At 42.7% G+C, this 107,436-nt stretch overlaps 5 protein-coding genes and 1 long non-coding RNA gene across 18 annotated transcripts; 1 reads left to right on the top strand and 5 right to left on the bottom strand.

Moving 5' to 3' along the window:
- Positions 1 to 4,056: 4,056 nt before the first annotated feature.
- LOC106565759 (SRSF protein kinase 3) lies at positions 4,057 to 10,867 on the bottom strand. Of its 4 annotated transcripts, none has more exons than XM_014133246.3 (15): positions 10,279 to 10,867; positions 9,074 to 9,519; positions 8,853 to 8,961; positions 8,656 to 8,743; positions 8,137 to 8,224; positions 7,905 to 8,011; positions 7,594 to 7,759; positions 7,284 to 7,309; positions 7,079 to 7,135; positions 6,113 to 6,485; positions 5,712 to 5,809; positions 5,444 to 5,551; positions 5,285 to 5,354; positions 5,103 to 5,195; positions 4,057 to 4,923 (listed from the first exon to the last, which is right to left on the bottom strand). In XM_014133246.3, the coding sequence occupies exons 2-15, from the start codon at positions 9,402 to 9,404 to the stop codon at positions 4,739 to 4,741; spliced, it is 1,899 nt and encodes a 632-aa protein (XP_013988721.1). In that variant the 5' UTR covers positions 9,405 to 9,519; positions 10,279 to 10,867; the 3' UTR covers positions 4,057 to 4,738. The 4 variants fall into 4 exon arrangements, with proteins under 4 accessions (XP_013988721.1, XP_013988720.1, XP_013988723.1 ...); XM_014133245.3 differs by having other exon boundaries at positions 9,074 to 9,450; XM_014133248.3 differs by lacking the exon at positions 7,079 to 7,135 and having other exon boundaries at positions 9,074 to 9,450.
- A 292-nt stretch (positions 10,868 to 11,159) lies between these two features.
- ccdc120b (coiled-coil domain containing 120b) lies at positions 11,160 to 28,505 on the bottom strand. 2 transcript variants are annotated; one of them, XM_014133251.3, is made up of 10 exons: positions 23,058 to 28,505; positions 22,868 to 22,973; positions 21,694 to 21,812; positions 19,672 to 19,776; positions 19,449 to 19,569; positions 19,049 to 19,108; positions 17,226 to 17,376; positions 15,005 to 15,106; positions 13,624 to 14,640; positions 11,160 to 13,504 (listed from the first exon to the last, which is right to left on the bottom strand). In XM_014133251.3, exons 2-10 carry the CDS (start codon positions 22,914 to 22,916, stop codon positions 13,408 to 13,410), a joined length of 1,821 nt encoding a protein of 606 aa, XP_013988726.1. In that variant the 5' UTR covers positions 22,917 to 22,973; positions 23,058 to 28,505; the 3' UTR covers positions 11,160 to 13,407. The 2 variants fall into 2 exon arrangements, with proteins under 2 accessions (XP_013988726.1, XP_013988728.1); XM_014133253.3 differs by having other exon boundaries at positions 22,868 to 28,505.
- A 5,672-nt stretch (positions 28,506 to 34,177) lies between these two features.
- On the bottom strand, positions 34,178 to 56,231 carry mbd1b (methyl-CpG binding domain protein 1b). 4 transcript variants are annotated; one of them, XM_014133254.3, is made up of 18 exons: positions 56,016 to 56,231; positions 54,274 to 54,964; positions 52,047 to 52,190; positions 51,617 to 51,752; positions 51,235 to 51,494; positions 49,297 to 49,379; positions 49,091 to 49,122; positions 48,764 to 48,904; positions 48,125 to 48,223; positions 43,927 to 43,980; positions 43,675 to 43,695; positions 43,436 to 43,534; positions 41,417 to 41,581; positions 41,018 to 41,224; positions 36,563 to 36,640; positions 36,337 to 36,423; positions 35,970 to 36,146; positions 34,178 to 35,726 (listed from the first exon to the last, which is right to left on the bottom strand). In XM_014133254.3, exons 2-18 carry the CDS (start codon positions 54,765 to 54,767, stop codon positions 35,250 to 35,252), a joined length of 2,754 nt encoding a protein of 917 aa, XP_013988729.1. In that variant the 5' UTR covers positions 54,768 to 54,964; positions 56,016 to 56,231; the 3' UTR covers positions 34,178 to 35,249. The 4 variants fall into 4 exon arrangements, with proteins under 4 accessions (XP_013988729.1, XP_013988731.1, XP_013988730.1 ...); XM_014133256.3 differs by having other exon boundaries at positions 41,018 to 41,203; XM_014133255.3 differs by having other exon boundaries at positions 52,047 to 52,175.
- Positions 56,232 to 56,322: 91 nt separating this feature from the next.
- Positions 56,323 to 61,427, top strand: LOC106565763 (uncharacterized). The gene is made up of 3 exons (XR_001319727.3): positions 56,323 to 56,797; positions 57,229 to 57,306; positions 57,432 to 61,427. It is a non-coding gene; the product is annotated as an uncharacterized LOC106565763 (long non-coding RNA).
- Positions 61,428 to 63,822: 2,395 nt separating this feature from the next.
- cxxc1b (CXXC finger protein 1b) lies at positions 63,823 to 70,107 on the bottom strand. 3 transcript variants are annotated; one of them, XM_014133258.3, is made up of 14 exons: positions 70,000 to 70,107; positions 68,500 to 68,612; positions 68,285 to 68,385; positions 68,062 to 68,204; positions 67,787 to 67,942; positions 67,519 to 67,665; positions 67,221 to 67,328; positions 66,833 to 67,011; positions 66,548 to 66,755; positions 66,268 to 66,378; positions 65,850 to 65,899; positions 65,645 to 65,741; positions 65,370 to 65,522; positions 63,823 to 65,062 (listed from the first exon to the last, which is right to left on the bottom strand). In XM_014133258.3, the coding sequence occupies exons 1-14, from the start codon at positions 70,012 to 70,014 to the stop codon at positions 64,916 to 64,918; spliced, it is 1,728 nt and encodes a 575-aa protein (XP_013988733.1). In that variant the 5' UTR covers positions 70,015 to 70,107; the 3' UTR covers positions 63,823 to 64,915. The 3 variants fall into 3 exon arrangements, with proteins under 3 accessions (XP_013988733.1, XP_013988734.1, XP_013988735.1); XM_014133259.3 differs by lacking the exon at positions 70,000 to 70,107 and adding an exon at positions 69,611 to 69,780; XM_014133260.3 differs by lacking the exon at positions 70,000 to 70,107 and adding an exon at positions 69,066 to 69,596.
- A 12,005-nt stretch (positions 70,108 to 82,112) lies between these two features.
- Positions 82,113 to 93,410, bottom strand: LOC106565767 (transcription factor E3). Of its 4 annotated transcripts, XM_014133262.3 has the most exons (10): positions 93,203 to 93,410; positions 92,445 to 92,555; positions 88,582 to 88,794; positions 88,208 to 88,432; positions 86,725 to 86,820; positions 85,306 to 85,417; positions 85,035 to 85,091; positions 84,832 to 84,907; positions 84,524 to 84,671; positions 82,113 to 84,434 (listed from the first exon to the last, which is right to left on the bottom strand). In XM_014133262.3, exons 3-10 carry the CDS (start codon positions 88,771 to 88,773, stop codon positions 83,982 to 83,984), a joined length of 1,359 nt encoding a protein of 452 aa, XP_013988737.1. In that variant the 5' UTR covers positions 88,774 to 88,794; positions 92,445 to 92,555; positions 93,203 to 93,410; the 3' UTR covers positions 82,113 to 83,981. The 4 variants fall into 4 exon arrangements, with proteins under 4 accessions (XP_013988737.1, XP_013988739.1, XP_013988738.1 ...); XM_014133264.3 differs by having other exon boundaries at positions 85,035 to 85,085; positions 92,445 to 93,410; XM_014133263.3 differs by lacking the exon at positions 92,445 to 92,555.
- Between the last annotated feature and the right edge of the window lie 14,026 nt (positions 93,411 to 107,436).

Below are 107,436 nucleotides of genomic sequence, written 5' to 3'. Positions count from 1 at the left end.
GGCTCACATCGAGCGGGAGGAAACATAAATCCTCACGTCCTTGGCCAAGGTGGACCACCAGTACTTCCCACTAAGGCAACGCACCGTCCGACCGATGCCAGGGTAACCAGAGGAGGGTGACGTGTGGGCCCAATAGATCAAACGGTCGTGGACAGCAGACGGAAGGTACAGGCGCCCAGCTGGACACTGGGGGGGAGTGGGCTCTGTGCGTAATGCCCACTCTATGTCCGCGTCCAACTCCCACACCACCGGTGCCACCAGGCAAGAGGCCGGAAGTATGGAAGTGTGATCCATGGACTGCTCCTCTGTGTCATACCTCCGGTGACAGTGCGTCTGCCTAAACAGAGCCTTCAGGTGACCAAAAGCCCTGCCCGCCTCAGCTGACCACTGCAGCCGCACCAGTCCCCCCTTCAGCAGTGAGGTAATGGGAGCTGCTACCTGACCAAAACCCCTAAACCTCCGGTAGTAGTTGGCAAACCCTAGAAACCGCTGCACTTCCTTTACCGTGGTGGGAGTCGGCCAATTACGCACGGCTGAAATGCGGTCATTCTCCATCTCCACCCCTGACGTAGAAATGCGGTACCCTAGGAAGGAGACGGACTGTTTGAAGAACAGACATTTCTCAGCCTTGACGTACAGGTCATGCTCCAACAGTCGACCAAGCACCCTGCGCACCAGGGACACATGCTCGGTGCGTGCAGCGGAGTATATCAGAATGTCATCGATATACACCACTACACCCTGCCCGTGCAGGTCCCGGGAAAATCTCGTCAACAAAGGCCTGGAAGACTGATGGAGCATTCATCAACCCGTACGGCATGACGAGGTACTCATAGTGCCCTGAGGTGGTACTAAATGCCGTCTTCCACTCGTCCCCCTCTTGGATACGCACCAGGTTGTAAGCGCTCCTGAGATACAATTTTGTGAAGAAGCGCGCCCTGTGCATTGACTTGATCGCACTGGCGATGAGAGGCAGCGGGTAGCTGTACCTCACAGTGATCTGATTGATACCTCGATAGTCAATACACGGGCGCAGACCCCAATCCTTCTTCTTCACAACAAAAAAAAACTCGAGGAGGCAGATGAAGTGGAGGGCCGAATGTATCCCTGCCCCAGGGATTCGGAGACATATGTTTCCATAGCCATCGTCTCCTCCTGTGACAGAGGATACACGTGACTCCTGGGAAGTGCTGCATCTACCAGGAGATTTATCACACAATCCCCCTGTCGATGAGGTGGTAATTTAGTCGCCTTCTGTAAGCCAAATCGGCATATTCTGAGGGGATGCGCATGGTGGAGACCTGGTCTGGACTTTCCACCGTAGTCGCACCGATGGAAACCCCCACACACCTCCCTGAGCACTCTCGTGACCACCCCTTGAGAGCCCTCTGTTGCGACGAAATAGTGGGGTTGTGACAGGCCAACCAGGGTAGGCCCAGCACCACGGGAAACGCAGGAGAATCAATAAGGAAGAGACTGATTCTCTCCTTATGACCCTCCTGCGTAACCATGTCTAGTGGAGCGGTGGCCTCCCTAATCAGCCCTGACCCTAATGGTCGACTATCTAGGGCGTGCACAGGGAAGGGCATATCCACAGGAACAAGTGGGATCCCTAAACTAAGGGCAAATGAACGGTCAATAAAATTCCCAGCTGCGCCTGAATCTACGAGCGCCTTATGCTGGGAATGCGGGGAAAACTCAGGAAATGAAATAAACACATACATGTGAGCAACAGGGGGCTCTGGGTGAGCCTGGTGCCGACTCACCTGGGGTGACACAATAGTGCCCTGCCTGCTGCCTCGACTCCCTGAGGAACCCCCCCAGCACCGACCAGTAGTGTGCCCTCTGCGGCCACAGATGGTGCAGGGAATGGCCCCTCCTCCAGTCGCCCTAAGTGCAGCACCTCCCAGCTCCATGGGCAGGTAGAGCTCAAGCTGGAGTAGGAACCCCTGGCATCTGGCAGCGATCCCATCATACTCCCTCGGGAGCGCGAGCCGGATCCCGTTGGAACCGGGTGAAGGAGGGGTGGACAGTGGGACCTGCTGTAGTGGGGCTGGTGGAGGCGCTGGACGACCTCCTCCTCTCTCCCAACGATCCATCTTCTGCAGCACGCGATCCATGGCGGTGCCCAGATGTTGCAATATGGTCGCGTGCTGCTGGACTCGCTCCTCTATCTCTGAAGGGAGGGCGTCTGCTCCTGCTGACTCCATTCTTTCGGGTGAGTGAATCTGTCAGGAGGTCTAAGCGTAGCTGGTGTATAGGAGTCAGGCGCAGGACAGCAGATAAGAGTAAATAAACGTATTTTACTCAATATATAATAAATGCAATACAAAAACAGAGACCACAATAACGGACCTACCTACATAGAAACAATCACTCACAAACAAACATGGGGGAACAGAGGGTTAAATAATGAACAGGTAATTGGGGGATTGAAACCAGGTGTGTAAGACAAAGACAAAACAAATGGAAAATGAAAAGTGGATCGGAGATGGCTAGAAGGCCGGTGACGTCGACTGCCGAACGCCGCCCGAACAAGGAGAGGGACCAACTTCCGCGGAAGTCGTGACAGAAACACAACTCTGAAGATCATTCCAGGGTGAGGTGAAGAGAATAACATATTCCACACATATTTAGCTTCAATAACCTCTGATGTAATTATGGCATCTGAAAAGTTCCATTCAAATCTACACAATTCAGCCAGTCAAAAATTTTAAAAAGCTCTGCAATATCACAAGATGTTAAAAAAGAGAAGACAATTCCCTGCACTGTTAACATAAAAACACAGTTGCAACCAACAATGCAAGCATGCACAAGGTAGTAGCTATTTAGTTTACTACTTCACGATGCAAAGACATGCGAACGCCATTACATTACACGAATCTCACTTCCATCTGAAGCTTGTCTCTCTCCAATCAGGGTGGTGATATTCTTCCTTCTTCATGCTGCCTCTCACCATAAAACTGTTTCACACCTGCCAGCACAGTTTGTGTCTCACACATGAGCGCACGCTCAGATTTTCATGAGACTAACCCCTCCCTAAGCGTCAATCTGCAGTTGCTACATCCATTTTTAAACTTTTAAATGAATGATGTATACCCATTAATTCTTTGAAGAATATAACTTATTAATGCCTCATGAGCTGTCGTTCCCCATCAGATCAAACTATATATGCTTGTTTTACTCCTTTGTTTGTAAACAATGTAAATTGGAACAAACACTGTATAGCCTTAAAACATGGATGGTCAGTCCTTGTATCTATAGCTCTGTCCATGAGTTTGAGTGGTTACATTTCTCCAGCCCCCTCCCTCAGCTGCTTACCTAATCGGTGGCGGGGTGGCCGCTTTGTTATTGTTTGAAATGCAGATTGCCACTTTAATGTGAACTGAGAGGAATGCGTGGCTGTGGAGGTCTGACTAAAGCACACTTTCAGTCATCAACACATACTCACAGCACACTCACACAGAAAGAAGGGACGGCACAGAAGGAAGCAGTGAAAAGAGGGGAGGTATGGCTTACCCTGCATGGACTGGGTGACCAGGCTACAGTTTTGAGCCCTACACAACAGTATCCTAATCCCCTCTGAAGCCACTGCTTCTTCTTCATTCCATTAGGTCTTATGCACAGGAGGTTGGTGGCACCTTAATTGGGGAGGACGGGCTTGTGGTAATGGCTGGAGCGGAATTGGTGGAATGATATCAAATACATCAAACACATGGTTTGATGTCATTCCATTTGCTCCATTCCAGCCATTATTATGACATTCCTCCCTCAGCAGCCTCCACTGGTCTTATGACAGGATTCAGGTGAATCACATAGGCTGCGTATAGACAGGCAGCCTAATTGTTGATATGTTTCCACTAATTGGTCCTTTGACCAATCACCAATTAGTGAAAAGAATATCAGAATTGGGGTGCCTGTATAAATGCAGCCATTGAGTATTCTGAATTCATACACAATTTGGCTAAATTAACACAATGTCTAACCCTATTTCTATTAATTCTGTCAAAATCCTTTTTATCTTATTATTCAGAGAAAAGCGGTAGATAATGAAAGCCTTGTACAATCAAATAACATTTATTCAATGAAACTCAAAAACAAAAATAGAGCTTTCCCAGCAGGGGCGGACTGGCCATCTGGCAAATCTCTCCAAACAAAAGTTATTTTCTCCACATCAAAGGTTTTAAATCATCAGACAACATATACTGATAGTTGACTGCTCTCCCTGAGCAAACAGAAAAATAACACTTGCAGAAGATCAGCTGAAAAAATAACACTTGCTGAATATCAGCCATTACCCACTATTCAAACATCATATTAAGGCACTTGTCCCAGCCTGTTTGACACTGTGTCACCTGTGTAACCTCTGTGGCATCGGTAAGACTGCTCTGTATCCATGAGGAGATCCAGATCGGGTTCAGACACCGGGCAGCGGTGGTGACTCTGTGTCCATGAGGAGATCCAGGGGGTTTTTAGACACCAGGCAGTGGTATGATGTCCATGAGGAGATCCAGGGGGTTTTAGACACCAGGCAGTGGTATGATGTCTATGAGGAGATGCAGGGAGGTTTAGACACTGGGCAGTGGTATGATGTCTATGAGGAGATGCAGGGAGGTTTAGACACTGGGCAGTGGTATGATGTCTATGAGGAGATGCAGGGAGGTTTAGACACTGGGCAGTGGTATGATGTCTATGAGGAGATGCAGGGAGGTTTAGACACTGGGCAGTGGTATGATGTCTATGAGGAGATCCAGGGGTGTTTTAGACACTGGGCAGCGGTGGCTCGCTTCTCTGGGAGGGGCTCCAGCATGGTGAGGAGGAAAGCACTGAACTGGACTGCCTGTTCCCGCGGCCACTCAAACTTGTCCAGCAGGACCTCACACAAACTCCACGGTTTCAGCCTTGAGATGCGCCGCAGATGCCCTGTGAGCAAACAAGGGAAAAAGTGTTACATGATTATACTAGGGATTGACTGAACAGGATATGTAAACGGAATTTGATATTGTGGGTGAAACTAAAATAAGGGTACTTTTTCACCAAAATATGAATCATATGCTAAAGGAAACCACTATGGTGGATACACCAATTGTGAATAGACATACCATTGTGATTGAAATATCGCTTGGAGTTTCTCCCTGAGAGGGCAAACTGGGATGGAAGGGGTCCCAGCAACTCAATTATGTGAGCAATGTGATCTGATGGGAGACATTAAAGCGTTTTTTTAAAGATCAAGGACAATCACCAGGAAAAACACAGGACAGAGAGGAGAAAGGATAAGGCTTACCTTCCTCTCGTGAGAAGTTGTCCCCTGAATGGGGTTCAAACAGATACTCCCCGGTAGCCAGCTCAAACGCCTTAATGGAAATGTAAGACTTCTCAGTAAATGATATTTCGGACAGCTAACATCAACATAAGGGTGGATGTGGTGCTCCTGGGTTCTCACCATGCAGGCTATGCTCCAGATGTCTGCAGGAGTGCCATAGTCAGACCCAATCAGGACCTCAACAGAGCGGTACTGGCAGGTCTGGATGTCTTCTGTGAAATGTTTGTACTGGAGGAGAGCAGAGATGAAGACTTAGCACTCCATACCATGAGCAATTAGCTGATAATAAGCTGTATCATTTGAATGTATTTTGTCTTCTAAGACACTGTATTTATTAATACATATATTCATTCAAATACATAATGTCTGTAGTCAGATAGTAACTCACCACCCAGCAGGCGTTTCCCAGATCTGCAATCTTGATGCTGATTTTATCAGCATTCTGTGGCTTCAGAAGATTCACCAACAGATCTGTTTCACTTAACCCTGAAACAAAATATAAAGCAGATACCTCAGATAGATATTACTGAATGATTCTACACCTGTCCACTACAATAACGGATGCGCTGTGAGTGCTCTGGTGTAAAATGGTTGATTTGTATGAGGTATTACAACATGCAATATCAATCATATAAATTAACTGAATCATCAGCATATGCATATCATACTATATTGCAAATCATAAAAGTTCATTTGAAAGACGAGTGGACAGGTATTCTGACATGTATATTACAAGGTAATATGCTATTACAATATACTCTAAACTGCTGGCTCCAGAGCAAGACTGACCATGTGATGGTGATGAGGGCTGGTTGTCTCTCTGGGTAGAATGATGTAACACTATAGATTGTCTAGAACAGTGAGACATTGTAGTCAATAATGGTGCATCTTCCATCGGTGACGAGACCGACTCCTTGCTGTCAGAGCCCATTGCTTCTTCATGCAGCAGGGTCCGTCTCCAAGTAGTATGCACAGGACCTGAAGGCTTTGGGGACGAGGTGGAATTAGGGGTGCTACAGGGAGTGGTGATATTAGAGAATGACACATGAGGTCTCTCCCTCTTCTGACGGCCAACTAAAGTGTCCTCGCCCTTCTGCGGCTGTTGTTGTTTCTTCTCCTTCCTCGACAACTTGGCCATCGGGATCCTGGAGACCTTCCCAGTCTATGAGCACAGTCACAGTAGTTTGATAGGAAACTTAAAATGGGATTCACATCTCTCATGTTGCAGCAAGCAACAGTGTTCAAATATATTTTAAAACAATCTCTGCAAATATGGTACATTTTCTTAAATATCAGAACTGAATATCCCCTTTTCATGCAGTGCATGCTAATTATCGATGAGTTTATCAAGGTGAGCAATTTCACTACAAATGCAAAGGTGTAGTTATGAATACTGATTGAATACATAAGGACTATATACAAACAGACATTTGTAGAATACATAAATACTGAATACAAACAGCAATTTGTAGATAGTACATCTTCATTCAGAAATGCTGTTCTTGTGCAGGTTATACACATTTTAAATAACACACACACACACACACACACACACACACACACACACACACAAACTGCACTGCTTTCATGGTTGAATGAGTAGAAAACCTGAAACAATACCATAACTATTGACAACAGCCAAAACAAATGATATAACATAGCACATTTCCAGATCAAAGCTTTTCTCCAAAAGGACCTTCTAAGGGCCAATATGCAGTGAATCAGCACACACTCACAATGCCAAGGCCATCTTACCCAAACCCCAAGAGCCTGGAAAGCCACCGTCAATTTCCCGATCAAGTTTGACACAATCTAATACCCAGGTTATGACAGGAGGGGTAGGAGACACAGAGGTGATAGATGAGGTAATCAAAAGATGAACAGAAAATATTTTTTCCGCCTTTGTAGCACTATGGTTGGTTTATGCTTTGAGACAATAATAAACAGTTGATTGTCATACCTGCTTTTCTCTTAGACTGGTGTTTGCTGGCATCAGTAGTAGATGAAGAGATCAGCACGGCACAATAGAGCATGAAATCAAATCATAGAGAAGAAGAAAAAAACAGACCCATCTATTGAAATCATATTAAACTTGTTAATCATCTATTCCTAATATTCAGCACTGTTATTGTATCGCCATCTCTCTGTAACAAATCTTTTCCATTTCCCTCCATCTATAAATAAAATAAGTCAAACAGACAGAGGAATGCCACAGGGATACGTACTTAGTGATATGTGTATGCCAACATGGAATTGAGAGCAATACTAACCTGAACAGCTTGTGGGAGCAGAAGACACTGGCAGCTCCCATAGCTTGGTGTCGGCTGCCAGCTCCTGGACGTAAACCTCATCCACTCTCAAAAGGATGTTCTCTGGCTTGATGTCTGTGTGGATAATCTTGCATTTAGTGTGCAAGTAATCTAAGCCCTGAAGAACCTGTGATATGAGACAACAATGGTGATATACTGTGGCTACATGACAGCAGGGAACACACAAAGGAGATCATCCGTTCACAAAAGCTACTTTGGATGATAAAATGCTAGAGAGAGAATTTGGAGATCACAGGGGAAAGACACAGCACCTGTCTAAGGATGCTCTTAACGCAGGGCAGGGGAAGGCCAGTGTAGTTGGATTTGATGATCCACTTCAGCAGCTGGTGACCCAGCACTTCAAGAACCATGCATACATCTGACACATAGCTGAATCAAGGAGAAACCATTTACATTAAATGTGCAAGTTAACATATGACACATGTTGTATGATAAAGATATTATGGGTAAAAGGATAACGTGTAGGTGGCTTTTAAAGGATACGCTCCCCATTGACTCCAGAGACTTTGAAATCATCAATAAGCTGCACAACAGTGTCACGTTTAGGGTCAGATGGATCACTGTCCCTTACCTAAAAGCAATATATAACAGGACATAACTGGGGAGTAAACATATTCCTTTTTATTATCACCATTGTGCAACTAATACAATTATATAGTTCCTACTAAACCTGGTTCTGGTTGATGAACAAGCAAGTAATTACACTGATTAGGCCAAAGGTTGACATTTATTGTCATGAATCTTGCCCTGGAGGCAGAACTGAGCGATTTCTGCTAGATGGGCCAGCTGCAATGTCACAATTGGCTATATCATAAAAATGTATTTATTAAAACAAAAATGTATTAATTTAAGGTTAAGGATAAGTTTAAGTTCAAAATCTGATTTGATGACTTTGTGGTTATGCCAGCTAGTGACCACTCTGTAGAGCTGCCTCCTAGGCAACCTGTGATTAGGCATACCTATCAGAGAATAAAATGTTGAACATGGGCATATAATACTGACACATTTCAGAAGCTTGATCTCATCCAAAGCGGTCTCTGTGAAGGTTGGAGCACTCTTTACCAACTTCAGAGCCACGAAACGCCTCTTCCTGCATATACAAATAAACATTGTGAATCACTTGCTTCAGCTGTCATAATCACAATATGAAACCGAATCAATAACAAAAACTATGTTATCAGTATAACTATTATAATTACTCCATGTCCCAGCCTAGCCACACAGTAGAGAAGTGGCCCCATCCCAGCTTCTTCACCACCTGGTAACGGTCAATGAATATCTCTCCAATTTCCACCGGGTAGTACCCACCTACAATAAACAATGAAACTTCTTTCCGATCAACAATAAACTGTATACAACAACTCCTTCTACCACACGATTGTATTGTTGTTTGGTTATATTTGGCACACTGGTGAAGTACCTATGCAGTAATCAGATGGATTCTCCTGTTCCTCGTCATCTGATCCCAAAATCTCAAGTGAAGGGGGATATGAATTTAAAGGGGCTGGGCTGGCAGCAGGGGGTAGTTTGATGGTAAGGGGTGGTTTGAGGGTAGGGGCAACTAGTGGTTTAGGGGTAAGGGATTTGGAGGTAAGAGGTGACTTGGGGATAAGAGAGGGTTTAGCGGTAAGCGGTGGGTTGGGGGCAGTGGATGAACTGAGGGTAATGGTTGGGTTGGGGTTAACAGCAGGTAAACTGAGGGAAAGGGCTGATATTGCAGCAGCATATCTAGACGAAGGTTCATTGGACATTGTGACAAGGGACACACAATAGAACAGGGAGCCAACGTCTTCTAGCCTAGACAGCACAGGTCATGCAAGGGCAGGATAGAAGAAAATGGAGATGAAGATGGTACACGCAGAAGGCCTAAGGCAAAAAGAAAAACAGACAAACTGTTTACTAAACTTTCACTGTTCACACTATTATAAGTTGACCTAATAGGCATTCATACATATGATATGAGGTTAATTCAGACGACACAACATGGCCAATATATCTACACACTGAGTAAGCCTATTCAAATTCTACATTTAGTAAATCTTATAGTTCGAGAGCCTGGCTGCAATGACATTTGAAAGGGCCCAGTGAATGTGCAAGAGTCCATTTATTTTTAGCTGGGTTTAGATGAATGGCATGTCAACGTAAATAGCTCTTCAAAGCTGGCCTGTAACTTTATTGACAGAGTGCATGCTGTCTAGGAGTCTTTATTGTAAACCTGTGACAATTACAGTTATTGATACGACCGTCTCAGTCAAGTCATTAAGGTGTCAAAGAGTTGTTAAGAAAAAGTCTATCCTTTCACCAATTCAGAACTGCCAAGTCCAACAAACCTAGCTATGTCCCCTAAAGAAAAATAAAATGCTTTGTAACAGATATGATTTACATTTTTATAACTGATTTGTACAACTAACTAGCTAGCTAACGCAACGCGTAAATTAGCCTGAGTCTGTTCTCCACAAAAGTTGTTTAGCTGACGTTATTCGTTACAGATTGTCATTGCTTTGAAGCAACCGACTTCAAATTCGTACAGTTGCTACAATGTGACATATCAAGTAACAATTCCTTATAAACTTTATTACACCCTGTAACTGTGAAAAAACGCTGTAATATTTACCAAATACTTACATATAATAATGAAAAACAGAGTCCTCCGATTTAACCAGTAAACTGAAGCACCGTTCCTTCTTCGTCAACGTTTGCTCTACTATGCGTCGCGAACGAACGGCTCTTTTGAAAGGATCTTTTTGGTTAACATTGGGAACCGAATCGCATCAGTGAAATATTCATTAATTTGGCTCCCTGATTTGCATACTGCTGCTACTGCTTTTTGAGCTCAAAATAACGTTTTTCTACGGTTACGTTACAAAATAATTACCTAAAGAATGTGAATCCTCACTACAGAAACAATAAATAGTGGGGAGAGCGCATCAATCTGGTCCACGAAAAAACGAATCATTTGGCCAGGTAAAAATATATTTGAACGCGCATTTCACGATCTGAGATAATGGTAGCTTACCTTTTGGCCTTTAAATTGGAGATTTGCGGTTTTTCATGGTTCTAGTTCTAGTTTTAAGCATTTTGAACAAAGAGCCATTTGCGAGCCAAATTAGCCGGCTTTTTTACGTGAACTGAGCAAAATGGGCCAGCCGGCTCACCGAAAAGACTCGGAATGCCCATCACTAGCTGGCTCCGCGTGTGTGCCTGCCGATAAGCACAGCACACGTTCTGAAAATGACATGAGCTTTGCCAGTGTTTGACTGGACAGTACATGCTGTGTGGCTGGCAGCACCATAAGCTACACTAGCAAGCTATTTAAACATGTTTTAAATATGTCAAATTGTGCCAAATACTTCAAACAAAGCCAAAGTCATTAGAATTAGGCTAATAAGGATGAACGATGAAATGACCTATGATATACATACTTTATTTGAGGCAAATTACTCACAGTAATTACTGTAAATACATGAAAATCAATAGTTTTTTTTAAATGATTCCAGTCCAAGATGTTGCATTTACCATGATGATACTTTATTTAAAAAATATCAATGAATGTACCCCATCCTCAAACAGAAACTGTACAGTATTTCTCACCCCTTTGAAATATGGACATACTGTAATAGGATGCAAAAATTTCAGGAGAAAAACAGAAGCGGATTTCAGTCAATATGTCACAAACAATTCCAGTCAATCAACATAACTCATTCTCCGAAAAGCTACAACTAATACACTTGTAAATGTTAGTTAACACCGCACTTCTCTGGCTGGTGCTGAATGGGTTTTATGACAGAAGTGTATTTCACAAATAGATACAAAATGTTATAAGTTCATAAATATACAATATATATTCTGGATAAATTTCCTTCGAGCTAAATGTATATTCATTTATGTTTTACAGACATAAGTACATCACCTGAAAAATACATTTACGACCCCCAATGCACAGCAGTTTGGTCATCAGTTTCAGGTTTAGACTAGCTTGAAGAAATTCACACACTAACTATTGAATGTGAAAACACCAACATTTAAAACAAATATAACATTCCATTAAAGGTACTTGAGATAAAAGGAATAGCTTTACCTGTAAAACATGTCAATAGATGAAGCCATGACATTAATCAGTTAAAATGAAAGATCTTTATTAGCTACTCATACATTTCTTTCCAGAGGTATTAATTTCCTACCATTCAGGTTGTTAGTGATGCCCTTTTATAATGGTATAATCATGAACCTAAGATACACAAGAACAAACAAGCACATGTCATGGGAAGTTTATAAAAGGGCTGTTCTTGAATTGCGGTGGTATATGGGAATGGCATTAATTACATGAAATAATTTTTACCATTATGATAACATTGTGCCACCAATAGGAGTAGCGTATGACATGATACAATGGAAACGTATTCTCATACTACCACATTTATGAGTTTTGACATAAGGCCTGCTCATGCCAACAGTCCCATCCCCTAGCCCTGTTCTAGTTAGACCCCTTTTCATTTCTCCACATTAAGTTGACATCAGTTTATAAAGGAATTTAGAATCAAATCTAGCTTATTATCATGATACATACAGATCCAAATATGCGGTTTATTGTTGATAATGTTGTTACAATCTTATAAATACATAATTTTATACACTACATCACTTTGATCGTGAATGTCCAAATGGGCCACAAAAATTCCACCTTGACGTAGACTTGAACATGAACTTCAACCTGGTAACACTTTTCTTATTTGCTCAAACTTCATACGCTGTCAACCATTTTCTGGTTTTAGTGTGTTCTCTCTTGGGGACAATTTCCCCATCCCACTGCTGCAATTGGTTAAGGCTTATGACGTTCATAAAGTGCTCTGAAGGAAAATGTGCTACGCAACTGAATGAAAAGAAATGAATAGAAAGTTCATTAAACAACTGTCATAGACCTCTAAAAGTCCTCAGGTTTTTACCTGAACTTGACTATTATGTCGTTTCAGCAGCTGGACTCTTAGGAAATGCAGAAAAAAAGAGCTTGCATGAAACAACAATTTGGCAACAACAGGAATTTCTTTCATTTGTTGATTGAAGACCAAGCTTTGAAAGGATTTGTGTTCACTTGACAAACATGAGAAATAGCAAGCACGTCTGAAATGTGTATGTTTGATGGACAGATGAAGAGATAAGACATATATATTAATGTTTACAAACAGGTTAATTTACACATTCACTGGTGTGTTTAACTACTTTTTAGTTGATATGAGTTCATTATATATTTTTGTAAATCACAAGAGACTAAATTACCTCTTTTATATAACTATTCTTTATATCTCAGAAGATACAAAATAGTAATTTAGAATACATATACTTTATTCTGTAAAAAATTATATATTGGGAGATTTGTTAGGTTAAACAAGGAGGATGTTTGTTACATGTGGCTTGGGTCTGACCAACAATATAATACAATACAGTATACAGTAGCTACAGAATAACAATATATTCTGTGACTCCTGGGACAGCTCCAGTGCAAATCTATTTCTCGCTTTGCGATCTACGGGTCAAAAGTTGGTGGGCCCATTTTCAACAGAGGGCATTCAGAACGGCTTTACAGTCTTTTTCTGCTGTGGTTGTAATGTTTTTTTTTTAGCTTGTGAGGTCACCTTATATCAGCTCCTTTTACAGTGTTCGGGTCTGTCTGTCTGTCTGTCCGTCCGTCCGTCCGTCCGTCCGTCCGTCCATCTGTCCGTCCGTGCACGTGTGTGTTTGAATATATATTTAGCTATATCAGACCAAAGTGCCAGGGTCAGCACTGGGCTCCTTTGGAGTCATGTCTTGCATCTGGGGATGAATGGGCTCTTGATAGAGTGAGAACTCCATTGACCTGCCATAGAGAGGGCACAAATCATTACAGTACTTAGCAAACAAACATGATAAAAAGTACTCTAATGTGCACCTGTGTGAATGTTACCAACAATCATTCCTAAATAGAGAAATACTCACCTTCCATGCAGTGGGTGGCCATGGAAGCTGGCTGACTGAGACATCTGGGACCTATGGAGTGGATCACCTTGTATAGACTGAGCCTGGTGCACCAAAGGGTGGGGGTGTGAGAGACGGGAGACCCCTGCATCATGCCCCTTTGATGTAGTGGTAGGGTAGCCGAGGGCATTCCTCAGATACCAGTCTCTGAGACCCTCCAGCGCCAAGGCTTTATGCAGACTCCTCGTCGAGTCCTCAGGGGTGGGGAGAGAGAACTGGGGAGGCCTGCGATTGAATGTTGGGCCGGACAGCTCAGTCTGGAAGGGGTGCAGGTTGGGAATGGAGGAGGTAGTGGAGCTTGGGGCAGGGTGGGGAGACTCATAAGCAGAGAGCAGGATGGCATCCTGCTGCAGGGGGATGAAGGGTCCGCAGGACTTGGTCCGGGTGACTTTGACTCTGCGAGGCTCTGCCTGGGAGCTACGGATCACCCTGGGACTGTAGGAAGGGGCAGCGCTGGGAAGATGCACCTGGGAGTGGGAGAAGCCATTGGCGTGAGGAGGCACTGCAGCAGTGGACGATCGAGGAGAGGAAATGTCCTGCCAGATTCTACCTGTTGATTGGTACAGCTGGTGTTGCACTTGCATCCTCTGTTGCTTTCCCCAGATGTAATCCATTAGGAGCTCATTGTAACCCCCTCCTTCTGCTGCTTCTACTCTCCCACCCATGGACAGCCGCAGGTTGGCCTGCTCCTGTCTCTCAGGATTGCCCAGGTGGATGTGCCTCAGCTTGCCGTCAGTGAGGGCCTCAGAGCTTTTGTAAGGCCCTCCTCTGGGGGGCATCCCATTCCTGGGGGCTGGGTCCTCGGGGAGACTGGAGCGGTCAAGCAGGGCCTCAGAACTGTTGCTTCGCCGGGCACGGGAGCTGTAAGGGCAGCCTCTGCGCTCCGAGGAGGGGCCTTCCTGGGCCAGGGGCTCCATATGTGGTACATCCAGGCTGCCAGACCACTGCTTTAGTGAAATCCCACCAGAGTCATCTGATCTGAAGGAGCGATGGAGAGCAATGAGCATTTGATGGGCTTATTGTGATAGTGTGTTTACATTATGACAATAACCTATCTTTACATTTTGATTTTCAAATGATTGAATTTGTCATATCAAACCTATGAATACCAAAATACATTTTTTTAAAAGCATGATATAAGTCAATATGACACTAACACCTGACTTCTCACAAAATAAATCATCTTGGGAGCCTTGACTGGCATCTTGAGAGCCATCACTGGCATGTTCTGTAGCTTAATTACCTGCTGCACTCATTGGTCATTCGGTCAGCCTCTCTGTCATCATAGTGGGTGGGTAGCAGTGCATTAAGCAGAAGCACTGGATCAGAGGAGGAATATTACCTGACATGAACACTGATTGGGGCGGTTCGGGCGAGAAGGGGGGTAGCAGGAACACTTCTGCCTTCAACATTAGATGCACTCCTTGGTAGAGAATGACTAGGGCTAGGGAAAAACATCAGAACATAGCATTAGACACAAAAAGATGGAGTGCTTTACCCATATATACAGTCGTGGCCGAAAGTTTTGAGAATGACACAAATATTAATCTTCACAAAGTCTGCTGCCTCAGTGTCTTTAGATATTTTTGTCAGATGTTACTATGGAATACTGAAGTATAATTACAAGCATTTCATGAAGTTGATGCAAAGAGTCAATATTTGCAGTGTTGACCCTTCTTTTTCAAGACCTCTGCAATTCGCCCTGGCATGCTGTCAATTAACTTCTGGGCCACATCCTGACTGATGGCAGCCCATTCTTGCATAATCAATGCTTGGAGTTTGTCAGAATTTGTGGGTTTTTGTTTGTCCACCCGCCTCTTGAGGATTGACCACAAATTCTCAATGGGATTAAGGTCTGGGGAGTTTCCTGGCCATGGACACAAAATATCGATGTTCTGTTCCCCGAGCCACTTAGTTATCACTTTTGCCTTATGGCAAGGTGCTCCATCATGCTGGAAAAGGCATTGTTCGTCACCAAACTGTTCCTGGATGGTTGGGAGAAGTTGCTTTCGGAGGATGTGTTGGTACCACACTTTATTCATGGCTGTGTTCTTAGGCAAAATTGTGAGTGAGCCCACTCCCTTGGCTGAAAAGCAACCCCACACATGAATGGTCTCAAGATGCTTTACTGTTGGCATGACACAGGACTGATGGTAGCGCTCACCTTGTCTTCTCCGGACAAGCAAATTTTTCGGATGCCCCAAACAATCAGAAAGGGGATTCATCAGAGAAAATGACTTTACCCCAGTTCTCAGCAGTCCAGTCCCTGTACTTTTGCAGAATATCAGTCTGTCCCTGATGTTTTTCCTGGAGAGAAGTGGCTTCTTTGCTGCCCTTCTTGACACCAGGCCATCCTCCAAAAGTCTTCGCCTCACTGTGCGTGCAGATGCACTCACACCTGCCTGCTGCCATTCCTGAGCAAGCTCTGTACTGGTGGTGCCCCGATCCCGCAGCTGAATCAATTTTAGGAGACGGTCCTGGTGCTTGCTGGACTTTCTTAGGCGCCCTGAAGCCTTCTTCCCAATAATTGAACCGCTCTCCTTGAAGTTCTTGATGATCCGATAAATGGTTAATTTAGGTGCAATCTTACTGGCAGCAATATCTGTCAAGGGTGTGCGTACTGGTAGCGAAGTCAGGCGCAGGAGAGCAGAGGTTTGTGAACAGGCGCACACTTTATTGAGCCAGGAGAAACCAACAGACGGACGCAACTGCGTCAAAACCTCCAGCCAATTGGCAAAAGTGCAAGAATGCGCAAACAGTCACAAAAATGTATGTATAACAAATAAACATACCTCGTGAACAACACAGAATATAAGAACACCAGTCTGGCGCGTCACAAATAACACGTAACACAAACAATATCACACAAAGACATGAGGGGGAACAGAAGAATAAATACATGCAGTGTGATTGGGGAATGTAAACCAGGTGTGCAGGGAACAAGACAAAACAAATGGACCAATGAAAAATAGAGCGGCGATGGCTAGAAAGCCGGTGATGTCGACCGCTGAACGCCGCCTGAACAAGGAGAGGAGCCGACAATATCCTTGCCTGTGAAGCCCTTTTTGTGCAAAGCAATGATGACGGCACGTGTTTCCTTGCAGGTAAGCATGGTTGACAGAGCAAGAACAATGATTCCAAGCACCACCCTCCTTTTGAAGCTTCCAGTCTGTTATTCGAACTCAATCAGCATGACAGAGTGATCTCCAGCCTTGTCCTCGTCAACACTCATACCTGTGTTAACGAGAGAATCACTGACATGATGCCAGCTGGTCCTTTTGTGGCAGGGCTGAAATGCAGTGGAAATGTTTTGGGGGGATTCAGTTCATTTGCATGGCAAAGAAGGACTTTGCAATTAATTGCAATTGATCTGATCACTCTTCATAACATTCTGGAGTATATGCAAATTGCCATCATACAAACTGAGGCAGCAGACTTTGTGAAAATTAATATTTGTGTCATTCTCAAAACTTTTGGCCACGACGGTACACACACACACACACACACACACACACACACACACACACACACACACACACACCACACACACACACTGACATTACCTGATAGAGCTGGTCACAGAGTTACGGCGTGTTCTCATTTCATAGTATATCTCCACTGGGGACAGTTTCCTACAGACCCGGTGGTCTGGGCTGCCCAGACGGGGCTGGGACATGGAGCGGTGGTCTTCTGCCACACTGGGAGAGGACTCCTCTGAGGGAGGGAGAATATGGGGTTTGGTCTTAACTAGAGTCACTAACTCACAATTGACACGCAATTACAGTAAACAGGTCATTCTCTTTCATGAACATAATCAGGCAGCAGCCGTGTAATTCAGAATTTAAGGAGGGGAAATGTGATTCTTTGCCCCTCTCATTTTCACGATCTGTCGTCCAGTAACTGATTTATAAACTGTGAATGTGAACAGCACCAAATAATACAATCTCTCCTTTTCTGTGGCATCACAGAATAATGTAATGATACTAACTCTGCCTAGATATTTTGAGAATATTTTGCACAACTGATGTACAGTTGAAGTCGGAAGTTTACATACACCCTAGCCAAATACATTTAAACTCAGTTTTTCACAATTCCTGACATTTAATCCTAGTAAAAATTCCCTGTTTTAGGTCAGTTTGGATCACCACTTTATTTTAAGAATGTGAAATGTCAGAATAATAGTAGAGAGAATGATTTATTTCAGCTTTTATTTCTTTCATCACATTCCCAGTGGGTCAGAAGTTTACATACACTCAATTAGTATTTGGTAGCATTGCCTTTAAATTGTTTAACTTTCGGGTAGCCTTCCACAAGCTTCCCACAATAAGTTGGGTACATTTTGGCCCATTCCTTCTGACAGAGCTGGTGTAACTGAGTCAGGTTTGTAGGCCTCCTTGCTCACACAAGCTTTTTCAGTTCTGCCCAGACATTTTCTATAGGATTGAGGTCAGGGCTTGTGATGGCCACTCCAATACCTTGACTTTGTTGTCCTTAAGCCATTTTGCCACAACTTTGGAAGTATGCTTGGGGTCATTGTCCATTTGGAAGACCCATTTGCAACCAAGCTTTAACTTCCTGACTGATGTCTTGAGATGTTGCTTCAATATATCCACATGATTTTCCTCTCTCATGAAGCCATCTATTTTGTGAAGTGCACCAGTCCCTCCTGCAGCAAAGCACTGCCATCCCTGTGCTTCACGGTGGGGACGATGTTCTTCGGTTTGCAAGCCTCCCCCTTTTTCCTCCAAACATTATGGCCAAACAGTTCTATATTTGTTTCATCAGACCAGAGGACATTTCTCCAAAAAGTACGATCTTTGTCCCCATGTGCAGTTGCAAACCATAGTCCATTTTTTTTATGGCAGTTTCGGAGCAGTGGCTTCTTCCTTGCTGATCGGCCTTTCAGGTTATTTTGATATAGAACTTGTTTTACTGTGGAAATAGATACTTTGTACCTGTTTCCTCCAGCATCGTCACAAGGTCCTTTGCTGTTGTTCTGGGATTGATTTGCACATTTCGCACCAAAGTACGTTCATCTCTAGGAGACAGAACGCATCTCCTTTCTGAGCAGTATGACGGCTGCGTGGTCCCATGGTGTTTATACTTGCGTATTATTGTTTGTACAGATGAACGCGGTATCTTCAGGCGTTTGGAAATAGATGTCCAAAGTAGATGTCCTAACCGACTTGCCAAAACAATAGTTTGTTAACAAGAAATTTGTGGAGTGGTTGAAAAACGAGTTTTAATGACTCTAACCTAAGTGTATGTAAACTTGCGACTTCAACTGTATTTGTGGAACAGACAAAGATAACTGTTCAATAATTTTACAGACCAGCTTTTACAGATTCAGTTGTTATTATTGCATTTGCAGCTCTGGCTGACTCACCATTGTCATGGGACGTTGAATCTGACATGGAGCTAGTACTCTCCGACATCACTGTGTCCTCTGGAAGATAAACAAACACAACCTGTTATCACAGGCAACAACAATCTCAGTAATACATAATAAATAAAGACGTTTTATTGTCACATATACTGGATAGGTACAGTGAAATGTGTTGTTTTACACAGTACAACACTGGCAGGAAGTGGAGACCAAATTCACAGGCCATCACAGCATCGGAAAGGAGAGGAAACTGCCTCATATAAAAGTTAAATTCTATGTGTGCTGAGAGGTTGTTCAGCATTTTCTCTATGGATATCATGGTACTGTAACATTGTGCAATATCTTTATGTATAGCTGGTAATACATCTTGGAACTCTTGCTGTAAGCAGCACTACCTTACCTGTGTGGCATCCACGGTGAACGGTCCTCCTGCTGTTGGGGACATTCCTGTCTGACTCTGAGTGTCTGTACAGAGCACCACTGAAGAGTGTTTTCATCTGCCTTCGCTGACCTGTCTCATCCTGCACAAAGCAATAGCTTAGTCAGTGATGAGTTGATAATCAGTATTAACAGACATATAGGTCCTCTGTGACCAGTGTCATAGTCTCTGAATGTTCTCTGACCTCTCCCTTGGTGTTGTTATGTGCCAGGCCAGCCCTGCGCTCTACAACAGGAGCTCTCTCTCCTGTCTCCAGGGGGAAAGCATGTGGGACCATCCCGGTCAGCTCCTGCAGATATTTTCATACTTTTTTTACCACTGTTTTCATACGGCCAATGCCAAGTCAAATTTCATACTGTCTGTTATTAAATATATCAAACAGCAATAGGAAGAAACGTAATAAACATTTGTATCATACACAGGCTGGAGACTGTAACAGTGTATATTAAAATGAGCTAGAACTAATGCTACTGTGATAATATGAACATTGGTCAAGAATAGTATCATTTGAATGGTAGTGCATCAAACCACCTCATCTAATGCACTAAACAGTATATAGAGAGCATTTCCATGCATGAATAATCTTAGTCTGGAGAGAAGCTGAGACACATCTGTGTTGAATTCTAAACCAAATTCAGGCGAAATGTGTGAAACAGCTGTGAGTGAAAAGCTGGATTTGGTGCCTGGTAAAGTATTTTGGTCTCTGTCTCTGGAGAAATAAGGCTAACATTCATAACATTCATAACATTCATATTATTGACTGACACTGCTCTGCAAGGGGAACACTTTAAAGGGTGACTGCACTTCCTGATTTTACCTCGTTTTTGATTTGGTTTATTAAGAAAGGCTCGCGGCCATGACTGAATTAGAACGTGAGTTGGTTTAGTTTTTTAAAACTTTTTTTATTTATTTAACCTTTATTTAAACTAGGCAAGTCAGTTAAGAACAAATTCTTATTTACAATGAGGGCTTACCCCGGACGACTCTGGTCCAATTGTGCGGCGCCATTTAGGACTCCCAATCATGGCCGGATGTGATGCAGCTTGGATTCGAACCAGGGACTGCACTGAGATGCAGTGCCTTAGACCACTGTGCCACTCAGGAGCCTAGGTGTGTGTTTGATGTGGGTGTCTCTTGTGTGTGTTCGCAGGTGGGAAGAGTTAGCCAATTTATTTAGCCAACTAGCTTTAGCCGACTGGTGTGCGTCTGTGGCAAAGTTGGTTTGACTTTGGATAGCCTCCGGGGCTAGTTAGGAGCTGTCAATAAATTACACATTGTAAATGAGACAATATTTTGTTGCTCACCTTTTAGTTCTCATTAAATGCTTTCAATATTTGTATATCCATTTCTACAATTTATCGTTGGTTTGAGATTTTTAAGTCATTGAAATTTGGAGCTATTGGAATTTTAACATATTGTTCTATGTACATTGTGTAATTTGCAGATAGTCCCTAACTAGCCCTATAGGGATTTCCAAAGTCAACCCAAATTTACCACAGCATTACAATTGGGTCACATACAGCTGCACTCCGAAATGCTGATTACTTGTGTGCTGCCAGCTGTGGGCATGTGGACATTGGGATGCAATTACGACCACAAGTCTCACAAAACTCTGTTTTTGACGAGAATGACCTTGACCAAAATTATCCTATTTACACTTTGTCAATTTTGACAGTAGAATAAATGTTTCTGACTCATTTCAAAGCCACTTAGGCTGTTTTCTAAACAAGAAGTTGCTTTTTAATGGCAGTTGCTCTTTAAACTTTGCTTTGTAACAACAAGTTGCCAAATATTGTTCTTTCATCTGTACAGCCAAACTCATTGAGCCTGATTTATTATTTCAGGTGGTTGAGGTTTACAGGGGTTGAGAGCTGCTCTGTATTGAGTCAGATACAGAAAACAAACCTAACGTTGGTTCTTGCTTTCCATTAATCTGATAAAGCACACATCTCGATAGCATGGCTTGGGTGTATGGAGCCATTCCCTCTAACGTGCTTTGAGCCCTACAATAGTTAAAAGGTAGGAGAGAGGAACTGACCTGAGCCCGCGAATGGTTAAAAGGTAGGGGAGAGGAACTGACCTGAGCCCGAAAATGGTTAAAAGGTAGGGGAGAGGAACTGACCTGAGCCCGAAAATGGTTAAAATGTAGGGGAGAGGAACTGACCTGAGACCTACAATAGTGAAAAGGTAGGAGAGAGGAACTGACCGCCTCCAGCAGACACACTTGTCTCAGCTCTCCCATTCGGCTGCTGAGGATGTCCTCCAGGATTTGCTTTCTCTCCTGTAATGCGGAGATGCGCTCAGCTTGCAGCTTGCTGTCCTGATCTACACACCAACAAACACGTCAACATGTTCAGTTAAGACAACAATTATACAATTACTATGTAACAGCAATGGTGTTACTAAGTACCTAATATCAGAAACCCAGAACAAAAATATTGCGTACTTGTGCCAGATGCTTGATTAAGTTCTGGGGGCAGATGTGTTAACAATCAAGCTTCATTTATATAGCTGATTTCAGACATAAATGTAACGCAGGTAGCCTAGTGGTTAGAGCGTTGGACTAGTAGCTAGATCTAATCCCCGAGCTGACAAGGTAAAAATCTGTTGTTCTGCCCCTGAACAAGGCAGTTAACCGCCTGTTCCTAGGCCGTCATTGTAAATAAGAATTTGTTCTTAACTGAGTTGTCTAGTTAAATAAAAGTTTTTTTTTTTTTAAAGAACTAGCCCCCCCCCCCCCAGAAACAAAACAACCATGAAAATAAAAACATAAATAATTTTGTTAAGAGGATAGAAAAAACGAAAAAATTACAAAAACTGAAATACTAAAAAAGCACCCTAAGGAAAAGCAAAGCTAGAAAAGTGTGTTTTAATATCCCTTTTAAATATGTCCACAGTTTCGGCCCCCCTCAGGTTCTTTAGCAGGATTTTCCGGAGGCTGGGGGCATAGTAACTAAAGGCTGCATCTCCATGCCTCTTGGTCCTAGGCTTTGGGATAGTTAAAAGGCCAGTGCCAGAGGACCTGAGGGACCTACTGGGTACATCACTCAAAAGCCTCTCTGATAGTTAGAAAACATACTACAACGAAGAGCGGAAGCAAGGCGGTTGCTCCACCCCCCTTTTTCAGCAAGTTTCAGGCAAGTCTATGGGCCAAATGTCCCATGCCCTTCCGAAATTCAAAAGATGCAAATACCTGCGAAATCGGGAATTGTCCAAATTATCAGTAACAAATAAAATCTGTACAACGGAACAAAGTTCCTTGTTAGTCGTCACATCCCAGTCTGTTGACAGACACCACGATACCATCCTATCTTACATGTGTCTGTCTACGCAAGATTACTAAATACCACAACATCTCTTTGTGAAGGTGTAAAACTCACCTGGAGACCCCACACCCATGGATGTGATGAGACGCCCTTTGACCTCCATGTGGTCTGATTCGTGAGGTCTTGCTTCTCAAACCTCAGCCAATCAAAACCTCACCTACTGAGAGAGTGCACTGTGGTTACCTAATAGAAATGGGACAAATAATTTGGCATAGAGAACAGGTTGGCTTAAATATTCAAAAACCTTGCAACTTCAAGCATATGTTCTCCAGGTGTCTGGTTAGCCATCGATTTTTGTTAAGCCAGTAAGAAATGTGCCTCTTCCACTAGTCCCCAACAGTAAAGTGATCTTCAAGTGTCTAATGTTAAATCCTGTAACAGAAAGAGACAGATCATTTACATTTTCAGTAATGTGACAAAACACAAATAGGCCTACAGTTAATACAGAATGTGAAAGACTATCAGACCTAGCTTGTCTATGTCCATTGTATGTGCATTATAGAAAAAGTATGCTTTTTGGAATTTGGATGGCTTCACGTTATCAGGTTATCAGGTTATCAGGTTCATTCCAAGGACTTTCTTAAGCACGGCTGTGCTACTGTCGTAGGGACGAGGCGGAGCCGATCGGCCTGTCTGCCTGCCTGACTATCTATACTGTATTTATTTATAATATATATAACATTTATAATATAAATTCAACATGCAGCAAAATATTTTACTGAGTTACTGTTCATATAAGGAAATCAGTCAATCGAAATAAATTCATTAGGCCCTAATCTATGGATTTCACATGATTGGGAATACAGATACGCATCTGTTGGTCACAGATACCTTAATACATCAGAAAACCAGTCAGTATCTGTTGTGACCACCATTTGCCTCATGCAGCACGGCACATCTCCTTCGCATAGAGTTGATCACTGATGATTGTTGCCTGTGGAATGTTGTTCCACTCCTCTTCAAAGGCTTTACAAAGTTGCTGGATATTGGGGAGGGGGGGCTGGAACACGCTGTCATACACGTCGATCCAGAGCATCCCAAACATGCTCAATGGGAGACATTTCTGGTGAGTATGGAGGCCATGGAGGAACTGGGATATTCTCAGCTTCCAGGAATTGTGTACAGATCCTTGCGACATGGGGCTGTGCATTATCAAGATGAAACATGAGGTGATGAGGGCGGATGAATGGCACGACAATGGGCCTCAGGATCTTGTCATGGTATCTTTGTGCATTCAGATTCCCATTGATAAAATGCGATTGTGTTCATTTTCCGTAGCTTATGCTTGCCCATACCATAACCCCACCATGGGGCACTCTATTCACAACGTTGACATCAGAAAACTGATCGCCCACACGACGCCACGCGCGCTGTCTGCCATTTGCCGGTACAGTTGAAACCGGGATTCATCTGTGAAGAGCACACTTCTCCAGCGTGTCAGTGGCCATCAAAGGACAGCATTCCCCCACTGACGTTGGTTACGACACCAAACTGCAGTCAGGTCAAAACCCTGGTGAGGACAAAGAGCACGCAGATGAGCTTCCCTGAGACGATTTCTGACAGTTTGTGCAGACATTCTTCGGTTGTGCAAGCCCACACTTTCAGCAACTGTCCGGGTGGCTGTTCTCAGACGATCCAGCAGGTGAAGAAACCAGATGTGGAGGTCCTGGGCTGGCGTGGTGGTCTACGGTTGTGAGGCCGGTTGGACGTACTGCCAAATTCTCTAAGACGACGTGGGAGGCGGCTTACGGTAGAGAAATTAGCATTCAATTATCTGGCAACAGCTCTGGTGGACATTCCTGCAGTCAGCATGCCAATTGCACGCTCCCTCAAAACTTGGAGACATCTGTGGCATTGTGTTATGTAACAAAACTGCACATTTTAGTTGGGCCTTTTATTGTCCCCAGCACAAGGTGCACCTGTGTAAAGATCATGCTTTCTAATCAGATTATTGATATGCCACACCTGTCAGGTGGATGTATTGTCTTGGCAAAGGAGAAATGCTCACTAACAGGGATGTGAACTAATTTGGGCACAACATTTGGGAGAAATAAGCTTTTCGTGCATATGGAAATTTTCTGGGATCTTTTATTTCAGCTCGTGAAACATGGGACCAACATTTTACATGTTGCGTTCATATTTTTGTTCACTGTAGGTAAAATGTATCTCTTAGCGCTGACAATAATGTCTTAGAAGACGAGTGAGAGCGAAACAGCATAAATAATGTATGGAGAAGAAAAGATGGAGAGAAACCTAAACCACGTGTGTGTTTAATGTCTCAATTGTCAAATTGTCTCAGTTGTAATACAAAAAAAAGAATGAACCAAAATTAACAGCAATGACCTTGCCCTGAAAGTAAGACAAAACATACTGTGTTTATGCACAGTTGCACACATTCACTGAAGACAGCAGGGACCCAACATTTTATATCGTGACAGCATTCTCCACACAGTCGCTCCAAAACTGGTTTGTGTTGTGGCCGAGCCTTTGGGATTTTCTTGTAACTCACAAAATAAACAAAAACAATATTTTTTGTCAGAAACCCAGGAACATGGCTCACAAGTGGGTCCTGATGAAGCATTTTGGAAAAGATGTTGTAGGGGGGTACACTACATTACCAAAAGTATGTGGACACCTCCTCGTCGAACATCTCATTGCAAAATCATGAGCATTCATATGGAGTCACTCCAGAGAATGTGATTCCACTGCTCCAGAGTCCAATGGCGGCAAGCTTTACACCACTCCAGTCGACGCTTGGCATTGCGCATGGTGATCTTAGGCCTGTGTGCAGCTGCTGGGCCATTGAAAAACATTTCATGAAGCTCCCGACGAACAGTTCTTGTGCAGACATTGCTTCCAGATGCAGTTTGGAACTTGGTAGTGAGTGTTGTAACCGAGGACAGACGATTATTACTCACTACGCGCTTCAGCAGTCAACGGTCCTGTTCTGTGAGCTTGTGTGGCCTACCACTTTGCAGCTCAGCCATTGTTGCTCCTAAACATTTTTACTTCACAATAACAGCGCAAAGTGGTAGACCGGGGCAGCTCTAGCAGGGCAGACATTTGACTAACTGACTTGTTGGAAAGGTGGCATCCTATGACAGTGCCAAGTTGAAAGTTACTGAGATCTTCAGTAAGGCCATTATTCTGCCAATGTTTGTCTATGGAGATTGCATGGCTGTGTGCTCGATTTTATACACCTATCAGCAATGGGTGTGGCTGAAATAGCCAAATCCACTAATTTGAAGGGGTGTCCACAAACTTTGTATATACAGTGTATATCTGACATCTCAACAAGAACCTTTGAAGCCTGCCGGCATTGGGCAAAGCTTGCTCATCTCAGTCTAAATAAGTCAAGAGGTAGCCTATCATTCTACTTTGAGGTATTATCCTGAATTCCATGAAAGCTTTGTTCCAAATCAGGCCTTATTCCCTTACGTTACAAAGAGAGCAAACAGAAGTGATACTATTTATTCATGCCAAAGCATCTCTTTCTGAGACTCCAGAATCTCAGTCATAAACAACAGGCAGCTCCTTGCAGTCTACTAAATAATAAAATGATTATTTCCTAAACAAAACATCATCAACAACACAGAATGCCTCTAGGGCTAAGGTTTGATCATTTTTAAGATGTGTACTGATAACGGCACCATATTATCATCGTTAAAAATGTAACATTTATCTACCACCTCAGTCATACAATACAAGAACTCCATGCTTCACACACACTATATGTCCAAAGGTATGTGGACACTTGCTCGTCAAACATCTCATTCCAAAATCATGGGCATTAAAATGGAGTTGGTTCCCCCTTTGCTGCTATAACAACCTCCACACTTCTGGGAAGGGTCCCGTGTGGCTCAGTTGGTAGAGCATGGTGTTTGCAACGCCAGGGTTGTGGGTTTGATTCTCACGGGGGACCAGTATGGAAAAAAAATTTTTTATGAAAACGTATGAAATGTATGCCTTCCCTACTGTAAGTCGCTCTGGATAAGAGTGTCTGCTAAATGACTAAAATGTAAATGTAAGGGTTTCTACTAGATGTTGGAACATTGCTGTGGGGACTTGCTTCCATTCAGCAACAAGATTAGGCCTGGCTTGCAGTCGGCATTCCAATTCCTCCCAAAGGTGTTCGATGGAGTTGAGGTCAGGGTTCTGTGCAGGCCAGTCAAATTCTTCCACAACGATCTTGACAAACCATTTCCGTATGGCTTTGTGCACGGGGGCATTGTCATGCTGAAACAGGAAAGGGCCTTCCCCAAACTCTTGCCACAAAGTGGGAAGCACAGAATCTTCTAGAATGTAATTGACGCTAGCAGACACTAGCGTTAAGATTTCCCTTCACTGGAATTAAGGGGCCTAACCCAAACCATGAAAAACAGCCCGAGACAATTATTCTTCCTCCACCAAACTTTATAGTTGGCACTACGCCTTGGAGGAGGTAGCGTTTTCCTGGCATCCACCAAACCCAGATTTGTCCGTCGGACTGCCAGATGGTGAAGCGTTATTCATCACTCCAGAGTCCAATGGTGGCTTGTGTGCGACTGCTCGGCCATGGAAACCCATTTCATGAAGCTCCCGACGAACAGTTCTTGTGCAGACGTTGCACGATTTTTACACGCTAATCGCTTCAGCACTCGGCAGACCTGTTCTGTGAGCTTGTGTGGCCTACCAATTCGCGGCTGAGCTGATGTTTCTCCTAGACGTTTACACGTCCCAATAACAACACTTACAGTTGAACGGCGCAGCTCTAGCAGGGCAGAAATTTGACAAATTAACTTGTTGGAAAGGTGGCATGCTATGACAGTCCCAAGTTGAAAGTCACTGAGCTCTTCAGTAAGGCCATTGTACTGCCAATGTTTGTCTATGGAGACTACATGGCTGTGTGCTCGATTTTATACACCTGTCAGCAATGTGTGTGGCTTAAATAGCTTAATCCCCTATTTGAAGGGGTGTCCACATACTTTTGTATATATAGTTTACCTCACACATTTCACATGGGTTCCAGTCCTGGAATTGAGGCGGTCCTGTTTGCTCATACTAGTGTGAAGTTCCCCCTGTGTGACCTCCTATTGAGAGACACAGAGGTGCCTCTTAAACAAACAATTGTCACAGTAACGATTCACTGTGTATTGACACTGACAGTCTGACCCAGCCCATCCCATGAATCCACTCCATTCTTATTAATTTAACTTAATCTGCACTGAAGAGGGCATTGTTATTGATCACTGGGGCCAAGCTTCCTGCCATCCAGGACCTATATACCAGGTGGAGTCAGAGGGGCGGCAGGGTAGCCTAGTGGTTAGAGCGTTGGACTAGTAACCGAAAGGTTGCAAGTTCGAATCCCCGAGCTGACAAGGTACAAATCTGTCATTCTTCCCCTGAACAGGCAGTTAACCCACTGTTCCTAGGCTGTCATTGAAAATAGGAACCTGACTTGCCGAGTTAAGAGGAAGGCCCTAAAAACTTTCTAAGACTTTAGCCACCCTAGTTCTCGGTAAGCGGTACCAGAGTGCCAAGTCTAGGTCCAAGAGGCTAAATAGCTTCAAGCCATAAGACTCCTGAATAGCTATTCTTCTCTCTTACTTGTTTTTTTGTTTTGTTTTTGAGGTATTTTCTTACATTTAAGTCATTTAGCAGACGCTCTTATCCAGAGCGACTTACAAATTGGTGCATTCACCTTATGATATCCAGTGGAACAACCACTTTACAATAGTGCATCTAAATCTTTTTTGGGGGGGGGGGGGGGTTAGAAGGATTACTTTATCCTATCCCAGGTATTCCTTAAAGAGGTGGGGTTTCAGGTGTCTCCGGAAGGTGGTGATTGACTCCGCTGTCCTGGCGTCGTGAGGGAGCTTGTTCCACAATAGGGGTGCCAGAGCAGCGAACAGTTTTGACTGGCCTGAGCGGGAACTGTGCTTCCTCAGAGGTAGGGGGGCCAGCAGGCCAGAGGTGGATTGTTGGTTAAGGGCTTGTAAGTAAGCATTTCACTGTAAGGTCTACACCTGTTGTATTCGGCACATGTGACAAATACAATTTGATTTGATGTTACAAGCAAAAATATTGTAATCAGATTACAGATACAGATTTTGAAAAACTAGATGATTACTAGTTTGCCTTGGCAGCAGCTAATGGGGATCCATAGTAAATACAAATACTTTTAAATCATAAAGGGATGTTTGTGAAAAAATACATTGACAGCTTTCTGTTTTCTCAATGACATGGTACTCTGGTACTTTTGTATACTTTTTAGACAGTACTTCTGAAAGTAGCATCCACGAGCCAAAAGTGGTCCCCGAAAATTGTATACCACATCACAAATGTGCAGAGATGTGTACCACGTTGTTGCACTCTCTCGTGCTCTCCTGTGTGTGCATCTTACTAGCTGTCACTCAAATGGCGAGGGGCTGAAGCTCATTGGTTGAAACTCAAATTGCACGGCCTCCCGAGTGGCGCAGTGGTCTAAGGCATTGCATCGCAGTGCTAGCTGTGCCACTAGAGATTCTGGGTTCGAGTCCAGGGAGCCCCATGGGGCGGAGCACAATTGGCCTAGCGTCGTCCGGGTTAGGGGAGGTTTGGTGTGGCTGACTTCCGGGTTAAATGGGCATTGTGCCAAGAAGCAGTTCCTCTTGGTTGGGTTGTGTTTCGGAGGAAGCACGGCTCTCGACCTTCGCCTCTCCTGAATCCGTACAGGATTTGCAGCGATGAGACAAGACTATACCAATTGGATACCACGAAATTGGAGAGAAAAAAAGGGTAAAACATTACTTTTTTTTTAAATAAAGAAACTAAAATTGCTGGCCCACTTGGGGGTAAATGTAGGGAAAAACCCTGGCTATAGGCTACAGGAAGATAGCAAAATATAGGACAAAAAACAAAGGGAGCCCCCGCTAGCACATGCTAGGAGTTAGACAATGGTTATGGTGATAAAGATGAGCTGCGGAAGGAAACATGCTTATTATAACATGAACTGTACTGTGAGCGCAGGCAGGCAGGCAGCCCCTGTGCAGCATGCAAACCAACCAGGAGTTTAATATTTAATTCCAGGGGGACGGACACAAGGTCAAGGCTGCAGGGCAGGGCAGGCCTCTCTCTCTCTCTACCATGTTCACTCTCACAACACCACGTATCCTTACAAACTTAGCTTATTATATGATAATATTCACAAGCTGTATAGCCCCACCACTGCAGGTCAGGCAAAAATCCATACACATCTCAGTTAACAAATTGTCTGTCCAAAAACCTATTAATTTGCATGTTTTAGTGCATACTACTAATGTGATATAGGCTACATCTGTATGTCATTGCCAAATGGAAATCCTGTTATTCATAGCAACCCGATGCCTTGATACTATTATGATGTTGATGCTAGAAGCAGACACCCACAGAACAGCAGCTGAAATGTGAACTAGGCTCCAGTGCAGACAGACAGGGTAGGATCCAGTGCAGACAGACAGGGTAGGATCCAGTGACACACTCACTCCTGGTAGAGGCTACAACCATTATTTACACAGCTGCTGGCTGCTTCTGTCATGAACTGTCAAATGACACAAACTCACTTCAACAGATATGCTACATATACACTAATAATAAGTAACCAATTTTTTTAAGTAACATTCTCTGACCAGCATCCTATTTTTAGAAGAGATCTCTCTCATAAGTAAACATTGCTGTATCACATAGATATTTTTAAAATACCGGCTCTCTTCTTCTGTAGCTGTGCCACATTTTCTCTGTGTTTGTTCATGTTACTTTCTTCACCTGACTTAATTCCGATAATAATAGTGTAGTGGGTATGCAGTATTCCCGAAGGACAGTTAGCGAGACTAAACCATTACCTTAACATAAGGGGTGGGGGATAGAAAGTTAACAAGACAACTGAGGAAATGTCCACAACTGGGAAGGAACTTCAATTGAAAATGCAGAGTTTGAAATATATATCTTAGCATATGCATTTTGGCCAAAAATAAGTTTTCCATTTTGTTAATTCTATAGTCATTTTAATTTGCTTACCCCTCAAAATGTCCAATGTTGGTTTTGCCCGAGATAGATGCAGGTGAGTCAAGGGGCTCCAAGAGAAAGTAGGCATATGCTTGCTCTGGCTCTAGCTGTTCTCCCTGTATCACTACAATAGAATTATTTCCTAATCTAAAGAATGAAGATCACAAAAGACATGAAGTCAAAAAGAGCTAATTGGTGCACTAAAAGTCATGTTTTTAGTAGGCAGAAGGAGGGAAGCCATTTTGTTAGTAAATACAGTCCTCAGGATGTATTATGGTCTGTCTATCTCTCATTCAACAAGCTGCACCTGAACAGCCAGCCACCAGCTGGACCCTGTGGAGGGTTTATGGAGGGTTGGAGGGTCAGGTGACATTCCAATATGATCTCTTCTCACTCTTTGTACCTCCCTGAACTACTGATCATAACATGCTTATCAGCACAGCCCAGGGCAGTTTAGCACATGGGGCTAATCCTATGGCAAGCCCAGTATTCCCATTTTGAAACCCTTCCCTCTGCCCTTAATGGCTCTATGTCGATGTGAAACAACTGTATAGGAGAAAGCAATCCAGTGATTCCTCCCCCTACTAGATATCTGGTAGGTTCAAAGTAGAAGAGTATGGAATGTGTCCCTATGTCCAGGGAGATAATTAATATACTGTTTTCCCATGATCCATAATACATGAAGGGATCTCTATGTATTCCAAATCAAATGTTATGTCACATGCACCAAATACATCGGGTATAGACTTTACCGTGAAATGCTTGCTTACGAGCCCTTCAACAACGCAGAGTTAAAAAATAATAATACAAAGAAGTCCTTGAAGTGAAAAATGTTGTCCTCGTAATCGCCAGCGCTTGATATTGGTTCCAAAAAATCTTGACACATCACAATGTGTATGATACAAGGTATACCACTTTGTGCACTTTCACTTATCCAACTGAGACTGGGTCAGTTTGGGTGTGACCCAAGGAGATCCTTGAGTAGATCCTTATGTCCGGCAGCTTATAAGTACTTTCATGGAACATCAAGCTAGTTGCTCGAATCCAGTCAGTCCGTGTCAGTTGGACATAAATGGCATGGGCATGGTGTCTCGTTGGCGTAACAGACAATTATGTTTGTTTCCACCTGTGTCTGAAAACTCCCTTTCCATGCCGTGAAGTGGAATTGACTGTACATAGCATGCTTTATAGAAAAGTAGAATAATCATTCTACCGAAATTCATATTTAACAATGTCATGAAGGCCAAACCAACCTGTAATTCATACATCAAATGAATGACTGGCTCTAGTTAACTTGGGCTTCAAGAAAACCATGTGCACAAACCATACCCCTAGACAAGCACTCAAAAAGGTTAACTGTCTGCCATCCACTGATTTCCTGACAATTTTTTACTTTACGTTCTGTAACATCCTCTAATTGTCATGCATAATGAACTCAAAGACCATGCAAAAAAGATCACTTCTAAAGTGATCAGTACCAAAAATGTCACACTGCATTGGCAACAACGTAGAAAATCCCTTTCTGAGAACGGCAGTGTTTCTCAGACAGACCAAAGCAACAGCAGTGAATTACCCTGAGGCACTGTCCAGGACGGGTTTGGACAAGTCCCTCAGATCCTGGCAGCTCTAGATATCCTTGTTCAAGAATGTGTTCATAATAGTGTTAATACCAGCGCTGGTTAAATGAGTGTGGGAACATGCACACCTTACAGGCCTCATCTCTAATAACTCCACTGTTAAAGCTGAAATGATAAACAAAGTAACCATCTTAAAAGTTCAATCTGTAGGATAGTCTTAGACACTAAAAGGGACAGATTACAAAAATTGCTTTGGAAAACAAGCAGTAAAAATTATACGTTGTAACTGCATTAACTATTGATGGGCCCTGTATGTATGCATGTTCCATATCATCCTCCTGTATGCAGCAACAGCTCGAGGAGAAGATACACGTATGTCAGAAAATCCTACAAACATAGAATTTTGCAGTATTCAGAATAAAATCTTGAAATCTCTTGGCAATTTAGTGTCCAACACGATATGGGAATTCATCAATGTGTCATGATGAAATGTCAAAATGTACGGTATGCTACAACCAGTAGTAATCACGACCCCAAATAGGCAGATGTTTTGGTTTTTCATGTGAGACAGGTTTAGAACGCAGTGGGAAGGCAACAAAAACATTAGCGTGTAATTAGTGAGGTTGTCAAATAGTATAATTATAAAAAATATATTACTGATTAAAAATTGTAATTCTAACAGCGAGAGACACATGGCCATCACTACCATTCAATTAAACCCGGTTAAATAGGCTAATACAGCAATAGCCTACGCAGATGGACACCAACAGTAGGGTTGATGAAGGCATGTATTGCATTTCTTAATTGCGCCAGGACAGACTTTTAATGCACGCTTTGGCTGTAAAGTAATTCTAGTAAATGATATTGCAGAAGGTTACTTGCCTGAAAAGGAACCCAGTGATGAAGATTTGAAATCGCAAATTAACGAAGACGTGCCATGAACTCATGGATTGTGGCTACAATATATTCCGTGATGTACACGTCCCTATAATGTTACAACGAAGAGTTCATAGAGCCTATAGAATCCCATCCCTGAGAATATGACTGTGTGCGGAGGTCTCCATGGTGCTGTTCAATGTTGTAAAGCCACGGGAGACTGCCCGATCAAAGCCTCGAGATTATGTTCTTTGACTAAAATGTTACAATGTTGTTTAGCAATTGCCAATTCGCCATAATTTCCAGATATTGTTCTTCTGCGTATCCAACGTGGCTCCATATTCCAATTGAAATTCATCAGCTGCCCTTTTCTCGCGCGTCTACAACCCCCATCCTCCCTTGCGTCGATGCCTTGCGCTGCGCATCTCAAACAAACGTGAAATCTGTCTTCACGGGAAAGATTGTCCTACTTGGATAAGATATAGAATGTTTTTAATAGCATGCTTCATGTCACACATAATTACAATTTAACTCATGTTTTAGAATTAAATAAATACCTGCGTTTTGCAAGAATACATGTCCAATGCCGTGGCGCTCGTGACGTCCTGCATTACTGTTTGCTCAATTCACAAACCATGGTCACACCTAATATGTAAATTAGTAACGCGCTTTAGCCTTAGAACATAACCACATACCCTATAGCTAGAAGACCGAGGTAGTTTTTCTTTCAGTATGGTCATTCACTGCCTCCTGTTGTACCCCCATATTTAAAAATTAATCCAACCCTGAATCATTTTGTTGTTGAAAAAAAAAAATGTGTTTGCCTTTCATACAATATAAATTAATTTAAATGAATCACAGCCATTTGTTTGGCTAAAATACTTCCCATATTTACGTCGTAAACCACCACTTAATTTTTAAAAATAGGCTTTATTAAAAATCAGCAGAATTTGCTCATTTTACAAACGCATATTTCTCCATGATACCAAACCTTATAAAGAAACTATATGGAATAACGGTCTAAAGTAGAAAGAACAACACACAGAGCATAGACTGTAAAAAGAAGGAGCAGAACCATAGGAATAGAATTCACAGGTCATGACAAAATCATTGCAGTGTTTACTTTTTTCAAATGCAGATTTTACTTTCATGTAAAATAAATGTTTCAGAAAACAGCTTTACAGAGAACTAAGTACTAATGCTTCAATTTGAGCACATCTGTATTTTTCAGATGTGTCTATCTGAATAGTGCAACCAAATCAAGCAAGCCGTTTGGCTGTGGTTCTCATCAGATGATGATTGACAGTGGCAATGGGAAGATGACACTTATAAGGATTATCACTGTCTCACCCTCTAGAAGAGGTTCTGGAAGCCCTGCTCTCAAAACAACATTGGGTTAAATCAGCCAACAGTTGACAGAATGTGATAATCCCATCCATTTAGGTCTTCATGTGGGACATTGGTTTCACATAGAATAATTTATAAATCAATGATCTAATCAAACAATGTTCATCTGCTTATGGTCAATAACTTGTTTGAAGGTTGCTTACGTTACCAAGATAAACCACTTATTATCTATCTACATGAGTAAATGTGGATGCACTGTGACCTTCCACATTGAACACTAAACAAACAGGACACACGGCTCACAATGGGTGTCAGAGAGCAGCTGAAAGCTAGAATATCTGTATTCTGTACTAGTACCTCAAACCTGAAAAGCTATTGCAAAAAAGCAGGCTTTAAACCATAATGATTTGTACATTTATTTGTAAGATATACTTACAAAAAGGGCAATAAAACATCCCGTTTCAAAATGTCTTACATTTAATTGCAAAGTCCAGTGGCAAGTGTGTAAACCAGTCCTGGTTGTCCATCCCAGCAAAGACTTGAGATGTTCTGTGAGGGCAGAGGTGTGATGCTGTGTGTAGTGTGGCCATTTGTTCGTTTTCTCCTGCTAAGTGACCCTGCGGAACCAAATGTTCTTAATAGCTACAGGATAAGGCCTTACACTTCGGACAGTGCTCTGTTTCTTTAAGTACCAGAAAGTCACAGGTCGATGCCCGCTCAATGATGATTGGAGCCTGGCTGAATGGCTGCTCCTTGGTCGGGACCCCCTGGCACACATTGTACTTCTCCAGATCTAGCAGCAGGTTCACAACCTGGGGCACAGAGGTCAGGCCGGATGGGTGAGCTTCATACAGCGGGTGGGTGAGGAGCAGCTGCTGGCCCTGTACACAGATCTGATAGCAGAAGCCTAGGTCAATCTGGACAGTTGTGTCCACCATGTGGGAGAGCTTGGAGCACTGCAGTAGCTGTAGCATCGGACCCTCCACCATTATGGCAAACCAGAGTGTGGGGAGTGCAGAGCTGCGCAGGGACTCCAGTAGCTTTAGCAGCTCATGGTCCTGGTCGATCCCACTTGTTCCTGCACTGTCAGCCAAACTGAAGATCTGAGTGATCTACAGAGAACATAACAGGGGTAACAAAATGCAGTTGGAATCAATTCCACTCCACTCTTACTCCAGTTAGAGATTTACTTGCACATGTATTTCTAATAGAATATCTTAACATTTTAAATCCAAGCTTAATAACTCTAATACAGAACTTCCTCTAGTCAAACGAAAAGGTCATTATTAGCCTTAAATATTGGTTACAATGCTGTAAAGTGTACCTATGCACCAAAGCAGGAAGTGGTAACTTACCATAGGTGTGACTTCCTCTACTTCAGGCTCTCCAGACAGCGCTTCTACATCCTTCTCCACACTTAGCCTTCCTCCGTTCATTCCACTCTGTCCATCCGGGGCTGCCAAGGACATATTCTCACCTGGGGGTCCACCATATTGCACTGGGGGATCCGCCGGTTTGAACAGTGTGCAATACTGGGCAAGAAAGAGAAATACACCATACTCCAGTCTAAAATGTTAAAAGTTAAACACTGAAGAGCACACTAGCCATAGGTCAAACAATTACTAGAGCTTACCTCTCCTGGATTGTGATTTTATTATACTGCAGTGTAAAACATTGCATGCTTAAGAGAATTTCAATAAGGTAAAGAGAAGTGTGACTCACTGCTGGAGAACTTAAATGGTTGAGGATATGCGGGACACGCTCCATAAGCGCATTCTTTTTGACAATTTCCATCGTCTCTTTATGCACCTGTAAAATATGAGAAATCTGTTGAAATTTGTGTGTATTGGAATACAAAGTAAAAAAAATTAAAAAAAAATGTATCACCAAAAGGTGAATGCCACAAAAGTAAACCTAAACAAAAGCTTAAATCCAATTTCATACTAACCTGGACTGTCGGTAGCTGGTTTCTGAAGTTCTCATCCTGGGGTATGCTACTGCTGGGAAGCATAGGGCGCCAATGTGCCTACGACAATAACAGACGTAAGACAGGGAGAAGAAAGTGGGAGCATGATTTTAAAAACTTTGGTATAATTCAGTTTAATGTACTCTATATAAATATATACAAAAGTATGTGGACACCCTTCCGAATTAGTGGATTCAGCTAATTTATCCACAACTGTTGCTGACAGGCGTAAAAAATACATGTAAAAAAATGGACCACACAGCCATGCAATCTCCATAGACAATCATTGTCAGTAGAATGGCCTTACTGAAGAGCTTAGTGACATTCAACATGGCATCGTTATAGGATGCCACCTTTCTAACAAGTCAGTTCGTAAAATTTCTGCCCCGCTAGAGCTGCTCCAGTCAACTGTAAGTGCTGTCACTGTGAAGTGGAAACGTCTAGGAGCAACAACGGCTCATTTGCAAAGTGGTAAGCCACACAAGCTCACAGAATGGGACCGCTAAAGCACGTACAGTGAGGGAAATAAGTATTTGATCCCCTGCTGATTTTGTACATTTGCCCACTGACAAAGAAATGATCAGTCTATAATTTTAATGCTAGGTTTATTTGAACAGTGAGAGACAGAATAACAACAAAAAAATCCAGAAAAATGCATGTCAAAAATGTTATAAATTGATTTGCATTTTAATGAGGGAAATAAGTATTTGACCCCCTCTCAATCAGAAAGATTTCTGGCTCCCAGGTGTCTTTTATACAGGTAACGAGCTGAGATTAGGAGCACACTCTTAAAGGGAGTGCTCCTTATCTCAGTTTGTTACCTGTATAAAAGACACCTGTCCAAAGAAGCAATCAATCAATCAGATTCCAAACTCTCCACCATGGTCAAGACCAAAGAGCATTGAAAATGGGTCGTGGGTGGGTATTCCAGCATGACAATGACCCAAAACACACGGCCAAGGCAACAAAGGAGTGGCTCAAGAAGAAGCACATTAAGGTCCTGGAGGGGCCTAGCCAGTCTCTAGACCTTAATCCCATAGAAAATCTGTGGAGGGAGCTGAAGGTTCGAGTTGCCAAACGTCAGCCTCGAAACCTTAATGACTTGGAGAAGATCTGCAAAGGGGAGTGAGACAAAATCCCTCCTGCGATGTGTGCAAACCTGGTGGCCAACTACAAGAAACGTCTGACCTCTGATTGCCAAAAAGGGTTTTGCCACCAACTACTAAATCATGTTTTGCAGAGGGGTCAAATACTTATTTCCCTCATCAAAATGCAAATCAATCTATAACATTTTTGACATTAATTTTTCTGGATTTTTTTGTTGTTATTCTGTCTCTCACTGTTCAAATAAATCTAGCATTAAAATTATAGACTGATCATTTCTTTATCAGTGGGCAAACGTACAAAATCAGCAGATGATCAAATACTTTTTTCCTCTCGCTGTATGGCATAACAATAGTCTGTCCTCGGTTGCAACACTTTACAGAGTTCCAAACTCCCTCTGGAAGCAACATCAGCACAAGAACTGTTAAAAAAAAATTAAAAAAATCGGGAGCTTAACGAAATGGGTTTCCATGGCCGAGCAGCCGCACACAAGCCTAAGATCACCATGCACAATGCCAAGCATTGGCTGTAGTGGTGTAATGCTCACCGCCATTGAACTCTGGAACAGTGGAAACACGTTTTCTGGAGTGATGAATCACGCTTCACTATCTGGCAGTCCGACAGATGAATCTGAGTTTGGCGGATGCCAGGAGAATGCTACCTGCATAGTGCCAACTGTAAAGTTTGGTGGAGGAGGAATAATGGTCTGGTGTTGTTTTTCATGATAGGGGCTAGACCCCTTAGTTCCAATGAAGGAAAATCTTAACCCCACAGCATACAATGACATTTTAGACAATTCTGTGCTTCCAACTATATGGCAAGAGTTTGGGGAAGGCCCTTTCCTGTTTCAGCATGACAATGCCCCTGTGCACAAAGCGAGGTCCATACAGAAATGGATTGTCGAGATCGGTGTGGAAGAACTTGACTAGCCCGCGCAGAGCCCTGACCTCAACTCCATCGAACACCTTCAGGATGAATTGGAATGCCGACTGCGAGCCAGGCCCAATCGCCCAACATCAGTGCCCGACCTCACTAATGCGTTTGTGGCTGAATGGAAGCAAGTCCCTGCAGCAATGTTCCAACATGTTCTCGTGGAAAGTCTTCCCAGAAGAGCAGCAAAGGGAGGGGACTAGAGGTCGACTGATTAATCGGAATGGCCGATTAATTAGGGCTGATTTCAAGTTTTCATAACAATCGGAAATCGGTATTTTTGGACGCTGATTTGGCCGATTAAATGTTTTAAAACCTTTATTTAACTTTTAAGAACACATTCTCATTTTCAATGACGGCCTAGGAACGGTGGGTTAACTGCCTTGTTCAGGGGCAGAAAGACAGATTTTTACCTTGTCAGCTCAGGGATTCAATCTTGCAACCTTACGGTTAACTAGTCCAACGCTCTAACCACCTGCTTTACATTGCACTCCACGAGGTTACTCGAATGCAGTAAGAAGCTAAGGTAAGTTGCTATCTAGCATTAAACTTATCTTATTAAAAAAAACAATCAATCATAATCACTAGTTAACAACACATGGTTGATGATATTACTAGTTATCTAGCCTGTCCTGCGTTGCATATAATCGCTTAGGTACACGTTGCTCCAACCATAAACATCAATGCCTTTCTTAAAATCAATACACAAGTATATATTTTTAAATCTGCATATTTAGTTAATATTGCCTGTTAACATGAATTTCTTTTAACTAGGGAAAATGTGTCACTTCTCTTGCAAACAGAGTCAGGGTATATGCAGCAGTTTGGACCGCCTGGCTCGTTGCGAACTGTGTGAATACTATTTCTTCCTAACAAAAACAGCCGACTTCGCCAAACGGGGATGATTTAACAAAAGCGCATTTGCGAAAAAAAGCACAATCGGTGCACGACTGTACCTAACCATAAACATCAATGCCTTTCTTAAAATCAATACACAGAAGTATATATTTTTAAACCTGCATATTTAGCTAAATGAAATCCAGGTTAGCAGGCAATATTAACTAGGTGAAATTGTGTCATTTTGCGTTCATTGCACGCAGTCAGAGTATATGCAACACTTTGGGTAATTTGTCAGAATTTTACGTAATTATGACGTAACACTGAAAGTTGTGCAATGTAACAGGAATAACGTTTTGTTTTCAAGATAAGTTTCCAGATTCGACCATATTAATGACCGAAGGCTCGTGTTTGTGTGTTATTATGTTATAATTATGTCTATGATTTGATAGAGCAGTCTGACTGAGCGGTGGTAGGCACCAGCAGGCTCGTAAGCATTCATTCAAACAGCACTTTCGTGCGTTTTGCCAGCAGCTCTGAGCAATGCATTGCGCTGTTTATGACTTCAAGCCTATCAACTCCCAAGATTAGGCTGGTGTAACCCATGTGAAATGGCTAGCTAGTTAGCCGGGTGCGCGCTAATAGCGTTTCAAACGTCACTCGCTCTGAGACTTGGAGTAGTTTTTTCCCTTCCTCTACATGGGTAACGCTGCTTCGAGGGTGGCTGTTGTCGATGTGTTCCTGGTTCGAGCCCAGGTAGGAGCGAGGAGAGGGACAGAAGCTATACTGTTACACTGGCAATACTAAAGTGCCTATAAGAACATCCAATAGTCAAAGGTATATGAAATACAAATCGTATAGAGAGAAATAGTCCTATAATAACTACAACCTAAAACATCTTACCTGGGAATATTGAAGACTCATGTTAAAAGGAACCACCAGCTTTCATATGTTCTCATGTTCTGAGCAATGAACTTAAACGTTAGCTTTTTTACATGGCACATATTGCACTTTTACTTTCTTCTCCAACACTTTGTTTTTGCATTATTTAAATCAAATTGAACATGTTTCATTATTTATTTGAGGCTAAATTGATTTTATTGATGTATTATATTAAGTTAAAATAAGTGTTCATTCAGTATTGTTGTAATTGTCATTATTACAAATAATAATTTAAAAAAAGTATATATTATATATATTATATATATAATACATTTTTTTTAAATAAAAAAAATAAATAAATAAAAAAAAAAAAAAAAAAAAAAATCGGCCGATTAATATGTATCAGCTTTTTGGGTCCTCCAATAATCGGTATTGGCGTTGAAAAACCATAATCGGTCGACCTCTAGAGGGGACCAACTCCATATTGATGCCCATGATTTTGGAATGAGATGTTCAACGAGCAGGTGTCCACATACTTTTGGTCATGAAGTGCATGCATCAGTATTTGCATGGAATCCTGTACTCAAGACAATCACAATAATGTGACGATGACATTGGACAACAATAAACCATTTTTTAACACAACAAAATAGGGAAACGCTATCTCCACATAGCAGAACTCACTGTTTCCATGGAGTGGTCATCTTCTTCCTGCAAAGGCTCGTCTATATCATCAGTGAACTCCAGGTCCACTTCCCGCTGCGGTGTTTTACTTTTCTTTGGGGTAGTCTTGCGACTGTATGTAAAGTGAGGTCTAGGCCTGCCAAGCTGCACCCACCCCTCTTCGGACCCAAAATCAGTCTGACCCAACTGAAAGGGCAACAAGTGTCTCTGTCAAACACATACATACACATAAGAGCACCATTGAAAACATTGTTAGGAGTCCATTCATGGCATAACAATGAGTATGGCCATTGCTTAATTACAAGGACTAATTCAAAAGGATTTGCCAAAAATCTTGTCACCCTCAAATGCTGATATGATTGACAATCATCTCAACATATGTGAGTAATCAACCCTTACCATGGCCTGTTTCTGGCACTGCCGCAGACGGCACTTCTGTCTCTTCTTATTGCTGCCTCCAAACTTCGGTTTGTCTATGCAGAAATCACAAGTGCCACAGTCTATCCTACTATTACAAGCTTCACACTTCCCACAGGAGCGTCGCTTACGTTTCCTTATCCAAGCCTGAAAGACAGAATGAGAAAAAAATACTGATAAAGAAAAATATATATACTGCTCAAAAAAATAAAGGGAACACTTAAACAACACAATGTAACTCCAAGTCAATCACACTTCGTGAAATCAAACTGTCCACTTAGGAAGCAACACTGATTGACAATAAATTTCACATGCTGTTGTGCAAATGGAATAGACAACAGGTGGAAATTATAGGCAATTAGCAAGACACCCCCAATAAAGGAGTGGTTCTGCAGGTGGTAACCACAGACCACTTCTCAGTTCCTATGCTTCCTGGCTGATGTTTTGGTCACTTTTGAATGCTGGCGGTGCTTTCACTCTAGTGGTAGCATGAGACGGAGTCTACAACCCACACAAGTGGCTCAGGTAGTGCAGCTCATCCAGGATGGCACATCAATGCGAGCTGTGGCAAGAAGGTTTGCTGTGTCTGTCAGCGTAGTGTCCAGAGCATGGAGGCGCTACCAGGAGACAGGCCAGTACATCAGGAGACGTGGAGGAGGCCGTAGGAGGGCAACAACCCAGCAGCAGGACCGCTACCTCCGCCTTTGTGCAAGGAGGAGCAGGAAGAGCACTGCCAGAGCCCTGCAAAATGACCTCCAGCAGGCCACAAATGTGCATGTGTCTGCTCAAACGGTCAGAAACAGACTCCATGAGAGTGGTATGAGGGCCCGACGTCCACAGGTGGGGGTTGTGCTTACAGCCCAACACCGTGCAGGACGTTTGGCATTTGCCAGAGAACACCAAGATTGGCAAATTCGCCACTGGCGCCCTGTGCTCTTCACAGATGGAAGCAGGTTCACACTGAGCACATGTGACAGACGTGACAGTCTGGAGACGCCGTGGAGAACGTTCTGCTGCCTGCAACATCCTCCAGCATGACCAGCTTGGCGGTGAGTCAGTCATGGTGTGGGGTGGCATCTCTTTGGGGGGCCGCACAGCCCTCTATGTGCTCGCCAGAGGTAGCCTGACTGCCATTAGGTACCGAGATGAGATCCTCAGACCGCTCGTGAGACCATATGCTGGTGCGGTTGGCCCTGGGTTCCTCCTAATGCAAGACAATGCTAGACCTCATGTGGCTGCAGTGTGTCAGCAGTTCCTGCAAGAGGAAGGCATTGATGCTATGGACTGGCCCGCCCGTTCCCCAGACCTGAATCCAATTGAGCACATCTGGGACATCATGTCTCGCTCCATCCACCAACGCCACGTTGCACCACAGACTGTCCAGGAGTTGGCGGATGCTTTAGTCCAGGTCTGGGAGGAGATCCCTCAGGAGACCATCCGCCACCTCATCAGGAGCATGCCCAGGCGTTGTAGGGAGGTCATACAGGCACGTGGAGGCCACACACACTACTGAGCCTCATTTTGACTTGTTTTAAGGACATTACATCAAAGTTGGATCAGCCTGTAGTGTGGTTTTCCACTTTAATTTTGAGTGTGACTCCAAATCCAGATCTCCATGGGTTGATAAAAATAATCAATGGAAATCCAATTTATGTGATTTTGTTGTCAGCACATTCAACTATGTAAAAGAAAAAAGTATTTAATAAGATTATTTCATTCATTCAGATCTAGGATGTGTTATTTTAGTGTTCCCTTTATTTTTTTGAGCAGTGTATATTTGAACTAATACCATTAACTGTCAAATACATGTCACTGTCTAGATATTCAGTGGACAGATAAAGGAACTTGTTGGCCCAAACTGTGACCAACTTCAGATGGAGACCTCCCTAGGAAGAGCAGGGTTTTTATATTGGGGGGGGGGGGGGGGGGGGGGTAATTGGCCAGCAGAGGGAACTCCTAGATAGAAGTGGGGTAGGACTTATTTCTTGAAGCAGAGCTTACCTCATAGTCAGCATCATCACCATCAAACTCTTCATCGTCATCATCTATATCGACATTCACAGAGAAGTCTTCGGGGTCACTGTATTGAGGAGTGGAGTTCTGTGGGAATAATGAGTAAGATCTGTTCTGCCCTCTCCTTGGGTCTTTATTCAATTACATTTATTGTTTACATTGCATATTCAATTAACAATGAGGTCAGGATTGGAGGAGTATTATTAGAGATGGCTGGGTATTGTTACCTGCAATTCTCCACTGTCAATCTGCCAAAAAAAAATGTATATTCAGTTATGGGAGCTTTTCATGGAGACGTGAAGAGAACATTACAAATAAACTGCCAATGTTCACGTGTGGACTTGTGGGAAATGCTGCTCTTAAATTGAGTAAGCGGACTCAATAGCCTTCAGCATTTTTCATATACATGCATTCAGATTTGTTATTTACTTTGAAAGACACATTAGAATACACTGGGTAATAGGATTCTAGTCAATTACCTTGAAATTTGTCATGGGATGGGGATCCAACTTTTGGGGACCTTCGGGTTTGTTCTGAAATACAAAACAAATTTAAAAAAACAAAATGGATCACTTTTATTTCTTCAATCATTGTCTGTATTTTCTTCTGTCTAACTTAGACTCAGCTGTTCCCTTGTTCATACAGGACACCATTCCTTTGTTTAAATGGGCTACTAAAACACGGCAGGCATAGACACGGCAGACAGGCCGGTATCCTGGCGAGACTGAGACGAAGACAAAAATCGACCGGAACTCCCCTCCATTCTATTGTGAAATGTCCAGTCACTTGAGAATAAGATGGAGGAGGTTCGTTCGAGAGAGTCTCCTATCAGGGAGATGCAACTGGATCCTGGACTTCCTGACGGGCCATCCCCAGGTGGTGAGGGTAGGCAACTAAACCACCACCACACTGACCTTAGACACGGGGGCATCTCAGAGGTGTGTGCTTAGTCCCCTCCTGTACTCCCTTTTAATCCACAACTGTGTGGCCACACACGACTCCAACACCATCAAGATTGCTGACTACACGACAGTGGTAGACCTGATCACAGACAGCCTACAGGGAGGAGGTCAAAGACTTAGAAGTGTGGTGGCAGGAGAACAACAATTTCAACGTCAGTAAGACCAAAGAGCTGATCGTGGACTACAGGAGAAAGAGGGGAGAGCACGCCCCCATCCACACACAGTCATGAATAGGTCACGACAGCACCTCTGCCCCCTCAGGAGGCTGAAAAGATTTAGCACTGGCCCTTGGATCCTCAAAAAGCTACAACTGCACCCCTGAGATGTCCGGACCACCCTCTGCACATCACGGGGGCCGAGTTCCCTGGCACCGAGGACCTCTATATCAGGCGGTGTCAGAAGAAGGAACGAAAAATTGCCAAAGACTCCAGCCACAGACTGTTGACTCTGCTACCGTCCGGCAAACGGTACCGGAGAATTGTCTCTCGGACCAACAAGCTCCGGGACAGATTCTACCCCAAGAAATAAGACCACTAAATAGCTCATTAAAAATGGTTACCTGGACTATCTGCATTGATACAATCTTGCACTGACGATGCACAATCACAGGATTTTTATATAACTGGTACTATGTAGGCCAGGTCATCTGATGCAGCACTCCAACTCTCCTTGGTCAAATAGTGGGACTATCATTTGTTTTTCAACAGGACAATGACCCAAAACACACCTCCAGGCTGTGTAAGGGCTATTTGACCAAGGACAGTAATGGAGTGCTGCATCAGATGACCAGGCCTCCACAATCACCCGACCTCAACCCAATTGAGATGGTTTGGGATGAGTTGGACCACAGAGTGAAGGAAAAGCAGCCAACAAGTGCTCAGCATATGTGGGAACTCCTTCAAGACTGTTGGAAAAACATTCCAGGTGAAGCTGGTTGAGGGAATGTCAAGAGTGTGCAAAGCTTCCATCAAGGCAAAGGGTGGCTACTTTGAAGAATCTAAACTATATTAAGATTTGTTTAACACCATTTTGGTTACTACATGATTCCATATGCATTATTTCATAATTTTGATGTCTTCACTATTATTTTACAATGTTGAAAATAGTAAAAATAAAGAAAAACCCTTGAATGAGTAGGTGTGTCCAAACTTTTGACTGGTACTGTGTATCTCTCTATTATGCGTGGGAATACTTTGGAACAGATTTCCAAAATTAAAATCACTTGGTGCTGATTTACTGGTATTTTTATAGTATTTGATGTCCAACAATTAAAACTTGGGTCCCAGAAATGTTCCATACGCACAAAAAAACTTCCCTCTTAAATTCGGTGAACAAATTTGGTTACATCCCTGTTAATGAGCATTTCTCCTTCGCCAAGATTACCCATCCACCTGACAGGTGTGGCATTTCAAGAAGCTGATTAAACAGCATGCTCATTACACAAGTGCATCCTGTGCTGGGGACAATAAAAGGCCACTAGAATGTGCGGTTTTGTCACAGCACAATGTCACAGATGTCTGAAGTTGGAGCATGCAATTTGCATGCTGACTGCAGGAATGTCCACCAGAGCTGTTGCCAGAGAATTGAATGTTCATTTCTCTACCATAAGCTGCCTCCAACGTTTTAGAGAATTTGGCAGTACGTCTAACCGGCCTCACAACTGCAGACCACGTGTATGGCGTCATGTGGACGAGCGGTTTGCTGATGTTAACGTTGTGAACAGAGTAGAGGTCGACCGATTAATCGGAATGGGCGATTAATTAAGGACGATTTCAAGTTTCCATAACAATCGGTAATCGGAATTTTTGGCCAAGGTTTTTTTTTTTTTTACACCTTTATTTAACTAGGCAAGTCAGATTAAAAACACATTCTTATTTTCAATTACGGCCTTTTTGCAACCTTCTGGTTACTAGTCCAACGCTCTAACCACCTGCCTTACATTGCACTCCACGAGGATGGCAGGCTGACTACCTGTTACGCTAGGGCAGCAAAAAGCCAAGGTAAGTTGCTAGCTAGCATTAAACTTATCTTATAAAAAACTATCAATCTTAACATAATCACTAGTTAACTACACATGGTTGATGATATTACTAGCTTATCTAACGTGTCCTACGTTGCATATAATCGATGCGGTGCCTGTTAATTTCTCATCGAATCACAGCCTACTTAGACAAACGGGTGACGATTTAACAAGCGCATTTGCGAAAAAAGCACTGTCGTTGCACCAATGTACCTAACCATAAATATCAATGCCTTTCTTTAAAATCAATACACAAGTATATATTTCTAAACCTGCATATTTAGTTAATATTGCCTGCTAACATGAAATTGTGTCACTGCTCTTGCGTTCATTGCCTGGCTTGTTGCGAACTAATTTGCCAGAATTTTACGTAATTATGACATACCATTGAAGGTTGTGCAATGTAACAGGAATATTTAGACTTAGGGATGCCACCCGTTAGATAAAATACAGACCGGTTCCGTATTTCACTGAAAGAAAACAACATTTTGTTTTCGAGATGATAGTTTCCGGATTCAACCATATTAAATGACCTAAGGCTCGTGTTTCTGTGTGTTTATTATATTCGAATTAAGTCTATGATTTGATAGAGCAGTCTGACTGAGCGGTGGTAGGCACCAGCAGGTTCGTAAGCAGTCATTCAAACAGCACTTTCGTGCGTTTTGCCAGCAGCTCTGAGCAATGCATTGTGCTGTTTATGACTTCAAGCCTATCAACTCCCAAGATTAGGCTGGTGTAACCCATGTGAAATGGCTAGCTAGTTAGCGGGTGCGCGTTAATAGCGTTTCAAACGTCACTCGCTCTTAGACTTGGAGTAGTTGTTCCCCTTGCTCTGCATGGGTAACGCTGCTTCGAGGGTGGCTGTTGTCGATGTGTTCCTGGTTCGAGCCCAGGTAGGAGCGAGGAGAGGGACAGAAGCTATACTGTTACACTGGCAATACTAAAGTGCCTATAAGAACATCCAATAGTCAAAGGTATATGAAATACAAATCGTATAGAGAGAAATAGTCCTATAATTCCTATAATAACTACAACCTAAAACTTCTTACCTGGGAATATTGAAGACTCATGTTAAAAGGAACCACCAGCGTTCATATGTTCCCATGTTCTGTGCAAGGCACTTAAACGTTAGCTTTCTTACATGGCACATAGTGCACTTTTACTTTCTTCTCCAACACATTGTTTTTGCATTATTTAAACCAAATTGAACATGTTTCATTATTTATTTGAGGCTAAATTGATTTTATTGATGTATTATATTAAGTTAAAATAACTGTTCATTCAGTATTGTTGTAATTGTCATTATTACAAAAAAATTAAAATAAAAAAATACAAATAATAAGAAGAGTCGGCCGATTAATCGGTATCGGCTTTTTGTGGTCCTCCAATAATCGGTACCGGCGTTGAAAAATCATAAATCGGTCGACCTCTAGAACAGAGTGTCCCATGGTGGCAGTGGGGTTATGGTATGGGCAAGCATAAGCTACGGACAACGAACACAATTTCATTTTATCGATGACAATTTGAATGCACAGAAATAATGTGACAAGATCCTGAGGCCCATAGTCGTGTCATTCATCCACCGCTATACCCTCATGTTTCAGTATGATTATGCATGGCCCGATGTCGCAAGGATATGTACACAATTCCTGGATGCTGAAAATGTCCCAGTTCTTCCATAGCCTGCATACTCACCAGACATGTCACTCTTTGAGCATATTTGGGATACTCTGGATCGACGTGTACGACAGCGGGTTCCAGTTCCCGCTCTTGTCCAGCAACTTCGCACAGCTTCTGAAGAGTGGGACAACATTCCACGGGCCACAATGAACAGCCTAATCAACTCTATGCAAAGGAGGTGTCGCGCTGCATGAGGCAAATGGTAGTTACACCAGATACTGACTGGTTTTCCGATCCACGCGCCTACCATTTTTTTAAAAGGTATCTGTGACCAACAGATGCATATCTGTATTTTCAGTCATGTGAAATCCATAGACTAGGGCCTAATTACTTTATTTCAATTCACTGATTTCCTTATATGAACTGTTACTCAGTAAAATCTTTGGAATGGTTACATGTTGAATTTATATTTTTGTTCAGTATACATAGCTACCTACAATACCTCGTACCTCTGCACATTGATCTGGTACTGATACTCCCTGTATAATGGCTTAATTCTTGTGCATTTTACTCCACGTGTTACTGTTTTTCTTATGTTTTTTAAACTCTGCTTCGTTGGGAAAGGCTCGTAAGCAAGCATTTCAGGGTAAAGTCTACACCGGGTGTTTTCGGCACATGTGACAAATATAACACAAATGTGATCTGAGTCTGTACCTTGCGGATCGGACATAAACATTTGCGTTTCCGACAGCTGACAGGTTTTCTGGAGTCAGGGTTCAGCGCTTTTTTGCAGTTAGCACAGCTCCCACAATCCTCTGTGGTAAGGCAAGCCTTACAGTTACCACAAGGAATCCACTATAAAAGATAAGAAAATGTTGAGTATTCCCCTCCATTCAGACCCATGTTGATTAATCATTGTTTAACTATGTAAAACTGAATTAAGTAAAGGGAAACAGTCCAAAACACAAACTATAAGGAGCATGAAAGTGTGTTAAAAACAGAGAAATTATGGGAGTAGTTAGTTGAGGAACACTTGTTTACCTTCCTGAATCTTTGATAAACTGGATTCTTGCCTAAAGAAATGAGAGATACTTTTAACACAACCTCAAATGGAACCTTCACTAAAAAAATTTTTTTTCAAAGGCACATTTACAATGTCTTAAAATATGTAAATTCTGTTCCTCTTTAAAAGGCATTTGTGTAATGGCTTTCCTTTAATTAGATTGACATTAAATAAGATGACATACCCCTGCATTTGGGGCAACAGGGATTCTTCATCTGTCTTTCATATTCAAAGCCTGTGTATGAATTATCACAAATGGTACAGACGCTGAAATAAAGAGTATTGAAGCAAGTTACCTAAGGTTCAAAGAGCGTAACATCAAAATCACTCCCATGTATTCTTGGCTTATTTTATGTACAAAATACACACATACATATTTTTTGTTTAAAAAAATTCAACACTCAAGCTGACATATAGCCTAAACCATGATTACATAATAGGAATATGTTAAACTTTTTTTTTTTTTTACTCTTAGATGTAAAGTCCCCTGTTTAAGGGACCTGATTGGTTCTGGTACCGGTTCCAACCTACATAAGTCTGTGGACAACGTAGATCAAAATGGCTTGCATTGAGCGATAGCCCTGGTTCCCACGGACACAATTGTATATTGTTTTAGCCTGTGTGAAGTAGGATGTGAAATCTGAAACCACTTGCAGCTGGGATGTCCCTCCTACCATTTCATTCGCTCTTCCGACTGTCTATCAACTCCGGGCTGAACCCTATGTCACAGCCACTGACAACACACTTGCCTGCAATCCTTACATCATAACGCAGCAGGAGAGTGGTTCATCAATATAGAACATTCATAGATCGATTTATAGCCATAATCTAAAATAATTCATCGATTTTAAACAGAAAACTTTTTCCACTGGTTTATCTTCAAGGCATTCCTAGTCGATCACCAAACATCTCTAGCAGAAAAGCCAACGATAAAACTTGCACACTTATTATTTCTTTATCGTATTGCGCTGTTGACAGAAGGTGCACTTGATTCAGAAGCCCTGCGCACCGGGTAAGCAAAGTGTTCTTATTTTGAACCATTAAAATTTGTCTGAAAAGACAAACTCTGCCTAAACGGTGAATCGGATAGCTCAAATCACCACGCCTACAGAGCTTCCGCAACCCTGGCCCCAAGTTTGATACTAGCCTACATAAGATTTAATAACTTTTAAAACCATGACCACCGAGAGACTGTCAAAGAATACAGCAGAGTGAGTTCCTGTTTAAGTTTTTATTCTGCAATGTCACTGTTTTTGTAAAAATCTATTACAAAACGTGCATCTCCCTACTTCCACTCGCACTGCAATGTATAAGTAGCCAAGTGTATCGATAGCCCTGCGTTTTAATTATTAATAGCATTGTGTCTATTTAAATATTGAGGAATAACAACATTGGTAGGCCTGGAATATAGCCAATATGCTGTGATAATGTATTAGGTCTATTGCACAAACCTCATTCCTACACAACTGCTTTTATTAGGATATATATATATTTTTTTAAACATGACTTAACTTATCTGAGCGGTAGATCTCGGCTTGCTTTTCGAATGCGAAAGTGATCTTGACTAAGGATAGGTTGGTGACCACGGTCATAGATGGAAATTATTAACATGAGGTGAATGGTGAGTTCGGGAAGCCAAGCTAGAGCTCTTTGTGACATTCACAGCGGTGGGGGCTGAAGTTTTGATCAAGAGAGCCCTTCAGAAAAAAAATTAACATTTTCTCAAACACTAAACATACAAATATGTATTTACATTTATAAGGAAGGTGAAATATTATAGTTAGTGGTTTTATCATTTGATTATACCATATTTAGAAAGCATAAAAGTAATTTCAAGCCTTATTCAGTTTTGTTGAATAGGAAATAAGTCATAAAATATTTCATGTATTAATCTTATTTGTACTTCAACCCTCAAAAGTGATTACACCTCAGCAATTTTTTTTTTTTTAATTACCCGAAAGGTGAGTATGCATCATAACTAGTTACTGTTTATCGTCCTCTCATGATAAATAATTACTTTTAGGGATTATGTACATTACATTTTAGATCACATGTAGTTAGATTGAAGATGTTCAATTCTCAGCGATAAAATTATGAGATAATATAGGAGCATTTAACTCACCAAAAGGAGGGCTCTGAACCAGCATTCCCATTGATGGAAACTGAAAGCGCTGACACAGGGCTCGAGGGCAGTTTAGTTGCACTGTGCTTCATACCTTCCACATCATGAGCGACAGAGGCTGAACTTATCTGTGTGAGAGAGGTGTTTGGTCTTGGGGGAGTGATATGTTGGAGGTGGGGGTCTCGGCTTGGCGTGCCCATGGAGCTGGACTCTGAGGAAAAGCCACAGTCCACTGAGGTAGTATGATCCTTCTGTATGTTCTAACAGACCATGGGATGGAAGAGACGAAATGGAAGTTGTTAGAAAATACATCGAAATTAGTGAAGGTAAAGAAAAGTTATCATTTCAAGTGTAAATGCTGGGAGCTTTTTTCTTTTATAACCTTTCTCAGGCGCACTGTCTTGGGTTGTCCAGCACCCCTGAACACCCCTGCTTTGTAATCAAACATTGTCATGTCCAGAGTATCTGCCAGGACTTTGGAAAGCTCAACCCTACTTCTCACACGTTCATTACTCGGACTTCGGGGAACAGAGAAGGGAAGAAAGATAGTGTGACCCATTAGTGGCATCAATGGTTTAAAGTCACCTAAAAGCATATAATACTGACATAACAAAATGCATGTGCAGTGAGCTTGTGTTATTAGGTTAAATTGTTTCTACCACATTTTTATGTGGTATATTCACACAATAGGTACAGCAAGTGAGCCTTAGTATATAACAATGAACCTTACGTCATGAGACAATATCAGTGGTTAAAAACATAAACTGGCCATTGGTCTAAAAATGTATAGAGTTTTGCCAGAATGTTTTTACCTCATGTAATAAACGTCACTCTGGCCAACACTAGAACCCGAGCGACGAACAACCGCCTTGCGCTTCCACCCCTCTCCAAGTGCCGGCCAGTCCTCCCAGCCCTCTTCAGTTTTCACTCTTTTCTTCCGCCTATAAACAGAAAACCTGGCATAAAATAAAAACTAAAATGTCAAAGTATGTCATCATAAGAGCATAAAATATAACTGGAAAGCACATCAACTGGCTACTTTTTGTATAGTTTGACTGGCTACATATTTGCTACAAGTAAGAACTGAGATTCTGATTTTTCACTTTAAATGTACACCACTGTTCAAAAGCTTGGGGTCACTTAGAAATGTCCTTGTTTTTTAAATTAAAGCACATTTTTTGTCCATTAAAATAACATCAAATTGATCAGAAATACAGTGTAGACATTGTTAATGTTGTAAATGACTATTGTAGCTGGAAACGTCAGATTTTTTTATAGAATATCTACATAGGCGTACAGAGCCCCATTATCTGCAATCATCACACCTGTGTTCCAATGGCATGCTGTGTTAGCTAATCCAAGTTTATAATTTTAAAAGGCTAATTGATCATTAGAAAACCATTTTGCAATTATGTTAGCAGAGCTGAAAACTGTGTTCTGATTAAAGAAGCAATAAAACTGGCCATCTTTAGACTAGTTTAGAATATGGAGCATCAGCATTTGTGGGTTCAATTACAGGCTCAAAATGGCCAGAAAGAAATAACTTTCTTCAGAAACTTGTCAGCCTATTCTTGTTCTGAGAAATGATGGCTATTCCATGCGAGAAATTGCCAAGAAACTGAAGATCTCGTACAACGTTGTGTATTACTCCTTTCACAGAACAGCGCAAACTGGCTCTAACCAGAATATAAAGAGTGGGAGGCCCCGGTGCACAACTGAGCAAGAGGACAAGTACATTAGAGTGTCTAGTTTGAGAAACAGATGCCTCACACATCCTCAACTGGCAGCTTCATTAAATAGTACACACAAAACACCAGTCTCAACATCCACAGTTATGAGGCGACTCCGCGATGCTGGCCTTCTATGAAGAGTTGCAAAGAAAAAATGCATATCTCAGACTGGCCAATGAAAATAAAAGATTAAGATGGGCAAAAGAACACAGACACTGTACAGAGGAACTCTGCCTAGAAGGCCAGCATCGCAGAATTGCCTCTTCACTGTTGACGTTGAGACTGATGTTTTGCGGGTACTGTTTAATGAAGCTGCCAGTTGAGGACTTGTGAGGCATCTGTTTCTCAAACTAAACAATCTAATGTACTTGTCCTCTTGCTCAGTTGTGCACCGGGAGATCCCACTCCTCTTTCTATTCTGGTTAGAGCCAGTTTGCGCTGTTCTGTGAAGGGAGTAGTACACAGCGTTGTACGAGATCGTCAGTTTCTTGGCAATTTCTCACAAGGAATAGCCTTCATTTCTCAGAACTTGAATAGACTGACGAGTTTCAGAAGAAAGTTATTTCTTTCTGGCCATTTTGAGCCTGTAATTGAACCCACAAATGCTGATGCTCCAGATACTCAACTAGTCTAAAGGCGGCCAGTTTTATTTCTTCTTTAAAATCAGCACAACAGTTTTTAGCTCTGCTAACATAATTGTAAGTGTTTTCTAATGATCAATTAGCCTTTTAAAATGATAAACTTGGATTAGCTAACACAACGTGCCATTGGAACACAGGAGTGATGGTTGCTGATAATGGGCCTCTGTACGCCTATGTAGATATTCCATTAAAAAAAAAAATTGGCCGTTTCCAGCTACAAGTAATTTACAACATTAACAATGTCTACACTGTATTTCTGATCAAGTTGATGTTATTTTAAATGGACAACATTTTTACTTTTCTTTCAAAAACAAGGACATTCTAAGTGACCAAACTTTTGAACGGTAGTATATGTGAAACAAAAACCAATGATTGCAAAGCTAAACAAACCCTACAACTATACGCACAAGGACTACTTTTAACAATTTCCACTGAACATTTTAAAGTCACATTTACTTGAATAACAGTACAGATTAAGTTTGGTAAAAGAATGACGGTTTCTGCTGTTTGTGCCGTCATTCTGTTACCAAACTTGGCATCTGCACTGTTCTTCAAGTAAATGTGTTTTGTAAAATGTTCTGAGTCTGTGTCACTATTACCCTATAATATAACATTACAAGAACAGCAGTCAATGCTAGTCAAATCAAGTGTCATATCACTCAACATACAGGTTGTTGTTCTTGATGTTCCTCTCACTGCCTGCCACGCTTCCGCTCCTTTCGCTCCCTGCAACACTCTCCTCTTCAGCATCCCCTCTGCTATTCATGTGTCGCTCCCCCACAGCAAGGCCCATGTCCAAGCCCTGTGTGTCATCTTCATAATTGTCATCCTCCAGGGGCTCAAACCAGTCTATAGGGGGCTCTAAAGCAACTCCCCCTGGGATCTTCTCTGTATGGCCATCGTCTGTCATCACAGGACCTGAGGTGGCATGATCCTGAATGTCAAGACTGTCCGAGGGAACCAGGGCCTCCAGTGGCGATAGGACCTCAGAGGTCCTCTCCATCCCATTGTCCCCAACCTCAACCCTCTCCTCCCTTTCTAGAAGTGCATCATTTGTAGGTTTGAGTACCTCTCCGTCAACCTCCATGTCTTGAGTCCCTGGCCCTCTCCCTGAAATTCGGTTATCCAGCAGTACTTCACTAATTTCTGGGGCTCTATGCATTCATGAAGCCATAGGGACTTAAGGTTCTCCAAAATGTTTTCTTGAACAATGACTTCTAAAGTTCACACTTCAAATACTTTGCATAACAATACAGATGAGTGCTCACATCCAGTGGGGTTCGAGAGTAATTCAAGCAAAAACTTTGCTTCAGCAGGGCTTTCCAAAAACCGTTATGTCTCCCAATTGATGTATAGGACCTGGTAATGGGATTAAGTTTAAATAGATTACATCGTCATCATCATTAGCTTTACACCGACTTTTAACAGTGTTTCACATGGGTATATCCTGAATAAATGCACCCAGATAGTAATGCCATCACCAATAGACCATGCTGAGCTGGACAAGACGTTTCAACCAAGTCGAGCCGCTGACATGAACGATGCTTGACTGATAGATAGTCTGCTATTGTCAGAGACGGTGAGTTAGCTATAATATGATTAACGTTATATTTTGTCAAGTTAAATCATCTAGGTAGCTAGCTGGCTTGACAGTCAGCTGGCTGGCTATAATATGGTAATTCACACGTGATAATTTACTAGCTAACGTTAGCTACAATCAGCCAACGTCAATCAATTAACTTCTATAGTAGTTAGGTAACGTTAATTCTCCTCTCTGTCTGTTGGGATTATTTTAAGTGAAGGCGTTAAGATTATTTGGTAGGGAACGATAAAATAAGTGATAGTAGCATTATTATACAGCCTAGTTAGTTATGCTACCGTAGTTAAATAAAGGTTAAATAAAAAAATACTTCACTCATTTTGGTTGCTAACATAGTGGGCTAGTTATTTATTTTCGATGAAACCAAGAGAGCTTAAACAATGAAGTGTCAAGTCTTGGTTGCATCGCAGTTACTAACGTAGTTAGTTAACGTTAGCAAACAAGCTAACAACCCTTCACGACCACCATAACGTTCTGCAAAGCCAGAGAAGACAAAACTAATTTAAATAAAGGTCACATATCAAATCCAAAACAACTACCAAGCTACCGCAGACAAATAGAGCAAAAATAGCTATTTGAGTTAGCTAGCTATTAGAATCTATGCTAGCGGAAGAATAGATAGCCATTAGCAGTTGTCACGTTAGCTAGCTATTTGGTTATGGTGACGTTGGTTACGAGGGAACAGTGAACAGAACTAACATCCTCCTTGCACCGCTTGGTATGAAAGACATCATTGTGATGAAAGGACGCAGTTCCAAAACAAAACGGTAGAAAATATGTTCAAAACAGTATAAAATATCGAAAACTTACCATCGACGGTTTAAAAACCGGTAATCACCTGCAACATACCCGGAAACATATTATACGAGCATGACGGTCTGTGCTATTCGGTATCCTTGGGACGTAGTTGACGTTTAAAATGGTTAGGCTATGGACGTCCGAATTGTGGTTACGTCCCAAGGGTTGACTGCTTTCAGTCGCTAGCTAGCTACTAAACTAACTTGTCGTAACTACGCCTGAATTTGTCTGGCATTGCCAAGCCAAGGCTGAACTGAAATACCAGACTTGCTACATAACGATAATTTTTTTCTAATGTTGTCCTGTCCACAATATTTAATTAATGAACAGATAATGTGGACGTAGAGACGAGGGGCTACAACATAATACCATAGATAGAACAAGTATGTTTATGTTATACAAATATTTGATGATATGTATTCTGCTACTGGCAGTGCTAGCTGTTTTTAAGGAAAATATGTGTGACTATTTGACGTTATCTGATCATAGCTTCAGCTAGCTAATTTTCTCCAGGTTAGTTCTAAATAGGACCACCAACAAGTAACGGTAGTTAGTTAGCTAACTAGCTAGCTGCGTTCAATACTTGGTGGCTTTACCGATAGTGATAGACAATATCGGGAGCTGATATTAAAAGCCACCAAGCATCGAGCTAACGTTAAATGCTAACGCTACCTACTGTTGTAACGTTAGCTATCATACCAAACAGGTGTGTGTGTCAGTCTGTCAAGTTATACTGTACAAGGAAAACGGCTTGACATGCCAAGTTTTGACCATCACCCACTCTCTGCCATCAGGTGAGTATAAATTAATGATCAACCATTGTCTATATGGTGTAGTTTTTATGGTGTATTTTTTTTTGTCTATATGGTGTAGGTAGCTGGCTATAGGTCGTCATTCCCGCCACCCAATAAAGCCAGAGATGAAAGGAATTAAGATTGATCGTTCATTTGTTCAGTCATTCAATTATTCTCAATGGTAATTAGTGAGTATATCTGTAGAGAAATAGGTGGGCATGCTGAGCATGCCTGCTTATGGCCACCACTACACCTGCACAACTGGGTGAGATTGAAGCTGGCAGTGTTGACAGTGACACTACACATATAGGCAGGCAGGCAGGCACAACACTTCTGCCATTCCCTGCCTAGCATGGTATGGTTCTATATACTAGAGCCCTCAAACTACACTTTGGACCTCCAAGCCAGTTCCACTGTCTTTTTCCATTCAGGGACTGATTTTAGACCTGGGACACCAGTGCAATTAATTACGAGGTAGAACAGGACCAGCAGGTGCCAGACCTCGTAGGGTAAGAGTTGAATACCCCTGTATTAGAGTATAATGACATTTCACCTTTGTTTTTCTAGAGGGGGACAGAGGACGTGTGTAATTTGCGATGATCTAAATATACTTTGTATTTGACTCTGTGTGTAGATTCATCAGTCTCCATAGACGCTGGATGCAGAATTACAGTCCCCTTACAATCCCCCACATCCTACACATGTTCAGTAGAGAAGGAAATCCCTAGACATGGAGCAGCTGCAGCAGCTAGACCACTCCCAACAGGTAACACACACACACAGGAAGGGATGAGCACACATGGACACACACACTGTCATAATTTCCACATAGAAAGGCTTAGTCTGCACTGAGAATCTAATGAGATTTGTGTGTGTGCATGTGTATGTGTGAGGTAAGGAGGTGTATGTGTGGGGTGGGTGGGTAGGGATGAGGAGGCAGACTGTCGTACCCTCTGTCCTCTCTGAAGGGGTTAGTGTGTGAGAGCTTTAGCCTGCTGATTCTGATGCTGCACCCTCTGAGGAAGAACATCCCGAGAAACGTGACCTTCCTCTCCTTTCACCAGGACACATACATCTCAACCTCCACCTACAGTACCAGTCAACAGTTTGTACACACCTACTCATTCCAGGGTTTTCCTTAATTTTTTACTATTTTCTACATTGTAGAATTATAGTGAAGACGTCAAAACTATGAAATAACACATATGGAATCATGTAGTAACCAAAAAAGTGTTAAACAAATCAACATATATTTTTTATTTGAGATTCTTCAAAGTAGCCACCCTTTGCCTTGATGAGAGTTTTGCACACTATTTTAGCATGGATTTAATATCAGATTTTGTTTCAACATGCTTCCAGTCCATAACATGGATAGATGAGTAGTTGTTCTCTATTATTCCATTGAGTTTGCTGACTACATATTTGAAATTATTCTTTAATTGAGTCTCCAACATGGGATGAATTCCATTATACACTAGGTAGTTTGGAACCTGGATGCTGATTGGCTGAAAGCTGTGGTATATCAGACAATAAACCATGGGTAGGATGCAAAAATACTTGTTTACTTTTCTATTTCTGTTGGTAACCTGTTTATAATAGCAATAAAGCACCTTGGGGGTTTGTTGTATTTGGCCAATATCACGGCTAAGGGCTGTATCCAGGCACTTCACCATGGTATATTGGCCATATACACACCCCCTCAGGCCTTATTTCTTATTTACTATGTATGCGATATATGTGTATTTTCAAAATGTTACATATTTGAAACAGTATGTTTAATTTTCATAGTCTCCAATATGTGCTAAAGTGCCTTCGGAAAGTATTCAGACCCCCTTGACTTTTTCCACATTTTCTTACGTTACAGCCTTATTCTAAAATGGATTAAATAAAAATAATTCCTCAACAATCTACACACAATACACCATAATTCAAAACCAAACGTTTTTAAAATGTTTTTACAAATGTATTAAAAATAAAAGCAGATACCTTATTTACATAAGCATTCAGACCCTTTGCTATGAGACTTGAAATTGAGCTCAGGTGCATCCTGTTTCCATTGGTCATCCTTAAGATGTTTCTACAACTTGGTTGGAGTCCACCTGTGGTAAATCCAATTGATTGGACATGATTTGGAGAGGCACACACCTGTCTATTTAATATCCCACAGTTCACAGTGCATGTCAGAGCAAAAACCAAGCCAGTAGGCCGAAGGAATTGTCCGTAGAGCTCAGAGACAGGATTGTTTCGAGGCACAGATCTGGGGAAGGGTACCAAAACATTATTTCAGCATTGAAGGTCCCTATGAACAAAGTGGTCTCCATCATTCTTAAATGGAAAAAGTTTTGGAACCACCAAGACTCTTCCTAGAGCTGGCCGCCCAGCTAAACTGCACAATCGGGGGAGAAGGGCCTTGGTCAGGGAGGTGACCAAGAACTTGATGGTCACTCTAATAGAGCTCTAGAAGGACAACCATCTCTGCAGCACTCCACCAATCAGGCCTTTATGGTAGAGTGGCCAGACGGAAGCCACTCCTCAGTAAAAGGCACATGACAGCCTGCTTGGAGTTTGCAAAAAGGCACCTAAAGGACTCTCAGACCATGAGAAACAAGATTCCCTGGTCTGATGAAACCAAGATTGAACTCTTTGGCCTGAATGCCAAGTGTCACGTCTGAAGGAAACCTGGCACCATCCCTACGGTGAAGCATGGTGGGGGCAGCATCATGCTGTGGGGATGTTTTTCAGCAGCCGGGACTGGGAGACTAGTCAGGATCGAGGCAGAGTTGAACGGAGCAAAGTACAGACAGATCCTTCATGAAAACCTGCTCCAGAGCGCTCAGGACCTCAGACTGGGCCGAAGGTTCACCTTCCAACAGGACAACGACCCTAAGCACACAGCCAAGACAATGCAGGAGTGGCTTCGGGACACGTCTCTGAATGTCCTTGAGTGGCCTAGCCAGAGCCCGGACTTGAACCCGATCTAACATCTCTGGGGAGACCTGAAAATAGCTCCCCATCTAACCTGACAGAGCTTGAGAGGATCTGCAGAGAAGAGTGGTAGAAAGTCCCCAAATACAGGTGTGCCAAGTTTGTAGCATCATACCCAAGAATACTTCAGGTTGTAATCGCTGCCAAAAGTGCTTCAACAAATTACTGAGTGAACAGTCTGAATACTTATGTAAATGTGATATTTCGGTCTTTAAAATCATGTTTTTCCTTTGTCATTATGGGATATTGTGTGTAGATTGATGAGGGAAAAAACTATTTAATGAATTTTAGAATAAGGCCTTAACCTAACAAAATGTGGAAAAAGTCAAGGGGCCTGAATACTTTCCTATGAAATACGGGGGGGGGGGAAATGGATGAAATGTATGCATTCACTACTGTAAGTCGCTCTGGATAAGAGCGTCTGCTAAATGACTAAAATGTAAATGTAAATATGAGCTGGAACTAACCCAGTAATTACTTGTATTGGCAATCTATTTCAATTAGCTTTCAATTAAAATCAGGACCATTCAAATCTTTTAAATTATCATAATTGACAATGGGTTATGATCATAAAAAAAAATCCAATCATGGCTTTATTTTCATCAGATCTGTGCATTTATAAAGTGCTTAGATGTTTCTTTGCTGCGAGACTATTTCTGACCTTTCATGAGATCCAAATGCAATCATAGTTATGTGGGATATCAATCACTGATTAGGGTCTACCCTAACTATTGCCTGGGAGACATGTGCTTCTGTGTATGATGCGTGTTGCTACCAAACCGAAACTAAAAAAGTCAATACAATTTGCTTAACTTTTTGAATGAATTTACTGCATATTAACATATCACACAATTCACTGGTGACAATCTGTTTAGAAGAGGTTCAGAGATCGGAGCATCTCTCCCTGTCAAGCATATTCCGCATGATACCATAATTTACTGATGTCCCCGACAACAAAAAAAAATCTTCGTCGACCAAGAGTCGTCTGTTTGATCAATGGATTGGTCGAAATTCAAAAAAATGCGCAGTATTTTTTCCATATATTGACACATCTTATGTGTTTTATTTAAATCAACTATATTCACTGAGCTTGTCTGATGCCTTAAGCACGCTGTTTGATTAAATAATTAAGACACACAAATGACTAGATGGAGTCCGACCTGCAATTAATTTGATTGTGCCGGGCTGAAACTTGCAGCACTGTGTTAAAACAAAAAGACAACGACTATGTGACTAGCACCTGTTCTCTCTCTCTCTTCCCTGCTGCAGCATATAATTACATTACCCGACCTCCCCCAGTAAAACTAATCCTGTCCAAATAGTGCACAATAGGACCTGACCTATAACATATTATAATCACTTCAATAAATTGGTTATAACAAACTCTGAACACTGTAACACGTGACAGCAAAAATGGATGTAGAGGGCATGACAAATAAACTCGAAATGGGGGAATGTTTACTGGTTGCTCAGGAGGAATACATTTGACTAGTTGTGGAAAATATTGGAGATCAAGAACAAGAAGGTAAGGAGCAAACTCTGCGTGCATATTATGTGTGCCAAACAGGTGCTGTATAGATTACAATATAATTTTTCTGACTGTTTGGAACAATGTAAACAACACTCAATAAATAAGCGTACCAGAGAGTCTGTTGTAATGTTTTTTGTTGTTGTTAAGCCTTTATTACAGCAAAGACTAAAAATAGTAGCATTTATCTGTGAATGCAATATCCGAAATGGAACGGTTTATTTATTGTTTAAGATAATTATTCAACGCTTGCTTTATTTTATTTTAAAACTAAAATGCTTGATTGCATTTCAAATCATGAATGACTCATATGTTGTGTGATGACATGAAAGAATGAATGATTGATACAGTAGCTTATATAAGTATTGAAATATAGGCCTAAGTAAGTTACGGTATTAAGACTAAACAGGATGGACTCTTACATGCTAACCAGACCGCTCACGTGAGTGCGTGCCATTGCGCACATGTTGATTTTGTTTACCCACACCAGACGTGGTCAGGACACGCAGGTTGAAATATCAAAACAAACTCTGAACCAACTATATTAATTTTGGGGCAGGTTGAAAAGCAAACATTTATGGCAATTTAGCTAGCTTGCTGTTGCTAGCTAATTTGTCCTGGGATATAAACATTGAGTTGTTATTTTACCTGAAATGCACAAGGTCCTCTACTCTGACAATTAATCCACAGTTAAAAGGGTAAACCGAGTTCGTTTCTAGTAATATCTCCTCCAAGGCTTCCTCTTCTTCAGACTTTATATGGCGGTTGGCAACCAAGTTGAAGGTGCATTACCACCATCAACTGAACTGGAGTGTGGACCTCAGTTCATCTTTCAATCACCCACGTGGGTATATGCTCCTAAAAACCAATGAGGAGATAGATGGGAGAGGTAGGACTTGCAGCGCGTCAAGCGTCACCAATCAAACAAAGTTCTATTTTAACACCTGGCTATGCATACGCTCGTTGACGCGCACGAGCAATGTTGGTGCAATGATTGAATAATGTGTGTGTACATTTATTTTGCAACACAAGAGGTGTGGTCAACATGTTAGGCCTACAGCTTAATGGTGGTTATAGAAGGCTGCTATACTAAGCCTACTGATGATAATGACATTACTTATGATCATAGGTTGTGGGGGCTGTTTTGTTAGACTTCAGTGGGGCTTTTGACATAATTGATCATTGTCTGCTGCTGGAAAAACATATGTGTTATGGCTTTACACCCTCTGCTATTGTGGATAAAGAGTTACCTGTCTAACAGAACACAGAGGGTGTTCTTTAATGGAAGCCTCTCCAACAAAGTCCAGGTAGAATCAGGAATTCCCCAAGGCAGCTGTCTAGGCCCCTTACTTTTTCAATCTTATTAAAGACATGCCACTGGCTTTGAGTAAAGCCAGTGTGTCAATGTATGTGGATGACTCAACATTATACACGTCAGCTACTACAGCGACTGAAATGACTGCAACACTTAAAGAGCTGCAGTTAGTTTCAGAATGGGTGGCAAGGAATAAGTTAGTCCTAAATATTTCAAAAACTAAATTCATTGTATTTGGGACAAATCATTCAGTTAACCCGAAACCTCAACTAAATCTTGTAATGAATGTGGAAATTGAGCAAGTTGAGGTGACTAAACTGCTTGGAGTAACCCTGGATTGTAAACTGTCATAGTCAAAACATATTGTTACAACAGTAGCTAAGGTGGGGAGAGGTCTGTCCATAATAAAGCGATGCTCTGCCTTAACAGCACTATCAACAAGGCAGGTTCTATGGGCCCTAGTTTTGTCACACCTGGACTACTGTTCAGTCGTGTGGTCAGGTGCCACAGAGGGACTTGGGAAAATTACAATTGGCTCAGAACAGGGCAGCAAGGCTGGTCTTTGGATGTACACAGAGAGCTAATTAATAATATGCATGTCAATCTCTGCTGGCTCAAAGTGGAGAGATTGACTTCATCACTACTTGTATTTGTGTAGGTATTGACATGTTGAATGCACCGAGCTGTCTGTTTGAACTACTGGCACACAGCTCGGACACCCATGCATACCCCACAAGACGTGCCACCAGAGGTCTCTTCACAGTCCCCAAGTCCAGAACAGACTATGGGAGGCTTAAAGTACTGCATAGACCCATGACTACATGGAACTCTATTCCACATCAAGTAACTCATGCAAGCAGTAAAATTTGATTTAAAAAAACACACCTTACGGAACAGCAGGGACTGTGAAGCAACACAAACATAGGCAGAGACACATGCATAAACACACACACAGGTACACATGGATTTTGTGTTTTAGATATGTTGTAGAGTAGGGGCCCGAGGGCACACTGTTGTGAATGTCTTGTAATCTTTTTAACATTGTTTAACTGCCTTAATTTTGCTGGACCCCAGTAAGAGTAGCTGCTGCCTGGGCATCCTTAATAAATACAACTACTACTAATATCAAGAAAAAGGTGCGTTATATTATTTATCTGACAATTTGGAAGTGTTAACACAAACTATAATACCAGAGGCTGAAAAGTATAAAGCCTTTATTACAGCAAAGCAAAGATTAAAAACAGCTGAATTTGTAAAATTGTTTACTTGACATGTAATTGCATGAGGCTTGGTGCTCACTGAATCAGTAGGCTATTAAACACTCAAACAGGCAACAGAAGCAGGATCTGTTTTATTTTTGTAGATATATGGATATATGAAGCCAGGCATATTCAACAGACTGTTGAGTAGACCTAATTAAGTTGGGGTTCCCTTTCTCCTCACTTCTTTGACAATAAGCCAAGGGCTGTTCTCATCTCATTCTGCTGCTGCCTCCACCGTATTGTTCTCAACACCGGAATACTAGTTGACTCCGGAATACTAGGGAATACTAGTTGACTCCGGAATACTAGTTGACTCCGGAATACTAGTTGACTCCGGAATACTAGTTGACTCCGGAATACTAGTTGACTCCGGAATACTAGTTGAAAAGGTGCCAATTCAAGAGCGCACTGACGTTTTTCTGAACAGTGAACAGCGACCACTATACAACACTAGAGAAAGCGCATTTGTTTTAAAATATTATAATTGCACCATTGTTCTTATGTAATATAACCATATACAATTTCAGTAGCACATTTTATGGACTGTGCCATCCCCACGTCCTCCACAATGGAGCAGTCCACTCAGACGGGCACGAATCAGACCAGTGTCTTGTACACCATGAAATAATTTTTTTGCTACTGCTCGACTAAGGAAATCTCAGGCTGTTGGTCGACCAGCTACCAAACAAACAATCCACCAGTCAACTAAATGGGGCCAGCTATACCATAATGTGAGCGCATGTGCACACGCAGATTCTACAGCGCGGATGGCTTGACCAAGGTTTTTCATTTGCAAGAGAGCTTGACCACAGTCTTTATTTTTGGACTATAATTAGCAAGATACCAGAAGAGACAAGACCTCAATAGTGCTGGACACAAGGAAAATATATTCATTTACCATTCAAATATTTCTGTTTTTCAACTTCAGCAAAGGTCTTAAAATCCAAAGTCTCTACAAAAAGATACTATAAATCTCTAACAAAGATGTACGAAAATGCCACTCAGAAATAACATGAAGATGCAGCTGGCTATCTGTCCTTGTTGCAACGGAGATCCGTTGTCAGGGGGTCGTGCTGAATGGTTTGGTGCAGCATAAGAGCGAGAAGACCAGCCCTGTTGGTCATAGCAGTCCTGACGTTGCGCTCCTGCTCAAAGAGCTCATCCAGCTTGTACCACTGTTTACAAATACATTTTGGGAGAAAAGCAAGGAGTAATGATTAATATAGCAAAAGTCTTTGAAATCAACTGTCTACTCGGTCCTTTAAAATTCACTTTCATAGATCATATGAACTACCATTTATGAAGGTCAATAATGTTTGTTATAACCAGGGTCTTAGTCAATTGATTCATGTTAGCCAAAAATCAGAATGAACTGGAATTATGGGATCTTTCTGATTCAATCTACAGGAATTCCAATGGAATTCACCTCAACCCTGGTGAAGTGGCTCAAAATAGATGGATGTGGTACATTCCACTACTAACCACTCTGACACGCTCCAGGTCCACCTCAGCTCTCCTGAGCTTCTCCCAGTTGTAGTGCTTATTACATTTGCGTTTAGAAACCCTGCAGTATTCTCCTGTTGCCTCAAACACATTACGGACCAGAGGACAGCCGCACACCTCATCCCCTGGGACCTAACCACAAAACAAGAGAAGGGCAAGCGAAGCCAAGATTATACATCATAAGTCAAACAGCAGGACAATTAGTGTGCTTTATGGCAAAGTTTTTTGCATCTGACTTGCCAATCATCACTGACCTTTGGGTCCCTGGAATGTTCTGGGCACAAAACCTGAAGCCTCTTGCAGTAGGTCTTGCTCTGGGGGTTGTACACATCGCAGAAGAGTCTTGTTGCTCTGAGAACAAAAAGTATAGAGACTACCGTGGTGAAACAATATGGAAACAGAAAAGCAAGCAACAATTGTTCACTTCCAGCAAACCCATTCAAAGTGCTAGACTCTTACCCTTCGATCTTTGTTGGGTACATTGAACCGAAAGATGTCTGGCTCTCATACTGTCAATGCAAAAGAGAGAGAAATACAGAATGTTATCAGTTTATACTGTGTCCTTTAGGAAGGAGTGCATATTTGCAACTTATATTCATATTGCTAGTACTCTATATTAAGTTTAATTCTGTACATTTCATCCTCTCCCATATAGGATGTTGCAGACACTTATCAGCCACTGCACTCTGGATGTATACCACAAACTCACAACTAAAATCAGAGAAGCTAAATAGGAAATCTCCATCTTTACACGTACAAGAAAATGGCTGCAATCAAACCCTGTGGCGCTACGCTAACTGAGTTAGAGGGAAGGCATTATTGGGGTTGACTGATAGGCTAGATAAAAAGAATGTTGGCTCAACATTGACTGGCTCACCTTAGCATAGCATCTCTCCATATGTCGCAGTGCCACCTTTGGGTTGATAGGGTGACTGCAGGACACACAGAAAATCATCAGGTCTGTTTCTTCATTGTCCCCTTCATTCGTCTGAAACGAGAACCAAAAGAAAGACACGTCAAAGCAATGTTTCACCCAGGAAGCCGCTGAAAGATTTGAGCGCAGACTTGAACGGGCAAAACATTTCTCTAGCCGAGGAGCTCTGACCCCACTGGATAAATACCGCAGTGGCCAATAAACAAATTCTGAAGTGACTCACCTCCTCATCCTGCTGGACTACCTGCTGCTTGGCCTTAGCAATGATTCCCTCCAGCTCGTGGAAGCGTTTCTCCATGTCAGTGAGACGCATGCGTGCATTCTGCTGATCCCTTCGGATCCGCTCCAGTTGCTTCTTGCCCTGCTCCTCAGCGATGCAGGGGCTCTGCTGCCACTGCTGGATACGTTGAGGGAGTATCTCATAGAGCCGGCTAGAGACAGAATGCATTTTACATTTGGTTGATTTTCTTACAGTTGCATGTGTGTGTTTTGGTGTTTGTGCGCTTACTTGGTAGCCAGCTTCATGCCACATTCCTCTGAGCAGTATTTGGAGTTGGCTCGTGCAGCTTCCACACAGCTGGGCCCAAGGCACTGTCGCTGCCCTCCTCCATCCCTGGCATCGCCCCTATCACTGTGCCTGACTTTGTCCTTGTGCTTCTGCTTCTGTTTGTGCCGCCGTGACTCTTTCTGATATGCATTAACAAAAAACAAATCGCAATGCACACATGTAAGATCACTGTACTTTGATGTAGTTTGTCACAACAGTAAGATTCCTATGATGCAATAAAAAAAGCTAAAATCTTCAAATATTTGGTAGATGTGGACTGCAACTGCATGGATAAAAATTAACAGTAATCATTGTGTGTCTGCAAGATGTGAAAGTAAAGTTTACTTACTTTCTTGTCAAATTTATTTTCCCGTCTCTTTACATGCTTGACCTTCACAGCTTTCTTTCGCAGGACAGGGCTGAATGGAGGCCCGTCATCCTCATCACTGAGCCATGGCTGGGTTGAACAGAAACAATAAGATAAACATTCAAAATACTTGAAAAATTGTTATTCAAGCTAAAGAACAAGTGGATATGGGAGTGTAAGTGCAACAGTAGGACAATAATAAGGATCTTTGTGTATTTTTTATGTGTTTCAAATAGTTCTTGACAGAATCTTCAGCCATATTTCTCATCTATTGCAATACCATGTTGTCGTCATATCCCGCTGCCTTGTACTTTTCATAGAGTTCTGCCTCACTATCGTAGTCGTCTGAATATCGTCTTCGCCGGTGGTAGGAATTATCCCGCCTTTCACGCAAATTAAACTCTTCATCCTTCACACGCAACATTTTCTGCAGAGAATAAGAGGCATTGTGTCACAGTTTGCAAGACTACAGACGTTTTTTGACTACACCAGTTCAAAAGATGTAAGTAAAAAAAAATTGTGATGGCATAGTCTCATTAGGAACGCACCCTGGCTCGGACGTCACACTGCCTAAATCGACACTTCTGTCTTATTTTGTTGGGACCCCCAAATTTCTTCATGTCCTTGCAGAAGTCGCATGTGGCGCAGTCCTCAGTCCTCAAGCAGGGCTCGCACTCTCCACACATACGAGCAGAGCGCTTAACCTGAGACAAACAAGAGAGACAAAGATATGTTTGCCAATAGAATAGTTCCAAAGACGCACAATTTTAGATATACATTGAAGGAAAATGGGGACATAACATTTAGATGTAAAATAACGAACCTTTGATCCACGGCGCCTTTCAGATTTATAATCTGGAGTGCTGTTTTGTCTTTCAAATTTTCTCTCTGGCTCTCTCTGGCCCTCTGTCTCCTTTTCGCGGCTCTTCTTTGGACGGTATTTTATCTCCAATGATGGGTTTTTGTCTAATAAAAAGCAACAGGTTAGTAAGTACATGTGACAGATACCCATGTGGATGATAGTGAATGGGAAACCAAAAGCTCACCTTGGCATCGCAGGCAGTACCACTGCCTGATAGCTTTGGCCATCTTCTCTGTGAGATTGATGCAGTTACCATGAAACCACTCATTACAGTTGTCACAACCACTACAAGAAAAACACAGATATGAGCCCCATGAAATTAAGGTTATGTAACATTTCAAGGTCATGTTATGATTACTTGTGTTGAAGGTGTTGCTGTTATGATCTGATTAAACTCACATCATGAAGCAATTGATGTCAGGTTTTCGACAAATGCAGTACACTGGTGCATTCTCGCCCTCCATACTGCTCTCAAGCCCTGGTGCAGGCTCAAAGTCTGACACTTCACTGTCCTGGAAGATAATCATCATCATCTAGCCAGTCAGACAACCTCCAGCGCAATAACTAATATTTATTGTACTGGAGGTCGATCCGACGGTCCATAAAAACATGGCAATTATTTTCAAACAACCTTTGTCGATACTTTTTTCATTCTCGATTTGTTAGGCACTGGTGTCTTAGACATCTGTTTCCATTTGCAGATGGAACTCAGATAACCAGAGAATATTCATTAAAATATTAAATCCACTTTTTGCACGGAGTTCCCTCAGCATTTTAGCTGCCGGATATCTCGCATACAACCCAAACACAGATGTACACACATGCGACAAGCCATTTCTAACTCAATACAAAAAAGTGGATTTAATATTCTCTAGTTTTTGGAGTTACCCTGGAACTGGAAACATCCGTTTAAGACACGCCAGTGCAAGTATAGCCAAATAAAGGTTGGTTGAAAATAAATGTACCATGATTTCAATGGACTGTCGGCTCGACCTGCAGAGTACAAGCTAGTTGCAGTACTTGGGTAACGTTATGCCGCTGGAGGTTCGATCTGATAGGCTAATCATCATTATGTCGAAAACAACTAATCTGATGGCAAACATTAATATCTAAAGTTACTATACTGCGGTCTACTCTAAGTCGAGTCGGACATACTAGTCTGCCCAAACAATACAATCTTTTGTTGGTTAAAAAACTTATTTCGCATTCCAGATGGCAACTTCGCTAGCTAGATCTAGCTAGGTAACCATAACCTGAGACATAAAACAAATAGCGAACGCTTAACTAACAAAACGGTAACAAGCCAAAAGTCTGAAAATAATCGACAAGCTGTTGCATTTCCATTGCGACTGGCAAGCTACCGTTAGCTAGCTAAAAGTGCTGGCTAGCATTAGCTGGTTTAGCAAGGCGAAGACACGAATCTAGACAATTGCTATGTTAGGCAACCAACCATGAAATTCACATAAAACAAAACGCATTTCTTTGCATTAATTTAGCTAACTAACGGTACCATTTGTGATGTATTTGCAATCCTCGATCAAACTTCAACGATAGCTAAACAACTGCTCAGGGTCACAATCTGGGTTGACGACGCCGGAAATCAAATAATCGGCTGAACTCGGATGTTGGACCAAACCTTCTTCTTTAAAGCTTTATTCTATGCTATCATGGCGGTCCGCAAGCAATCGTTTAAGTGCATGCCGCCACCTACTGTGCTGGTATGTACGATCACTAATGATCTGCCCAATTCTTTTACGACCATGAAAATGACAAAACAAATAAATCCCCCGAGTCGTATTATAACCTGTTCAAAGCGTCCTTTGACACCGCACATTCATGAGCACAAATTTCTGAAGAGGCCTCGAAACCATGCCAGGACCAGCAGAAACACCCACTTACTACAGGAGCAGCCATGGAAGCGCCATCATTCCACACTGTAGTTCCACCAATCTGTTTTACAGCCTCTGCATACGATACATCATGACTAATTTTATATCTCTAAGCCTCTCTAGCCTCTCTCTGCACCTGGTATCCACCAAATGCTGCACCATGTTCCCTCCCACAATTACAACACTTAAACTTCACATTGCTGCCTCATTCACCATAATCATTTTTTTTTTTTTGGTGGCGAAGTAATTACAATATAGCAATTAAACACTGGAATGGTGGATGTGCAGAAGATGAATGTGCAAGTACAGATACTGTTGTGCAAAGAAGCAAGATAAATAAATAAATACAGTATGGGAATGAGGTGGATAGATGGGCTGTTTACAGATGGGCTATGTACAGGTGCAGTGATCTGTGAGCTGCTCTGACAGCTGGTGCTTAAAGCTAGTGAGGGAGATATGAGTCTCAAGCTTCAGTGATTTTTGCAGTTTGTTCCAGTCATTGGCAGCAGAGAACTGGAAGGAGAGGCGGCCAAAGGAAGAATTGGCTTTGGGGGTGACCAGTGAGATATACCTGCTGGAGCGCGTGCTACGAGTGGGTGCTGCTATGGTGACCAGTGAGCTGAGATAAGGCGGGGCTTTACCTAGCAGAGACTTGACAAAACAGATGGCACTGTGATAGACTGCATCCAATTTGTTGAGTAGAGTGTTGGAGGCTATTTTATAGATGACATCGCCGAAGTCAAGGATCGGTAGGATGGTCAGTTTTACGAGGGTATGTTTGGCAGCATGAGTGAAGGATGCTTTATTGCGATATAGGAAGCCGATTCTAGATTTAATTTTGGATTGGAGATGCTTAATGTGAGTCTGGAAGGAGAGTTTACAGTCTAACCAGACACCTAGGTATTTGTAGTTGTCCACGTATTCTAAGTCAGAGCCGTCCAGAGTAGTGTTGATGATCAATTACTTGAGAAGGAGACCAAGTCAAGACGCTGTACCAGGTGGATTCAGTTTATAGTAAGGCAGTTTATTATGAGACAAAGATATTTGGCTGAGCGTGCACGGAGTCCTTCGTTTAGCTCATAGGGAACTAGCAGAAGAGAGCCCCGAAACATAGTGTACATCCAATTTATACAATGAAATAACAGTGTGTTGACGTTGAGTCTAGTAGGTCCGCTCTCCTGACTGGTCGATGAGTGGAGGGACGGTCCACGCTCCAGGTGGTGTCGACTTCCCATTGGCCCTTGGCAGTGTCCTTTGTCCTCGGAGTCCAACACACCTAAGTGTGTGTGTGTGTGTATTTCTGGTAATTCGTGTCTGGGTGCTTTGCGATATTCATGGAATGTTGTTCTTTACACCAGTGGTCAGTTCGTGTGGCTAGGGCTTAAGTCAGCCATCTGTCTCTAGGTGTGGTCGTGATTGGTATCAGTTGGTTGCTCAATATGTCTCTGGAATTTTGTTGTGTGCTGTTGTGAAACATGTTGTGCAAATGCCCTCCTTATATATCATTAGGTAAAACGTTAGATTATCTTTATTACAGTAGTGATGCTGGACGGACGGGCAGGTACGGGCAGTGGTCGATTGAATAGCATGCATTTAGTTTTACTTGCATTTAAGAGCAGTTGGAGGCCATGGAAGGAGAGTTGTACGGCATTGAAGCTCGTCTGGAGGTTAGTTAACACAGTGTCCAAAGAGGGGCCAGAAGTATACAGAATGGTGCCGTCTGCGTAGAGGTGGATCAGAGAATCACCAGCAGCAAGAGCGACATCATTGATGTATACAGAGAAGAGAGTCGGCCCGAAAATTGGACCCTGTGGCACCCCCATAGAGACTGCCAGAGGTGCGGACAACAGGCCCTCTGATTTGACACACTGAACTCTATCAGAGAAGTAGTTGGTTAACCAGGCGAGGCAATCATTTGAGAAACCAAGGCTGTCGAGTCTGCCAATAAGAATGTGGTGATTGACAGAGTCGAAAGCCTTGGCCAGGTCGATGAATACGGCTGCACAGTAATGTCTCTTATCGATGGCGGTTATGATGTCGTTTAGGACCTTGAGCGTGGCTGAGGTGCACCCATGACCAGCTCTGAAACCAGATTGCGTAGCGGAGAAGGTACGGTGGGATTCGAAATGGATGGTAATCTGTTTGTTAACTTGGCTTTCGAAGACCTTAGAAAGACAGGGTAGGATAGATATAGGTCTGTAGCAGTTTGGGTCTAGAGTGTCCCCCCCCTTTGAAGAGGGGGATGACTGCGGCAACTTTCCAATCTTTGGGAATCTCAGACGATACGAAAGAGAGGTTGAACAGGCTAGTAATATGAATTGCAACAATTTCGGCAGATCATTTTAGAAAGAGAGGGTCCAGATTGTCTAGCCCGGCTGATTTGTAGGGGTCCAGATTTTGCCGCTCTTTCAGAACATCAGCTGACTGGATTTGGGAGAAGGAGAAATAGGGAAGGCTTGGGCGAGTTGCTGTGGAGGGTGCAGTGCTGTTGACCAGAGTAGGGGTAGCCAGGTGGAAAGCATGGCCAGCCGTAGAAAAATGCTTATTGAAATTCTCAATTATAGTGGATTTATTGGTGGTGACAGAGTTTCCTATGTGCAGTGGGCAGCTGGGAGGAGGTGCTCTTATTCTCCAAGGACTTTACAGTGTCCCAGAACTTTTTAGAGTTTGTGTTGCAGGAAGCAAATTTCTGCTTGAAAAAGCTAGCCTTGGCTTTTCTAACTACCTGTGTATATTGGTTTCTAACTTCCCTGAAAAGTTGCATATCACAGGGGCTGTTTGATGCTAATGCAGAACGCGACAGGATGTTTTTGTGTTGGTTAAGGGCAGTCAGGTCTGGAGAGAACCAAGGGCTATATCTGTTCTTTGTTCTAAATTTCTTGAATGGGGCATGCTTATTTAAGATGGTGAGGAAGGCATTTAAAAAAAAATAACCAGGCATCCTCTACTGAAGGGTTGAGGTCATTATCCTTCCAGGATACCAGGGCCAGGTCGATTAGAAAGGCCTGCTCACTGAAGTGTTTCAGGGAGCGTTTGACAGTGATGAGTGGAGGTCGTTTGACCACAGACCCATTACGGACGTAGGCAATGAGGCAGTGATCGCTGAGATCTTGGTTGAAAACAGCAGAGGTGTATTTAGAGGGCAAGTTGGTTAGGATGATATCTATGAGGGTGCCCGTGTTTACGGCTTTGGGGTGGTACCTGGTAGGTTCATTGATAATTTGTCTGAGATTGAGGGCATCAAACTTAGATTGTAGGATGGCTGGGGTTTTAAGCATGTCCCAGTTTAGGTCACCTAGCAGCGCGAGCTCAGAAGATAGATGGTGGGCAATCAGTTCACATATGGTGTCCATATATATTGCCGCCACCTACTGTACGGGGACACGACAAAATACAAAAGTAAATCAAACAACCATCCCACTCCTTCAGTCACATTCAAATCACGTGCCGGTGAGAAAGGAGTCATGGACAGGATTCCGTGTAATGCCTCTGCAGAAAATGTCCCAAAAAACTCACAAGGATGCCTATTTTCTCTGATTTCCTCCGTTTGTGCTGATAACCAAAGTAATAAACACCACAAATTCCACCTTCTTAATATGCAACATGTCAGGATCCCTTTGTTAACAAATAATATGACCTGGTGTCTCTACTCCTACTACCATTACTTCTTCAACTTCACTCCTTTCTTCCACTCTTCTCAATGATAGGAGACATTCTGGACAGCCCTTATTCTTGCCACTTCCGTCTCCTTCACCCTAACAGGAAACTTCAGAAATTCGGGTGCATGTTCACAACTACATTTGCTGCATTTAGGCTCAGCTGGCACATAATACTCGTCCTGTCTACATACACATCTATGCATGCAATGAAATTGCCTCCCCTTACAACTAGCATCCCACTTCCTTTGCCAAAGATCGAGCATTTTTGCCCGGATCAGGGACTTGACTTCCCTGCGGCCCAGCGGGACTTGAAAATCTACCCCTTCTCTCCTCATAGCATTCTTAGCCACCACATCAGCCTTCTCATTACCCTCCACACCCACATGGGCGGGAACCCAACAAAAGCTGACCACCACTCCCTTCCTCTCCAATCCCATTAACAGCACCATCATCTCCAAAAACAAGTCTCCCCTATCAACCTGCCTGACTTCACACTATTCAACACTGCAGCCGAATCAGAGCAGATCACCACTCTGAGTGGTTTCACCTCCTCCACCCATCTCAAACTTATAATCATGGCCATCAACTCTGCTGCATACACTGACACATTATCAGTTAACCGCTTATATACTCTAACATTGAAATCTGTGATATACACCCCTGCCCCCACTCTTCCATTGATTGGATCCTTTGAACCATCTGTATATATCTTTAAAAACGAATAAAATCAAGTATCTATATATCTCTCCACACACCGTCTCACGTCCTCACCCCATTCTCTCCTGCCCTCAATCATGTCCACATCTACACTTGGTTATGAAAACAGCCACGGAGGAAGGTTCCCCAATGCCCTTTCTCTCTGTCCCCCAGTACATATTCTACCACCTTCTGCCCGATTGTCCACCCGTATGCGCTCTGCTTACCCCCTCCTCGTTCCCAGCATTCCCCAGTTGCCGTGACTGAAGGATATCTTGGTTGGCATCTATCATCAAGGCGTCACTAAATGGGGTGCACTTTGGTTAGATTTAAGATAGCAGCATTACATCCCACATAGTTATTGTTTCTGAATGGAGTATCTAGAAATATTAGTCTCTAATCTCACCTCATCTCATCTCTCATTTTATCTCATCAGTCAAGAACACCCCCTCTCTTTCTCTCTCTCTCTCTCTCTCTCTCTCTCTCTCTCTCTCACACACACACACACACACACACACACACACACACACACACACACACACACACACACACACACACACACACACACACACACACACACACACACACACACACACACACACAAGGGAGAGGAGCATGAGAGGGAAGGGATAGGTAGTCCGCAATGTTGTTTAGGTTGTTAGTACAGTAGGCTATATCCACTTTCAACTACAATGCCAGAGAGCTTCTATCCAAGCTCAAGCTTCTAATGTAAGTACATTTAGTTTATTACAGAATATGTAATTATGGTGGCTACATTGCAAAGTTTTTATTTATCTATTAGTACAATTCATTGTGTGTATGATACTGTGCATGATACTGTGTGTGATACTGCTGTCCCGTACAAATTAATTATTCTCAATCAATTTAGAAATAGATTCACAATAAGTAAAACATATTTGCTATGCATTTGATCAAACCAATACCCTTTTCAATATTTCATTTAGTATAATTTGACATTATGCGTCTTGAGAAACATGAACATTGAATTGCTTCTGAATGTGATGTGGATTCTACTCTTGTTCCTTGTAGTCAAAGCAAAAACAAGTATTTTATATATTCATTTTTTAAATATGTTTAGAATACATGATATGCATGGGTTAAGTTTGCAGGCTGATCGGGGCCATATATCCTGGGCCTGCTGGTCAAGACTGGTACCTCAAAAGGACTCCTGGCCAGCGAAGGGGGTTGTGCTGATGTATAGGTCAATTCCTACAATTACAAACCTCTCAAAACCCTTGCTGAAAATGGTGTGCTCCTGTACTTTCATTAGGATGTCAGCATTTCCTCACCCCGGCCAGTATCCAGATGTCTTTTCCAAAATGGAGATTAATAATAGATTAATAACCATGCTATTTCTTGCATATCTTAAAACTGCTGCCTGGAACCCATTTAGTGAATAGCTGAAATATCCTTTGTCTCTTTGTTGCCTTTTAGATTTCAAATTGATTGTGCTGCTTTGGAGACAGCGAATGTTTCTTAACTGATGCCATGGATTAGAACCGGGAGTCTGGAGAAGTGAATCCAGAGAGATCACAGTCCTGCTGTGTAATACACGATCTAAGTGCACAAAATGCTACCAATGGATCGACAGTGGACCACACAGGTACTTCATGTGCTTCAGATTGCTAGTCTTTCTGTCACGACTTCCGCCGAAGTTGGCTCCTCTCCTTGTTCGGGCGGCATTCGGCGATCGACGTCACCGGCTTTCTAGCCATCGCCGCTCCATTTCTCATATGTCCATTTGTTTTGTCTTGTTCCATACACACCTGGTTTTCATTCCCCAATCAATCTACATGTAGTTAGTCCTCTGTTCCCCATCATATGTTGTGTGTAATTGTTTATTGTTACGTGATTATTTTGTCAGGCACTGCACTTTTGGATTAGACCGTGTTTGTGGCACTAGTATGTTTTATGTGCTGTTGTTGTTGACCGGTATTAAAGTGCGCCTGTTTAATAATATACTCCGCTCTCCTGCAATTGACTTTGCCTCCCATATACACACCTAACAGAATTACACACCAACTATGGAGTCAGCAGGAGCAGGTACCCCGGTTAGAGGAGTCGAGAAGCGCGTCCAGGAAGATTCGGCTATGTTACATCATGTTGGTGCCATGATGGATCGCGTTGTCCAGACTATGGACCGCTGGGAGAGACAGGAAGTCTCTCCAGTGCCTCGACCAGTGCAACCGGGGTTGCCTCTACCCGTCCCATCCGGAGCCAGTCCCAGTGGGATACGTCTCTCCCTTCCCAGGGAGTATGATGGGATGGCCACACAGTGCCAGGGATTCCTATTACAACTGGACCTTTACCTGGCCACTGTGCACCCAGCTCCCTCGGGAAGGGAGAGAGTGTCTGCCCTTGTCTCATGCCTCTCAGGGAGAGCTCTGGAGTGGGCAAACGCCTTGTCGGGAGAAGATGACATGGCGTTGGACCACTTCGTGGAGTTCACCCGTCGCTTCCGGGCCATCTTCGACCATCCGCCCGAAGGGAGAGCGGCGGGAGAACAGCTCTTCCATTTGAGGCAGGGGACCAGGATCACCCAGGAATTCGCCCTGTAATTCCGGACCTTGGCTGCTGGAGCAGGCTGGAGCGACAGGGCCCTCATCGACCAATATCGGTGCAGCCTGCGCGAGGACATCCAATGTGAGCTGGCCTGCAGGGATGCCACCATCCCCTTTGACCAACTGGTGGAGTTGCCCATCCGGTTGGATAACCTGCTGGTCACCCGCGGACGTCCAGAGGGGGTTCTGTCGTGACATCTTTCAGCACTCCCGCTCCGGTGCCCATGGAGTTGGGAGGAGCTGTGCGTAGGGAGACTGGAGGAGGAGCCATTACGTGCACCTTCTGTGGCCGCAGATGGCACACTGCTGGTTGGTGTCGTGTCGGTTCCTCTGGGAGTCGAGGTAACAGGCAGGGCATTCTGGCACCCCAGGTTAGTCTGCACCACACTCATCCAGAGTCCTCTGTTGATCTCCTGTTTGTACCTGTTTGTTTCCCTGATTTTCCCCCGCATTCCCAGCATAAGGCGCTCATCGATTCAGGCGCAGCTGGGAATTTTATCGACAGAGCGTTAGCCCTTAGTTTAGGGATCCCCATTATTCCTGTAGTTAGACCTTTCCCGGTTCACGCTCTGGATAGTCGACCATTAGGGTCCGGGCTAATCAGGGAAGCCACCATCTCCCTGTCTATGGAGATGCAGGGGGGTCACGAGGATAAAATCAGTCTCTTCCTCGTTGACTGTCCTGCGTTTCCCGTGGTACTAGGCCTTCCTTGGTTAGCTCATCATAACCCCACTATTTCCTGGCAACAGAGGGCTCTCACGGGGTGGTCGCGAGAGTGCTCGGGGAGGTGTGTAGGGGTTTCCATTGGTGCTACCACGGTGGAAAGTCCAGACCAGGTCTCCACCAGGCGCATCCCCCTAGAATATGCAGATTTGGCTCTCGCCTTCTGTAAAAAGAAGGCGACTCAATTACCACCTCATCGACGGGGGGATTGTGCGATAAATCTCCTGGCAGACGCTGCGCTTCCCAGGAGTCACGTGTATCCCCTGTCGCAAGCGGAGACGGTGACTATGGAGACATAAGTCTCTGAATCCCTGCGTCAGGGGTACATTCGGTCCTCCACTTCACCCGCCTCCTCGAGTTTCTTTTTTGTGAAGAAGAAGGATGGAGGTCTACGCCCGTGCATTGACTATAGACATCTCAATCAAATCACGGTGAGGTACAGCTACCCGCTACCTCTTATCGCCACGGCGATTGAGTCAATGCATGGGGTGCGCTTCTTCACTAAACTGGATCTCCGGAGTGCGTATAACCTGGTGCGTATCCGGGAGACGAGTGGAAGACAGCGTTTAGTACCACCTCAGGGCATTATGAGTACTTAGTCATGCCATACGGGTTGATGAATGCATCAGTTTTCCAATCCTTTGTAGACAAGATTTTCAGGGACCTGCATGGGCAGGGTGTAGTGGTGTATATCGATGACATTCTGATATACTCCGCTACACGCGCCAAGCATGTGTCCTTGGTACGCAGGGTACTTGGATGACTGATGGAGCATGACCTGTACGTCAAGGCTGAGAAATGCTTGTTCTTTCAGCAGGCCGTCTTCTTCCTAGGGTATCGCATTTCCACATCAGGGGTGGAGATGGAGAGTGACCACATTGCAGCCGTGCGTAATTGGCCGACTCCCACCACGGTAAAGGAGGTGCAGCGATTTCTAAGGTTTGCCAATTACTACTGGAGATTTATCCGGGGTTTTGGCCAGGTGGCTGCTCCCATTACCTCACTGCTGAAGGGGGGTCCCGTAAGGTTGCAGTGGTCGGCTGAGGTGGATAGGGCTTTTGGGCAGCTAAGAGCTCTGTTTACTTCGGGTCCCGTGCTGGCCCATCCGGATCCCTCTTTGGCGTTCATAGTGGAGGTGGACGCGTCCGAGGCTGGGATAGGAGCCGTGCTCTCACAGCACTCGGGTACGCCACCAAAACTCTGCCCCAGTACTTTCTTCTCGAAGAAGCTCAGCCCAGCGGAGCATAACTATGATGTGGGGGACCAGGAGCTGTTGGCTGTGGTTAAAGCGTTGAAGGCGTGGAGACATTGGCTTGAGGGGGCTAAACACACTTTCCTCATTTGGATTGACCACCGCAACCTGGAGTACATCCGGGCAGCGAGGAGACTGAATCCTCGCCAGGCAAAGTGGGCCATGTTCTTTACCCGATATGTGTTTACCCTGTCCTACAGACCAGGTTCCCAGAATACGAAGGCAGATGCACTGTCCCGGCTGTATGACACAGAGGAAGCTGGGTCCGCGGTTTGTGGGGCCCTTCAAAGTCCTGAGGAGGGTGAACGAGGTGTGTTACAGATTACAGCTTCCCTCTGATTATCGTGTTAACCCCTCGTTCCATGTGTCTCTCCTCAGGCCGGTGGTGGCTGGTCAGCCCCAGGAATCTGAGGTGCGGGACGTCCCTCCGCCCCCTTTGGACATCGAGGGGGCAGAGGGACGGATCCATCCTGGATTCGGGGCGTCGGGCAGGGGGCCTTCAGTACCTCGTGGAGTGGGAGGGGTACGGTCCGGAGGAGAGGTGCTGGGTTCCGGTTGCGGATGTTTTGGACCACGAACTACTGCGGGAGTTTCACCGTCGCCGGCCGGATCGCCCTGCGCCTCGCCCTCCGGGTCGTCCCCGAGGCTGGTGTCAGCGCGCTGCTGGAGCCGCGTGTCCAGGGAGGGGTACTGTCACAACTTCCGCCGAAGTCGGCTCCTCTCCTTGTTCGGGCAGCGTTCGTCGATTGACGTCACCGGCTTTCTAGCCATCGCCGCTCCATTTCTCATATGTCCATTTGTTTTGTCTTGTTCCATACACACCTGGTTTTCATTCCCCAATCAATCTACATGTATTTAGTCCTCTGTTCCCCATCATGTGTTTGTGTGTAATTGTTTATTGTTACGTGATTATTTTGTCAGGCGCTGCACTTTTGGATTAGACTGTGTTTGTGGCACTAGTATGTTTTATGTGCTGTCGTTGTTGACCGGTATTAAAGTGCGCCTGTTTAATATACTCCGCTCTCCTGCACTTGACTTTGCCTCCCATATACACGCTTAACACTTTCAAAGTGAATGTTCAGCATTATCTGGGGGATGCTATGTGTTATGTTTTCTTCCCCTCACCCAGGAAACTAATTTTGCATGTTGTAACATGGTATTTTTCTTCCAAATTAAAGCATCTTTGACAGAGGAAAGCACTTTGTCGGACCGGATTCACCATGAGGACAGTCAACCATCTTTGACTGATGTTTCTGCCAATGATAGTTCCTGCCTGCTACCTATTAATTTTGCATTACTGACAACAACATTAGGTATCACGTTGAATGAAGATTGAAGCAATCTGTACACAAGAATGTTGTACAAGATGACATTGCTTTAGCTGAAAGTGTAACCACTTATTTCTTAATCTAATTTCATATCATATTCAGAACCTCCAATTGCTGAGAATTCTGAATTTCACCACCAGAACATCATAGTACCTTACTAACGGACAAGACAAATGAAGCACAACAATGGTCTGTGGCAAAAGAACAACCACAGCCCATTTCCCCACAGTTGATCACCTCAAAGCATTGCCCACCATACCAAATGAGACCGCCACCCACTTCAATAAGGAAGAGCAGCTACAAAACCTCTGCTGTCCAGATTAACCAAGTGGATGGAGATGGTGAGAGCCTTTTCTGAATGTGAAGAAATAAATTACTTCTAGATTTAAATGTAGTTTTGCATTTATAGTTTTGTACTTTCCTCTTTACAAATGCCTTCCAATCCATGTTTCCCTGCTTCCTGTCTTTTCACATCCTTAGACCTGTGCGCCTCCATCCTCTTGTCATGTCTTTTCTGTCAGCCTTGGGACTGTTTACTGGCCACGGGGAAAGGATGCCATGCCTGTGCCTCATCCCTGTGCTCCTCCCTGCACTCCACAGTGTACTGCTGTGAGCCTGATTCCCTGGAGCCTTTGCTGGACATGACCCATCACTGTGGCTGCTGTGGGTGTCTGGATGCCCACTGCTGCCCGTGTGTAGATCCAGGATTTGAGTGCTGTGCCTGTGATATCTGCATGCAAGCCACAGAGTGTGTGGATCTAGGCATGGAGATCTCACAAATGCTCTTCCACTAACCTGGTTAGTGTCAAACAATTATGAACACTGTCAAGAGTCAGAGATTGTAGAGATGGTGTAGGGCCAAACTCAAAGGACAGTAACGAATCTGCTGTAGTTACCCCAAGATCTAAATTAAATGTAACTGACAAAGTCTGCTTGGTTCTTTGCATTTCTAAATCTGCACTGGCAACATGTTTTTCTAACCAATGACTCAAGGTGGACCACAATGTGAAAGAGAGCTAACCACATACAGACAACTCGGTGATACTTTAATGCTGATAGGGAGTGAGACTGTTGAAAGAGAGGGTACCACTGCACTCTAAGTATAGTTCATTGAGAGTAGTGATTAACTAAACCATAAATCTGCTCATGGTGAGTGAGGTGGGGTGGGGGGGTGGGGTAAATGATCTGGAGTTCTTGGCAGCAAGGAAGGTATCAGCATTTGAAAGGACAAACGAAAATAAAATGTTAATAGAAGCATGGTAATATTATTATGGACAATCGACTGTATGAATTCTACTAACGTAAAATATTGGCAGGACAGGGCACATTTACAGTATGGTTTGATATTCAGAAGTCACATACATATACTGTTTACATTTACAGAAAATGTGTTGCCATTCCTGATATTCAAGAAAAATGATTTATAATGGAATAAAAGCCATTAAAATGAATCAACAGAAACTCTCTCTGGATAATTGCACTCATGTATTGAATATGTATTTAATTGGGTGATTACACTCTGTACACTCCCCACCTTGAGACTCCCCACCTTAATTTTATTACAGTAGTTCGGGGAAAATAAAGCTTTAAACCTCTTTGCACTGTCATGCAATTTGTGGAAATCCAGTACAAAGCTCCTGCAAAGCTAGGAGGAGCCACAACACTACCATATTGCTTTTACCCATTGAATACATTCCAAATCCAAGATCCAGTCTGAGAAAGCAGAGGGTATGCAAGAAAAGCATGTTTGGAACAATGAAGCCCGACGATAGAGACACAATGCACTCTGAAAACCCTTTTTCCATTGTGAAATACCATGATTAAATAGAGCAAGCATGAAACTGTAATTGCATCATTGCAGTGAAAAGCATTCAACATAGGCAAATGTTTTATCCTGATTTTTATTTAGTTTAAAATAAACAAACACCAGACAATAGTGTAGATTTAGACAGGTTGCTTATCTGAGTATAGAAAAAGCTACACATTCAAATATAAAAAGTGTCCAACAACAATATATTCCCTTTAAGGCTGTTAAGAGGTTTGCATTCCAGTAAAAGCAGAACCATAACTGAAAATCAGAACAGCAAAAATAAATATTTTTCGAAATGATTCAAATTAGAGGATCCCATCCTTTAAGGGATTAATTGACACAAACAAACACTACAATGTGCATTAGAAACAGATAGACAGATATTGCATTGTTTGTCTCAAACATTTTAATCTCCATAAAAAAAGCCTGTGTTAGGAGAGTACACTGCAGGGATCTTCCTTGACATGGAGGAAAGAGAAGCATTTGGGAAGCATCAATGGCAATAGATAAAACAGAGTTCCAGACATGGAAACAGATCCCTAAACATATACAGGTAATGAATGTACTTTTCTTTGAAAAGCTTGTCAATACAAATTAAAGAAAGACTATGGGGGCTAGAGGAGTGATAATAAACATATACAGATTTCAGTCTCTGGGAAAAACATGGGGAATGTTAGACAGTCCCATGACCATACACATTTGACCATACACATTTTCAGATTAGAGGACTAAGGAAAAAGTGGATTAAGGATTCATTTTACCTGTATGTCTAGAGTTAGACTTGGAACAGCCATATAAATCTTATTCAACATAATCTTATCATATCATCACAAATGACCATCTCAGAAAGACTACTGCACACAACCCAGTACATGTTTTTACAACACAAACACACATGTAGCATGCAGTGTTTCAGAGATTAACATACGTTAAAGCTATACTTCCATTTACTATATAACACACCCGTATAATGACTTAAATATATTATCTTTCTGTGAAAGGTGGCCTGCTTTGGCTGACTAGCTGCAGTAGCTTTTGTTTTACTTCTCTCGCTTATCATTAGTTGAGTTACTGACCAGCTGTACAACCATTCAACGGACAAAAGCGTTAAAAGAAAATGCATAGACAACAGGAAAAGGCGCAACAACATGCTTTGAAAGTAAATGTAAGATACAGTAAATCTAGATATCTTTTGTTTTTACAGGTCATCAAATGTGTTTGTTTTAAATCACAAACACTATGTGCCATATATTTAATAAATACTACTTTGGTACATTTTTGTTAGACAAACCTTCTGAGATGTGTAAAAATAGGCATAAACTTAAACACTTTAAGCTAACAGATCCTGATTCAAGTCAGTTAAAAAATACCTCAATTCAATAGCGCACCCGTTATGTAGTTCATTCCAATTTCACTAAATAGATACAAGAACCTCATTGCTTTCTTCTCACAAAAGTTACGAAGTGCACAAAGTATACGCTCTATAAGGACCAATAATATACTTGACTAAACCACCACTATTTCCTCTTTAATTTCTCTGCAGGGAACTCTTGGTTGAGTTGAGGCTTGCAAGAAACAGAACAAAAATCAATGTCCATAGTCAATATCCAAATACTAATTTTACTATTTTCCATTCGAAAATTATTGCATTACTATTGATTCGTGTACTGAAAAGTTTTTGTTTTCTTTTTCTAAGTTCAGGGACCAATATTAACTTGGTAAGAGAGGAAAGGATTGTCATTTATTTTGTACTGATGCATGATTCAGATCAAAGTCCTGTTACGTTAAACGATTGGCTGTTTGTTTTAAAGGAGAGTCCAGTGCCATATGCAGTGTTTTAACTCCGGGGGCTCTTATTTTCCTGTGCTCCTCCTCCTGCCCTAGCCCTCTCATTCCCTAAATCCCTTCTCTCTCTCGATCAGCTTGACCCCAATATGACCCTTTACAAGTCCTCCTCCATGCTGAAGCTGCTCCTACGACTGCTGGTCTTCGAGGCACCTGGTGACACGAAAAACAGTGGGTCCACCCTCTCAGGGGACAGTGTGCACCCCTCATCCATGAGGATATCCCCCAACCCCACGTCTGGGAACAGCCCAGCATTGGAGGGGTCATCCAGCTCAGCGAAGCTCAGACTGCCCAGGTCCAGAGGGCTGCCTATGGTCACACCCACAGGGGAGTCAGTGGAGGGTGGAGAGAGGAAGGAGGTAGGGATGGGCTGTGCCATGGCTGCATCACCCAGGCTGAGAAAGGTTTGGGAGCAGGCCACTCCAGTTCTGGGCCCTAGTATATGACCTCCCTGCTGAAGGTGCTGCTGCTGGATGAGGGAGGGGTCTGAACTCAGACCATAGGACATCGGGCTAGAGAGTCCATGAAGCTGAGCCTGCACTTCCAACTCCTTCATAAAAGAACAATAAGGGAACATTAGTAGCAATCACTAAATACATTGTATGATAGCATTTCTTACTTTTTTCTCCAAAAACTGACCTGGATGCGCAGCATCAAGCAGTGGTTAGCATGTTCCAGCTTCTTCTGACGCATCTCTACCTCCTTGGCTCTCTGCTGCTCCTTCTGCAGCTTCCTGATGTAGTCCACTGAGGCCTTCAGAATGGTGCCCTTATTCCAGCACATCTCCCTACAGCCATGAGAGAAGGTTGTTAAAGAGGAATATCAAATCTGATACAAAATGTAAACTTTGATTGAGATTTCCTAGAATTAATTTGTGTCAATAGCGCAACTGATTAATTAATCCAAAGTAAATGTCCTGTATAAGAAATAAAGAATGACAAACTCACGAGTCCCTTGACTTGGGTATTATGGACCCCAGCTCTGTTATGCGGTCATTGATGTTAAACCTCCGCTTCCTCTCAACTGTCAAGAGAAACCAGATAAAGAGATTGAGAAATTAAACTCACTGCCACTCCAAGAGGAACAAGAGCTGGCTAGCATCATAGTGGGTTAAGAACAATACAGAAGTGAGTAAAAAGCGTTGACTCACTGAGGTTATGGTTGTCTTTCTTCTGTCTCTCTTTCACCAGCGCTTTGTTATCTGCATCTTAAACATAACATATACTTTGGAGGTACTGCCGTGCAACCTAAAAACCAATTATCTTACCATTTACACAAGTTACAATTCAACCTTTCCCTCTCAATAAAATGGAAAGTTACGTAGGACATTACATAAGAAGTGTATAATCAAAACAAACATGCTCATCTCCAGAGCTATATAAAATAAGGATCAGGGGCCTAGTAAAGGAACAAGACTATACCAGAGTATTCCCTTTTAATATTGGTTAGATCTGCAGGGCAGGAGATGCTGACAGTGAGGGTAGGTGCTGCCATTCCAGGACTATGGTTCACTTCCAGGAGGTGCCCGGGGAGCTGTAAGAAACACGGAAACCCTGCATTAACATCAAAGCAAACAATGTTGAATACTAACAACCTGGATGAGCTTCGTGAGGAAATGAATTAAACATTAACATTTTAATAAATTAATTTATATTTTGTAGTCTTACATTTTCTTGGCCTTTGTGTACCAGAATACTAATTTAGGTGTCAAAACAAAAGGATAATGGTAATTCAACATCCTATTTTTCCAATAAATCAAATTTAAAAAAATCTTTATGTTGTCTGTAGCTTGTGAGGTGGGGAAACTCTTTGCTGCTTTTATGTATTTTGTTTTATTGCTTTATGTGTTATGTTGCTGTCTGCGTGCTACGTGTTGCTTGTCCTATGTTGCTCTGCATGTGCTCACTGCTCATTGTTTGTCTGTATTGTTGTTGTAGTTGTTTTTAATAACCTGCCCAGGGACTGCGGTTGAAAATTAGCCGGCTGGCCAAAAACGCCACTTTTACTGAAACGTAGATTAATGTGCACTGTTCCCTGTATTTTTTTTAAATAAAATTAAAATAACATGTACTAACATCTCTTGTAAGAACTATCCTGTTAGAAATAGGACATGTATAAGCTAGGCTACATTGTATTACTGTACTAAATCACCATATCACAGGTTGGTTGGCTTATAAAGAACATAATTTAAAGCAAGTCATCGCAATTTCGTATAGGCCTAATAACCTTGTAGAACCTTAGATTAACATTTATCCAAAAGCATTAGCGCATTTGAAACAAACAAATCTGATGAGTGTTGAGGTAGGCTAGAAATCCTGATAAATGTGAGAAATGGATAAATGTCCATTCTCCTTAACAATGCCATTTTGCTAACTTACAGCACGATTGATTTACCTCAATGTTCTTGCTTTTCCCCCCCATGTTCCTGAAGAAAAACCAAAATTCTAATTTTCTAATGTGGGGCGCAATCTCTTCAATCCCTTTCCCTATAACAACTTCACTGTTAAAATAGTTGAAGTATTTTCAGAACCCTCTTTACATTGTCCACCATTCCAACTTCACATGCTGCCATGCCCTGCATGCTTTGTCCTACTCTCCTCTCTCCTGGTTGCTACCCCACCCAGACAACACTGGTCTGACAAGTCCTAGTTAAGTGCCAGAAGTGTATGTTTACTCCTACAGCACCACTGAATTCCAGTTAGAGAATATCAACAAAGACAACAGATATAGCAAGATAATTCCAAGAATGACAGGCTGGTTGTTAATTGCATTTCACTGAATGATTGGATTAGCCTAAGTGCAATGGACAAAAACACTGATAAATACACATTTCCACATACCGTACTAGGCAGCTGTAGCCCCAATTCAATTAATGTCATGAAATCGTCACTGAAACTTGATTCAAGGCTGATGATGTCATCAATTACACCATCTATCTGGAAAGATACACACACCCCCAATCAATACATAGAATAACTTAGCAGCTTCATAGAACACGTAATAAAAGAGACTTCCGAGACTTACATTTCCCTCACTAACTTTAAACATCAGCTATCTGAGCAGCTAACCGATCGCTGCACTGTACATAGTCCATCTGTAAATAGCCCACCCAATCTATCTACCTCATCCCCATATTGTTTTTATTTACTTTGCTGCTCTTTTGCACACCAGTATCACTACTTACACACAATCATCTGCTCATCTATCACTCTGGTGTTAATCTGCTAAATTGTAATTACTTTGCTACTATGGCCTATTTATTTCCTTACCTCCTCATGCCATTTGCACACACTGTATATAGACTTTCTTTTTTTCCTACTGTGTTATTGACTGTACGCTTGTTTATTCCATGTGTAACTCTGTTTTGTTGTTTCTGTTGCACTGCTTTGCTTTATCTTGGCCAGGTCGCAGTTGTAAATGAGAACTTATTCTCAACTAGCTTACCTGGTTAAATAAAGGTAAAATAAATAATATATATATTTTTTTTATATGAAACGTTAAAGGCCAGCTTGAATTTAAGTATATTAAATTACTTATTTGAAACATATAGGGAAAGAACACTGACACAAAGCAAGTTATTATCTTGCCCTTATGAAGCATGATTTCAAAGCAAAGGCATGTGTAAGAGAGGTTAAGATATCATTAAGCTGCCAGTGTAGTATTTAACAGAAGACTGTGACACCAAGCCAACAAGGGCAAGATAACAAAGGCATGCATCCTAGTTGTGAGACCTCAAGCATGTCACAACAGAACAAACAAAAAAGTAATGAAGAAATAAGTGACCAGCAGTCTAGACATTTAGCCTAAACTTTCATTGAAAATACAGTACCAGTCAAATGTTGAGGGTTTTTCTTTATTTTTACTATTTTCTACATTGTAGAATAGTAGTGAAGATATCACAACTATGAAATAACACATGGAATCATGTAGTGACCAAAAAAGTTTAAAAATAAATCTAAATATATTTTATATTTGAGATTCTTCAAAGTAGCCACCCTTTGCCTTTCTTGCAAGCTCCAAACCCAACAATGCAGTAATCAATATCAATGTAGCACTAAAAATAACATAAGGTAGAACAAAAACACATGAGAAAGTAATAAGCTATATAATGCTTCTTACAAGTCAATGTGAGTGGTGTATTGCAGTGTAATGGTCTTCAGTCATACTACATACTTTTACATTTTAGACATTTAGCAGCTGTTCTTATCCAGAGTGACTTACAGTAGTGAGTGCATTTTTCATACTGCTCCCCCGTGGGAATCGAACACAAAAGCATGGCACTCCAACCGCCATGCTCTACCAACTGAACCACATGGGACATACCTCCTCTTTGTTGGATCCCAGGTTGTGTAAAGCCATGGAGCTGTTGGGAGCACTGCGGGCTATGGGATCCATCTCAGGGGCAGAGCTAGACAGGGCCAGGGGAGACACACCCAGGGTCTGAGTTGCCACCTTATTGCAGAGGGTGGCAGAGAGATACTGCTTCACCTGCTGCCTCTGAGACTGCTGGATGTGAAACTTGGTGGGGTTCTCCAGGTGGGTCTGCACCTATCAGATAGAAAATGTAGAACATGTCAGTCAAACAGCGAACAGAGAATGACAACTTAGTATGGAGGTCATACGCAGCAATTTAATGGTGTAGCATGCCATGCTAGTGTAGTTCCTCTGGAGAGAAGCCTTTAGAAGTGGAGCCTCACCTTCAAAACCTCCACGGGCACCTGTGCGGACAGAGGGCGAGCAGCTATTGGGGGCAGAGTGACAGCGATAGCAGGGGTGGAGTCAGTTGCCCTGAGCTGAGCCACAGAGGCCTGCTCCTGGGCCTCCCGTCTCTCTTGCTCCTGGGCTTGATCCCGCATCAGCTGCTGCCGAAGCAGCACGCGTGACGACATGGCTCAGATTTGGGTTGGAGCCTGGATTCAAAAAGGAGAGAGAAGAGAGGTGAGATATATACAGTGAGGAAAAAAAGTATTTGATCCCCTGCTGATTTTGTACGTTTGCCCACTGATAAAGAAATGATCAGTCTATAATTTTAATGGTAGGTTTATTTGAACAGTGAGAGACAGAATAACAACAAAAAAATCCAGAAAAACACATGTCAAAAATGTTATAAAATGATTTGCATTTTAATGAGGGAAATAGGTATTTGACCCCTCTGCAAAACATGACTTAGTACTTGGTGGCCAAACCCTTGTTGGCAATCACAGAGGTCAGACGTTTCTTGTAGTTGGCCACCAGGTTTGCACACATCTCAGGAGGGATTTTGTCCCACTCCTCTTTGCAGATCTTAACCAAGTCATTATGGTTTCGAGGCTGACGTTTGGCAACTCGAACCTTCAGCTCCCTCCACAGATTTTCTATGGGATTAAGGTCTGGAGACTGGCTAGGCCACTCCAGGACCTTAATGTGCTTCTTCTTGAGCCACTCCTTTGTTGCCTTGGCCGTGTGTTTTGGGTCATCGTCATGCTGGAATACCCATCCACGACCCATTTTCAATGCCCTGGCTGAGGGTAGGAGGTTCTCACCCAAGATTTGACGGTACATGGCCCCGTCCATCGTCCCTTTGATGCGGTGAAGTTGTCCTGTCCCCTTAGCAGAAAAACACCCCCAAAGCATAATGTTTCCACCTCCATGTTTGACGGTGGGGATGGTGTTCTTGGTCATAGGCAGCACTCCTCCTCCAAACACAGCGAGTTGAGTTGATGCCAAAGAGCTCCATTTTGGTCTGATCTGACCACAACACTTTCACCCAGTTGTCCTCTGAATCATTCAGATGTTCATTGGCAAACTTCAGACGGGCATGTATATGTGCTTTCTTGAGCAGCGGGACCTTGCGGGCGCTGCAGGATTTCAGTCCTTCAAGGCGTAGTGTGTTACCAATTGTTTTCTTGGTGACTATGGTCCCAGCTGCCTTGAGATCATTGACAAGATCCTCCCGTGTAGTTCTGGGCTGATTCCTCACCGTTCTCATGATCATTGCAACTCCACGAGGTGAGATCTTGCATGGAGCCCCAGGCCGAGGGAGATTGACAGTTCTTTTGTGTTTCTTCCATTTGCGAATAATCGCACCAACTGTTGTCACCTTCTCACCAAGCTGCTTGGCGATGGTCTTGTAGCCCATTCCAGCCTTGTGTAGGTCTACAATCTTGTCCCTGACATCCTTGGAGAGCTCTTTGGTCTTGGCCATGGTGGAGAGTTTGGAATATGATTGATTGATTGCTTCTGTGGACAGGTGTCTTTTATACAGGTAACAAAATGAGATTAGGAGCACTCCCTTTAAAACTCCTAATCTCAGCTCGTTACCTGTATAAAAGACACCTGGGAGCCAGAAATCTTTCTCATTGAGAGGGGGTCAAAAACTTATTTCCCACATTAAAATGCAAAACAATTTACAACATTTTTGACATGTGTTTCTCTGGATTTTTTGGTTGTTATTCTGTCTCTCACTGTTCAAATAAACCTACCATTAAAATTATAGACTGATCATTTCTTTGTCAGTGGGCAAATGTACAAAATCAGCAGGGGATCAAGTACTTTCCCCCCTTACTGTGTGTGTGTGTGTGTGTGTATATATATATATATATATATCTCACACACACAATATGCTCTGGCTTTTATATGGCCTGGCCCTGCAAGTCAGAATAATGAACAAAATTACATTTCCAACACCTCGATGAACCTGCAGAGTAAATTGAAAAGGGGTTTTGTTCAACATTCTGAATTGCTGTGCTCCTTTCCGAAGACCCCACTTTGCCTCCATTACAGCCTGAATTCTTTGGGGGCATAGAAATGTTGCACAATTGTTATCAAGGGACCTAACGTGTGTCAGGAAAACATAACCCACACCATTACACCACCAGCCTGTACCGTTGACACCAGGCAGAATGGGGCAATGGACCCATGCTGCTTATGCAAATCCTGACTCTGCTATCAGCATGACGCAACAGGAACCGGGATTGTTGGACCATGGGATGTTTTTCTAATGTTGGTGATTGCATGCCCACTGGAGCCGCTTTCTTAGTGGAATCCGGTGTGGTTGTCTGCTGCAATAGCCCATCCGTGACAAGGACTGACGAGTTGTGTGTTCAGAGAAGCTGTTCTGCACACCACTGTTGTACTGCACCATTATTTGCCTGTTTGTGGCCCACCTGTTAGCTTGCACGATTCTTGCCATTCTCCTTCGACTTCTCATAAACGAGCTGTTTTTGCCCACAGGACTGCCGCTGACATTTACATTTAAGTCATTTAGCAGACGCTCTTATCCAATCCTGCCCTGCCTTTCTAAAGTCTTCGAAAGCCAAGTTAACAGATCACCGACCATTTCGAAAACCACCATACATTCTCCCCTATGCAATCTGGTTTAGGAGCTGGTCATGGGTGCACCTCAGCAACGCTCAAGGTCCTAAACGATATCATAACCGCCATCGATAAAAAAAAAAACAGTACTGTGCAGCCCTATTCATCGACCTGGCCAAGGTTTTCGACTCTGTCAATCACCGCATTCTTATCGGTAGATTCAATGGCCTTGGCTTCTAAAATGACTGCCTCGCCTGGTTCACCAACTACTTCTCAGATAGAGTTCAGTGTGTCAAATCGGAGGGCCTGTTGTCCGGACCCCTGGCAGTCTCTATGGGGGTGCGACAGGGTTCAATTCTCTGGCCGACTCTTTTCTCTGTATATATCAATAATGTCGCGCTTGCTGCTGGTGATTTTCTGATCCACCTCTATGCAGACGACAAAATTTGGTATACTTCTGGCCCTTTTGACACTGTGTTTAACCTCCAGACAAGCTTCAATGCCATACAACACTCCTTCCAACTGCTCTTAAATGTTAGTAAAACTAAATGCATGCTCTTTAACCGATCGCTGCCCGCACCCCCGACTAGCATCACTACTCTGGACAGTTCTGACTTAGAATATGTGGACAACTACAAATACATAGGTGTCTGGTTAGACTGTAAACTCTCCTTACAGACTCACATTAAGCATCTCCTATCCAAAATTAAATATAGAATCAGCTTCCTATTTCGCAACAAAGCCTCCTTCACTCATGCCGCCAAACATACCCTCGTAAAACGGACTATCCTACCGATCCTTGACTTCGGCGATGTCATTTACAAAATAGTCTCCAACATTACTCAGCAAATTAGATGTAGTCTATCACAGTGCCATCCGTTTTGTCACCAAAGCCCCATATACCACCCACCACTGCGACCTGTATGCTCTCGTTGGCTGGCCCTCGCTTCCTATTCATTGCCAAATCCACTGGCTCCAGGTCATCTAAGTCTTTGCTAGGTAAAGCTAGGTTAGCTAACTAGCGCTTTCTGACCAATGAGGTAGGTAACTTATGGGCACATTTTGACTCGAGGCAAACGATCAGAACTAATTTAGCCGTGACAACTGTTAATCAGAAAGCTTGATTGAGCCCAATAATATACTAAAGAAGTCTACTCAATTAGTCCAAGGAATTAAACGTGAATAGATTCTCAACTGCGGCACGGTTCTTTAAGCAAAGCCCTCTACTTTCATGTCACACTTTCAGAAATGCAAAATATACACTTACTTTACACAGTTGAAAGTTGACAATTTTTCAGTTACACGTTTGTGGCATCCTTCCGTTACACACAGGTGTTCAGCGATGCAGATAGCTAATTAGCACAGGTAGTCGCCGACTCTGTAAACAAGCGATGTAAGATGGAAATATGGCCGTGTAGGAACGCTAGTCATAAAGTATTATTCACTGATAAAGTTACGTTCCATATTTTTTCCAAAACTGTATTGCTTGCGAGGCGTACTTGCGTTTAGACACAGCTTCCGCCACAGTCTGAGCGGGCAGACATAGGATATAACGTTACATTGAATGAATTAACTAGTTTGATTCCAGTTCAATAATTGAACAATCCGTATTTGAAATCACTTGCAGTGACTGAGTAACGTTAGAAAATGAGTAAAAAGTGAAACGGGTCCTACTGACATGACAGGCTGCCTAGCTAGGCCATACCGATGTTAGCTAGCTAAGGTTACAAAATAATGAATTAAGACTGTCGTTATGCAAAGATCGTGTTCCCAGGCGTTGCTGACGCCTGAAACCATTGCAGAGCTGCGTTGCTGACGCCTGCCAGATTTTACATCGCATGGATAACGTTAGTTAGGTATTTTACGTATCAGATAACCAAATATGTTAAAGCAATCTGTCATTCACTGACACGACAAACATTTTTTTTTTTATTTCAAACATTTCAGAGAATGTCAGTCACCATTGTGCGCAGAACAGGCTAAAGTAGCTAGCTTTGCTTGCTAACGTACAGACCAGCTAGTTACCATATCGAAACAGGACGTTTTGTCAACTTGATGGGAGTTGATAAAAAAAAAATAACTGACTGGATAATTCGGTATTTGTCAGCTCTGCATTTCGCGTGCAATATCGATTTCTGGCGAGCTAGCTCTCGCTAATAATGTGCCAATTGCGGAATGTAAAATAACTTCAGAAAACCTAGCAACGGAGTTGGCTTGTCAATGATGCTTCTGCACGGACCCGTACGCCAGCAACACCTAATTTCAAACTTCCTGTTTAATGTAATCAAAATAAAAGTCCCTCCTTTTGGTATTTGAGTAAAACATTACAGTACACTTGTTATTACTGTAATTTTCCAGGAAGAGCTATTTATTTATTAAATGAACCCGACCCAATATCAAATAATGTTATTCGTCACATTTTTCTTAAACATGTGTAGACTAACAGTGACACGTTTACTTATAACCAAAACTACACTGTTGTGACGACATTGTCCTGTTCAGGAAAAAAGTAATCAAATGTTATATGCTGGTAGGTGAAACGGCTTTCCAAAAGTTCAATCAGAAATGTTTGGGTGATACATCTTGAAACACGATAAAGCCATTTGTGGTATTAGAAAAGCAAATTAAAATGTCTGTTTACTTAAACTATTACACATTGGTTGCTTCAGTAAATTAAACCAATAGACTCTTAAACAGTTTGCTTCTCAAATCAATATTTGTTTTTATATGCACAGAACACACATGGGCTTCGTTCAAACACTCTAAAGACACACCCTCTTCCACTTTACCCTCGCCTTATGACCTTGGGGCATTCCAAGATTGTGCCAAGCGAGGGAATTTTGCAACATAAGCCCCTCAGCCCTCGTTTTTAGTCAGCCTTGCGAGTCTACAATTATGTTCATTCCGGGGCCCGAAGCTCCCCATAATTCAATTCTCAACGATTGTACATCCGCTAAGAAAAGTCAGACAAAAACTTAAACCTCAACGTCAATATGGAGTCAACATAAAAGTAAAAACAAATAAGTAAAATTGTGCTACTAATGCACATGACGGCACAAACACGTATCGTAAAACATTTTCCTTCTACAGAAGTTCCAGCTAGGCAGGCTAAAGTTAGTTAGCTAATTAATTTGCTAGCTATCATACAGTATGCGTATATTAATAATTATATATTTAATGTAAGTAGACATGCACTCGTAATTGACTGTAGCGCATGTAAAGCGCACACAAGCTACCGGTGACTGAAAGCACAATTATTGCGGGATGAACGAGTGACGAATTTCCGGCCAAGGGTGGTCCATTTAAAAATCATATATTACTTTTTAATTTTTTAATTTTAAATGGGACACCCTTGGCCGGAAATTCCATTTAAAAAATAATTCCTTCACATGAGAATGATGAGTTGCTTGAATCTATAGAGAAACATATACTTCATTGGGCGGCAGGTAGCCTAGTGGTTAGCACATTGGGCCAGTAACCAAAAGGTTGCTAGATCGAATCCCCGAGCTGACAAGATAAACATCTGTCGTTCTGCCCCTGAACAAGGCACTGTTCCTAGGCCGTCATTGTAAATAAGAATAAATGACTTGCCTAATTAAATAAAAAAAATCGTTATCTGAATTCATTATTATTGATAGGAGGGGACTTTAACATTACTATAGATAGATGGACCCCAGGTAGGCCAACCAATCAGAATTTGGGTTTAATACTTTTTATGGAAAAGTTTGATCTTACTTATGGAGAGAGGTTTCCGGCCGACAGATCATTCACTTGGAGTAACAAAACAGGTTCCAGACAATCCAGAATAGATTTTTGTCTTATATCCAAATGTATTGATAGTGTGTTACTACAAATATTTGTTCTACTCCCCTCACAAACCATAGGGCCATTTACATTGATATCAAAATATTTACCCCTCATACTAACCTTGGTAGAGCATCCTACTGGAAGCGAAATAGCTCGTTATTAAATAATGATATAGTTAAGTTTGAGGTTAAAGATCTGCTTTCACACTTTTGGGGAAGGGCTTGTGAAGAAAAATCCTATTGCAAGAACTGGGAGCTCTTTAAATTTGACGTGTCCAAATACCTTAGATAATATGGTAGTAATTTTACATTTACATTTTAGTCATTTAGCAGACGCTCTTATCCAGAGCGACTTACAAATTGGTGCATTCACCTTATAATATCCAGTGGAACAACCACTTTACAATAGTGCATCTAAATCTTGCTAAGAAATGAGCTGGCCGCTCGGGGGAGGAGAAGATGGAACTGATTGAGTTACAAAATAAACTAGATAGATAGATAGATAGATAGATAGATAGATAGATAGATAGATAGATAGATAGATAGATAGATAGATAGATAGATAGATAGATAGATAGATAGATAGATAGATAGATAGATAGATAAAAAGCAGAAGGAGCCTTTATTAGATCTAGGAAAAAATGGATTGAGGAGGGAGTACAGAAGAGCATCAGTTCCTCTTCCACTCCCTTGAGAGACTTGGCTTTGGGGATTTTTTTCTGTAAGGCTATTAACACTCTATACAAATGGTAACAGCTCTATCAAATTGAAATATGACACCTAACCTAGATTTGAGTTAAAGAGAGGAATTAGGCAAGGTTGTCCTATCTCTCCATACCTGTTTTATTAAATCACACAACTTCTTACAAATTCTTTAAATAATAGTCCTGTACAAGGTATTTCCATAGCTGGTAAAGAAGTTATTATAAGCCTGCTGGCTGACGATACTACACTTTTTCTGAAAGACGTTAACCAAACTCCCATATCGATCAATGTGATACAATCCTTTTCCAAAGCGTCTGGTCTATATCTTAACATTAATAAATGTGAACTCATGGCTGCCCAAGATTGTGATACCTTCATATTATGGTATTCCAGTGAAAGAAGAAATGACATATTTAGGCATAACCATTACAAAGGATCAGAAGTCCAGAGGCTTACTAAATTTTAACCCTCTTATTAAAAAAACTCCAGAAGAAGCTAAATCAATGGCTACAAAGGGACTTATCTTTAAAAGGAAGAGTCCTAATAACCAAGGCTGACGGTATCTCTAGACTAACATATGGCGCTCTATCTTTATATCTTGACGGTAAAATAAGCAAGGAGATAGACCAGATGCTTTTGAATTTTCTGTGGCGAAACCGTACCCATTACATTAGGAAAACTGTTGTAATGAACAATTTTCAAACATTTTCTGGACTTGACTACCTTAAATAATACTTTTAGGATCAATTGGATAAAACAATTCCTAAGAAGACCCACTTCTATGTGGAATTTTATTCATCATGTCTTCTCTACTTTTGGTGGCCTTAACTTAATGTTGGTTTGCAATTATAATATTGACAAAGTTCCAGTGAAACTTTCTGCTTTTCATCGGCAGGTTTTCTTGTCATGATCCTTAATTTATAAGCATAATTTTTCTCCACACAGATATTATGTATGGAATAATTGGCATATATTGTATAAAAATACTTTTGTTTTTAGAATATTGGTTCCGAAATAATATCCTATTGGTGAGCCAACTGGTAAATGCAGAGGGTCTTTTACTTAGTTATAAGGAATTCTTATCACTTCACCCTGTAACACCTAAAGATTTTGGAATTGTTTTAGATGCCATTTCCTCAGGTGTTGCTTTATTATTCAGGAACGTGTCAAGACCTGAACCTCAGAGCCTACCTTCCATTGACCCTGTTGACTCATCAGTAGGAAAGATGTGTTTCTCTTTTGGTCCATTCAACAACGGAGAGATACAAACCTTGTTTCAGCAGGATGTTGTATCTATACCTTATGTCATGCCTTATTGGAATGGATTTATTGATAATATCTGTTGGAAAAAAGTTTGGATGTTGCCACACAGACCTACTTGTTAACAAAATTAAGGACGTTTCCTTTAAAATTATTCATAAATATTATCCTGCCAACCACTATATGAAGAAGTTTAAGGAAAACATCAACTCAAATTGTTCCTTTTGTAATGACCACCCAGAAACAGTGTTGCATCTTTTTTGCCATTGTATTAATGTAAGAAAACTGTGGCAAGACATCAGTAGATTTATAATTTAACACATTTTATGAAGATCTAACACTATTGTGGAGAGATGTACTGCTTGGATTCTTCACCTACGATAGAAATAAGCTGAAACATTTTTATGTCATTAATTTCATTATTCTTTTGGCCAAATTTCATATTCACAAACGTAAATTTACAAACAAAACACCACATTTTCTTACAAAAACAAATATAACTGTATTTAAAGACAATGAAATACTCTAACAAAAAAGCTGTTATAAGTATGGTCGTTGTGTAATCTGATATTGTACACCCTAGCCCAATTGTCCTTTGTATATTATTTATATATACTTGTGTTCCCACATGTACTTCCTGTATTGATTTGTTGTTAATAAAAAAAGTTTTTTTTAAAACATTCCTTCCTCCCTTGCCCTGCAAGTGTATACTCGTCAGACATCATGATACGTCATCAGAAGTGTCCACTTAATTTGAGGGCTGAGGGGATAGGGTGTGTCTTAAGTGTTTTGACCACCGTGGTGGTACACCGTTCAATCGAGGACAGACTAACTGAACAAAGCCATCTGCTGGTGTGTTTAGGTGAAATGCTACATCTACGTAGAACTCAGCCGAATGCTACAGTCGTGGCCAAAAGTTTTTAGAATGAGCTTGCTCAAGAATGGCAGCAGGCAGGTGTGAGAGCATCTGCACACACAGTGAGGTGAAGACTTTTGGAGGATGGCCTGGTGTCAAGAAATGCAGCAAAGAAGCCACTTTCTCTTCAGGGACAGACTGATATTCTGCAAAAGGTACAGGGATTGGACTGCTGAGGACTGGGGTAAAGTCATTTTCTCTGATGAATCCCCTTTCCGATTGTTTGGGGCATCCGGGAAAAAAAGCTAGTCCGGAGAAGACAAGGTGAAAAATCAGTCCTATGTCATGCCAACAGTAAAGCATCCTGAGACCATTCATGTGTGGTGTTGCTTCTCAGCCAAGGACATGGGCTCACTCACAATTTTGCCTAAGAACACAGCCATGAATAAAGAATGGTACCAACACATCCATCGAGAGCAACTTCTCCCAACCATCCAGGAACAGTTTGGTGACGAACAATGCCTTTTCCAGCATGATGGAGCACCTTGCCATAAGGCAAAAGTGATAACTAAGTGGCTCGGGGAACAAAACATCGATATTTTGGGTCCATGGCCAGGAAACTCCCCAGACCTTAATCCCATTGAGAACTTGTGGTCAATCCTCAAGAGGCAGGTGGACAAACAAAACCCCATAAATTCTGACAAACTCCAAGCATTGATTATGCAAGAATGGGCTGCCATCAGTCAGGATGTGGCCCAGAAGTTAATTGACAGCATGCCAGGGCGGATTGTAGAGGTCTTGAAAAAGAAGGGTCAGCACTGCAAATATGCATCAACTTCATGTAATTGTCAATAAAAGCCTTTGACACTTATGAAATGCTTGTAATTATACTTCAGTATTCCATAGTAACATCTGACAAAAATATCTAAAGACACTGAAGCAGCAAACTTTGTGGAAATTAATATTTGTCATTCTCAACTTTTGGCCACGACTATACACTTGTTTGTACATAGAACCCTAACACACATGCTGTAGTGTGAGGAAATAGGGAAATGCATGCCTGCAGAGTACCTAGCTGCATAACTGCAAATTGTTCACTATTTTAATCATTACAAATGACGTGTTTGAAATTGGATACTCACAAACTAATGTGGCTATGGAATTATATGAATGAAGCGATAATGAATGACCACCAACGCTATATGCATGACTAATTATAATTGGCATGAAATTACATAGCTATGAATAACTATAACTTAAGGTACCATGGAGCCATGAAGAAGGCTGATTTATTGAGCCTAATGTATGAAAGGCAGGCAGAGGATGACCAATCAACCTAGTTGCTGGAGAGTGTGGGTGGATGACCTACACCTTGCATGGCTGCTGTGGTTGCGGCCCAATTCTGAAAGAATGGCCAGTGTAACATAGACGTTGAAAAGTACAGTTTTATGCAGTAGAGATTTGATACGCAAGCCAGAACCAGACAAGGCAAGTTAGGAGGGGTGAGCGACAGAGGATGATGTGGAGAAGAGGTCGAGCGAGAAGTTATAGTAGCATAAGGACAGGATTGAGTGTTTATGCAAGCTATAATAGGGTGCAACCGAAACCCGTAATCATGAAAAATTGTGATTAGCCTTGATTGCGACGTGATGCAGCCACTATTTATTTACTATTATCCGTAATGTAATAATTTAAGAGTACCGTAATTTCCGGACTATTAAGCGCACCTGAATATAAGCCGCACCCACTGAATTAAAAAAATATATATTATTTTGAACATAAATAAGCCGCACATGTCTATAAGCCGCAGGTGCCTACTGGTACATTGAAACAAATTAACTTTACACAGGCAATAACGAAACACGGCATTGTAACAAAAAAAAAAAAATTTGCAGTAAGCTTTAGTTGTCTTTTTGAACTGAGTCAATTCCTCACGCTGCTGTTTCCAACGTCTTATCATCGACTCATTAAGACCAAGCTCCCGTGCAGCAGCTCTATTTCCTTTTCCAACAGCCAGATCAATCGCCTTCAACTTGAATGCCGCATCATATGCATTTCTCCGTGTCTTTGCCATGATGAGGGTGGCAAAATGACTACCGTAATCAGAATGATGGGAAGTTTGAGAGCGCTCGATTTAATCTAAACAGTAAACAAAAAAGTTGTTTGACCGTAACCCGTTCGGCAATTTCATTGGTCTAATGAAAGCTTCATGCCGCCAAAAAACTGAGCACGTCACAGAATGTGTTTAAAAAAAATAAAATAAATGAAACCGGGAAAAATCCACATATTAGCTGCGTCATTGTTTAAGCCGCGAGGTTTAAAGCCTGGGAAAAAAGTTGTGGCTTATAGTCCGGAATTTACGGTAATAGCCTGCAAACTACTAAACCTGAAAATCCCCCCCAATTGCACACGGACCGGTAGTGAAACCCTGACTGACATTTTTATTTTATTTATTTAACCTTTAACTAGGTAAATCGGTTAAGAACAAATTATTATTTACAATGATGGCCTACCAAAAGGCAAAAGTCCTGCGGGGACACAGGCTGGGATTAAAAATAAACAAAATCAAAATATTGGACAAAACACACATCACAACAAGAGACAACAACACTACATGAAGAGAGATCTTAAGACAACATGTCATGGCAGCAACACATGACAACACCTGAGATGTGCCTGAGATCATCCAGGCACAGTCCGAGATGATCTGTTGCAACATGACCATAGGAAACTATAGATACAGCCATGAATAGGTAAATGAGCAAGTGCCGCATGAATAACTGAGTGCCAAGCAAGGAAATGCACTTGCCAAATTAACTCTGCGTACTAGCATCAAGGGAACCAACTTGGTGGAAACCATTACAGAGCAGCCTTAATAAATTGATACAAAGTGGTGATTGTGGGACCAGCCGTTGTTAGTTGGGTTGTTACTGAGCTTGTAATAACAATGCATAGGAGTGATGAAATAAACCCTACGTGGAGACAACTAATCCAGCTACAGTAATTTGGATGTAAATTTAATTTGAAGATGCTGAAAAGGTGAATGACAACATCAAAGATAATAGCTATGAGTTAGCATGACGTTAGCTCACCCCTTCGAAAATGAAAGTACTAGAATACGCAATACTTCCGAATGAAGATAAGATTTGACAAATCGTCAACTCAATGGTGTCATGAAAATCCAAATGAGTTGAATGAGCACTCAAGTAATCTTGAAGCTTGGAGCACTGGCCCCAGATATGGAAGGCAGCAGGCCTATTGCTGCAACTACTTTGGCTTTAAAGAATATCTTAATTAAGAGATTTTGTAGCCAGCCCAGCCCCAGAAGTGACTATTTTTATCAACTGTATGCCAGAATATGCTATATGTTGTCTTAGGAATTCAGCATTCTCTGTGTTGGTCTTGCCAACCCCCATTGTCAAACCTCTGAGAAGCAGAGGTAACATCATGGAGGTCTGATATCTGATTGGAGGTTAACTTTACAGTAATACAATTGGTCAACAAATCAGGTTTTGAATGCAAACAACACAGATGCTTATAAAATATAATTTTTTCCTTCTCTTATTTGTTCCTGACCTGCATTAGTGAGATTTTCTTATTCTCTCCACCCCATTGACTTTTGGGGATGGCCTTTTAGACCATGGTTTCTCCCTCTCTTTCTGACCATGCTTAGAATGCCTTATAATGCTTGTTAACTTCTTTGGGATAGGGGGCAGTATTTTCACGGCCAGATAAAAAACGTACCTGATTTAATCTGGTTACTACTCCTGCCCAGAAACTAGAATATGCATATAATTAGTAGATTTGGATAGAAAACACTCTAAAGTTTCTAAAACTGTTTGAATGGTGTCTGAGTATAACAGAACTCATATGGCAGGCCAAAACCTGAGAAGATTCCATGCAGGAAGTGCCCTGTCTGACAATTTGTTGTCCTTCTGTTGCATCTCTATCGAAATGACAGCATCTGTGCTGTAACGTGACACTTTCTAAGGCTTCCATTGGCTCTCTAAAGCCGCCAGAAAGTGGAAAGGGGTGTCTGCTGTCTCTGGCAAAGTATAGGAGCAGAGTTTGTAAGTGGTCAGCCTGGGGACAGTGAGACTGAAAATGCGCGTTCACGAGACTTCTCCATTTTTTTCTTTCAGTCTTGAAATGTCATGAATACAACGTTGCCCGGTTGGAATATTATCGCTATTTTACAAGAAAAATTGCATAAAAATTGATTTTAAACAGCGTTTGACATGCATCTAAGTACGGTAATGGAATATTTTGACATTTTTTGTCACGAAATGCGCTCGCGCGTTACCCTTCGGATAGTGACCTGAACGCACAAACAAAACAGAGGTATTTGGATATTACTATGGATTATTTGGAACCAAAACAACATTTGTTGTTGAAGTAGAAGTCCTGGGAGTGCATTCTGACGAAGAACAGCAAAGGTAATACAATTTTTCTAATAGTAATTCTGAGTTTAGGTGACCCCGAAGTTGGCGGATGTCAAAATAGCTAGCCGTGATGTCCGAGCTATGTACTCAGAATATTGCAAAATGTGCTTTCGCCGAAAAGCTATTTTAAAATCGGACATAGTGATTGCATAAAGGAGTTCTGTATCTATAATTCTTAAAATAATTGTTATGTATTTTGTCAAAGTTTATCATGAGTAATTTAGTAAATTCACCGGAAATGTTCGGTGGGTATGCTAGTTCTGAACATCACATGCTAATGTAAAAAGCTGTTTTTTTATATAAATATGAACTTTATTGAACAAAACATGCATGTATTGTATAACATAATGTCCTAGGAGTGTCATCTGATGAAGATCATCAAAGGTTAGTGCTGCATTTAGCTGTGGTTTGGGTTTATGTGACATATATGCTTGCTTGGAAAATGTCTGTGTGATTATTTGTGTCTATGTACTCTCCTAACATAATCTAATGTTTTGCTTTCGCTGTAAAGCCTTTTGGAAATCGGACAACGTGGTTCGATTCAGGAGAAGTGTATCTATAAAATGGTGTAAAATATTCCTGTTTGAGAACTTTGAATTATGACATTTTGTGGTTTTAAATTTGGCGCTCTGATTTTTCACCGGCTGTTGAATAGTGTGGGATGATTTCGTCCCACCTCCCCTAGAGAGGTTAATGCCTTGTAACTTAAACTTTATTCCTTGCATGTGAATCGATTAATTTTACAAAGGAATTAAATAGACTTGTATTTAGAATCCATTCTCAGACATTTCTTCATTGCCAATTACTGTAACTCAACCATAGTCTCTTGCATATTGCAAATTATCATTATGAAGTCAAATATTTTAATAGGCTAATTGCTTAGGCTTATTTGCAAGTTGATGTATTTATAATATACACATACAGTATCAAATTACTACCACTACAATCTCAGTTAAAAAAAATACAATTGATCTTGTCTTTTCCTACTAGCACGGACTTTGCTGATAACTTCTGTATTGAAGAAAAATGTACTTACAACGACTGTGATATGTAGTTGTCTCATCTAGCCATCTTTAGATTAATTCACTTACTGTAAATCACTTTGGATAAAAGCGTCTGGTAAATGACTAAAATGTAAAAATGACAAGAGACATGATGTCCCAGAGTGGGCTCCCGAGTGGCGCAGCGGTCTAAGGCATCTCATCTCAGTGAAAGAGGCATCACTTGTCAAGTGTCAGTGTGCAGCGGGTAGGACGGAGTCAGGCGCAGGACACAGAACTGAGTAAATACGTACTTTACTCGAATAAATCACAAACTAATTCCATACAGGGAAAACAATCCAGCTCGACACAAAAGAGCAACCACTTAACAAAGAACAAACACGCAGAAAACCATGTGGGAACCAGAAGGTTAAATAGGGAATAAATTATAACATAATGGAAACCAGGTGTGTACAATCAAAACAAATGAACAAAGAAACGTAGATCGGTGGCGGCTAGAAAGCCGGTGGCGTCGACCGCCGAACACCGCCCGAACTAGGAGAGGCACCAACTTCGGCGGAAGTTGTGACAGTAACCCCCCCTTGATGCGCGGCTCCAGCAGTGCGCCGACACCGGCCTCGGGGACGACGAGGCGCAGGACAATCCGGGTGGAGATGGTGAAATTCCTGCAGTAAAGAAGGGTCCAGGATGTCCTCCACCGGCACCCAGCATCTCTCCTTTGGACCGTACCCCTCCCACTCCACGAGGTACTGAAGGCCCTCGCCCGACGCCTTGAGACCATGATGGCTCGCACAGTATATGCCGGGGCCCCCTCGATGTCCAGAGGGGGCGAAGGAACCTCCCGCACCTCAGACTGCTGGAGTGGACCAGCCACCCCCGGCCTGAGGAGAGACACATGGAACGAGGGGTTAATACGGTAACCAGGGGGGGAGCTGTAACCTATAACAAACCATGTTCAGTCTCCTCAGGACTTTAAATGGCCCCACAAACCGTGGACCCAGCTTCCGGCAGGGCAGGCGAAGGGGTAGGTTTCGGGTCGAGAGCCAGATCCGGTTCCCCGGTGCCTCACTGCGGTGGCGGTCGGCACTCGCCGTCTGAGGGCCCATTGCAGGCGTACATAGGCAGCGTCCCATGTCTCCTCCGTGCTCTGAATTCATTTATCCACCGCAGGTGCCTCGATCTGGCTCTGACGCCACGGTGCCAGGACCGGCTGATAACCTAGTACACACTGAAAAGGAGACAGGTTAGTGGAAGAGGGAGTTTTGGGCCATCTCTGCCCCGGGGATGAAAGCCGCCCACTCCCCCGGCCGGTCCTGGCAATAGGAACGCAGAAACCTACCCACATCCTGGTTAACTCTCTCCACCTGCCCGTTACTCTCGGGGTGAAAAGCTGAGGTAAGGCTTACCGAGACCCCCAGACGTTCCATGAACGCCCTCCAGACCCTCGACGTGAACTGAGGACCCCGATCAGACACTATATCCTCAGGCACCCCATAGTGCCGGAAGACATGTGTAAACACGGCCGCCGCAGTGTGTAGGGCCGTAGGGAGACCGGGCAAAGGAAGGAGACGGCAGGACTTAGAAAACCAATCCACAACGACCAGGATCGTGGTGTTTCCTTGTGACGGAGGAAGATCCGTCACGAAATCCACCGATAGGTGTGACCACGGCCATTGTGGAACGGGTAGGGGCTGTAATTTCCCTCTGGGCAGGTGTCTAGGTGCCTTGCACTGGGCGCACACCGAGCAGGAGGAAACATAAACCCTCACGTCCTTAGCTAAAGTGGACCACCAGTACTTCCCACTAAGACAGTGCACTGTCCGACCGATGCCAGGATGACCAGAGGAGGGTGACGTGTGGGCCCAACAGATCAAACAATCGCGGACATCAGACGGAACGTACAGACACCCAACTGGACACTGGGTAGGAGTGGGCTCTGTACGTAACGCCCGCTCGATGTCCGCGTCTACCTCCCTTACCACCTGTGCCACCAGGCAAGAAGCCGGAAGTATGGGAGTGGGATCCGTGGACCGCTCCTCTGTGCCATACATCCGGGACAGTGCGTCTGCATTAGCGTTCTGGGAACCTGGTCTGTAGGATAGGGTGAAAACAAAACGGGTGAAAAACATGGCCCACCTTGCCTGGCGAGGGTTCAGTCTCCTCGCCGCCCGGATGTACTCCAGATTGCGGTGGTCAGTCCAAATGAGGAAAGGGTGTTTAGCCCCCTCAAGCCAATGCCTCCACGCCTTCAGAGCCTTGACAACAGCCAACAGCTCCCAGTCCCCCACATCATAGTTTCACTCCGCCTGGCTGAGCTTCTTCGAAAAGAAAGCACAGGGGCGGAGCTTTGGTAGCGTACCCGAGCGCTGAGACAGCACAGCTCCTATCCCAGCCTCGGACGCGTCCACCTCTACTATAAATGCCAAGGAGGGATCAGGATGAGCCAGCACGGGAGCCGAGGTAAACAAAGCCTTCAGGTGACCAAAAGCCCTGTCCGCCCCAGCTGACCACTGCAGTCGCACCGGTCCCCCCTTCAGGAAGGAGGTTATGGGAGCCGCTACCTGACCAAAGCCCCGGATAAACCTCCGGTAGTAGTTGGCAAACCCTAAGAACCGCTGCACCTCCTTTACCGTGGTTGGAGTCGGCCAATTACGCACGACTGAAATGCAGTCATTTTCCATCTCCACCCCTGACGCGGAAAGGCGGTACCCTAGGAAGGAGACGGACTGTTGAAAGAACAGACATTTCTCAGCCTTGACGTACAGGTCATGCTCCAAAAGCGGAGTATATTAGAACGTCATCTATATACACCACTACACCCTGCCCGTGCAGGTCCCTCTCGTCTACAAAGGATTGGAAGACTGATGGAGCATTCATCAACCCGTACGACATGACGAGGTACTCATAGTGCCCAGAAGTGGTACTAAATGCAGTCTTCCACTCATCCCCCTCCCGGATACGCACCAGGTTGTAAGCGCTCCTGAGATCCAATTTTGTGAAGAAGCGCGCCCCGTGCAATGACTCTGTTACACTGGCTATGAGAGGCAGCAGGTAACTGTACTTCACCGTGATCGGATTTATACCTCGATAGTCAATACACGGGCTTAAACCTCCATCCTTCTTCACAAAAAAGAAACTCGAGGAGGCAGGTGAAGTGGAAGGCCGAATGTATCCCTGTCCCAGAGATCCGGAGACATATGTTTCCATAGCCGCCGTCTCCTCCTGTGACAGAGGATACACGTGACTCCTGGGAAGTGCTGCATCTACCAGGAGGTTTATCGCACAATCCCCCCCGTCGATGGGGTGGTAGTTGAGTCGCCTTCTTCTTACAGAAGCCGAGAGCCAAATCGGCATATTCAGGGGGGATGTGCATGGTGGAGACCTGGTTTGGACTCTCCACCATAGTTGCACCTATGGAAACACCTACACACCGCCCTGAGCACTGATGTGACCATCCCTTGAGAGCCCTCTTTTGCCACGAAATAGTGGGGTCATGATAGGCCAACCAGGGAAGGCCCAACACCACAGGAAACGCAGGAGAATCGATCAGGAAGAGACTAATTCTCTCCTCATGACCCTCCTGCGTTATCATACATAGTGGAGCTGTGACCTCCCTAATCTGCCCCGACCCTAAAGGACGACTATCTAAGGCATGTACAGGGAAGGGCACATCAACAGGAACAATAGGGATCCCTAATCTAAGTGCAAATGACCGGTCAATAAAGTTCCCAGCTGCACCTGAATCTACTAGCACCTTATGCTGGGAAAACTCAGGAAATTCTATACACACACACACACACACACACACACACACACACACACACGTGTGCACAACAGGTAGCTCTGGGTAAGTCGGGTGCCTACTCACCTGGGATGATCCACCAGTGCCCTGCCTGCTGCCTCGACTCCCTGGGGAACCTCCCCAGCACCGACCAGCAGTGTGCCCTCTGCGGCCACATGTGGTGCAGGAAACGGCCCCCCCTCCGTACACCCTAAGAGCAGCACCTCTGAGCTCCATAGGTGTCGGGTCGGAGGTGCTGGGGGATGGAATGGACGGGCCCCGATCCGGATGTCCGCGGGTGGCCAATAGGTTATCCACCAGCTGGTCGAGGGTAAGGGTGGAGTCCCTGCATGCCAGCTCCCGACGAACGTCCTCACGTAGACTGCACCGGTAATGGTCAATCAGGGC

This window comes from Salmo salar, chromosome 12 (genome assembly GCF_965601325.2).
Source record: "Salmo salar chromosome 12, fSalSal1, whole genome shotgun sequence".
NCBI classification, from domain to species: domain Eukaryota; kingdom Metazoa; phylum Chordata; class Actinopteri; order Salmoniformes; family Salmonidae; genus Salmo; species Salmo salar.
This window is presented reverse-complemented; position numbering and strand designations above follow the sequence as displayed.

What these genes read in the sequence shown, in the direction of transcription:
- LOC106565759 (XM_014133245.3), bottom strand. An exon ending in TCCATCTGATTACTGCATAG is followed by an intron (nt 8,962 to 9,073) that starts GTACTTCACCAG and finishes TGTTTATTGTAG; the next exon opens with GTGGGTACTACCCGGTGGAA. An exon ending in CCAGTCTAAGAGAAAAGCAG is followed by an intron (nt 7,136 to 7,283) that starts GTATGACAATCA and finishes CCTGGGTATTAG; the next exon opens with ATTGTGTCAAACTTGATCGG.
- ccdc120b (XM_014133253.3), bottom strand. Translation starts at nt 22,916, where the DNA reads ATGGAGGTCAAAGGGCGTCTCATCACATCCATGGGTGTGGGGTCTCCA. An exon ending in TCACCGTGGATGCCACACAG is followed by an intron (nt 19,109 to 19,448) that starts GTAAGGTAGTGC and finishes TTTATCTTCCAG; the next exon opens with AGGACACAGTGATGTCGGAG. An exon ending in GGCCACCCACTGCATGGAAG is followed by an intron (nt 13,505 to 13,623) that starts GTGAGTATTTCT and finishes TCTCTATGGCAG; the next exon opens with GTCAATGGAGTTCTCACTCT.
- LOC106565767 (XM_014133262.3), bottom strand. Translation starts at nt 88,773, where the DNA reads ATGTCGTCACGCGTGCTGCTTCGGCAGCAGCTGATGCGGGATCAAGCC. An exon ending in TATTAAAAGGGAATACTCTG is followed by an intron (nt 85,092 to 85,305) that starts GTATAGTCTTGT and finishes GTTATGTTTAAG; the next exon opens with ATGCAGATAACAAAGCGCTG. An exon ending in ATACCCAAGTCAAGGGACTC is followed by an intron (nt 84,672 to 84,831) that starts GTGAGTTTGTCA and finishes TCATGGCTGTAG; the next exon opens with GGAGATGTGCTGGAATAAGG.
- mbd1b (XM_014133254.3), bottom strand. Translation starts at nt 54,767, where the DNA reads ATGCATAGAGCCCCAGAAATTAGTGAAGTACTGCTGGATAACCGAATT. An exon ending in TTTATCAAAGATTCAGGAAG is followed by an intron (nt 48,905 to 49,090) that starts GTAAACAAGTGT and finishes TATCTTTTATAG; the next exon opens with TGGATTCCTTGTGGTAACTG. An exon ending in TTGACAGTGGAGAATTGCAG is followed by an intron (nt 43,535 to 43,674) that starts GTAACAATACCC and finishes TTATTCCCACAG; the next exon opens with AACTCCACTCCTCAATACAG.
- cxxc1b (XM_014133258.3), bottom strand. An exon ending in GACATCAATTGCTTCATGAT is followed by an intron (nt 68,386 to 68,499) that starts GTGAGTTTAATC and finishes TTTTTCTTGTAG; the next exon opens with TGGTTGTGACAACTGTAATG. An exon ending in AACATTCCAGGGACCCAAAG is followed by an intron (nt 65,523 to 65,644) that starts GTCAGTGATGAT and finishes TTTTGTGGTTAG; the next exon opens with GTCCCAGGGGATGAGGTGTG.